This window comes from Coregonus clupeaformis, chromosome 30 (assembly GCF_020615455.1).
Source record: "Coregonus clupeaformis isolate EN_2021a chromosome 30, ASM2061545v1, whole genome shotgun sequence".
Classification (NCBI taxonomy): Eukaryota; Metazoa; Chordata; class Actinopteri; order Salmoniformes; family Salmonidae; genus Coregonus; species Coregonus clupeaformis.
In genome coordinates, this window is record NC_059221.1 from 51,783,917 (window position 1) to 51,916,255 (window position 132,339).

Genomic DNA, 132,339 nt, shown 5'->3' on the forward strand with positions numbered 1-132,339 from the left:
CAGTGCTGGAATGCATGTACAGTTAGTGGATGGAGTAGGAGATATGGGATAAGGGCTATCTGATGGACTAAGACTTGGGGGAGTCCATGTTGTGTTGAGTTTTTCCACATGAACTTCTCTCTCCATGTCAACTGACATTCCTTGGCTACTGGAGGGGAGTTTCATGACTTGGCAGCGTCTATGGTGGATTCTGTCTCGGCCTGTTTGGGGTGTAGCGGTGGTAGAGGGGGTAATGTTCTAGATGGGGGGGAAGGGAGCGGACCAGAAGACCCAAAGCTCTGATTAAACAGTGAGGGATTAAGAGCTCAGAGGAGAAGAACAGGCAGATACGGCTGTCTCTCTGGCTCTGTCTCTCTAGTGATAGCAATGTTTACCCTGCTAATAATACCTAGACCCTTACACTGAGCCACACTAGACCCCATAACAGAGAGACAAGGGGGAGGGCAGAGAAAAGGATAGAGAGAGGGAGAGATGAAGAGAAAGACAGAAAGAAAAAATAAACAATCCAAGTTGGACAAACTGGGAGTTGGAAGGAAAGAGCATACATGAAGGTACAGAGGAGAGAAAGTAGTAGAGAGGTTACAGTATGTGGATCGAGAGTGGAGCATTGTGTCCTGGGCAGAGAGCTGATGGAGATAGTAACCTTCTGGGGGAAAATATAGAAATAGAGATGACATGGACATAAAATTGTGACGGGGGGAAAGATTGTTACAGTATACTATGTACCCAACGTACAAGCAAGAATTCAGTAGAGACGTCCAGTTACTTGTTGCTCAGTCAGTCTACAAGTTGCACATTTCCGGTAAGATGTTGGGTACTAATTTGATCACCCTGTTGCAGGGCAACTTTTAGGAAATGTAAAACTGAAGTTTGTAATTTCCACTTTCACATTTCAGACTTGATTTTCCTTACAGAAAATGTATAAGCCCCTACAAAAATGTCCATAAATTATAAAACACATAATAATTCAAATGTCTTGTTAATGCAGGATTATTTTCCTGCTGTAGAAAACTTGCTCAAATTAAGTCCTACATCTGTACTATCCTTAGTCCAGAGCTTGACCATATTTCTTCTACCCCACTAATAAAGCTGTATGTTGAAGTGTCTAACCCACCTCAGCTGTTGCTGCCTGAACAGAAGCCTGTAGGTGCAAGATTATGAGTTAGCCATGTTGTTTACAGCTGATAATCAGTCAGGCATAGATTAATCTATCATCACCACACCCCATTTACTCTATCTCTCTCTGTGTGTGTGTGTGTGTGTGTGTGTGTGTGTGTGTGTGTGTGTGTGTGTGTGTGTGTGTGTGTGTGTGTGTGTGTGTGTGTGTGTGTGTGTGTGTGTGTGTGTGTGTGTGTGTGTGTGTGTGTGTGTGTGTGTGTGTGTGTGTGTGTGTGTGTGTGTGTGTGTGTGTGTGTGTGTGTGTGTGCGTGCGTGTGCGTGCGTGTGTGTGTGCGGTGTTCTTTGTGATGGTTGTACTCAACTTTTTTTATTAAGACAGGTCAACACACAGTGAAAGTGAAAAGCACTTCAGATTTTATTATACAAAAATAATTCTGAAAACAGATAGGGGAGAGTGGGATAAATTGAGGAAGGGGTTAGTTGAGCTGCCTTTCTTTCTAGGAAACCATACACAAAATGAATAATTTGACCAAATATTTAGGAAGAGGTCATCATTTCATGGAGTCTGTGAAGGAAGAAACCACATGGAACATTTTTTCTATACATCATTTGGGGTCTCTATAAGCTTCAATATGAGGTCCTAAACCTAGCATGAAAGTGCATCCTTGTAGCTGTGTGAGCTAATATAGTCAAAATGCTTGCCTTGGGGTAAGTTGAGTCAATAGTTGAGCCAATGGCAAGTTGAGCAAATTGAAGTGTTTTCTTCCCAGGCGTAATGAAAGGCATTATCACTGGGATATGAGGCAACAACATGGCCTGGCCTATGTTAAAAGTGATTAAAAAAGTAGCAAGTTAGGTGTTAAGCCTGTGTTAAAAGATGCTTAAAATTACTAAAAGACAAAAAAGTGATTGTGATGGTGTTGAATTGTGTTTGGGAAATAAAGATAGACATGGTTTTAAAAAGGTAGTGGTAATATTTCATTCAGTACAGAAATATGTAAATGGCTTAACTTACCTAGCCCCTGGCTCAATTTACCCCATACCCGGGACAAGCTATGTTTTCAAACTGTAATGTTTACATTAATTCAATTTATTTCCAGGGATCCACAACATCCTGAACTATATGTAGATGATATCTTTGTTAGAAAGAATACTATATTTCCTTTGACGGAGTGATGCTGAATGTAAAACTGTATGATCTGTTCACTAACATCAGATGTCAACATTAGCACACAGCTAGATGGGTAGATCATACACAGTCAAAGGACACTTTGTTTAAATATAGACGTCTTGATCATACAGGTAGTCAGTCTATTTCAATGACTTGAGTCATGATCCGGGACCATCCAGATATGTCAGCACACACACACCTCCCACTCGGCACACACTGGTTGAATCAACGTTGTTTCCACGTCATTTCAATAAAATGACGTGGAACCAACGTGGAGTAGACGTTGAATTGACGTCAGTGCCCAGTGGGCTCCTTTGTCTGGGTTCCCAGCATGGGATCATGTTGTACCGTTCTGTCCTCTCACCCAGGATTAGAGTGTGTCAAGGACTTCTGGAGGTCTAAAGGCTCACCAGCTCTCCATTGTTACAAAAGAGAGGGCTGGATGCCAAGGTATGTTGGTATGAAAAAAAAATATATATATGTATGCACTCACTAACTGTAAGTCGCTCTGGATAAGAGCGTCTGCTAAATGACTAAAATGTAAATGTAAAATGTAAATGAGTCCACCCCTCCCTCCGTGCCCACTTTCTTGTTCATTTCCTCTCTACAGTTCCAATTATCTTCTGCTCTCTCACTCTGTCACTTTTGAAGCATCTTTGATATCTTCGTATTTCCCTTCTCTCACCTCCCTCATCTGTGCATGGTCATTCCACATGAATACACCAATAAATTCATCTTCATACATACATTGGTTTAGCATATAAAACATCCTGCCATTGTGTGACAAGTGGGGTAAAATGTACCACTGCATATAATGCGGTCAGAATGCCATACTATGCTATGTGGCCTATCCACAACTGGCTTCCGCCAGACAGGGGGGCAGGGGCAGTTCATTCGCTGTATAGAAGTGACAAGGCCACAATGCCAGTCTGTTTTTTTCCAGTCAGCAGGGAGATTAGTTTATGGCACAGCTGAAAGAACACACCCCAGAGCATTTGTCTGCCTTTCTGTCAATCAAAAGATGCTATCAGATCTCTAAGCAAACAATACCTTGTATAACATTGGACATATCTGTAGTATACATGTAATACCTAATGAAACAGGAAAGGTATGCACTGTGTGACGGCTTTACTAAACTTACAGTCATGTGTGCATACATTTTTACGTATGGGTGGTGCCAGGGATCGAACCCACTACCCTGGTGTTACAAGCGCCATGCTCTACCAATTGAGCTACAGAGGACCACTAGGGAATAGAGATGAAATAAATAAATAATAAATAGAGATGGAATAAATGTCACTAAGAATAAATCTATATACATCCCTCCATGCTTTTCTGATGGGCTGAGCCCCACAATTAACCTTTATCCCTAACATCCATTCTTTCAGCTTCTCTCCTTCCTCTCCTCTTCCTTCACCCTCTCTGGACCTCCTGTGACACGGAGCGGCCCAGTGCTCTGGGCACCTTTGCAAACTCCATCTTGAGTGGCTTGATGGGGGGCAGGTCTTGTGTGATTTCGACCACTGCCTTCTTGCCAGGGCAGGCACCGTCGGGGATGGGGAAGGGACGGAGGTCCTCCTGGGTGTGTGGTGCTCCACGGCCCAGCCGGATGCCCAGCTGTGCAGGGGTGAAGATGGGCAGGGGCAAGGTGTTCCTCTTGGGCAGGAGCTGGTGCTCCCTCACACCCCTCTCCATGGTGCCCACTCTGTACACCCCAGAGGGACAGGCCTGGGCCAGGGAGCGAGCCTCCCACTGCCTAGTGTAGGTCTCCCGACGAGAGTCATCATTCATGTTCATTGTCTGCCTGTGGAGAGATGAGTTGGACATTGCTCAGTGATTTTCAAACTCTAATGGTCTCTCAGTATCAGCTGAGAATCCTACCAGCTAAATGAAAATCATTAAATGTAATGTCAGCTGATAGATTAGCCTGACAGTTATTATAACAAAGATCAATTATACAGTAGGCTAGTCTTGAGTATGATGACTCACATGGTAATATAGGGGGACGTATTGCTTTATTGTTATTCAAGATTTTATATAAGAATCAATTACTTAATATTGTTCAATGTGTTACATCTACCAGAAGTAATGAATACAGTTTGTCTAAAGGATGGGACTCACCTGTCCATGGCCCGGGTCTTCATGTTAACACTGTTCCAGTCGGCTTTGTAGCTCTCCCTCTGAGCCTGGTTCTCCTCCCGTACGCTGCAGGCCAGCTCAGCCCCCACCACAGCCCCAGCACGCTTCTCAAGAACGGTACACACCTGCATTATCACTGTTCTGTGTGGGTGAAGTTCTGTCCTTCTATCGGTTTAATCACCTCCGTTAGTTTCTCAGACTCCTCTGTCTGTCCGTCTGTCTTGGTATCTCTGTGTTCAGTCTTCTTCTCTCTGGACTATCTGTCTGTCTGTAGTTGCTAGCCCAGGTACTCTGTGATGGTACTCCTCTCTCTTGCCTCTGTGGTGATGGTCTGGTGGTCTCTGCTGTTTGTGTCTGGGACCATGCCCGTCTATGTCTTTTATAGAAGCCCTGCTGCTATTTCTAAGCCATGTTGTCACTCCACAGCTAGTGTGTGCTGACACCTGACACCAACAGCCCATCTGAAAGAGAGAGGGAGGTGGCTGGGGGAGAGAGAAAGAGAGTGCGGAAAAAAATAGATAGGAGTGGGTGGGTTACTGGTAATTGTACTCAGAATCCCCTGATACCCTCAATCCCCTCTATAATCACCCCGGCCCAACACGCTAAGTTGAGGGACATCCGGTTATCAAACTAAGTGGAAGGTTTCCATCTTAAGAGCACTATCTGACCCAGTGTTCAGACACATGTAAACAAACACGAACACACAGGGGGGGACTTCTGAGAGCTGGCATCTTAATAGAGCTTAATAGAGGTCTTGATGTACATATAGCAGCCAGTGGCAGAACACTAATGTCGAAAGAGATCAGCCATTGCTAATAATGCTGGGTGCTGAGGGGAAACTCTATTGCTCCAAGAGAGAATACATAGATTGAGCATACAAAACATTAACATCTCTTTCCATAATATGCCATTTAGCAGACGCTTTTATCCAAAGCGACTTACAGTCATGCGTGCATACATTTTTGTGTATGGGTGGTCCCGGGGATCGAACCCACTACCCTGGCGTTACAAGCGCCGTGCTCTACCAGCTGAGCTACAGAGGACCACCTCCATGACATAGACTGACCAGGTGAATCCAGATGAAAGCTATGATCCCTTAATGATGTCACTTGTTAAATAACTTCAATCAGTGTAGATGAAGGGGAGGAGACAGGTTAAAGAAGGATTTTTAAGCCTTGAGACAATTGAGACATGGATTGTGTATGTGCCATTCAGAGGGTGATTGGGCAAGACAAAAAATGTAAGTGCCTTTGAACGGGGTATGGTAGTAAGTGCCAGGCCGCAGGCGCACCGGTTTGTGTCAAGAACTGCAACGCTGCTGGGTTTTTCACGCTCAACAGTTTCCCGTGTGTATCAAGAATGGTCCACCACCCAAAGGACATCCAGCCAACTTGACACAACTGTGGGAAGCATTGGAGTCAACATGGGCCAGCATCCCTGTGGAACACTTTCAACACTTTGTAGAGTCCATGCCCTGACGAATTGAGGCTGTTCTGATGGCAAAAGGCAGCTCAATATTATAAAAGTGTTCCTAATGTTTGGGATACTCAGTGTAAATGTACATACACTACCAGTCAAAAGTTTGGACACACCTACTCATTCAAGGGTTTTTCTTTATTTTAAAAATGTTTTACATTGTAGAATAATAGTGAAGACATCAAAACTATCAAATAAGACATCATGTAGTAACCAAAAAAGTGTTAAACAAATCAAAATATATTTTATATTTGAGATTCTTCAAATAGCCACCCTTTGCCTTGATGACACTCTTGGCATTGTCTCAACTAGCTTCATGAGGTAACCTGGAATGTATTTCAATTAACAGGTGTGCCTTCTTAAAAGTTAATTTGTGGAATTGCGTTTGAGCCAATCAGTTGTGATGTGACAAGGTAGGGGGGGGGTATACAGAAGATAGCCCTATTTGGTAAAAGACCAAGTCCATATTATGGTAAGAACAGCTCAAATAAGCAAAGAGAAACGACAGTCCATCATTACTTTAAGACATGAAGGTCAGTCAATACGGAACATTTCAAGAACTTTGAAAGTTTCTTTAAGTACAGTCGCAAAAACCATCAAGCGCTATGATGAAACTGGCTGTCATGAGGACCGCCACAGGAATGGAAGACCAGAGTTACCTCTGCTGCAGAGAATAAGTTCATTAGAGTTACCAGCCTCAGAAATTTCAGCCCAAATAAATGTTTCACAGAGTTCAAGTCACAGACACATCTCAACATCAACTGTTCAGAGGGGACTGTGTGTATCAGGCCTTCATGGTCGAATTGCTGCAAAGAAACACCAATAAGAAGAAGAGACCTGCTTGGGCCAAGAAACATGAGCAATGGACATTAGACCGGTGGCAATGTGTCCTTTGGTCTGGTGTCCAAATTTGAGATTTTTGGTTCCAACCGCCGTGTCTTTGTGAGACGTGGTGTGGGTGAACAGATGATCTCCACATTTGTAGTTCCCACCATAAAGCATGGAGGAGGAGGTGTTATGGTGTGGGGGTGCTTTGCTGGTGACACTGTCTGTGATTTATTTAGGCACACTGGTTTCCCATCTAGTTTGGGCTTAGTGGGACTATTGTTTGATTTTCAACAGGACAATGACCCAGCACACCTCCAAGCTGTGTAAGGGCTATTTTACCTAGAAGGAGAGTGATGGAGTGCTGCATCAGATGACCTGGCCTTCACAATCCCCCTACCTCAACCCAATTGAGATGGTTTGGGATGAGTCGGACGGCAGCCAACAAGTGCTCAGCATATGTGGGAACTCCTTCAAGACTGTTGGAAAAGCATTCCAGGTGAAGCTGGTTGAGAGAATGCCAAGAGTGTGCAAAGCTGTCATCAAGGCAAAGGGTGGCTATTTGAAGAATCTCAAATATAAAATATATTTTGATTTGTTTAACACTTTTTTGGTTACTACATGATTCCAAATGTGTTATTTCATAGTTTTGATGTCTTCACTATTATTCTACAATGTAGAAAATAGTAAAAATAAAGAAAAATCCTTGAATGAGTAGGTGTGTCCAAACTTTTGACTGGTACTGTATACTGTATATTAACATAAACATACATACAGATTGTGAAACTAACAGTTATCTTGGTAGCTAGCAGGGTGAAACTGCTGAGTTTAGGGTTGTCTCTTTCAGTAACCATGGAGAGCCCTGGCATGTACGGCCTTGCTATATTTGGGGTAACAGTTCCTTTTAGAGACTCAAGATCAAAGGTGATGTTCTGTAGGCAGGTGGTCAGTCTGTTTTGGATAATGCAAGGCTATACGTGCTACGGAACAGATACCAGGCAAAGGCATTGACCAAGGGACCAACTGTTTTTTTGTATAAACTACAGCCACAAATAATTTTTATTTGACTGGAGTACCTTGTGAATCTGTTATCTAGCTGATTAGCTGTGTTGTATCAGTGTTTCGTCTGTCATGGACAGTGACTTCTATCTCTGATTTATTAGTCTGATGACAGAGACCCACTCCAGCCAAGAGTCTCTCAGGTTACAGTCTTAAAGATTTTCTCTCTCTCTCATGCACACACACATATGCACGCACACACACACACACACACACACAAAACACCCACACACATGCAATGTTGCCTTGGTGTCACTACCAGTCACTCTTTCAATGACTAACTCTTCCGCATCAGGCACTGATGTCATCCTATATATAACACCTGCATAGCAAGAATACATATAAAGTTATACATGTATCCTTTGATTTCAAATTAATATTGAAACTAGATACAGCAATAAGTACAGCAATAGATTCCTATTCTCACGTCTAAGACATGTACCTTAATGACACAATGTATGTAAGATATCACATTGCAGACGCAAGCACGCACACACACACACACACTATGTGTTATGCAGCCATGGTAACCATAAAACGTCACTTCAGTTCAGGATTCCCATTGCAGAAACCTATTAAGTCTCGAGGCATACTTCTGCAGTGAGGTCATTCTCTTTTTCAAAAAACATAGAACTAAATCAATTTAGACATTTGATAAGACAATCACTCAGTATCTGTTCAGACATTTTATAAGATAATCAGTCTTACTTTTTTTTTTACACACATACAACTAGCACATACAGTACATTAGTGACTGTCATGTGAGTCAGTGTTACAGCTTTTTTTTTTATCGATTTGGTGCTATATTCACAAATATGTGGCGAATTTTAAAAACTCTTAATACAAAACTCCAAACTGGTAACATTTGTAACGCAAGTAAAGAACAAGAAGGCCCGCACACGGTTAAAGCTCCCAATTCACCGCTTTATTGACAACGTTTGGATCCAAAACGGATCTTCGCCAGGTCAAACAAACAAACTGAGTGCTCACCCCTGGTCCTTTAAAAAAACGCCCCTTTTCTAAAAACAAAATGTCATGAAATAACTAAAAAAGTGTAAACTGTAGCCATTTATTTCCCTTTCTAGTTTATTCGCCTAAGCATGACATTCATCCACATTTCATTTCTTTTCCAAACGTTACTTTTTTGTGTCAGCAATTAGACATTGTTCTTAGTTACCCCCTAGTACGCTAATGATGCCCTTACTTTTAATTTTAATAGCCTTGCCCATAATAGGGCGATTGAACATTGTGCATTTGTTCGTAAAGTGACACTGGGTTCGTCCGCCACATCTATAATTACCGTCCCGCACATTGTCTAGAAAGGTACAACGTGGCACTGGTGGAAGATCAGACCTCACCACAATTTGACTGATGTTGGGTGCGCGTCTGAAGACTACCCGAGGAGGTTCTTTAAACCTCTGTTCCAGCTGTGGATCAGTGCTCAAGATGTGCCAGTGTTTTTTAATGATGTGGTCGAACTGTTTACCAAGTGGGGAGTACTGAAAGAAGCATTGAACGCGTTGGTCAGGAGGGCGGGGTGGTTTTGGCGTGAGGCTGTCATCCTGGGTCATATTTTTATAACGATCCCTCTGGGTAACACCGCTGTCTGAAACGCTCATCCAGACAGTCGGCTTGTTTGTCATAGTCACTCTGTGTACTACGAATCTGTGTAGTACACTCTGTGTACTACAAAATGTCAAGAAAACTTGATTCATGTGCATCAAATGTTCACTGCTTGAATTGATGAAGGAGAGGAATTCACATAGTCATCACGGTTTAACAGCACCACAGCTCTGCCCTTATCAGCATTACGCCCTATCAAAGTGGAATCCTTTTTTAAATCATCCTATGCTTGTATCTGTTCTTAAGGGAGATGATTGTAGACTCTGTATTCTCGTTTCTTATTCAGAATCTGAGACACATCTTTTTCCACCAATCTGCAGTATGTTTCTAGGGAGGGATTTCTGTATCTTGGCGGACAAAAGGTGGATTTGTCTCGAAAAGGGGTATTCGTTCTGTGGGAAATGTCATTCTCTATTGTGTCACCTATAGCCTGAACACTCCTCTCACCCATAATTGACACATCCAAATTTGGAGTCTTATCATCTATGGGACAGAAGAACTCCCTAAGTCTCAATGTACAAAATAATTTCTGAAACTATATTGTGGTGTCAAAGTCATTACATGATACAGTGGGGACAAAATATAAGCCCTTACTCAAGGCCAACTCAAATAAAGTGGTTATGGGACTTGAAGAAAGGTTGATCACACATTAAAACCTTTCATTGTGCATTCATTTTGTCTGGAGACATCTATCACCACACAACCATTGATTCAAAATATAAGTTTACTGTGAAATATAATGAGTACATTGGTTTAATCACCAGAACACAACATAATGATATCTTCTCAATGTAGTTATTTTATCAACCAGTTAATCCAATAGCAAAAAATGTAAGATACATGTTTCAAAATTGCCCTTTGAATGTAGTATGCTAAAGTACTGTAAATTCAGTACATTACATTGTTTTCACATTAGGCTGAACATCACATTTCCACAATTTCTATCCCATGTGTAATCAAAGGTGTGATCATTGAAGACATATTTCACAATGTAATCAAATGAAATAAACATAATGTTTAACAGGCAATAGTTTGCATCAAGCCTGCCTCAAGCATTTGGCCATAGGTTCTCATCAAAATCGCAGTAAATATCCTCATTGTTTATGCACTTGGGGAAAAACATTTTAGCATGGCGAATTCAAGCCTGACATAGGTCTGGCTTGAAATCAATGCATGCCTCCTCCATGGCCTGAAGAAGGGTGGTGCGCTCGTGGGGATGGCAATCATACATCTTCCACCTGTATTGTAATCGTGTATTGTATTTAACAGTATTGTATTGAACTTCTGTATTGTAGTTGTCCTGTATGTGGCTCAGTTCATAAAAGCATGGCACTAGCAACACCAGAGTTGTGGGTTCAATTCCCACTGGGGTCACATACCAAAATGTGTGGACTGTTGTCACTTTGGATAAAAGTGTCTGCTACGTAAATGGCATGTATTACGGTATTACAGTACTGTGTTAGCCAATGCAATTTTAGTAAAGCAGTGTGAACCCCCCTTAGTGTGAAGTAAAATCATAATAGTCATTATCATAGTAGTACATTCTAGAATATATCATACTTTTTATGTTTCTACTTTACAGCCATACATTTTCATGATGTAGTTCTCAAAATCTGTAGTAGACAAACCAGTTTACATGTAAAATGTAAAGAATCAAATAAAAAGTAATGTGAACATTGCATTGTGAAAGGCAATTACTTTATATGAACATGTATTGCAATGTGAAACTTATTTTATAGATGAAACACTGATTAAGTTTGGTGAAAAAGTAACTGTATGATTTTGTGTGTTGTACTTAGTCAATTGAAAATATGCTTAGAGTTTTGAAACAACTGACTTTTTGACGATCTGTTTTGAGTTTTGTACTAAGAGTTATGAAAATGTACCACATACTTGTGAAAATTCCACCAAAGCGATAAAAAAAACAGTATTACAGTAACATTGACCCCTGGCCTGTGAGTGCCAAGCATTTGTTTATAGGCCCAGTGCAGTCAAAAACGTGATTTTCCTGAGTGTTTAATATATACTTCCACACTATGAGGTTGGAACAATACTGTGAAATTGTGAAAATTATGATAATGACCTTTTAGTGTAAGAGCTGTTTGAAAAGACACCCTGAAATTTCTGCCTGTTTTGGTGGGATGGAGTTTTGGCCTGCCTGGTGACATCACCAGGCGGTAAATTAGTTGATAGACCAAAAAGAAAGAGAGTTCCAAACCTGTCTGCCAATAACAGCTAGTTTTCAGTTTTCCTCTCCTCACTCCCAGACAGCCCTAGAAAAATTCTTGCTTGAGACATTGCTCTTTGCTAAGAAGCTGTTTTTGTTAATTTTTTACCATTTTAATTGAAAACAATCACAGCAAGTTACTTATTTGTAACCCAGAAATGCTTTGATATTGAAATAATAACGGCTGCATTGGGCCTTTAAGCACACAACAACAGCACAAGTCACATGTCTGGTGGGGACGCAGCTGCCTGACAGTAGGTGTGATAGGGACCCGCATGGGTACTCAAAGTTCCTCTGTTTGTGAATTAATTGTGACGTCACTATTCTAATGAGGCCTTCGGTGTAGAAGTTCCCTAAGGGTGAGCGGTGATAAGGTGATCCTGCCAGGCTGATCATTCTGCCCCCTGGCAGCCCCCTCCATAGTGCCAGGGCGCTCTCTCTCTCTGTTACATAACTATACAGTCAGCCTCAGCTGCTGGGAAGTGACACTTAAATGAGCTGTCAGAAAGAGAGAGCGAGAGAGAGAGAGAGAGAGAGCGAGCGAGCGAGAGAGAGAGAGAGAGAGAGAGAGAGACTGCACTTTAAAACTAAGATCAGACAGAGGGAGGGATAATGATTGTGTTCAGGTTCGTCATGCACGAAGTACGCGATGGGGTGGTTGGAGAATGCTGCATTTTTCAAACACCTGAAACAGCTTTTAAATATGTATATTTTTCTTCATAGGTTATCTAAGCTTACCTCTTTACCTGTTCAATTGTCATTTAAATTAACAATGGACATTGATTCTTTAATAAGTGTTATGCCTTAGGAGTTTAGTACAACTGATACACTGGTATATAGTGCCATAAGCCAATAATTAAATCAATTTAAGTCAATTGTGTATCTATTTATTGTCATTAGATTTTTTACAAGAACAATCTAAATGTCTGGCAATCTTTGCATGTATAGCTCTGTCTATGAATTTCACAGTGGAAAATGTATATGAATTCATAAACACAGTGAATTCAAATTCACTGTGTTTATGAATTCAAAAGCTCTGTCTATGAATTTCCAACTTCATAAAATTGCTAGGTGGCTACGGATGTAGGATCTTAATTTGAACCAGTTTGCTACAGCAGGAATATATTCCTGAGCAACAGGAAATGTGAATTATTATGTGGATTATAATTAATGACCATTTTAGTAGGGGTTGATTCGTTTTTTGTCAGGGCAAATCAAGTCTGAAATTTCAAAGTGGAAATTACAAACTTTAGAAGCCTTTTTAAAACTGAAACACACTACAAATGTGCATTTCCTGCTGTGCAGGAACATTCTCAGCAACAAAGAGTCATCAAATTAAGATCCTACATCTGTAGTATTACAGAGAACCAACAAAACATTTTTGTTTTATTTATTCATCAAGAAGGAATCAATAGACTACATAGCTTGATCAAATTCATTTACAAACATACCTCCTGCCAATCACTGGCAGCTAAAATCAAATCAAACGCTGTGTGTGTCACTCTACACTCTCTCTTCCACTGACGGTTCTGCAACCATTAGCTTCGAGAGTATCTAGCATCTTGTCCAGGCATCTCTTTGCTCTGTGCACTTTGGAAGGAACCACTTACTATGGAGAATAGAGGGGGGGTACTCTGCCTGGTCCAGTCAGTGTGTCCCCTCCGCAAAATACCTCTGACAGAACATATATATTATCATTATCATATATATTATGATTAAAATGAAGTTGAGTAATTAATTTTACATCTGAAAATTGTAAAAACAGGACAAATCTGAGGGAGCGCGTGCCTTTGTTCCCCCTATGGACATGATGCCACTGTCTGTCTGTCTGTCTGTGTGTGTTCTTAGAAACAGACTGCTGCCATGTTGAGAGATGTACCCTCACCAGTGTCAGTCTCATGTAACATTACAGACAGCTGACCATCAAAACAACAACATCCTCGTCCACACACCCCCTGTGGCCCCAGAGGGACAAGCAGGCCCAGGACAGGCCAGATTGGGTCAGAGGCTATCTCTGTGGGGCGTGGCTCACAGCAGGCATTGGTAAGCCACAGTGTCGGAGCTGTAACCACACCATGCCGACATGTGACTGGGAGTTTAGAGCTCCCTGTGGACACATTAACCCTGCCGAACACACACACACACACACACACACACACACACACACACACACACACACACACACACACACACACACACACACACACACACACACACACACACACACACACACACACACACACACACAACTTGCTCTGCAGTATCAGGTTGCCACTTTATTTTCCATATCAACTACAATAGAACACTCGACACATACTGCATCCCCTTCAACTCACCAAAACATCCCAAATCCTCTCACAGTCTTGACATGTACTCAAAGTGACCATTAGATACACACATACTGCAACCTCCACTGTTCATACAGACACACACACTCATTCAAAGTTGAGTCATTTTGTTACTAAACTCATCTCTGTAAACTTCATGAACAAAAATACAGTAGTACCTCTTAATAAGCATGGTCCGTAAGGAAACTGACAACTAAAAAAGTATTTAATTAGTTTAATACATATTTATTCCAAGGTAATCTAATGGTTTTCGAAAGACTATCTTGTGACTAGATTAAACAAGTGCTGATAATCATGAGACAAAGTGCTGATGTGGAGCAGGACGGCTGTGCCCTACGGGTTTCAGTGCTGTGTTTACTGTGTCCACTGTGTTCCCTGGCGGAGACCAATAATGAACAGACCCAGGGAGTTGGGTAACTAACACTGTCTGGTGGATAAAAAATGACAGGGTGATAACATCCAAAACTCTCCCTAATATAACTGAGACCCAGCTAAGTCTGCCTAAACAGAAAAAGAAGGAAAACAGAATCATATTGGATCGTGGTTCTGATGACGAGGAAAGGAAAGCTGTATATTTTTGGTCAAACCTAGGGCTCAATTCAATCCGTATTGCGGAAGTTCAGCGTTACAGCGTGATTGAAATGTAAAGGCAATGTTCCTGTGTTAGCGGAGACTACATTCACGGTAAACGCTGCATATGTCGGTTCAATCAGAAATTACCTTTACATTTCTTTCGTGCAATCTATAACACTTCAGCAACACAGATTGAATAGAGCCCCTAGTGTTAGTGCAAATTGGGAGAGTATTTTCAACAGAGTATATTCAGAATCAGACATCCTGGTACTGTATACTCCCAACTCTGCAACATAAACAACTAACTACTGCCCCCTGTCTACCGTCGAAGGTCATTGCAGCACCTGTTCTGTCTAGTAGTTGTCCTCTTCTCTTCCGCTCCCATCTCCCTCATCCAGCCTCTCATCCTCATCATCGCTCCCTCCACCGTTCATGGTGCGGTTCACTCTGGCCAGTAGCAACGGCAGGTTGACGGCTAACGGGTTGTCCTCATCTTCATCATCAGTATCACGCTTGGGGTAGAAGCGTCTAGCCTTCGCCAAGAAGTCATCAGCAGCATCCAGGTATATGAGACGATCCTATACGAAAAGGAGAGAGAAGGGGAAGAGGGAGGAAGATGAGAGAGGAGGGAAAGAGAGAGGAAGATGGAGAGAGGAGGGAAAGTGAGAGGAAGATGGAGTGGGTGAAAAACCAAGAGTGAAGGAAGAGGAGAAAAGACCCGAAGAGGAAGAAAGAGAGTCATCATCATCATCATCATCAAACAGGAAGTGATTTGGAGAAGGAAGTGAAGGGGAAGACGTTATAACCATAATACACAGTTTCTCTCCTCTGTTAGTTTCTGTTCTCACCAGGATGAAGAGGTATCTCTCAGGTGGGGCCTCCCGGGTGTTGAAGATAGATGTCTCAGAGTGGAGCGTGTGCAGTAGTGTGCGTGACGCCGAGGCATTCCTCATACGGTCATATGACGCACTGGCAGACACCGTCAGCAGAGACTCCGCCTCCGCCATGAACCCTGAGCCAATGAAAGTTCACGGTTACAGAGACAAGATTTTATTCATTTTCCCTTTCTCTCATCCTACACTTCCATTTGTTCTCTATCACCCTCATGTTACCCTTCCATTGTTCTCTATCACCCTCATGTTACCCTTCCATTGTTCTCTATCACCCTCATGTTACACTTCCATTTGTTCTCTATCACCCTCATGTTACCCTTCCATTGTTCTCTATCACCCTCATATTGTTCTCTATCACCCTCATGTTACCCTTCCATTGTTCTCTATCACCCTCATGTTACACTTCCATTTGTTCTCTATCACCCTCATGTTACCCTTCCATTTGTTCTCTATCACCCTCATGTTACCCTTCCATTTGTTCTCTATCACCTCATGTTACCCTTCCATTGTTCTCTATCACCCTCATGTTACACTTCCATTTGTTCTCTATCACCCTCATGTTACACTTCCATTTGTTCTCTATCACCCTCATGTTACCCTTCCATTGTTCTCTATCACCCTCATGTTACCCTTCCATTGTTCTCTATCACCCTCATGTTACCCTTCCATTGTTCTCTATCACCCTCATGTTACCCTTCTATTGTTCTCTATCACCCTCATGTTACCCTTCCATTATTCTCTATCACCCTCATGTTACCCTTCCATTGTTCTCTATCACCCTCATGTTACCCTTCCATTGTTCTCTATCACCCTCATGTTACCCTTCCATTTGTTCTCTATCACCCTCATGTTACCCTTCCATTTGTTCTCTATCACCCTCATGTTACCCTTCCATTTGTTCTCTATCACCCTCATGTTACACTTCCATTTGTTCTCTATCACCCTCATGTTACCCTTCCATTTGTTCTCTATCACCCTCATGTTACACTTCCATTTGTTCTCTATCACCCTCATGTTACACTTCCATTTGTTCTCTATCACCCTCATGTTACACTTCCATTTGTTCTCTATCACCCTCATGTTACCCTTCCATTTGTTCTCTATCACCCTCATTTTAACCTTCCATTTGTTCTCTATCACCCTCATGTTACACTTCCATTTGTTCTCTATCACCCTCATGTTACACTTCCATTTGTTCTCTATCACCCTCATGTTACACTTCCATTTGTTCTCTATCACCCTCATGTTACACTTCCATTTGTTCTCTATCACCCTCATGTTACACTTCCATTTGTTCTCTATCACCCTCATGTTACACTTCCATTTGTTCTCTATCACCCTCATGTTACCCTTCCATTGTTCTCTATCACCCTCATGTTACCCTTCCATTGTTCTCTATCACCCTCATGTTACCCTTCCATTTGTTCTCTATCACCCTCATGTTACCCTTCCATTGTTCTCTATCACCCTCATGTTACCCTTCCATTGTTCTCTATCACCCTCATGTTACACTTCCATTTGTTCTCTATCACCCTCATGTTACACTTCCATTTGTTCTCTATCACCCTCATGTTACACTTCCATTTGTTCTCTATCACCCTCATGTTACACTTCCATTTGTTCACTATCATCCTCATCTTACCCTTCCATTTGTTCTCTATCACCCTCATGTTACACTTCCATTTGTTCTCTATCACCCTCATCTTACCCTTCCATTTATTCTCTATCACCCTCATGTTACACTTCCATTTGTTCAATATCATCCTCTTCTTACCCTTCCATTTGTTCTCTATCACCCTCATCTTACCCTTCCATTTGTTCTCTATCACCCTCATGTTACCCTTCCATTTGTTCACTATCACCCTCATCTTAACCTTCCATTTATTCTCTATCACCCTCATTTTTCCCTACCATTTGTTCTCTATCACCCTCATTTTAACCTTCCATTTGTTCTCTATCACCCTCATGTTACACTTCCATTTGTTCACTATAACCCTCATTTTACCCTTTCATTCCTACTCTCTCACCTAAATTCTCCAGGATCATCTTCCACTTGTCCCTGACCTCCCGACGCAGATCTCTCATCCCCTCAATGTCCACACTCAGACGCCGGTGCGCCTACAGAGGGAAAGGGTGCAGGGTTACACACAAAACATATTAACCTAGTACACAACTATCACCACAAACACAGGTCAATCAACTAGAGTAAGCCTGATGTGAGATAGCACCACATTCATCCAACAAACAGGTGACAACAATGGAGGACAGGCATGGTACCCAGTTGGATAATGTAGGCCTACATTATACTAAAGGGCATTCAATGCACCATCTACTGGCTGATGGAGGTAGAGTGCTGTATGCTGCCCTGCAAAACCTATTAGACAGAGCAGACAATCTAGCATGACTTCACGCTTTTCCCCAGATTTCTCCACCTTTTTGTCCACCTCTCACTGGGCACAGACGTCAATTGAACGTTGATTGAACCAGTGTGTGCCCAGTGGGTTGTTTCTCCCACTTAGGGACCCAAACTCTCTGTTGTCATGCAGTAAGTGTTCCCTGTCCCCCTCCCTGGGTCCCTCCTCTGGTACCAGCGAGCCCCTGCGGGTCTGGTTCCTGTTCTGGATGAGGTTGTACAGGATCCGGTCATCGTCTCTCTCTGAGTGGCTCGGGTCGCCTGGCTCACTCCATAGGTTCTGTTCCTGGTCCCTCCGCTTCTTTGCCTCGCGGTCAAAGTACTCCAAAGTGTCAGGACTGAAACCAATAGACAAAAAAACAAATAGACACACTCAGAGATATACACACACACACACACACACACACACACACACAAACACACATACGCGAGCGTGGTCTATCAGGTGAAAATCGGGATGATTGTGAAGCTGTTATCAATTCAATAGATACAGAGAGGGTCTTTGTTGGTTCCACACCTCTAGATTACACTAGTGTGACTAAATCTGAGGGTTGTGGTTGGAGAGCATGACATAACTCTCAAATCTATGAATTGGTGTGGAGAAACGTGAGGGTGAGAAGTCAGATGAATTGTGACATTGTTTGTTTTATAAGCATTATATTATGTACCTCGATAAGTATGTGCAAGTCACAGGAGGTTGGTGGCACCTTAATTGGGGAGGACGGGCTCGTGGTAATAACTGGAATGGAATAAGTGGTATGGTATCAATACATCAAACACATGGCTCTGTTCCAGCCATTATTATGAGCCATCCTCCCCTCAGCAGCCTCCTGTGGTGTATGTGTGTTGGGGTGTCATGGTGATACGTGTGTATGTCAGTGTCTCATGGGTTGTCATGGTGATAAGTGTGTATGTCAGGGTTTTGGGTGTCATGGGTTGTACGGGTGATAAGTGTGTATGTCAGTTTGTCGGGGTGTCATGGGTTGTACGGGTGATAAGTGTGCATGTCAGTGTGTCGGGGTGTCATGGGTTGTACGGGTGATTAGTGTGTATGTCAGTTTGTCGGGGTGTCATGGGTTGTACGGGTGATAAGTGTGCATGTCAGTGTGTCGGGGTGTCATGGGTTGTACGGGTGATTAGTATGTATGTCAGTGTGTCGGGGTGTCATGGGTTGTACGGGTGATTAGTGTGTATGTCAGGGTTTTGGGTGTCATGGGTTGTACGGGTGATAAGTGTGCATACCTGATTAAAGGCTCCTTCTCCTCCTCACTTTCAGCATTGCTACAGCAGCAGCAGCAACAGAACCGAGCACAGAACCTCTTGAAGGCAGCTCCCATCTCTGATAGAGAGAGAGAGAGAGCCAGAGCGAGAGAGTGAGAGGGAAGTAGAGGTAAGACAAGATAGTGTGAGAACAGAAAGAGGTCTAGTGTCCGGATATGTTCAAACTCTTCAAACAAGAGAGGATATACGGTACCCTTTCTCAAGTCCTATCCAGGTACAGGACAGGTTAGAAGGAAAAAATGGCTGCTCCACCGGTGAACTTAGTCCAACACACTATCTCCACCTCTTTCTGTCTCCCAGTTCCCTGCTGTGGCTGCTGAGGATAGGTGACACAGTGGTGTAGAATGAGGGCTCGGACCTGGAACCTTAGTCACACCCTCTGAGTTTGATTCCAAAACAATATCCACAGTTTGTCAAGCACTCACAGAGCCGTTGAACACCCACGATTTTCACTCTGTTGATACCCTGACTCCACACTGACAAAATGAGTGTTTGAAGAAAAACATCCCGTTCAGACAGAAACCATTCTAAAGAGAGTTGAGTCAACAGGTCATTTCCAACAATTAGTTTCCAAATACAAAAGTTACAGATCTATGGGTTCCAATCTCCATCCGATATCCACTCTGAATATACTGGTGTGGGATCCTCTTCTCTTTCCAGGTCCCGATGTCTGAGGTCCAGAAGAGGTAGCTAGTTAGGGTCTCCAAATCCTGGCTCAGAGACTTTCCTCCAGGATCAGAGAAGAGAAGCTGGAAGAGAGGATAACCCAGGGAATGTCTCACCACAAAGAGAGCACTGAGTCGTTTCTCCCCTCTTACTCATCACCACAGATCCACATGCACACACAAGACCCAACTCAGTCACAGCACAGTCATGTGAGCTGAACGATCCTCTGCCCCCCAGCAGCAATAGCAAGGCCCTAGCTACTGTACCCCCACCTTGCTACCCACATCCTGCTACCCCAATCCCTATCTCTGTAATCCATCCAATCATACATTTAAAACCACACACTCTCCAGATAAAAGAAGCATAGGCTACATATTGCATTGAGGACTTTCTTTAAACAAAACAAGCTTTTGATTAGGGAATGTACTTCTTCACAGTAAAATATGTGTTGTTAGATGCCATCGCCCCTAGGCCAATAAACTGGCTGTATTCTACACGTAGTTGAAATGGTAAAATTGTAAAATAGCAAATATATCAGAGAACCGTTTCATCAGTAAACAAGATAATCAGTGCTCCTATTATAAAAAATACTTTCGATTCTATTCTTGCAGAATGGACCTCCTTTTATTCTAGACTAAAGGTATGCTTGGTTCACAAAATGATCTCTACCCAATTTCTGTATCTTGTTCTCTACCACACTCATCCAAAAGGCGAAAAATGACAATATAGTAGATTAAAGTGTAAACGTTAATGGAGAGCTCCCACGAGAGGGTGACTTGCACGTGAGGCCAACTTTAGTCAGTGTTATAATCATGACATAAACACCTCAGCCTCAAGCACGAGCGCACAGAGAGCCATGCAAATGGTAGAGCCAGGGTGAGAAAGAGGGAGGGAGACTGAGAAATGGAGTGTGACCAGGGCCGTGTTCATTAGGGAATGCAATAGGAAACTTTTTAAAACAACAATAAGTGTTTCTTGTTGGACCGCCTGGTCTCATAGACTAGGTGTAACATTTAACCTAGGAAACAGAAATCCGGGACACTCAAATTAGTATGACGTGTTACGTTTGGAATGGTTACATAACACCCAAGGTTAGGCAAAAACGAAAGTAGTGTGGTTGTCCCGCCGTATAACGTGAACGTCTAGCAACCCAAAGGTTGCTGTGGACATGTCCAGGTAGTCCCTCCATGTTCCAGTCCGTTTTGTGTTTTGCCTGCATCAACTCTGTTAACAACACTCAGTGGTTTGAAATCAACTGCTTGTAACCACAGACACTTTCCCTGTGAAATCTTCCTTTTCAGCGGAGTCACTCCTAATATCACAAGTGTACATTTTGTAAATCTGGCCTATGTATGTAGGCCTACAGGATGACCTACTCAACTAGGCATCTTGGCCAACAGGGTTGAGGGATAAGTTTACTGGAAAGGCTGAGAAATGGGAGTCAGGATGTTTCATCAATAATTAATTTCAAATGTTTATTACGAGATTCAAGGCGGGCTAATCTTGTTTAAAAAAAATACAGTTGGTCAGTATCCTGGTAAAATATTTGAAGACAATCTTAAATTGACACATTTTTGTAAATGATCTGCAGTTTATGTATAATTTCAAAACATTACAACAATCATAGAAATGAAAACACACAAAACTGAAAACGAAACAACCTTTGCAACACATACCTTTAGTAAACAATTGACATTCTAGTAATAGATAAGTCCTAACAGTTAAAGAAAAGTGTGGTCACAGTGACACAATGCCCATTTCTGTCACTGTGACAAAGGCACCAAACCAACCAACAGCTTTCTCAGCCCAATTATTAGTTAAGGGATTTACAGAACTGGTTTAAGTGTGAAACTCCCACTCACAGATGGCAAATTGTTCAAATTAACTTCAGACTTTTTTTTTTTTCTTCAAGGAAATCGAATACCTTATTTTCACTTTCAGACAGCCCATACACAAACTGTAAAATTTAGTTTCCTTGTTCAACGTGTTTTGGTTCTGTCCTGATAGGATAATTATGTAGCTAAGCCTGTTAACTAGGGCCCTAAAATAGAGTGGAGCCAAAAACAGAACAATTCCCTATTATGCTTTTATTTTTTTACAGGACTGCAAGGCATGAGAGGGGAACATGAGTTCTCACAAGCATAATGTTCAATGACCTGACATACCAGACAATCAGCACCGCATCAACATGCACACAGCAGGCTGAAGGTTGTGATATGTGAGGCAGCATGCTTTGACATTGAGGAGCTGTCATTTTTTTATTACATACAGACAGCAGAGAATCAGTGAACTCCAATTATAGCCAATTTCAATTACCCTAAAATATTGCATCCACCACAATGATAAATGTTAAACATACAGAATCACATAATTCATTTACTGCCACTTTTCCAACTACAGTATGTCTGCAGTAAAGGCTTATTTCAGAAGGCTGTGATACATTTACCAATACAGTTACAATTTAGATCAACCATCATTAAGGGCAGTTGGATTACCTCTAGCTAAAAAGGCCACTACATTTACATTTTAGTCATTTAGCAGACCCTCTTATCCAGAGCGACTTAAAGTTAGTGAGTGCATACATTTTCATACTGGCCCCCCGTGGGAATCGAACCCACAAACCTTGCGTTGCAAACGCCATGCTCTACCAACTGAGCTACACGGGGCTATGGTAAGGCTTGGCACAGAGGAGTAGAGTTTCTGAATCTCTTTATGAACCCATGAGCGACCGATAACTCATCAAACCATCCATCTTGAGCTCCATTAAGTAGGTTGTCTCCTGTTGTCAGTAGATCAGTGGTGTGTCGCCCTCTAGTGGCTGGAGGACCACAGCACCCTTACAATCTGCTTCCCTGGATCACAGTGCAGTGAGGGTCAACGAGGAAAAAAGGGACACGCTATGGGTTCATTGTGTTCCAACAGTTCCATTTTTGTTTATGATGTGGTCATGTGTAGCCGTTTCCCCGGTTACCAGAGAAACACGGTGAAGACAGTGGAGAAATGACAAGAAAAAAGCAAAAACAGCCAGTCAATGGCTAACATAAATGTACAGTAGAATAAGGCTCAGAGTTAGAGATAGAGGTCTGATGCAGCAAACCCACAGTCATTGTACCAGTTCTTCCTACGCAGTCAAAAAGACGTCCACCTTCATCAAGTCTCGTCAAGCATAGTCCGAACTCCATTACACTTTCAACACTGTTAGACTTCTTGGCTGGAGGGAGTTGCAGCCAGCACTGGCATCACAGTGAGAGAAACAGCAGAAAAGTTACATAAAAATGTGTGTAACTGTGTTTAAAAACAACATGGAGTCTATGGGAGAGGAGGAAATCTCCTCCGACAGCCCCAGACCTCCTCACGTCTAAAAGACCGGTAAAAGTGCAGACACACCAGTCTCCCATCCTCTATGCTGTTGACTTTCGTCTAGTTTAAGTAAGTTTGATATCCACCATAATCTCAGGTGCACTTCCAACTGTAGGTGTTCCCAAAAATCTGCAGTGACGCCTCCAAACCTGTGGTGGAGCTGTGGATTGCAGGCATTCAGCTTCTCTACAGGAAGTAAGTGAAAGGGCATCTAGCGAGTGGACCGTAGGTCAGCAATGCGTTGGCGTAGATGGGCCATGAACTCAAACATAGTGGCAGCCAGACTCTGGTGGATAAGGTAGCGGGGCAGTCGACCCTGAGACAAAACAAGATCAGACATGAAAGTTATACTGCTTCTCCAGCTGACAGACAATCTATCAAAGCAACAAGCACACACAAACCATCCTTAACAGTGTTCTTTTTTATGCAGGTAGATCAGCTTTAATATTGCAGATAGATTGTAACTTCCATCAATGTAATTGTCTGCATCACTTTATATATATATATATATATATATATATATATATATATACACACACACACATCCTTTAAAAAAATATATTTCCCTTTATTACTTTCCAACCCCACGACCCCTTCCCTAATTGGAGTAAACTAGTGAACAACAACGCTTAGGCCTCTACTTCCAGCTTATACATACTATATACATTTTATGGACACAGTCAATTTTACAATAATTATATTTTGTTTGTTTTTACTCCTAAACTTCCTCTACCCTCAAACTCGCCGATCATTTTCATGATGTCCATCCGGTTTGCTTCTATATGCCATATCTTTCTAACTGTGCTCTTTCACAAAAGCTCTCAACCTATAACCTATATACTTTATTATGGACACAGTATGCTTTACATTAGTTATCTTGTTGTTATTAGTCCCATCATTCAGCTCCATTCAACACCTCCCATCTATCTCTTAACACCATCCATATCGGATTTCTATTTGCCATATATTTTTCAACTGTACTGTGATGTTTCACAAAAGTTCTGAACCCTTCTATTCTCATTGTTTCTACAAATTGTAAATTGAAAATAAACATTTTTGCTAAAAGTATTATTATATTATTGATCGATTGACTATGACTTTTCAGATCATCCAGTAGTGCTATCTGCAGGGTTAGCTCCAGGTAAAAATAGCAATCCTTTAGCCATTCCTGGACCTGTGACCAAAAACAAGCTACAAATGGACAGTACCAAAACAAATGATCTAATGATTCTGTCTCTTCACAGCAAAATCTGCAGAGCTGGGAAGATTGTATCCCCCATATAAATAACATTCTATTGGTAGCAAGAATTTTGTATAGTGATTTAAATTGAAAAATTAAGTTTTGAATCCGGCGTCGTTTTGCGTATCAGTTCATAAACACTATGCCATGGAATAGGTACGTCAAATCTCTTCCCAACTATTTTGCAAACTATATGGGATGGCTGTCAATCCTTTGGTCCTTAAATGAAACTGGTATACTTTTTTATTGATCATAATTTTCTTTAACCAATTATGTTCTTTAATGCAGGGCCGACAGACAAGTTCCTTACATTTTCCCCCTTCCACTTTCCTCTTCCATTTTTGTGGTAATGCTGCAATTATTTGGTTGTAATTTTGGGTAGAGCAGACATTTCCATATGTTTTTGTTAGCTGCATGTGCGACATAACTCCACCAGTCCTACCTATGATATCATTTACGAAGATAATTCCTTTTTTAAACATTTTTTCAAAAGATAATGTTTTTTTTAATCAATTAGTATATTTGAGTTTAACCACATTATTTGTTGCATTATTTGTTCTGTTGTTTCTGGAGAATTAAATTGAAATTGCAACCAACTTTATATGGCTTGTTGTAGAAATAGTGATATTTGGGAGATTATGTCCTTTTCAAATAACTGAAAGTGAGAGGTTGTAATCTGAATAAAGGGAAAAAGGCCATTATTGAGCATGGGGTGAGACAATCTTACTAACTTGCTAGAGAAACAGTTTGGATTTAAGTATAACCTTTTTATGACTGAAGCTTCTTTTAGTGATAGGTCTAATGCTTTAATATTTAATAATTTCTGTTTCCGAATTCATATTCATTATATAAATAGGCCCGTTTAATTTTGTCTGGCTTGCCGTTCCAAATAAACTGGGATAATACTAAATAGGTAATCAGGGTGATTTTTCCACAAATAGACAGGTATTTACCTTTCCATGGTAGCAAGATCTTATCTATTTTTGCTAATTTTCTATTAGAATTCATTGGAGTGAGATCATTTATTTCATTTGGGATATGTATTCCGAGTATATCCACATCACCATCAGACCATTTTATTAGTAAACTACACGGTAATGTAAAATTTTTATTATTTAGTGATCCAATACGTAATCTAGTACATGTATCATAATGTATCTTGGCCAGGTCGCAGTTGTAAATGAGAACTTGTTCTCAACTGGCTTACCTGGTTAAATAAAGGTGAAATAAAAAATAAATACAAAAAATAATTTGGTTGTAATCCAGAGAGGTTAGAAAACGTATCTAGATCCTCTATGAGGCTGTGGAGGGATTCAAGTTGTGGATTTAAAAGAAAACATGAATCATCAGCGTGTAATGACACCTTTGTTTTTAAACACTGGATTTCTAATCCCTTGATTTATTGTTGGATCTGATTTTAATAGCTAACATTTCGATGGCCATAATAAATAGATATGCCAATAGTGGACAACCTTGTTTTACTCCTCTTGACAGTTTAAAACTTTCTGAGAAATAGCCATTATTTACCATTTTACACCTACGGTTCCTATACATGATTTTAACCCATTTTATAGGAGATTCTCCTAAATTGAAATGTTCCAGGCATTTATATATAAACTCCAGTCGTCCTTTTCAAATGCCTTTTCAAAGTCTGCTATGAATAGCAGGCCTGGTTTCCCAGATTTCTCATAGTGTTCTATTGTTTCAGTACTTGCCTTATATTATCTCCAATGTATCGTCCATGTAAAAAACCTGTCTGAATAGAATGAATAATGTCCGACAATACCTTTTTAATTCTATGCGCTATACATTTTGTTAGACTTTTTGCATCACAACACTGAAGTGTAAGGGGCCTCCAATTTTTTTTAAATGGACTGGATCTTTTTATTTCCCACTTGTATCCGGTTTCAGTAATAATGAAATCAGACCTTCTTCTTGAGTGTTTGATAATCTACCATTTACATAGGAGTGGTTAAAACATGCTAATAACGGTCCTCTGAGTATATCAAAAAAGGTTTAGTATACCTCGACTGGTATGCCATCCAACCCTGGAGTTTTCCCGGACTTAAAGTCTTTAATTGCATCCAGAAGTTCCTCCTCTGTAATTTCACCTTCACATTAGTCTTTCTGTATGGCTGTTGATTTTACATTATCAATATAATTTTTTTTCCTACAATTAGCTTCAGTTAGAGGAGATTGAGGCGACTGAAACGGAAAACATATGCTTAAAGTACTTTGCTTCCTCCTTCAAAATATAATTTGGTGAATCATGGGTGACTCAGTCATTTGTAACCAGCTTCAGTAACTTATTTTTGGTAGCATTTCTATGTTGAAGATTAAAAAAGAATTTGGTGCATATTCCATCCAGTTTGCTTTATTTTTATAATAAATTACACTTGATCTTTCTTGAATAAGTTTCTCAATTTATTTATTTTTCCTCTAATTTATTCTGAGCCTCTATGTTACAGTTTTTATTGCTATCTATCTGTTCTGTTAGACCTTCTACTTCCTTTTTAGTATGGACTCTTTTGACCTAATTTGCTTTTGTTTTCAAGATGAGTACTGAATTGCATGGCCTCTAAAGGCACATTTAAAAATGTCCCATACAATAAGAGGATTTGCTGTACCTATGTTATGTCGGAAAAAAACAGTTATAAATTCCTCTGTCCTAGTTAAAAACAAGTTATCATCCAACAGGCTTTGACTAAATTTCCAATATCCTCGCCCACCTGGAAATTCAGTAAGAGTAATGTATATGCCAATTATATGATGGTCCGACCACATTCTGTCCCCTATCAACACTTTTTAAACTTTTGGTGCCAACGAGAATGACATAAGAAAGATGTCAAGATGACTAGCTTGATTGAGTCTCCACCATGTATATCTCACTAGGTCAGGATATTTAAGCCCCCATAACAGTGTGTTCTTACCTTGAGGTCTGTGTTGAGCACCCAGATAAAGGTACAAACAGAGGGGTTACTGCTGGACTTCAGGACCACAAACCCTCCTGGACCATTCTCACCTCTAGGGAAGAGAAGAGAGAGGGATGGATGGTAGGGAGGAGAGGAGAAGAGAGAGTTAGAGGAGAGGGATGGTAGTATCACATACCGGCTAATTAACTAGCATGAATGGTCTGGTTGACATGATCTGCGTTCAGTATTGTTCCCAGTGAAATGAGGCTGTCTAGAGGCAAGGCCAGACCTGACATAGCGACTGTGCGGAGGCTTGGCGTCGTGGTCGGTTGCCATGCCAGCAGAGATGTAGCAGTCTCGTTTGCGTTCCACCCGCCGCACATTCACAAAGTCCCTGAGGGAGACAAGGACATTAATTACTTTTACATTCAAAACATGGACAAAACGAGGGTTGGCACCCTATATAAATGGCACCCTATATAATGTACTACTTTTGACCAGGGCTCGCATTCAAAAGAAGTGCACTACATAGGGAACAGGGTGGCTCCATAATCGAGGTAGTCCATGTTGTGTTGAGTTACCTGGCAGACACTACCCCCCCTGCTGCCCCGGAAGAGACATCGTACGACACCAGCGTGTTGTCATCAACCCTCTGGAGGATCTAAAGGAACAAATGAAGAGCAATGTCAGCCTTTGGCATCATACAGGCCACAACAACTTATCTGAATCATAACAAAACTGTTTTCACAGTATGTTCACTGTATTAGGTTAAGCCTGTTTGTCTGATGACTGGTCATGAGAAAGAGGAGAGAGGATAGTGCAGGTTACCTGGCAGCCAGAAACAGTTTTGTTCCAATGGACCATCTTCTCTGGCTGTAAGATCACTTCCTGGTACACCAGCTCTGCTGGACACTGCATAAAGGCCTGGGAAATACACCACACACAAACACATAGGTATAAATACAAACCTATCAAACCGTCCAGGAAGACCTCGAATATACGATATATAGCCCAATGTCCCAAATACTTACACCAGACAAGCCACATGTTATGAAAGCAAAGACCATACACAAAATTAAACAGTAATGACAGTGTACCTTGAGAATGAAGGTCTTTCCATGGAAGGGGATCTCCAGTGTGTACACAGAATCCCCCGCGTCCTGACAAAAGGAGAAACAATGTAATTTTAGCAACATCCAGGAAATCGGTCATTATCAAACCATCTTGTGTCCACACCACAGACTAACAGCGTACAACACCAAGTAGCTAACCAGAAGCAACTAGAGCACAAGTGTCACTCATTCCATGGAGGGCTGAGTGTCTGCAGGGTTTCCCTCCTCCCTCATACTTGATTGACCAATGAAGGTCACTGATTAGTTAGGAACTCCCCTCACCTGGTTGTCTAGGTGTTAACTGGACACAAATTGAAAGGAAATAACAAAAACCAGCAGACATTCAGCCCTTCACGGAATGAGTTTGACACCCCTGAACTTGAGCCACTTACATTGTTCTTCTGAAACTTCCAGTTCTCCTCCTGGGCCAGGATCTGTTCCACCACGAAAATGGCCTCTTTACCCTGCCTCACCAGCTCCTTCTCCTGATGGGAGACTGCCCTGCGACCCAGCCCCTCCTCATCCTGGTCCTCCTCAGACCCTGGCCATCATAACACAACCACACACACAGGTAGCATGGAGATTACAGTTAGAGACTGTGCAAAGGTGAAACATAAAGAGAAAGAGATACAGCAGACATGGAAGATACAGAGAAAGACATTGAGAATTACAAGGAGAGAGAGAGAGACAGAGAGATGTAGTGTGGTACCTGCAAGGGATTCAGGTGGAGAGTAGAACTGTCCTTCAGACACAGCGCGAGGGTAGATCATGGGAGCTCGCTCCGACGCTGCGTTCACTGCTGCTAGGTAGGCTGAGTGAGACAGAGACCATAGAGAGAGAAGTAAAAGACCACATATCTTCCTCTCCTCTTTGTCCATTCCATTATCCAATGCATCATTCCATCCCTACTTCTGTCCCTCCACTACAACCCACTTCCTCCTTCTGAGGGGGATTTCCTTTTTCTTTTGCATATTCATGTCTTATCTGGCAAAATGACTGAACAAACATGTCCAGGAGTTTCCATTGACCCATTGAAATGTATCCATCTCTCTGTGACTCACCTCGCTCATCACCAGCCTCTACGGAGAGCACCTTGAAGTCCAGGAACCACGTCTCCAGCCACGCCACCACAAAGGATGTGATGGGCAACACGTAGCCAAAGGCATTCTGGGATAGCAGCTGTGTGAGGAATGACATGTCAGTCTGAGACAAATGGTGTATATAGACTACATCCCAAATGGCACCCTATTCCCTATTTAGTGCACTACTTTTGACCAGGGTCCATAGGGGTCTGGTCAAAAGTAGTGCACTATAAAGGAAAGGGTGGCATATGGGACTCAGCCATACACTTGTGTAGACAGCCATATTCCATTTGAATAAACACTACTACTTCTGCCATTTCTGAGACGCTGAGCAGTATCTTGACAAAAGCAACATTTTGTCTCCTTCCCCTTTGTTAAAAATAAATAGCAAAGAGATTGTAGGGGTGTGTGGGTGCAGGCGTGTAGACACAGGATAGAAGAAAGGCTTAACTCAGATACTAATAGATTTGAATGTATAATCCCCACCATGCTGAGTACACTGTAAAGGTCAACTGCAGACAAACTGACAGTACATTAATGTTCTAATTAAGAGAAGTGAAAATGTGAAGTGGCTCTGTTGAGCTCAGTCAAAACTGTTTCTGGTATGAGAGGAGAGGGGGAGGCACTCACATTGGAGAGGATGACTTTGGCTACAAGGAAGGAGCTGGTCACTAGAGTGGTGATCTATGAGAATGAAACACTGTTAAAAACATGAGCTTTTACAGCTGGTATTGGGTGGGAGCAGTCAGAACACCACATATGACCATCAGTCCATCTAGGTACCAGTCTGTCTCAAGGAGCTCTCTTACCGCAATGACCCACCAGTGCCTCAGACGCAGAGCAGCATAGCCCAACTGGAGACACAGGAAACGAAACAAGGCAAGGAGCTATGGTGGAGGAAAAGCCAAACAAGAAGAGAGTAAAACGTCCAAGTTATTTCCGTATCTGATCATGAGAGCTGGCCATGTGACTTTGCTTTCAATAAAGGCAAGCATCAGCATGTGAATAACCTTGACAGTATGTCCAGTTCATTAAAACGTATGACTTTCTGACCTATTCAAATTATAGCTTGACCGTTTACACTCACAAATATGTCAAAGAAGGAGGACTGGAAGTTGTACTTGACAACCTCTAGCTCAAGGCTCTGCCAAATGGAGTTATTGATCTGCAGTGGGACAAAGCAAGAGTTGAACCATATGTAAAACATGCAGCCAGAGGCAAGCTCTTCCTAAAACATACATACATACACACATACATACCATCATCATCAGGGAACGCTGACATGATGAGAGACAGTAACGGACACACACTGAGAGCAAATCATCTAAAGTAAACTGTTAACAGCTCTGCTGGGAATCTGACTAATAATCTTGTTGACATTTTAAGGAAGTGGTAAAGAGAGAAGAGCGATACACTGAGTATACAAAACATTAAGAACACCCATGAAAGACTGACCAGGTTTTTTTAATTTCACCTTTATTTAACCAGGTAAGCCAGTTGAGAACAAGTTCTCATTTACAACTGCGACCTGGCCAAGATAAAGCAAAGCAGTGCGATAAAAACAACACAGAGTTACATATGGGGAAAGCTATGATCCCTTACTGATGTCACATGTTAAATCCACATCAATCCATGTAGATGAAGGGGAAGAGACAGGTTAAATAAGGATTTTTAAGCATTGAAACATGGATCGTGTACGTGTGCCATTCAGAGGGTGAATGGGCAAGACAAAATATTTAAGTGCCTTTGAACGGGGTGTGGTAGTAGGTGCCAGGCGCACTGGTTTGTGTCAAGAACTGCAACACTGTTGGTTTTTCACACTCAACAGTTTCCTGTGTGTATCAAGAATGGTCCACTACCCAAAGGACATCCAGCCAGCTTGACACAACTGTGGGAAGCATTGGAGTCAACATGGGCCAGCATCCCTGTGGAACGCTTGACACCTTGTAGAGTCCACGCCCCGATGAATTGAGGCTGTTCTGAGGGCAAAAGGGAAGGGGGTGCAACTCAACATTACGAAGGTGTTCTTAATGTTTGGTATACTCAGTGTATACCTTGTGGCACACACACAATATACAAATTGGAGATAATGTAGAACAGTGAAAACAAGTACGGAGAGTGATACTGAGAAAAATAGTCTAAAACAAGGGGCAGAGACCAACAAGTGAGACATGAGAGAAAGCAACAATAGACGAGAGTAGAAATAGATTGACAATGGGTGAACTCACATTGAGCTCGATGATCCACAGCAGGGAGATGAAGAGGAGGTCAAAGGTGACGAAGAGGCAAAAGGTGCGACGGACATCCGAGATGACCTTCTTCTCCCCAGGGGGCACCACCAGGTAGTGGGGAGAGGGGAGGGATACAGTGGTGGAGTAGGACGCATTCAGAGAGGCGATGGCAGGAAGGCTCCCCCCAAACTCCCCATTGTCCATTCTGCCCGGCATTCCTACTGAGAGAGGGGTCGATCCACCTGGGACAGAAAGAGGGGGAGTAATGGTGAGGTGTGGCCAGTGAAAGAGTTGGGCTGGTCTCCCAGAAGCGGATTAAGCCTAGTCCTTGACTAAAAAGCTATTTTAATGGAGTATCTGTGTCTGGGAAACTGGCCCAGTGTTTAGGGGTATAAGAAGAGAAAAATCACAGGGTAAAAATATTAGAATTCAATCACTTTTTGACAGCATCCCTTTTAATTTCAACAAAACTTTCCATTCATGTTTGCCCATGGAAGAAGTGGTCAGAAAGTGACTTTTTGGTACTGAATGCCAAAACATTCAGAAGATATAAGGTGCTCAAAGTTGACCCATTTTGCATACCCCACCATACCATGAGACATTGATGTCTTCATCACTGGAAAAGATAAATGGTTGAGTTTGCTATAATTTAAAAGCTTACAAACTGTTGTCAAACCATTTTACTATTTCGAAAAAAAAAATAAACGCCGATTTTTTTCATATACTCATACATAGCCAAAAGTATGTGGACACATGCTCATCAAACATCTCATTCCAAAATCATGGGCATTAATATGGAGTTGGTCCCTCCCTTTGCTGCTATAACAGCCTCCACTCTTCTGGGAAGGCTTTCCACTAGATGTTGGAACATTGCTGCGGGGACTTGATTCCATTCAGATACAAGAGCATTAGTGAGGTCGGGCGATTAGGCCTGGCTTGCAGTCGGCGTTCCAATTCATCCCAAAGGTGTTCGATGGGGTTGAGGTCAGGGCTCTGTGCAGGCCAGTCAAGTTCTTCCACACCGATCTTGACAAACCATTTCTGTATGGACCTCGCTTTTTGCACAGGGGCATTGTTATGATGAAACAGGAAAGGGCCTTCCCCAAACTGTTGCCACAAAGTTGGAAGCACAGAATCATCTAGAATGTCATTGTATGCTGTAGCGTTAAGATTTCCCTTCACTGGAACTAAAGGGCCTAGCCCGAACCATGAAAAACAGCCCCAGACCATTATTCCTCCTCCGCCAAACTTTACAGTTGGCACTATGCATTGGGGCAGGTAGCGTTCTCCTGGCATCCGCCAACCCCAGATTTGTCCATCGGACTGCCAGATGGTGAAGCGTGATTCATCACTCCAGAGAACGCATTTCCACTGCTCCAGTCCAATGGCAGCAGACATTACACCACTCCAGCCGACGCTTGGCATTGCGCATGGTGATTTTAGGCTTGTGTGCGGCTGTTCGGCCATGGAAACCCATTTCATGAAGCTCCCGACAAACAGTTATTGTGCTGACTATGCTTCCAGAGGCAGTTTGGAACTCGGTAGTGAGTGTTGCAACTGAGGACAGACGATTTTTACGCACTTCAGCACTCCTGTTCTGTGAGCTTGTGTGGCCTACCACTTCGCGGCTGAGCCATTTCACAATAACAGCACTTACAGTTGACTGGGGCAGCTCTAGAAGGGCAGAAATTTGACAAACTGACTTGTTGAAAAGGTGGCATCCTATGACAGTTCCACATTGAAAGTCACTGAGCTCTTCCGTACAGGCCATTATATTGCCAATGTTTGTCTATGGAGATTGCATGGCTATGTGCTCGACTTTATACACCTGTCAGCAACGGGTGTGGCTGAAATAGCCAAATCCACTAATTTGAAGGGGTGCCCACATACTTTTGGCCATGTAGTGTTTGTTGTAGCTTAGACCGTATTTTACGTCATCTGAGATTTTTGTGTTGTGCCCGCCATTAGTTGAGACTCAACATGCTCTTGAATACAGGGTGGATGTCACTTCAATCATAGAAATAGAATTCATAGAATGGACCTATCCCTTCAGAGCACTGCAATTTAGTTGATACACCATTGAAATGTAAATGTTGATGTTAACTAATTATTACCTCAGGAGGCTGAAGAAATTTGGCTTGGAACCTAAGACCCTCACAAACTTTTACGGGTGCACCATTGAGAGCATCCTGTCGGGCTGTATCACCGCCTGGTAAGGCAACTGCACCGTCCGCAACCGCAGGGCTCTCCAGAGGGTGGTGCGGTCTGCCCAAACACATCACCGGGGGCACACTGCCAACCCTCCAGGACATCTACAGCACCCGGTGTCACAGGAAGGCCAAGAAGATCATCAAGGACCTCAGCCACCCGAGCCACGGCCTGTTCACCCACGCCATCATCCAGAAGGCGAGGTCAGTACAGGGGCATCAAAGCTGGGACCGAGAGACTGAAAAACAGCTTCCATCTCAAGGCCATCAGACTGTTAAATAGCCATCACTAGCCGGCCTCCACCCAGTACCCTGCCCTGAACTTAGTCAGTGTCACTAGCTGGCTACCACCCGGTTACTCAACCCTGCACCTTAGAGGCTGCTGCCCTATATACATAGAACACTGGTCACTTTAATTGGATGTTTACATACTGTTTTACCCATTTCATATGAATATACTGTATTCTAGTCAAGGCCATCCTATTCAACTATTGCTGTACATGTACTATTCTATCATACGTATTCTTCAGATATACTACATATTCTATCCACATACTGTCTATACATCCCATCACATACACACATATATTTACTTATACTCCGGACTCTGACATGGCTCGTCCTAATATTTCTATATTTCTTAATTCCATTCATTTACTTTTGATTTGTTTGTATTGTTGTCTATTGTTAGATATTACTGCACTGTTGGAGCTAGGAACACAAGTCTTTCACTACACCTGCAATAACATCTGCTAATTATGTGTATAGGCAACCAATAAAATTTGATCATCTTTTTTTTTTTTGTCATTTAGCAGACGCTCTTATCCAGAGTGACTTACAGTTAGTGAGTGCATACATTTCTCATACTGGCCCCCCGTGGGAATCGAACCCACAATCCTGGCGTTGCAAGCGCCATGCTCTACCAACTGAGCTACAGTTACAATGATGATGTTCTATTCTAGACAGAAGATCATACAAAATGATTGCCTGATGATCTTATCAACTTTCCAATACCCTGTTTGTAAGCTTTTAAATTATATCAATCTCAACCGTTTATCTTTTCCAGTGATGAAGATATGGATGTCTCATGGTATGGTGGGGTATGCAAAATGTGTCAACTTTGAGCACCTTTATCTCTTGGATGTTTAGGCATTCAGGTCCAAAAGGGTACTTTCTGACCACTTCTACCATGGGGAAATATGTACAGTGAGAGAAAAAAGTATTTGATCCCCTGCTGATTTTGTACGTTTGCCCACTGACAAAGACATGATCAGTCTATAATTTTAATGGTAGGTTTATTTGAACAGTGAGAGACAGAATAACAACAAAAACATCTAGAAAAATGCATGTAAAAAATGTTTGAAATTGATTTGCATTTTAATGAGGGAAATAAGTATTTGACCCCTCTGCAAAACATTACTTAGTACTTGGTGGCAAAACCCTTGTTGGCAATCACAGAGGTCAGACGTTTCTTGTAGATGGCCACCAGGTTTGCACACATCTCAGGAGGGATTTTGTCCCACTCCTCATTGAAGATCTTCTTCAAGTCATTAAAAGGTTTCGAGGCTGACGTTTGGCAACTCGAGCCTTCAGCTCCCTCCACAGATTTTCTATGGGATTAAGGTCTGGAGACTGGCTAGGCCACTCCAGGACCTTAATGTGCTTCTTCTTGAGCCACTCCTTTGTTGCCTTGGCCGTGTGTTTTGGGTCATTGTCATGCTGGAATACCCATCCACGACCCATTTTCAATGCCCTGGCTGAGGGAAGGAGGTTCTCACCCAAGATTTGACGATACATGGCCCCGTCCATCGTCCCTTTGATGCGGTGAAGTTGTCCTGTCACCTTAGCAGAAAAACACCCCCAAAGCATAATGTTTCCACCTCCATGTTTGACGGTGGGGATGGTGTTCTTGGGGTCATAGGCAGCATTCCTCCTCCTCCAAAGACAGCGAGTTGAGTTGACGCCAAAGAGCTCCATTTTGGTCTCATCTGACCACAACACTTTCACACAGTTCTCCTCTGAATCATTCAGATGTTCATTGGCAAACTGCTTTCTTGAGCAGGGGGACCTTGCGGGCGCTGCAGGATTTCAGTCCTTCACGGTGTAGTGTGTTACCAATTGTTTTCTTGGTTACTATGGTCCCAGCTGCCTTGAGATCATTGAAAAGATCCTCCCGTGTAGTTCTGGGCTGATTCCTCACCGTTCTCATGATCATTGCAACTCCATGAGGTGAGATCTTGCATGGAGCCCCAGGCCGAGGGAGATTGACAGTTATTTTGTGTTTCTTCCATTTGCGAATAATCTCACCAACTGTTGTCACCTTCTCACCAAGCTGCTTGGTGATGGTCTTGTAGCCCATTCCAGCCTTGTGTAGGTCTACAATCTTGTCCCTGACATCCTTGGAGAACTCTTTGGTCTTGGCCATGGTGGAGAGTTTGGAATCTGATTGATTGATTGCTTCTGTGGACAGGTGTCTTTTATACAGGTAACAAGCGGAGATTAGGAGCACTCCCTTTAAGAGTGTGCTCCTAATCTCAGCTCGTTACCTGTATAAAAGACACCGGGGAGCCAGAAATCTTTCTGATTGAGAGGGGGTCAAATACTTATTTCCCTCATTAAAATGCAAATCAATTTATAACATTTTTTACATGCGTTTTTCTGGATTTTGTTGTTGTTGTTCTGTCTCTCACTGTTCAAATAAACCTACCATTAAAATTATAGACTGATCATGTCTTTGTCAGTGGGCAAACGTACAAAATCAGCAGGGGATCAAATACTTTTTTCCCTCACTGTATAGGTTTCGTTAAAATCAAAAGGGGTGCTGTCAAAAAGTGGATGAATTCAAATGGAAATACCCCACAAGGAAAACTTAACACAACACAGTGTTATCAGTAAAAAGGCAGCGCAAGTGCATACATGCACAGAAAGGGTAAAGATTATAGATTTTGTCAATCAACAAGACTTGATCTTCACTGTGATGAGATAGAGATAACAATAAATGCTGTTGATTTATCTGATTCTGAGTAGGCCTATTTACAGTATTGATTAGCATAGAATGCATCAATTATCATTGTGGTTGATGACTCACTGAACACATTAGGCTAAATTACCCTCCTACAGACAAACAACTTAATCCTGAGATCTGGCCTGTGTACCTCCAGCCACATTACATAAGTGACCAAGTTGACTGAGTTATGACTCAGACAGAGTCATATCAAAACCAGTCGACACAAATCACTGCATTTGAAATGGTACTAAAACTGGACAGAAACTAGGGTATATAACGTTAGCTAACTAGCGACAGACAGTAGATTGCTAGCTAAACAGCTAGCTAGCTGACAGCTAAACTGAATCTGGCTAGCTACAACTGGCTTAGCAATACATGCAGGTTCCGTTTCTGTACACACATGTACAATTAGTATATAATACTGGAGGTAATATTTAATTGATACAGGCTTGCATAACAAGTGGAGAAAACAACAGTGCTAGCGCTGTCTTTAGCATTAGCTAGCTAATAACATAGCCACAGTATACACCCCATTCTCATGAATATATTACAATTAAACATAAATACATAGGATAAACATTTCACATCTGAACAATGACCACACGAAATTGGTTTGAATTTAATAAGGAAAAACTGTCCTGAGCCTTTAACTCACCTGATTTAGTACATCATCATCGACGAAACTTATCTTCCGGGAATACCTTTTACATGAAACGGGTCACTATCTCACTTCCGGTTTAGACTTGTGGTACACTGGTTTTAATGTCTATGGTGGTACGACGTAAACTATTTGTTTTTCATCTGACAACAGTAGCAGTAGGCTACTTAAGGTACGTTTGGCTTACAAGTCCAGACAAATGCAATATTAAAGGACCTACCATTATATTTGTCTATTGTTGCAATAATTTATCACTCCAAATAAATGAATTAGCCTACTTTCTAGGAAGCCTATTTTGTAAATTGTCAGCTGACTTTCCCGTTTTGTTTTCCAAGCGGGTGTTTTCTGATACGCTCCACTTGACCAACATACCATCTGAGAAGCTACCAGACAGAATTCCAAGTATCAGAATTCCTTCTGGAATGTGGGTCATGGTCATTCATTCAATCATGGGCTGTGAAATACGGACCACTTGTGGCAAGAATTTTGTGCAGTGGGGTAGTACCCATAATTAAGGCCATATATATTATTTTATTTAAAAAACTCATTTTCTAAGTATATTTTAAAAGTTTTAGGATTAGTTTCACACACCAGAACAAACCGAATCCCTTCATTAAAGCTGTGTCCTTGTGTATTACTATGATGATTACTTTTTATATTCATCACAGATCCACACAAACACACACACAAGGAATGCAGGCATGAGTGCACAAACATGTTGCCAACTCCTCAGTAAGGAAAGTAGCTATTGGCTGTCCTTAAAGTCGCTAGAAGTCGCTAAATGACTTCATCACATAATTTGCATAATTGGCCATGTGCATGTAATTGTGATGGAAGCTGTATGAGAGAGGAATAACGTCGTGGGAGAGACAAAAAGTGAGTAAAAAACACCCTAAATATGTTTAGAACTACAAATGAACTTTCTTCTGTCGATTCTTGTTTTTTTTTATGTTTTACATTTACATCCTGCCCCCGCCAGGGCAGGTTCAGCCAGCGGCGGCTTCCCGCATGCGCGATTCATTTGCAGTCTGGACGCGGAGGGGTGAACATCTCCTGCTCTGACTGCAGCTGGGAGGGACTGCTGCGCGAGGACTGGGCCGCCTGTGAGTGCTTTGGGACGGGGTCGGGCCCACGACAGCACCCGCTGCTCATTGAGAAGAGTAAGAACGATATGTGCTTTCACGTCAGAGTCTCCAAAAGTCTCCAATAACACCAGAAAAAGTCGCTAAATCTGTCGCTATTCGCTTTTTTGAAAATGTGTCGCTAGAGGGGTCTGAATACTCGCTAAATATAACGACAAAGTCACTAAATTGGCAACACTGCACACACCAGTGGAGGCTGCTGAGGAGAGAACGGCTCATAATAATGGCCGGAACAGCGCAGATGGAATGGCATCAAACACCTGGAAACCATGTGTTTGATTTATTTGTTACCGTTCAACTTATTACGCTCCAGTCATTACCATGAGCCTGTTCTCATTTTACATTTTAGTCATTTAGCAGACGCTCTTATCCAGAGCGACTTTATTTATTTATTTTATTTTACCTTTATTTAACTAGGCAAGTCAGTTAACAACTAATTCTTATTTACAATGACTTACAGTTAGTGAGTGCATACATTTTTTATTTTTTTCATACTCCCCTATTAAGGCGCCACCAACCTCCTGTGACACACACACACACACAAAGTCATTTCAAATAAGGAACATGTGTTTATTTAGATATTGTTATTGTTGCTCACATTGAAATGTCTACATCTTTAACAAGTACAGAAAAAAAGAATGAAAACAAAAAGTGAAATAAAGAAGAATAGTGTGGATTAGAGTTCAGTCTTTCCATGGCACTCGTCTATTGACCATGGAGGATAGAGAGACTTCGAGAAGGAGAGGATGCTCACTCCAGCCAGACAGTGAGAGAATGGAGGGAGTAGGTGCCATATGTCCCAAAACGTTAAAGGGCTGCCCAGCCCATACACCCAGGCAAGAGAAAAGAGCATACAAAAGTTCAATTGTCCAACAAAAAGAGAATCAAAACAATTACACTGTGACTATCAAAATGTATTCAGCTGACCCAAGCAATCCTGCAGTTGGAGAACAGATGTGATAGAAAAAAAGAAAGCTGTTTATTAGACTGACATTATCAATGAGTACATGATGAAAATGACATTCTGAAGGTGAATATTTAAATATTCAAATGTATTATTCCATTTCAGCAGGAAGAGAGAGAAAGAGATTCACCATGTATTTTATTGTCTGTATTGTTTTCCATGAGAATAAGAAAAACACAGTTATCCAAGCCATGACTAAAAGGTTACTAAACGTTGTGATAGTTGTTCAACAGAGAGAGACCATACACAGCTAAGTTGGTTAAAACGTCTTCACACAGGAAATTATTTAAACAAACAAACAGACAAACAAACAATAAGATTCTGATTCTGTATACAAAATGAATACATTTTGTTTCCTCACAAAAAACTACTTTTACAAAAGCATGGCATCCTCACATACACCCAGAGTACATCATTGACACAAATACCTTTGATGGGCACCAAAAATAACTTTAAATGCATCACAAATTAATGTTTAGAATACATTACAAATCTAGATCATTTCAATTATATAGATGCATATTATCTGAAGGCCTATGCAGTGCACAGTCTATTGTCTATAAATCCATATTGATAAATACTTTCTGGTTAATCTACATCCCCTATCTTGCCACAAGATGGCAGTAGCTGCTCACTTCTTCCAAGGACAAGATCTCAATATGATTATGCTGCAGAGATATTTAGTACACATAATACAGGTCTTTGTGATTTTGAAAGGAACTCATATGGGAGTCAGTCTGTATTATCATATCTGCACAGTAATGGAGAAGCTTTAGAATGTAGTCTGAACCGATAGTCAGAGACTGATGAAATCTCCTCTGTGTGTGTGTGTGTGTGCTCTATACTAAAGCTGTTCATCAGCATTTGTCCATTTACAGTTATTTTGAGTGTCATGTGTAGTTATTAAAGAGCAAAGTAAGAAAGTGAGAAGTGAATGAATGGTTCCCCTGACATGGAAGAGAAGACTAGTGTTGCAGTGAGGGACCTCAAGGTCACAGTGACCTTGTTGACCTTGCCCTGTCTAGTATACATTATATCCCCCCCTCTCTCTCTCTCTCGTTCTAGATTAATAATGTATAGATTTCTTGCTCACAGATTTGCCGACAGTACCTACCTACATTCGGTCATTCATTTAATTGTAATATTTACCATTCATACTTAGAAGCTCTCTTTCTCACTCACACGTTCACACATTAAAATCACTCATTCATTCACTCAATCATTCACACATCTGCAACCATCCATCTCTCCCTTTATTTGTTTTTGTTCAAAGTTGTCTTAAAACTTTACACTTTTGCGCACTTTCTTTGCCTTCTCCTCTGTCTTTTCTTCTGTCTTTTCCTCCTCTTTCTCCTCTTCTTTCTCTTTCTCTTCCTCCTCTTCCTCTTCATCCGGCTTCTCTGATTGGTCTATGGTGCTGGTCACTTGGGGATCTAAGGAGACAAGAGGTGATGTCAAAGAACAGCAGTACACACTGGTCTCCTTCAAATCAAACCACTAACCTTTACACAAGTAAGCTTGATGACTACTTAGATTTGTGGATTTTGATGTTGTATAAAAGACATGCAGGGAAGGTAAACCAACAACACTAGGGAAAATAGGTTCATCAATTCATGGGACATCATAATAACTCTACTCCCAAACCAGTCTATGGTAATCTGGTTCTACCTGTCATTTCCTGGTCAGGCATGTGCCTCCTGTGAGTGTGTGTGTAGAAGTGCATGTGTGTGCACATATGGTATATGGTATACAGGTCTGAATCATACCAGTGCATATGAAAGTGACTTCTGTATAAATGTGTACAGTGGGGAGAACAAGTATTTGATACATTGCCGATTTTGCAGGTTTTCCTACTTACAAAGCATGTAGAGGTCTGTAATTTTTACCATAGGTACACTTCAACTGTAAGAGACGGAATCTAAAACAAAAATCCAGAAAATCACATTGTATGATTTTTAAGTAATTAATTTGCATTTTATTGCATGACATAAGTATTTGATCACCTACCAACCAGTAAGAATTCCGTCTCTCACAGACCTGTTAGTTTTTCTTTAAGAAGTCCACCTGTTCTCCACTCATTACCTGTATTAACTGCACCTGTTTGAACTCGTTATCTGTATAAAAGACACCTGTCCACACACTCAATCAAACAGACTCCAACCTCTCCACAATGGCCAAGACCAGAGAGCTGTGTAAGGACATCAGGGATAAAATTGTAGACCTGCACAAGGCTGGGATGGGCTACAGGGCAATAGGCAAGCAGCCTGGTGAGAAGGCAACAACTGTTGCCGCAATTATTAGAAAATGGAAGAAGTTCAAGATGATGGTCAATCACCCTCAGTCTGGGGCTCCATGCAAGATCTCACCTCGTGGGGCATCAATGATCATGAGGAAGGTGAGGGATCAGCCCAGAACTACACGGCAGGACCTGGTCAATGACCTGAAGAGAGCTGGGACCACAGTCTCAAAGAAAACCATTAGTAACACACTACGCGGTCATGGATTAAAATCCTGCAGCGCACGCAAGGTCCCCCTGCTCAGCCAGCGCATGTCCAGGCCCGTCTGAAGTTTGCCAATGACCATCTGGATGATCCAGAGGAGGAATGGGAGAAGGTCATGTGGTCTGTTGAGACAAAAATAGAGCTTTTTGGTCTAAACTCCACTCGCCGTGTTTGGAGGAAGAAGAAGGATGAGTACAACTCCAAGAACACCATCCCAACCGTGAAGCATGGAGGTGGAAACATCATTCTTTGGGGATGCTTTTCTGCAAAGGGGACAGGACGACTGCACCATATTGAGGGGAGGATGGATGGGGCCATGTATCGCGAGATCTTGGCCAACAACCTCCTTCCCTCAGTAAGAGAATTGAAGATGGGTCGTGGCTGGGTCTTCCAGCATGACAACGACCCGAAACACACAGCCAGGGCAACTAAGGAGTGGCTCCGTAAGAAGCATCTCAAGGTCCTGGAGTGGCCTAGCCAGTCTCCAGACCTGAACCCAATCGAAAATCTTTGGAGGGAGCTGAAAGTCCGTATTGCCCAGCGACCGCTCCGAAACCTGAAGGATCTGGAGAAGGTCTGTATGGAGGAGTGGGCCAAAATCCCTGCTGCAGTGTGTGCAAACCTGGTCAAGACCTACAGGAAACGTATGATCTCTGTAATTGCAAACAAAGGTTTCTGTACCAAATATTAAGTTCTGCTTTTCTGATGTATCAAATACTTATGTCATGCAATAAAATGCAAATTAATTACTTAAAAATCATACAATGTGATTTTCTGGATTTTTGTTTTAGATTCCGTCTCTCGCAGTTGAAGTGTACCTATGATAAAAATTACAGACCTCTACATGCTTTGTAAGTAGGAAAACCTGCAAAATCGTCAGTGTATCAAATACTTGTTCTCCCCACTGTACGTGTATGCAGGCCTAATTAGGCAATTGCTCCAGTGATGATAATCACTGTCTACTTCAATGTATCTTTAAGAGTCCCTGTCTCTCGATGTGTGACACTACAGCTACTCTGTAGCCGTGTTGCGTTCAAACGACAGATTTATTGGAAAATTATGACAGTAATAGCCAATGAAACAGCGTTTAACGATGCTACAGGAGGGATTTCATTAGGAAGCTATGCCCTCTAGGCTGGCAGCCCAGCATCAGTACTGATGCCACAGAGAGAGCAGATAGACTGTTAGCCTGCTAGCCATGGCTAAGCATCTCTGGCCCCTGATTGGCACAGGGCAGGATTGGAGCACAGGGAGGTCTGCTTGGTGGAGTGATGCTAATATGTGCTAATATAACATCACTGCTACTTGTTTGTAGAGAAGTGATTATCTGAGGCCCTGCTGTTTTAAAACCATGAAGGTTGCATAGTGTGTTCAGCCCATTTGACTTAAAAGTGGGCACTGAATAACATCGGCTGTACACACAGCTAAACATGTAAGCAGGTTCTACCATTGGTCAAAGCATCAATGCAACTATTTATATGAGTGAGTGTATAATGTGTGTTACTGGTTGACAGTGTATGGAATCCCTATCTCACCAGCAGCTTTGGTGGGGAATCTTTCCTCCCTTTCCTCATGACAGGGGTAGTCGTTGTACTCCTCCCCCTCAAAGGGTTCTTCCAAGGGGGGGTAGACACCCAGGTTCTGCATGTGTGCCTCAGCCATCTTCTGGACGGCTGGACGCACACATACACATACACAGGATACACAGGAACACACACAGGGACAAACACAGGGACAAGGGGAGAGAGGGATAGGTTGTTTTGGGTTTACCAGGATTCAACACTGTCAACGTTACCATGCTTTATACGGGTTTTCAGATGCATGCCAGACAGACAGATAAGCAGGCAGCAAGCCAACCACCAAGCCAGACAGACAGACAGACAAATTGAGAGGCAGAATAGCTAGCACTTTCATGTTTTGTAGATTGTAATGGACTGGTATTATACATATTTGTCCTGTATATACATCCATTCTCTTTCCCGCATTTGTTTTTATCCTTTAATTTCACCTGTCTGGTCCTCTGTTCTCAAAACAATGCTGACTCACCCCGTTCTCTCTCTCAATCCCTCTCTGTCTAGGTCACCTTGGCCTCTCTCAATTTAAATTCAATTCAATTTAAGGGCTTTATTAGCATGGGAAACGTATGTTAACATTGCCAAAGCAAGTGAAGTAGGTAGTAAACAAAAGTGAAATAAACAATAAATATTAACAGTAAACATTACACTCAGAAGTTCCAAAAGAATAAAGACATTTCCAATGTCATATTATACACTGCTCAAAAAAATAAAGGGAACACTAAAATAACACATCCTAGATCTGAATGAATGAAATAATCTTATTAAATACTTTTTTCTTTACATAGTTGAATGTGCTGACAACAACATCACACAAAAATTATCAATGGAAATCAAATGTATCAACCCATGGAGGTCTGGATTTGGAGTCACCCTCAAAATTAAAGTGGAAAACCACACTACAGGCTGATCCAACTTTGATGTAATGTCCTTAAAACAAGTCAAAATGAGGCTCAGTAGTGTGTGTGGCCTCCACGTGCCTGTATGACCTCCCTACAACGCCTGGGCATGCTCCTGATGAGGTGGCGGATGGTCTCCTGAGGGATCTCCTCCCAGACCTGGACTAAAGCATCCGCCAACTCCTGGACAGTCTGTGGTGCAACGTGGCGTTGGTGAATGGAGCGAGACATTGTCCCAGATGTGCTCAATTGGATTCAGGTCTGGGGAACGGGCGGGCCAGTCCATAGCATCAATGCCTTCCTCTTGCAGGAACTGCTGACACACTCCAGCCACATGAGGTCTAGCATTGTCTTGCATTAGGAGGAACCCAGGGCCAACCGCACCAGCATATGGTCTCACAAGGGGGTCTGAGGATCTCATCTCGGTACCTAATGGCAGTCAGGCTACCTCTGGCGAGCACATGGAGGCCCCCCAAAGGCCCCCCAAAGAAATGCCACCCCACACCATGACTGACCCACCGCCAAACCGGTCATGCTGGAGAATGTTGCAGGCAGCAGAACGTTCTCCACGGCGTCTCCAGACTCTGTCACGTCTGTCACGTGCTCAGTGTGAACCTGCTTTCATCTGTGAAGAGCACAGGGCGCCAGTGGCGAATTTGCCAATCTTGGTGTTCTCTGGCAAATGCCAAACGTCCTGCATGGTGTTGGGCTGTAAGCACAACCCCCCACCTGTGGACGTCGGGCCCTCATACCACCCTCATGGAGTCTGTTTCTGACCGTTTGAGCAGACACATGCACATTTGTGGCCTGCTGGAGGTCATTTTGCAGGGCTCTGGCAGTGCTCCTCCTGCTCCTACTTGCACAAAGGCGGAGGTAGCAGTCCTGCTGCTGGGTTGTTGCCCTCCTACGGCCTCCTCCACGTCTCCTGATGTACTGGCCTGTCTCCTGGTAGCGCCTCCATGCTCTGGACACTACGCTGACAGACACAGCAAACCTTCTTGCCAAAGCTCGCATTGATGTGCCATACTGGATGACCTCCATGGGTTGATAAATTTGATTTCCATTGATAAATTTTTTTTGATTTTGTTGTCAGCATATTCAACTATGTAAAGAGAAAAGTATTTAATAAGATTATGTCATTCATTCAGATCTAGGATGTGTTATTTTAGTGTTCCCTTTATTTTTTTGAGCAGTGTATATACAGTGTTGTAACAATGTGCAAATAGTTAAAGTACAAATGGGAAAACAAAAAAAACATAAATATGGGTTGTATTTACAATGGTGTTTGTTCTTCACTGGTTGACCTTTTCTTGTGGCAACAGGTCACAAATCTTGCTGCTGTGATGGCACACTGTGGTTTTTCACCCAGTAGATAAGGGAGTTTATCAAAATTGGGTTTGTTTTCGAATTCTTTGTGGATCTCTGTAATCTGAGGGAAATATGTGTCTCTAATATGGTCATACATTTGGCAGGAGGTTGGGAAGTGCAGCTCAGTTTCCATAGCCTGTCTTCTCTTGAGAGCCAGGTCTGCCTACGGCAGACTTTCTCAATAGCAAGGCTATGCTCACTGAGTCTGTACATAGTCAAAGCTTTCCTTAAGTTTGGGTCAGTCACAGTGGTCAGGTATTCTGCCACTGTGTACTCTCTGATTAGAGCCAAATAGCATTCTAGTTTGCGCTGTTTTTTTATTAATTCTTTCCAATGTGTCAAGTAATTCTCTTTTTGTTTTCTCATAATTTGGTTGGGTCTAATTGTGTTGTTATTGTTGTCCTGGGGCTCTGTGGGGTCTGTTTGTGTTCATGAACAGAGCCCCAGGACCAGCTTACTTAGGGGACTCTTTTCCAAGCAAACAGTAGACATTTGACTTCAGATTCTAGTAGGGTGAGGCCGGGTGCTGCAGACTATTCTAGTGCCCTCGCCAATTCGTTGATATATATGTTGAAGAGGGTGGGGCTTAAACTGCAATTGATGGAAAGAAATGTGTGTGTTTTTTGCCAATTTTAACCGCACACTTGTTGTTTGTGTACATGGATTTTATAATGTCGTATGTTCTTCCCCCAACCCCACTTTCCATCAATTTGTATAGCAGACCCTCATGCCAAATTGAGTCAAAAGCTTTTTTGAAATCAACAAAGCATGAGAAGACTTTGCCTTTGTTTTGTTTTGTTTGTTTGTCAATTGGTGTGTGCAGGGTGAATACGTGGTCTGTCAAATCAAATCAAATCAAATCAAATTTTATTGGTCACATGCGCCGAATACAACAGGTGCAGACATTACAGTGAAATGCTTACTTACAGCCCTTAACCAACAGTGCATTTATTTTAAACAAAAAAAGTAAGAATAAAACAACAACAAAAAAGTGTTGAGAAAAAAAGAGCAGAAGTAAAATAAAGTGACAGTAGGGAGGCTATATATACAGTAAAATAAAGTGACAGTAGGGAGGCTATATATACAGGGGGGTACCGTTGCATATTCAATGTGCGGGGGCACCGGCTAGTTGAGGTAGTTGAGGTAATTTGGTAAAACGCCAATTTGACATTTGCTCAGTACATTGTTTTCACTGAGGAAATGAACTAGTCTGCTGTTAATGATAATGCAGAGGATTTTCCCAAGGTTGCTGTTGACGCATATCCCACGGTAGTTATTGGGGTCAAATTTGTCTCCACTTTTGTGGATTGGGGTGATGAGTCCTTGGTTCCAAATATTGGGGAAGATGCCAAAGCTAAGGATGATGTTAAAGAGTTTAAGTATAGCCAATTGGAATTTGTGTTCTGTATATTTTTCATTTCATTGAGGATACCATCAACACCACAGGCCTTTTTGGGTTGGTGGTCCTCTGTAGCTCAGCTGGTAGAGCACGTCGCTTGTAACGCCAAGGTAGTGGGTTCGATCCCCGGGACCACCCATACACCAAAAATGTATGCACGCATGACTGTAAGTCGCTTTGGATAAAAGCGTCTGCTAAATGGCATATTATATTATTATTGGAGGGTTTGTATTTTGTCCTGTAGTTCATTCAATGTAATTGGAGAATCCAGTGGGTTCTGGTAGTCTTTAATAGTTTATTCTAAGATTTGCATTTGATCATGTATATTTTTTTGCTGTTTGTTCTTTGTTATAGGGCCAAAAAGATTGGAGAAGTGGTTTACCCATACATCTCCATTTTGGATAGATAGCTCTTCGTGTTGTTGTTTGTTAAGTGTTTTCCAATTTTCCCAGAAGTGGTTAAAGTCTATGGATTCTTCAATTACATTGAGCTGATTTCTGACATGCTGTTCCTTCTTTTTCCGTAGTGTATTTCTGTATTGTTTTAGTGATTCACCATAGTGAAGGCGTAGGCTCAGGTTTTCTGGGTCTCTATGTTTTTGGTTGGATAGGTTTCTCAATTTCTTTCATAGGTTTTTGCATTCTTCATCAAACCATTTGTCACTGATGTTACTTTTCTTCGGTTTTCTGTTAGAGATTTTTAGATTTGATAGGGAAGCTGAGAGGTCAAATATACTGTTTAGGTTTTCTACTGCCAAGTTTACACCTTCACTATTACAGTGGAACGTTTTGTCCAGGAAGTTGTCTAAAGGGATTGAATTTCTTGTTGCCTAATAGTTTTCTGGTAGGTTTCGACACTACTTTCCTTCCATCTATAGCATTTCTTAATATTATTCAGTTCCTTTGGCTTTGATGCCTCATGATTGAGTATTGCTCTGTTCAAGTAGACTGTGATTTTGCTGTGGTCTGATAGGGGTGTCAGTGGCTGACTGTGAACGCTCTGAGAGACTCTGGGTTGAGGTCAGTGATAAAGTAGTCTACAGTACTACTGCCAAGAGATGAGCTATAGGTGTTCCTACCATAGGAGTCCCCTCGAAGCCTACCATTGACTATGTACATACCCAGTGTGCGACAGAGCAGCAGGAGTTGTGACCTGTTTTTGTTGGTTATGTTGTCGTAGTTGTGCCTAGGGGGGCACATGGGGGAGGGAATGCTGTCACCTCCAGGTAGGTGTTTGTCCCCCTGTGTGCTGAGGGTGTCAGGTTCTTGTCCAGTTCTGGCATTTAGGTCGCCACAGACTAGTACATGTCCCTGGTTCTGGAAATGATTGATTTCCCCCTCCAGGATGGAGAAGCTGTCTTCATTAAAGTATGGGGATTCTAGTGGGGGGATATAGGTAGCACACAGGAGGACATTTTTCTCTGTTGAGATAATTTCCTTTTGAATTTCTAGCCAAATGAAAAATGTTCCTGTTTTGATTAATTTAATAGAGTGAGTTAGGTCTGCTCTATACCAAATTAGCATACACCCTGAGTCCCTTCCCTGTTTCACACCTGGTAGTTTGGTGGATGGGACTACCAGCTCTCTGTAACCTAGAGGGCAACCAGTGGGTCCATCTCATCTATACCATGTTTCTTGTAGGATGACAATGTCTGTATTTCCGATTTCTTTGGTGAAGTCTAGGTTCCTGCTCTTTAGGCCAAAGGCAGATAACCTCAGGCCTTGGATATTCCAGGATGAAATAGTGAAGGCTTTGTGTTCCATAAAGTGTCTAATGTTGTTGGTCGTGTGGTTTGGCCTCAGGCCAGTAATTGTGAGCAGAGCCTGCTGAGCATCTGGTACGTGCCATTGGCTTGGGCTAGTGTAAGAGTGGGGGTTGGGCCTGTTTGCCTGCTCACAGCCTGGGCTTATGTGTGACTTTCATGTTGAGGCCCTCTTTGCAGGAGTGGGGGGCATGGGGTGGGTAGGAGGGGCATAGGTCTGATCTGAGGGGGCCTAAATGGGGTGTGGGCATGGTTGACTTGGGGGGTGTTAATTGGTGGGTTGGGGGGTGTAGATGTGGCTGATGGTGCTGTGGTTTGGATGTAGGTCCTCTCGGGGGGTCCCGCAGGTCTGGGAGAGTGTTTTCTCTCTCTCTCTCTCTCTCTCTCTCTCTCTCTCTCTCTCTCTCTCTGAGCCTGGCTGAGCTAATGAAGGATGGAATACTGATACAGGAACACAGACTGGGTTATTATAATAACGCTCTACACTCTACACGCACACAGTAATCCCCTCCAAATAAATTATTTCTGGTCTTACTAGCTTACTTACTCTACGTTTATGGCTCTGCATACAACAACAAGTATGAAGCAACATTTAGAACTGTGTGTGTGTTTGTGTGTTTGTGTATGTATGTGTGTGTGTGTGTGTGTGTGTGTGTGTGTGTGTGTGTGTGTGTGTGTGTGTGTTTGTCTATCTGCAGCTGTATACTCTCCTTTGGTAATCCTGGATGATCCAGAGCTGCACAGACTCACACTCAGTGTCTCACAGCTGTCACACTCTCTAATCTCTCTCTCTCTCTCTCTCTCTCTCTCTCTCTCTCTCTCTCTCTCTCTCTCTCTCTCTCGTTATGTGTATAAAAGCAAAACATTTGTATATATTTCTATAGAAGAAATCCCTCTTGCACGTATATATTATAAAGAGACAAACTGATTGACATGAGTTGCATTAATTTGTCACATGCATCTTACTCCACTTCCCCCATTTCACAAATAATGTAAGCAGGATCATTCACCATACAGAGGACAGATACACTACTCACTCACTCAGTTATACTCATACCTTTCAGGGATGGTGGCTGATACACATTTGGGTTGACTCGCTTGGGCTTCAGTACCCCATTCTCTCCTACAACCCACTGTGGAAGGAAGAAGAAGTTGAATGAAGCCTACCATTTTGAAATAACGCGACCATTCATATGACTATAGGGTGACATGCAGTTATCCTCCGAGGCACTAGGGGCGGTCTGTTACCTGATGGGTAGACTGATCATCCTCAGGAGAACCCTGGTCTGCCACTCTGAACAGTGTTGCAGGTGTAGGTCTCCGACGCCGGATCTAGACGAGAGAGAAGAAGAGAATCATCAACATCAGGTGCCCTTATTTATTTCTGTGTGAGGCTGTGCTGAAGCGTAAACAACAACAAAGTCCCAGCCAACATTGTCACCATTACCCTGAGTGACTTACTACGCTCTCGATGAAGTGTTAAAACCTCATCAATTAAGTCTCGGTGTAGAACGTTTCTAACATGCAAATAGCAATTTGCCAGCCATCTCATCAGGGCTTGTAATGTGTCTTGTTCTCCTAATTTGACTCCAGGCAAGGAGCTTTAAAGCTGCAACAGCTAAAAAAGATCTCTGTCCCATGACAAAATGTGTAGAATTACAGGAAATTAGATTGAAAACTGCTAAATGTTCTCTCTGATGCCAAGAGGCAGGCCTTTTAAATGTTCTTTCCCTGGGCCCGAGACTTGGTTCATCCAGCCATGTACTGCAGACGTCATAGTAAAACTCCTTGTAGGCTATTGTTATTGAACACCAATTGTGTTCTGATTATGAAGGGGTCTTTGATGAATTTACTAACACAAAAGGGGCCCCTGGCCCCAAAAGGGTTGAGAACCCCTGATCTAAAATCACAACCAAATTCCAATAAAAATATCAATGTCTGATATTTGGTTTAGTTGTCACTTAAATGTGTTATCACTGCGCTTTCAACCATTTAAAAGTACACTCAAGTTCAAATGGGAATACAATGTCAGATGTTTTGTTTACTTATACAACAACTTCATGTGTGATCACTGTGTTTGATCTAACAGCACGACCAAATGACCTGGATTGCAGTTAGTTGAGATTACATTAAAGTACATGGTGCAAGGGATCAATGCTGTTTTAGATTCGATGCAGATTATTATAGCAATTGTGAAGATTTCCACAGACCTGCAAACCTGAACATGCACGCTTTCTATGATTACATAAGAAAACATTTATTGTTACATTAACCTCAAAATGTGGCCATGGATGTGTTACTCATTTTAAGGTTGAATAAATATTGTTACATTCGCTTGTAAGATAGTCTTCACATTAGGCTATTTGCTGTCTTACAAAATTGATATTGAATTGTGTTTGGTGGACAACGCAACCAAATATCAACTTTTGAAGGAGATGTATCTTCTACTTGGATTGCCCCATCTGAGCCCCTGAGCCTGGCTTTAGTTCCAGTTTGTCTACAAATTAATTAACAATTGATTAAATATGTTGGATTCCCCTCTTCATTTCAACCAAAAATCTAAATACAGTTTGATTAGATTTAATCTCTATTCTTTAACTTTTATTTTTGGTTGTAGATTCCATTTGAAATCAACCAAAGCTTGAAACCCTAGGCCTATATGTATTGTCTATTTTTAGTTTCATCCTGGGCTGAATTGAAACTGTAGCTGTTAATGACTTCCCAAATGCTATACAGGCCTAAATAGCATCATTGATGATATATGATTGATATTGCTCTGTTGAACCTACCCTTAGAATAACTTCGATAGCAACATTGAATCTATATGGAGATTTCTCAAAAATGGTTCTCATCATAGCACATTGGTAATAGTCAGTAATAAATATTAAAGCTAAGCAGTGTTGGGTTTGGTTAAAACAGTGGATGGGAGACCAAAGGGTAGCTGTAGATCAACTCTACAGTAGGAGGTACTGCCCAGCCTATAGTTTCTTTTCTTATAGTGGATATTGCGTCGAAGATGACGTTTTTTCAAAGGTGAAAATTCAACATATTTTATACAAGGTTTGTCTATGTTGAACATTGGTTACCATGATCACATAATCCTGTGGTTGAAATTTTACCTTCAAAACAACAGTTTACGCTGATGATTTTTTTTTCAAATCCAATGTATTTTCCACGTAGACAATACATCACAATATGTTGACAAATTAAGTTGAAGCAATGTTGATTTAACCTGTTTGTAACCAGTGGGTCCTCTCTAGATCTAGATCAGCCAACACTGGCCATAACCTGAACCTTTGCTCCTCTCTGTTTATGGTGTCACACAACATTAGTAGCACTTCTCTATTTTCCGTGAAGTTGCTCTCTGGATGTGTTTGTGTTTTACACTGTGGATCTCATTCCTCTAGTTAACCAGGGAAGACAGGGTCTGCGTCCCAATTGCCACCCTATTCCCTACATACAGTAGAGCAGTACTTTTGACCAGAGACCCATGTGCCCTGGTCAAAACTCTGGTCCAAAGTAGTACACTATAGAGGGAATAGGGTGCCATTTGGGAAATATCCTGGGTCTGGCAGCTGTGCATCAGAGCAGGCAGGTCACTGTTGCCAAAGCAGAGGCTTGGTGGGCCACACAACACATCATAATCTCATCATGAAGGTTCTGTATATCTCTCCTCACTTCGCCTCTATCCCTCACTCTCACTCTCTCTCATCCCCCACTTCCAATTCCACTTCATCCTCTCCTCCCTTTATCCTGTTCACTCCACATATCATTCTTCATTCCTTGACAGTGACATGACATTATCCTCAATCCCCCTCCTCTATTTCTTTACAACCTTCTCTCTCAACCTCCCTCTCTCTCTTATCGCTTTCCTCTTTTTCTCTCTCCTCTCTCTCTCCCATTTCCCCACATCACCGGGCTGTGCTCACCGGGTTTTGTAATCTTATTATGGTGCTCAGCCTGAATGACGTCTCTCCACTCCCTCAGTGGAAGACATCCTAACAGGGCTCCCTCACTGTGTGACCCCCTACGTCTCAATCTCTCTCCCCTGACATGGTGAGGGGCCCTGGGGGCTGCTGTGGCTGCTGCTGCTGGTTAGCCTGGCTGACACCTGATACCTCTGCTTGGTAAAACCAACCCCCTTGCCGGCCCGCCTGCCTGAGGTGGTGGTGGAAGAGTGGGTAAGACAGAGCACAGCAGACAAGATGTTAACCAGGCCCATGTCCCAGCTACTATACCGGGATGTTTATTGCTCTTATACGTAGTACCAATCTAGGTATGTAGAGGACTGGCCTTCCTAGGGCTCTGGTGTGAGCTCTGAGATGACGTTGTTCTTTAGAGGAAGAGAGAGGAGAGAGAAAAGAACAGAGAGGTAGACAGAGTAAGATCAATTAAAATAACAAATGTCAAGGGAGCTCAAAAAGGTAGAGAAAGCAAATGGCATACACACATCGAGAGAGAGAGAGAGAGAGAGAGAGAGAGAATATGAGAGAATTTGAGAGAGAGAGAGAGAGAGAGAGAGTGAGAGAATGTGAGAGACAGGGGGCTAGAGCAAGCGTATGTGTTTTTGCCCTAGAGCTGATTGTAGGGTGTTGCTCGATAATTTAGGTCATTGTGGTGTAATAAAATGATTTATCTGATACGCGTTCACCTACAGTACAAAACAAACCGGTGGTGTGTAAGTGTGTGTGTGTGTGTGTGGACCCTCAGAGTGTGTGTGTGAATGACTCAGCTCGTACTAATATCACAACTGGCCTCATCATGTTAATGAAGAGACGATGACCTTTAACCCTAAACCTCTTTACTGCCACTACTACCTGTAGAGTACTAGGATGAATGACTTCCTGTAATGGACCAATGAATGGCGTCAAGCTGCTTCCAGGAAAAGGTCGCCATGTATTATAGAGAAGGTGAATATATACAGTTATAAACGCATAGAGGGGTCAGACATCAATGCACAGTGATTATGCACACATGCAATTACCAAGAATAATATGCACCGTAAACACAAAGACACACACCTGGCATTTCTCATACACACACACATCCAGCTGGGTGACGGTGGCAGCAGGGTGGATGACGGTGGGAAAGGCCAGATGACATAACATACAGCGACTTGTAATTTTCCAGTCTTTCAATTGCCCCACTTCAGTAGTTATATAAGATAATCTGTGACTTTCACATTTACGCTTTTATACTGGGGCACATGTATGTGAGATTACTTCTGTTATACTTTAAACCCCCCCCCCCCTTCCTCAGTGGCAGCCATTGTTCAGTATCATTAAGTATCAGTCCCACTGTTTCTGGCCTCTCAGCAGCTCTGTAGAGCAGGAATGCATCCAAAATGGCACCCTATTTTTTATAGTGCACTTCCTTTGAACAGGGTGGGCCCTGGTCAAAGGTAGTCCACTATATATTGGAAATATGGTGCCATTTGGGACACATACCAGGGCTGTTGATGAGCTGTCACAGGGCCACTCATGGGCTCCACAGGTGGGGCTGCAGCCGGTATGTGTCCCCACGGGACTCCCTGTCTCCCACTGAGCCTACACGCACAGGAGAAATATCACAGCTCTTAAGCTTCAAGAGAGCCAGGCTGTCATTGTCAATAAGAGGGTGCTTGACTGACTCACCTGGTTAAACTAAGGTTAAATCAAAATGATACCTTATTTAAACTGATGGTGGGTTAGATGCATGCTGATGTAGGGTAAGTATGTGAGTGTGCATCAGTGGAGGCTGGAATGGAGTCAATGGAACGGTATCAAACATATGGTTACCATGTGGTTGATACCACTCCATTGACTCCACTCCAGCCATTATTATAAGCCATCCTCCCCTCAGCAGCCTCCATTGGTGTGCATGTGTGTGTATTTGTGCATGTGTGTGTGTACGCGTGTGTGTGTAGAACTGTAGTGACGGTGTGCGGAAAAGAGAACGCTTTGAACCTACTTTGATTTATGACACTTTCACTCCTCCCCCTCAGATGTTTCAATATTTCCTGCTTTTGTTCTGCTATAATATTGTTGACACTAATGGACTGTGAGTCCACTCAGTGATGGTATTTTAATCAGTAGCATAGGGGGTATGGAAGACTAAACTGAGCTGGTAGGACCAAGTCAAACCTGCACTGGGCACAACAACCCTTCTCTCCTCTTCACTCCTGCGTTCAATAATGTGTGACGATGACTCAGGTGGGATTCATATGCCGTAGTTCAACGGTTGACATTGCACAACGGGGTGTGTGTGTTTCTGTGTGTGTGCGTGCATGATTGTGTGCTCATGCATGTGTGCATGTGTGCATGTCCATGTGTGGATGTGTATGTGTGTGTGCGTATGTGTTTGTGCGTGCATGCATGTGTGTGTATAGAAAAAGAGAGAGTGTGAGGGTTAGCACCCTTGCGTTGCTGAGTGGGGTGCAGGTCTGGCTGATGTGGGTCTGCTCCCAAGAGGCGGTCCTCATAGATAGGGCAGCTAACGGGCCAGCCTATTAAAAGACAGCAGTAGAACAGCGTAAACTAGATCTGAGGACCCCCAGGGGACCCTGCGTAGCCAAGAGAGAGGCTCTCTCTAGCTAGTACTGCTAAAACTAAGCAGAGCTCTACTACGTCATACCAGCCTACCATCTCTATAGGGAGACACTATATCCACCTGGCACCTGCAATGCCAACACAACACAATTAGAGACACATCCCCATGTTATACTCCCCTGTCAGCCCTAGGGGGCGTCCTGTCCTGTCCCCCAGGAATAGGGTAGGTACTACTTCATTTCATTAGCCCATCTCATTAGCCCAGTGTGTAGCAGATCCCAGAGATAGAGGTGGATGCAGCACTTAGGTCCCATAAAGGGGCGTTCCATCCTTGTCTCTCGCACTGTAATGATTGGGCCATAATTCAACTCAGACACATATAGATTTCCAAGTGATTGATATACAGTACAATTAGGAAGCCCGGCCTCACACAGACACTCATGGAATACACTAACCGGGAATAGTGTTTGTGTATGTGCATGGCAACTTTTATGCAATTAAAAGTACACTTACGTGTGCAACCAGACACGCACTCACGAGTGAGGAGTGACTAACCACTCATCCAACCGAACACTGTCACACACAACTCATTAAAATCATTCTCTCTCTCTCTCTCTCTCTCTCTCTCTCTCTCTCTCTCTCTCTCTCTCACAAGCAGGTCAATGCTCTGTGCAATATTCCATGCTCCCATCTGCTACTATTCTCTCCCTCTCCCTCTCCCTCTCCCTGCCTCTCTCTCTCTCTCTCTCTCTCTCTCTCTCCATCCATCTCCCTCTCCCCCTCCCTCTCTCTCTCTGTCACAAGCAGGTCAATGCTCTGTGCAATATCCCCTCCTCTCATCTGCTCCTAGTCTCTCTCTCTCTCTCTCTCTCTCTCTCTCTCTCTCTCTCTCTCTCTCTCTCTCTCTCTCTCTCTCTCTCTCTCTCTCTCTCTCTCTCTCTCTCTCCCTCTCACACACACACACACACACTAATCCACACTTCTATCTCTGCCCCCCCCTCTCTTTAACCCCTTCATCTGTGCTCCGTCCATCTCTGATTAAGAGCACATAGCTGCAAAGCCTCATTCACCCTCTGCTATCACAGCTCTGTGTTTGCCTGATATCTAAGGCAGCAGGACTCACTCTATTCAATTCTCCAGTGGTATCACCCTTCCTCTCCGTGTCAGGCCTTGGGAGAGCCCATACAAATTAAATGGTTGGACCTTTAGGTCGCGCTAAGTGCTAGCTCGCGGTAAAGGGCCAAGGCAATGACACAATAAAGTGAAAAGTAATCCTTCCCTTTGTGCACTGAGATTATTTTTCTATTAAGAGGCATTAGCAACACGGCAACACAAAAAACCAGCAAAGGTTTAAATCAAAAGCCGGTGGTGCTGACGTGGTTTGGGAACTCAGCACAGACCGAAAAGTAATTAACTTCTTCTGGTGACAGATAATTTCCCAGATAGTAGGGAAATAATGAACATCTCTCTCTCTACTTTAACAGAGTGCTGCTGGTATTATGCGCTTATGAACTAAAAAGAACTGAAACACAAGAGACATTGATGATCATCGTGTTTGAAGGAAGAGATGTACAGTTCATGCGGGCTCCATGTGGATAGAAGATAGCAGGTTGGAACTTTATGTAAACAAACTGAAATTGGGAGGTCAGAGCATCCCTATAGCCAGAGCGGCATGTCTTACCCTTCATTGTAGTCAGAGGGCTAATTTTAATACCATGCATGCCAGTCTCTCTTGGCTAAGAGTTTAGGAAAGACTGACTGCGTCACTTCTTGTTTTTATAACAAACATTCATGTGTTGGACATTCCAAATTGTTTGCATAGTCAACTTACACACAGCACTGACACACACACTTACCCCACCAGACATGCCACCAGGGGTCTTTTCACAGTCCACAGATCCAAAACAAATTCAAGGAAATGTACAGTATTATACAGAGCCATGAGTGCATGGAACTCCCTTCCATCTTATATAGCGCAAGTGAACAGCAAACCTGATTTCAAAAAACAAATAAAGCAACACCTCACGGCACAATGCCTCTCCCCCATGTGACCTACTTGTTGTGTGTATGTACTGACATGTATGTCACTGGAGGCTGCTGAGAGGAGGACGGCTAATAATAATGGCTGGAATGGAGTCAATGGAATTGTATCAACAACATGAAAACCACATCTTTGATGTGTTTGATGCCATTCCATTGACTCCATTCCAGCCATTATTATTAGCCGTCCTCCCCTCAGCAGTCTCCACTGATGTATGTGTAACTGATACATGCACACACACACACTACATGTTAATGTTTTTAAATGTATATCAGTTGTAAAGTATTTTGTCTGTAATGTATTTTTCGTTATGAGTCGGACCCCAGTAAGACTAGCTGTCGCCATTGGCATTGGCTAATGGGGATCCTAATAAATCAAATTAAATAAAACACCAGCATCCCCATAGCATGCCCATACTGTCTCCATGTACCTCTTCTTACATCCTAATACACCCACTTATAGGAACCGCAGCCCCTTTCTCTCTAATCTAACATCTGAGAGAGTCACACACAGTACAATAGCTACACAGCTCTATCATGTCACACCTTCGTCAGATCCACTCACACTCATCACAGTGTCACAGTAGAAGAGATGATGATATCAGACACCATTCACTGGGATTCGATGAGTAACCAGAATAGACTTTTGACCCCACCAATGGCTAACTGAGCCAACAGATGGGTAATATGAGGAAGCAGCTGGAGGGGTTCTCCACTGACCACACATACAGGAAGTAATTATAGCTACTGGCAGTATGATGTCACACCTACCCCAGTATTCATCATCACCCAACTGCCGACCCCACTACCCATCCTCATCCACCTGCCCACTGCACTACCCCTCTGCCACACACCCCACCGCTCAGTTAATTAGCCATCGGTCAAGAGTCAGTTGAGTACAACCACGGACTGTTCCACTGTTGCACATAAATCCTTTCTTATACAAACACTAAGGGGTCGATTCAATCCATATTGCGGAAGAGCCGCAGTATAGTGCGATTGAAATGTAAGGGTAATTTCCGATTGAGCCGACATGTGCAGCAGGAACATTGTCTTTAAATTCCAATCGCGCTATACCACGGATCTTCCACGATACGGATTGAATCGAGCCCTAAACCCTCAAATAATAAAGCATGATGAAAACAGCCAAATGCAAATTCATTCATGTTCATTCAAGTTCATCTCTCATTCTGCCAAACCCGTGAAAACACATTTGCTCAATGCTAAAAGCCTGACATTACAGAAGGAATCGGAACAAAAACATAATGCTACATCTCCTGTGTGTTGATGAAACAGAGATCCAGATGAATTTCTGTTTTTCATTTGTTTTGAGTCATACTGCACTCTTTATCCTACATCCAGACCTAAACCTAGACCCATGTAGGCAGTTATTGGTCCTGGTACTGATCCAACCCTCTGATCCACTCCTGGTAGGATCAGCTAGCATGACAGATACAGCCTACACCTCCACACACCCACCACTGTTGTTTGTAACAGAGCTTTAAGATCATAATCCTTCCTCTCTCTCCCCTCATCGGAAATAGTACTGCTGTTATTGTCACAGCAGCAGGGTGCACTGCTGAGAGCCTGTAGCTCGAAGGCTGACTGGCTGACTGGCTGACTGGCTGACTGGCTGACTGGCTGACTGGCTGACTGGCTGACTGGCTGACTGGCTGGAGTGGATGGGTAGTGCAAGAGTGCACATGTGCAAGACTACCTACTATGTGGATGTGCATGTTTAGAAAAGGGTCTGAGATTATGTAAATGAATGCATTCTACTGAAATTATATTCAAACCAAGGGATGATAATTTCACAAAATATAATGTTAAAGACATTTAAGTAGGCAGTGCTGGGTGTGATTTATGGAGAGCGCTGTTGCAGTGCTGTATATGTGTATACCCAAAGCCAACAGGCAACAGGGAACTTGTTTATCATAACACCGGATTGGGTGGAAGCATTTTAGCAGCACACTCACACACACAGACACAGACTCAGACACACACACACGTGTTACATCATAATAAGCCCCCATGCTCTTGAAGTGCTCTCTGGTTGATCTTATGATGACTGCGTACAGTGTCATCACACCACAAAACACTCTGCCTAATTTCAATATTTGTGCTTTACCTGTTTATACAACACATGCAGACTCACAGAGGACAGGCACACACAAGTCTGAGCACATACAGTCACACAAAAGGAATAGGTCTTCTACACTACACAAGCGAGAAACATTCATATTGACTACAGTTAAATAGTGAGAGAGAGAAGCCACATGGAAAACATTGATCATAGGAAGCATGTAAAGGACAACAGAATGTCAATCAGCCTGAGTTCATTAATAGTCTATCAATATGATTCAATTAAAAAGAGGAGCAGTATTAGTATGGTATTCACTTTCCTAATAGAATAAGATCTAGATATGCAAATGTTAACCCTCACCCTCACAGCCAGGGTTGGGGAGGAACTGATAGCATGCAGTCAGTTACATGTAATCGGATTACAAAAAATGAACTGTAATCTGTTATGTTACCAGCAAAACATATTGTAATCGGATTACAGATACGTTTGAAAAAATAGATGATTACTTTTTGGATTACTTTTAAATTCTGACAGGATGTTGGCGGGAAAAAAATACATTATGACACCTTTCTGTTTTCTCAGTGTCATTCGTTTCAGCATTGGAAAAAGGCACAAGTTTAAGTTTGTTCCACCTGAGCGAGTCTGACCACAAGTCAGAGACCACTATGATGACACCAAATGCATTTGAATGATACTTTTTGTCTTCTTCTAAAGCCTCTTAAAGGGAAAGTAATCTAAAAGTAATCAGATTACGTTACTGAGTCTGGTTAATCCAAAAGTTATGTTACTGATTACAATTTTGGACAGGTAATTAGTAATTGTAATGGATTACATTTTAAAAGTAACCTACCCAGCCCTGCTCACAGCAGTGTGCACGCAACACCCCATACACGCTTGCACAAAAACCTGCACACAATTGCTGGACAGTAAACACACACATGCTGAGGAACACTTGACAGTTGTAACAACAGACACACAACCACAATACAACCAAATGACGTGGTCACTGTGGAGGAGAGTGTCACGGCTTCCTCCGAAGCTGCCTTCTCTCCTTGTTCGGGCAGGCTTCGGCATTCGTCGTCACCGGCCTTCTAGCCACTGCCGCTCCTCATCTCATCATTCCATTTGTTTTGTCTAGTTTATTACACACACCTGGTTTCAATTCCCCTCATCAGTACCTGTATACAGTGGGGGAAAAAAGTATTTAGTCAGCCACCAATTGTGCAAGTTCTCCCACTTAAAAAGATGAGAGAGGCCTGTAATTTTCATCATAGGTACACGTCAACTATGACAGACAAATTGAGAAGAAAAAAATCTTTTTTAATGAATTTATTTGCAAATTATGGTGGAAAATAAGTATTTGGTCACCTACAAACAAGCAAGATTTCTGGCTCTCACAGACCTGTAACTTCTTCTTTAAGAGGCTCCTCTGTCCTCCACTCGTTACCTGTATTAATGGCACCTGTTTGAACTTGTTATCAGTATAAAAGACACCTGTCCACAACCTCAAACAGTCACACTCCAAACTCCACTATGGCCAAGACCAAAGAGCTGTCAAAGGACACCAGAAACAAAATTGTAGACCTGCACCAGGCTGGGAAGACTGAATCTGCAATAGGTAAGCAGCTTGGTTTGAAGAAATCAACTGTGGGAGCAATTTTTAGGAAATGGAAGACATACAAGACCACTGATAATCTCCCTCGATCTGGGGCTCCACGCAAGATCTCACCCCGTGGGGTCAAAATGATCACAAGAACGCTGAGCAAAAATCCCAGAACCACACAGGGGGACCTAGTGAATGACCTGCAGAGAGCTGGGACCAAAGTAACAAAGCCTACCATCAGTAACACACTACGCCGCCAGGGACTCAAATCCTGCAGTGCCAGACGTGTCCCCCTGCTTAAGCCAGTACATGTCCAGGCCCGTCTGAAGTTTGCTAGAGTGCATTTGGATGATCCAGAAGAGGATTGGGAGAATGTCATATGGTCAGATGAAACCAAAATATAACTTTTTGGTAAAAACTCAACTCGTCGTGTTTGGAGGACAAAGAACGCTGAGTTGCATCCAAAGAACACCATACCTACTGTGAAGCATGGGGGTGGAAACATCATGCTTTGGGGCTGTTTTTCTGCAAAGGGACCAGGACGACTGATCCGTGTAAAGGAAAGAATGAATGGGGCCATGTATCGTGAGATTTTTAGTGAAAACCTCCTTCCATCAGCAAGGGCATTGAAGATGAAACGTGGCTGGGTCTTTCAGCATGACAATGATCCCAAACACACCGCCCGGGCAACGAAGGAGTGGCTTCGTAAGAAGCATTTCAAGGTCCTGGAGTGGCCTAGCCAGTCTCCAGATCTCAACCCCATAGAAAATCTTTGGAGGGAGTTGAAAGTCCATGTTGCCCAGCGACAGCCCCAAAACATCACTGCTCTAGAGGAGATCTGCATGGAGGAATGGGCCCAAATACCAGCAACAGTGTGTGAAAATCTTGTGAAGACTTACAGAAAACGTTTGGCCTGTGTCATTGCCAACAAAGGGTATATAACAAAGTATTGAGAAACTTTTGTTATTGACCAAATACTTATTTTCCACCATAATTTGCAAATAAATTCATTAAAAATCCTACAATGTGATTTTCTGGATTTTCTTTTCTCATTTTGTCTGTCATAGTTGACGTGTACCTATGATGAAAATTACAGGCCTCTCTCATCTTTTTAAGTGGGAGAGCTTGCACAATTGGTGGCTGACTAAATACTTTTTTTCCCCACTGTAAGTGTTTCCTCTGCCCCCTTGTCTTTGTGTGTGATTGTTTATTGTGGAGGTTATATGAGCTCGGTGGAGCTCCTTGTACTTTGTATCGACATATACAGAATAAACCTTTATTCTGTGATTTACCCTCCTGCGCCTGACTCCGTCCAAATCACCCGCCACAGGGAGTCGCAAAGGCACTTCCTCCTGATCTATTTAAAGGGCAACTGCACTTCCTGATTTGGCCTCGCTATAGATTTGGTTAATTAAGAAATGCTAGGTGCCATGACTGAATTGTCTTGTGTGTGTGTGTTCGCAGGTTGGAAGAGTTAGCCAAATAATTTAGCCAATTAGCTTCAGCCGGCTGGTGTGCAACCATGGCAAAGTTGGTTTGACTTTGGATAGCCTATCTCCAGGGCTAGTTAGGGACCGTCGATAAATTACACAATGTAAATGAGACAATATTTTCATGCTGCAAACCTTCTAGTTTTCTCATGAAATGCTTTCACTATTTGTATATGAATTTCTACAATTTATAGTTGGTTTGAGGTTTTTAAGTCGTTGAAATTTGGAGCTATTGGAATTTAATACATTGTCACACGTACATGGTGTAATTTACAGATGGTCCCTATCCAGCCCCATAGTGATATCCAAAGTCAACACAAATTTACCACGATCAGGGCACCTGCAGCTACACTCCAAATTGATGATTACTTGTGTGCTGCCAGCTGTGGGCAGGATTGAAACAAACCCAACAATCATTTACATTGGGATGCAGTCAAGACCACAAGTCTCACAAAACTCAATTTGGGACAAGACTGACTTTATGACCAAAATTATCCTATTTACACTTTGTAGCGTAGTCAGTTTTGACAGTAGAATAACTGTTTCTGACTCATATCGATGCCACATGGGCTGATATCTAAATGAGTAGTTGGTTTTTAGGGGCAGTTGCTCTTTAAGGTAGACACACAGACACACACTTCTCTCAAATTAACACAACAAAACAAAACAGTGTAAGTAAAACGAAAAGGCCTTATTGGTATGGGCATGATTAAGCCATTGTTTTTTAAATATTTTTTGTTGTTACTGTGGGACAATAGTTTGCTGTCTTTTTAATTAATAACAGCTGTTACTTTGTAATGTATCACACAATTGGCAATCCATAGTGCTTTGATTACACCAGCCCAATCAATTCCACTAATGCTGTTATTGATAACAAGACACTCATCAACAAGAGCTCTTGTGATGACCTTAGAGAGGGGAAAAAAGCACTGCCTTTTGTTGTAAATAAGCTATAACTAATGTAACACCTTAATAAGCATAACATTTACTGGAATAATCATCATTAGAAACATCCCATTGGCAGATAAATTGCATTACTGAATCTCCTCTGGATTAGAGCTCACTCCAGTGACATGACACACACATGCAGCCTCCACATGCTGGATCACTGGGGCACACCTTTAGCCAAATGATCATGTCTTACCAACCCAGCATGCTTTGTGCTCTGGGCCTTCCACTGAGAAGCTTTGGTTAGGAGTGCATATTGACAGTCCATCAGATCCACAGTGTTTACCCACAAACACTTGCTGAACCAAAGGTTTCTGTAAAACGCCCGGCCAGAGGAAGGGCACGTAACTCAGGAGAGTGCGGTGGGGTGAGGGTGTTCACCCCTCCACCCCAACAGAGGCCCTCTATCCCATCTGCTGGATTCATTTAGATTGGACCTAAAATAGGTGACTGGGCGGTTGTTGCCCTTTGGTTTACTTTGATACCCTCGGTCCCATGAGCTTCTCTATCAATCCATTGGATCAGAGGTGGATTGGCATGGGGATTAGTGTGGAGAGGGCTTATGTTGTGTGTTTAGTCCATAGACGGATGGGGCGGGCCGTCTCACTGTGAGTGAATCAACTGGAGCCTCTCAGTCTGAATGATGACCCTAATCTGTGTCCATTATGAACATTCCCCCACATCAGTCCCTCCCAGAGCATTACATAGGGGAATACAGAGGTTAAACACACACTGCCATGTACTGTTGATCCAGTACTGTAGGCCACCATAATGACTTTTGTGACACAAGAGTTGCATTACATTTTTCCCTATTAAAATCGTACATTTCCTTTGGGAAAATCTCAGAGCATGGATGAACACATCTAATGTTGAAACGACTGTCAAGAAACACAAATCTTATCTGCATGAAGTTTTCCTAAAACAGATGTTGAGTGGTCATAGCCAACACGTGTATCAACCCAGTGGACCTGCTGGGTTCTTGTCTAGTTGGTCTGAGTGTTAAGTGTGAATGAGGCCGTGGGGTAGGGTGACCAGATGTCCCTGATTTCTGGGTACAGTCCCCGATTTTGGTGAACTGTCCCCGGCTAGAGCTGTCCCCAGAAATATCCCCAGAAATGTAACCGATTAGCCCTCAGAAAGAAAAAATCAACTCTGGAGTTAAATTGACTCTGATATTTCAAAAATCTGTATCCAATCAGATTTGCATGTAAACCTTTTGTCTGTCCCTGTACCAAACTCGTTTGCTCCCGTGGCTTCACCGCAGGCCTTTTATGAGAATGTTCAGGCAAACGTTTGATCAGTGATACATTTTAACCACTCCATGAACCATAAAGTGTTGCATCCAACAGCATAGGCTACCAAACTTGAAAATGATTAGATAGGCTAGGATGGGTAATCCATTTCTGTGTTATAATTGATAAACGTATTTGAAAGGACTATAGTGAAAATGTATTAAATATAGTTCCATGCCATTGTTTTTGCAATTTTTTGCGCTGCTAGCTACAACAAAAATGTCCCAGATTTACATATCCAAAACCTTGCCGTGGGGCATGTTTCCATGCTCTCTCTCTCTCTCTCTCTCTCTCTCTCTCTCTCTCTCTCTCTCTCTCTCTCTCTCTCTCTCTCTCTCTCTCTCTCTCTCTCTCTCTCTCTCTCTCTCTCTCTCTCTCTCTCTCTCTCTCTCTCTCTCTCTCTCTCGTCAGGTCCAGGGCACACTCTGCAGCGTAGGTGTCAGATATGGGAGCCGCTCTCACATTAAAACCCCCAGGGCAGAAATCAGGATCCTGGACCCACTCATACATTTACACATGTGCGGGCTAGTGCCTATGCAAACGATCCAACCACACAGAGACATTCCTCCATTAAAACAGTGACCTTTCAGAGGTGATCTGTGAGGGAGGCTGTGGAACGTTACTGTGCGGCCGGTCGTCATGGAAACAACCCTGCGGTAGTATACAACCGGTCATTGTGACGGTGCTGTTTGTTAAGTCGTGTTAGTTGCGCTTTCGGGGTAAATGACTCCTATGGGCCTCTGCTAGTTTAGTATACTAACTGTACTGTAGTCTACGTAGCAAGAGTTGATAGCTGTCATTAAAACTGTTGTGCTAACATAATTGAAGTGAGTTGTGTGTCAAACCCCCTTAGCAAACGTTGGCCTTGCGTGTGTTTGTGTGTTTGTATACATGCGTGGGTGTGTTTAATTGCTGTGGGATAATGAGGGTCTCCTAAAATGAGTCTTAGTCATTAACTATGTCCACCCCAGTGTCCCTGGGGCCCCACACTAACCACTGCTAGATTGTATCTCCTGTAACACACACACAACCACACACACACAGCTGTGACACATCCTCCACTCTCCCCACACTCCCTTTTGTCGTTCCTCTGACAGTATGTTTGTGTGGTATAGTAACTACACGCACCTCAACACTCGCCCACAAACACACACGCTAACTCGTACTTACATTACATCACACACACAAACAAACAACACAACTCATAGACAGCAGTCCCTTCATGGAGCCTCTCCCAGAGTAGAGTACAGTCAGCACCATTTAACCTGTGCCTCTATTTAGATGTGAATGTTAATGTGGACTTTACTGTAAACTACCTGAACTGCCTCCAAATAAACCAGATGACCCCAGCCTCTGCTCTCCGGACGGGGGCGCCAGCCAGACACGATGCCCCATGGAGGGGGAGGCCAGGCCAGCCAGCTGCCCCCACAGGAGGCTCTGGCCAAAGGGCAAAGGCCAGAGTCAGCCTGTCTGCTGCTGCAGGCTGATAGAAATAATCTATCACAACCTCTGATGTAAGGGGAGATTGAGCAACAGTTCCTCTTAGAAAAAGGAAGAAAGAGAGCCAGAAAATAACATAGAAACGTTGACTAAGAGACCAGAGGGTTTTAACATGTCTCTAAAAGAGAGAGAGGGTTTCAGGGCTGAAGCAGAGAAGGCCGTTGGACAGGGAGAGGAGAGGGTCATGGGTTCACATCCCAAGATGTATGAGTGCTGCAGTCATGCTGTTGAGTCAGAGACTGCACACTGTAAGTGATTCAATCAGGCTAAAGCATGGAGACGGTGCCATGCCAAACTATTAGCTGATGTGAGATAGAGCTCTGTATCAGGGACAGCAGCTCAGGGAGCTGACACCAGACAGGTGAAAGAGAGGGAGAACAGGTTGTGCTTTTTCTCTGCACTCCGCCATCGTAAAGTCTCTCTCTCTCGCTCGTGCACTGGCCTGGATCTCACACAGCACCAACCAACTCCTACTTTGACCCACTTTGTCCTGGACTAAAATAAAACACACTGTCAACAGGCTGCAGGGCCAAGGAGAAGAACCAGAATTGTCCCGTTCCATCTTTATATGACTACAGGCAAACACTAGAAAATAACTAGGCAAGACAGGGAAACAGACTCCACAAACTGAGAAAATAACTAGGCAAGACAGGGAAACAGACTCCACAAACTGAGAAAATAACTAGGCAAGACAGGGAAACAGACTCCACAAACTGAGAAAATAACTAGGCAAGACAGGGAAACAGACTCCACAAACTGAGAAAATAACTAGGCAAGACAGGGAAACAGACTCCACAAACTGAGAAAATAACTAGGCAAGACAGGGAAACAGACTCCACAAACTGAGAAAATAACTAGGCAAGACAGGGAAACAGACTCCACAAACTGAGAAAATAACTAGGCAAGACAGGGAAACAGACTCCACAAACTGAGAAAATAACTAGGCAAGACAGGGAAACAGACTCCACAAACTGAGAAAATAACTAGGCAAGACAGGGAAACAGACTCCACAAACTGAGAAAATAACTAGGCAAGACAGGGAAACAGACTCCACAAACTGAGAAAATAACTAGGCAAGACAGGGAAACAGACTCCACAACCTGAGAAAATAACTAGGCAAGACAGAGAAACAGACTCCACAAACTGAGAAAATAACTAGGCAAGACAGGGAAACAGACTCCACAAACTGAGAAAATAACTAGGCAAGACAGGGAAACAGACTCCACAAACTGAGTAGTGAAGGAAATAAGTGAAGTGAGAAGAGCTAGCAGTCCAAAAGAAAATCTGTCAGACCAAGACAAAAATTAGTCACTTGTATAATCATTAACTATAGCTCTGTGACTACAATGATATAACAAACCATGGTTGACTTTTACAAGGTTGAACTGGCCAGAGTAATAACATCCAGTGACAATGGGACATATAGTTAAATAGGCCAAATAATAAAGTATAAGAAACAGCCGAGAAGGAGATATGACAACACTGTTTTCTCAACTATGTGGCAGAAGAAGACAGAGAGGATCAGGCCACAGATTTTTAAAAAATAAAGTTGACACTAATGGTCCAATATGGCATGGTTTGTCCCAGTATGGTAAAACACAAGTTCCAATCCTGACAGTGACCATGATCAACAATAAGTTATCCCTAAGGTTGGCTGTAAGGTCGGTCTGTAGCAGACGTGCACCACACGAGAAAATGAGATGCATACAAAAAAACACACTAGACACACAGATCAGACGCAACACACACAGAACACACACATATATAGGTAACTGAGGACAAGCTAAACACACACTGACAGTACACACACAGACACTGTTCTACCCAGGTCAAATCAGTTCTCTCACTTACCATCTCTACTTGCCGGGGGTCCAGTTGGGTGGGTGCCGAGGACTGCACAGCAAAGTGGATCTTCCTGCTCTCCTTGCACTCGTCCCCAACTTCAGCCGACGCAGAGGGATCCATGGCTGTGTCTGTGTCCCAGGTGGGTCACTCTCTCACCAGGCACCAGGCTCTGCTCCGCTAGGCTCCCTGGAGGAAGGTCCCAACACAACACACTGTACAGGAGTCCTGCTTCTGCTGGGTCTATCTCTCTCTCTCTCTCTCTCTTGCTCTACCTCTCTGCCACTCTGCCAAAAAGAAAACAGATGGACTTCTCTTTGTTTATCTTTGTCCCTCTCCTCTTTCACTCACTGTCAGCTATTTCTCCTCTCCTTTATCTCACCTGTTCCCTTCCTTCTTCCTCTTTCCCTGTTTCTGTCTGGCTCTTACTCTTGTTTGACCGTGTGTTTATCTCTCTGTCTCTCCTCCCTCTCTTTCCCTTGCTCACAACCTACGCAGCAAGAGTGAATGAGACACGTCCTTAGAGCTGGCAGAGAGAGAGAGAGAGAGAGAGAGAGAGAGAGAGAGAGAGAGAGAGAGAGAGAGAGAGAGAGAGAGAGAGAGAGAGAGAGAGAGAGAGAGAGAGAGAGAGAGAGAGAGAGAGAGAGAGAGAGAGAGAGAGAGAGAGAGAGAGAGAGAGAGAGAGAGAGAGAGAGAGAGAGAGAGAGAGAGAGAGAGAGAGAAGGGGGTGGGACAGAGACAGGGAGGGGGTGGAGGAAGCTAGAGTGAGAAGGGGAGGGATGGACCGGAGAGAGGGGAGTTGTGTTTTTGTATATATTTAAGCTGAGGTTGATTTGTAATCAGAAAAAAATGATAATCTCATCCCATCAGCTGAGCCTCTTTTGGCCTCTATTTGTGAATGAGAGATTTGTGCTCTCAGAGGGAGAGAGGGAGAGAGGGGGAGGAGAGAGAGAGAGCGAGCGAGAGAGAGAGAGAGAGACAGAGAGAGAAAGAGAGGGAGACAGAGAGAGAGAGACAGTGAGACAGAGAGAGAGAGACAGAGAGAGAGAGAGAGAGAGAGAGAGAGAGAGAGAGAGAGAGAGAGAGAGAGAGAGAGAGAGAGAGAGAGAGAGAGAGAGAGAGAGAGAGAGAGAGAGAGAGAGAGAGAGAGAGAGAGAGAGAGAGAGAGAGAGAGAGAGAACAGGATATAGAGAGTGGAAAGGAAGAAAGATGGTTCAATGGCGAAGGTGCATAAAGATGGAGGAATTCAGATATTACGTCATTGTTTTTAGCACTGGTCCACAGAGTTCTTAAACTACTGCGCGCAACATGGTTCAATGTGCCAGTAAATCAGCACAATCAACTTGTTCTTTTTTTCAAATTGCCGCTGTCTTGGAGCTAGATTTGGGATCATGTATACTGCATGAAAGCCGGTACACAAAAATTGTATCGGAGAGCAATGTACAATACGGCAAACTTAGCAAACAAGGCATTTGTGGTAAGTACATGGGGGCCACCATCTTTATGCACCTTCGCCATTAAACTCGAAGACATCAGCATACAGCATGGGGAAAACACACTAATTAGAAACAGAACAAATAGTGTAAATATAAACCACAGAACAACATGCCTTTACTGTGGTATTGTAGATATTCCATTCATTACACAAGGCAGACCATACATTTCCGAGCAGTTACAGGCAAGTCTAGAGTTAGAGTGGTGAGTGGGGTGGAACAAGTTAATTAGAGGACTTAGTATCAGGTGAAGAAGACGCTTGGTAAAAGGTCGCAATCACAGCATGTAAACAAAAACAGCTGTTCCAATGCCCAATAGGAGAAAGGGAAATAGACAGAGTGGGAGAGAGGAGAGAAACTTGGAGCCAAATAGAAACATAGGACAGAGAGAGAGAGAGAGAGAGAGAGAGAGAGAGAGAGAGAGAGAGAGAGAGAGAGAGAGAGAGAGAGAGAGAGAGAGAGAGAGAGAGAGAGAGAGAGAGAGAGAGAGAGAGAGAGAGAGAGAGAGAGAGAGAGAGAGAGAGAGAGAGAGAGAGAGAGAGAGAGAGAGAGAGAGAGAGAGAGAGAGAGAGAGAGAGAGAGAGAGAGAGAGAGAGAGAGTGAAGGGGGTGGGACAGAGACAGGGAGGGGGTGGAGGAAGCTAGAGTGAGAGGGGGAGGGATGGACCGGAGAGAGGGGAGTTGTGTTTTTGTATATATTTAAGCTGAGGTTGATTTGTAATCAGAAAAAAATTATAATCTCATCCCATCAGCTGAGCCTCTTTTGGCCTCTATTTGTGAATGAGAGATTTGTGCTCTCAGAGGGAGAGAGGGAGAGAGGGGGAGGAGAGAGAGAGAGCGAGAGAGAGAGAGAGAGAGAGAGAGAGACAGAGAGAGAGAGACAGTGAGACAGAGAGAGAGAGACAGAGAGAGAGAGACAGAGAGAGAGACACAGAGAGAGAGAGAGAGAGAGAGAGAGAGAGAGAGAGAGAGAGAGAGAGAGAGAGAGAGAGAGAGAGAGAGAGAGAGAGAGAGAGAGAGAGAGAACAGGATATAGAGAGTGGAAAGGAAGAAAGATGGTTCAATGGCGAAGGTGCATAAAGATGGAGGAATTCAGATATTACGTCATTGTTTTTAGCACTGGTCCACAGAGTTCTTAAACTACTGCGCGCAACATGGTTCAATGTGCCAGTAAATCAGCACAATCAACTTGTTCTTTTTTTCAAATTGCCGCTGTCTTGGAGCTAGATTTGGGATCATGTATACTGCATGAAAGCCGGTACACAAAAATTGTATCGGAGAGCAATGTACAATACGGCAAACTTAGCAAACAAGGCATTTGTGGTAAGTACATGGGGGCCACCATCTTTATGCACCTTCGCCATTAAACTCGAAGACATCAGCATACAGCATGGGGAAAACACACTAATTAGAAACAGAACAAATAGTGTAAATATGAACCACAGAACAACATGCCTTTACTGTGGTATTGTAGATATTCCATTCATTACACAAGGCAGACCATACATTTCTGACAGTTACAGGCAAGTCTAGAGTTAGAGTGGTGAGTGGGGTGGAACAAGTTAATTAGAGGACTTAGTATCAGGTGAAGAAGACGCTTGGTAAAAGGTCGCAATCACAGCATGTAAACAAAAACAGCTGTTCCAATGCCCAATAGGAGAAAGGGAAATAGACAGAGTGGGAGAAAGGAGAGAAACTTGGAGCCAAATAGAAACATAGGACAGGAACACAGAGAGAGAGAGAGAGAGAGAGAGAGAGAGAGAGAGAGAGAGAGAGAGAGAGAGAGAGAGAGAGAGAGAGAGAGAGAGAGAGAGAGAGAGAGAGAGAGAGAGAGAGAGAGAGAGAGAGAGAGAGAGAGAGAGAGAGAAAAAGAAAGGGGGGATAGAGAAGTAGAGGAAAACAAGATAAAGGAGGGAGAGAGGGGCAGTCCCAGCCAGTGCTATTTGTAGGGCCATGCTGCAATATCACTCGTAAGGCATGAGGGGTTTTGGAAAGTGGAGAGTGGAGCTGGGTGGATTTGGCCCCTGGTCAGGGAAGGGCTTTGGCTGTATGGGGCTGGGAGTGGGAGTGGGAGTGGGAGTGGGGCTGGGATGAGGGAGGCAGCACAGCGGTGAAAGGGGTGTTGGTGGAGGAGGAATGCAACTAGGTGACGGGGGGGACAAACTTTAAACAGCAGGGAGAATGTTTATCCTGCCGGCAGGCTGGACAGAGGAGGAGGAACGCTGTCAGCTATTTTATTCCCTCTGCCTTGCTTACATGTCGGCGGACAGATCGGGAGTTCATCAGTGGGCTTTAGAGCAGCGATTCTCAACTGGTGGGTTTTGAATGGGTCGCAGGTGTCTGAGTAAAATATATATATATACTGTATATATACTGAATAAAAATATAAACGCAACATGCAATAATTTCTAAGATTTTACTGCGTTACAGTTCATATAAGGATATCAGTCAATTGAAATAAATTAATTAGGCCCTAATCTATGGATTTCACATGACTGGGAATACAGATATGCATCTGTTGGTCACAGATACCTTAAAAGAAAACCAGTCAGTATGTGGTGTGACCACCATTTGCCTCATGCAGCACGTTACATCTCCTTCGCATAGAGTTGATCAGGCTGTTGATTGTGGGCTGTGGAATGTTGTCCCACTTCTCTTCAATGGCTGAAGTTTAGTTGTTGCTGCCTCTTGGACCCCCCACGGGCCTGGGCCCAGGGGCTTCAGCCCCGGTAAACCCCTGCATTGCTCCAGCCCTGAGTTTATTAACATTCTTCATCAAGAATATGGGCAAAATTTTATTATTGGCAATTTAAGAGGTGGGAATGTTATTCCCATGTCACATAATTGCTACATTTACTATCAATATAGCATTACAAATAGTTTTCCAGATTTTATTTTGGAGATTATTTTTTGTGATATGAATATTGGGACAACCTGGTTCAATTTGGGTCCTGAGGCAAAACAAGTTGAGAAGCATGTCTTTAGAGGGTTTGGCTTCATCGCCTTCACATGCCTCCCCTGTTAGAGCGTAGGAGTGAAAGAGCCTGGGGCCATTCAGCTTGGATCTTGACAGAATTAGAGCCAGACATCCTGAAAAGAGAATACAAAAACAGAAATCCCCCATAAAACTCCTGGAATGTACTCTGGCAGCTGCAGGGCACACACACACATAAACACACAGAGAGAGAAGACTGCATCTCCTATGACAGACTGGACAAGTATGTAACTCTAACCTCCCCTAAATGGGGCATCTATGTCCATGTGACAGCCAATAGGGCAGGGGTTGACAGCGCTTCTCCCCAGAGTTATTACAGCCCTCCAGAGGCAAGTTCTGCCATGCACGGCTCAGCTTTGCTCTGGCTCAATGAGCTCAGACTAAGCAGAGTGGAGGTTTGAGAGCTGGTCCCATAGAATGACATAATAGTACACTATAGAATCTCTGTGGCTGCTCCTATTAACAGAGAATATCATACTATGTAAAGAAACATAGGTACCTACGTACATGGAGATGGCAAGGCTATGGAAAGGTAATGGACCATTCAAACTAAAATCCAAACCCACACTCTGTCGGGTCCCATCCCGCCTCACCCTAATTCCTCATGAGCGCCAGCCAAGTGTTCTGTTGGTAATAAGCTGAAGCATCTGGGGTTTGGATGTCAAAAGCAACGTAAAATGTGAAATCATTCATTTATAAGGATCACAGAGAGGCTTTGTCCCAGGACAGCAGGTGTTCTCATAATTCATAACAGGTCACACAGAAAGAGAGCGTTTATTAGTCCTCACCTCCCTCATCCCTCTGCTCTCCACCTGCGTTACATCGCTGACGCATCACAGCTGGCACATACTAACTATGTGTTCACATCATACAATGGTTCTGGTCATGTGGTGGTTATAGGGTATGGGAAGATAGCACTGGACAGGTGAGGCAGCTAGATCAAATCCACCTGTGTATCTCCTGCCTTGCTCCTGGTCTGAGGATGAAACAGACCATTGTCTAGGCACCATCTACTGGCCTGTCTGTCAGTACAGGGATGGCACTGTGGGAACCACCATCTACTGGCCTGTCTGTCAGTACAGGGATGGCACTGTGGGAACCACCATCTACTGGCCTGTCTGTCAGTACAGGGATGGCACTGTGGGAACCACCATCTACTGGCCTGTCTGTCAGTACAGGGATGGCACTGTGGGAACCACCATCTACTGGCCTGTCTGTCAGTACAGGGATGGCACTGTGGGAACCACCATCTACTGGCCTGTCTGTCAGTACAGGGATGGCACTGTGGGAACCACCATCTACTGGCCTGTCTGTCAGTACAGGGATGGCACTGTGGGAACCACCATCTACTGGCCTGTCTGTCAGTACAGGGATGGCACTGTGGGAACCACCATCTACTGGCCTGTCTGTCAGTACAGGGATGGCACTGTGGGAACCACCATCTACTGGCCTGTCTGTCAGTACAGGGATGGCACTGTGGGAACCACCATCTACTGGCCTGTCTGTCAGTACAGGGATGGCACTGTGGGAACCACCATCTACTGGCCTGTCTGTCAGTACAGGGATGGCACTGTGGGAACCACCATCTACTGGCCTGTCTGTCAGTACAGGGATGGCACTGTGGGAACCACCATCTACTGGCCTGTCTGTCAGTACAGGGATGGCACTGTGGGAACCACCATCTACTGGCCTGTCTGTCAGTACAGGGATGGCACTGTGGGAACCAGATCAATATGCATACGGTCATGCGTGCAAGCAGAAACACACACACACACCATAATGGTGTGTGATATGGTGACAATTGGGTACTAGCGCCACTATGAGATCAAAATAAACATAGTCAGAGCGAGAGCGAGAGCGAGAGAGAGATTATTGTACCATCAGGACTATTATGATGACAATGTCAGATACTGAGCATACTGAGCACTCTAGCTCTGGCCTGGACCAACATCCATCTGGAATGTGCTAGGACAACATCGGCACGCTCACCGAATGATGGGATAGTCCCTGGGAGACAGAGAAAGAGGGCGAGAGAGAGGGAGGAGAAGAAGAGATTGGGAAAGAGAGAGAAGAAGAAGAGGGAGAATGAGGGCAATCTAAAGAATGACGCCAGAGGGATGAGATTCATAGTCCCGTGTAGCTCAGTTGGTAGAGCATGGTGCTTGCAACGCCAGGGTTGTGGGTTCAATTCCCATGGGGGACCAGTATGAAAAAAATTATGTATGCACTCACTAACTGTAAGTTGCTCTGGATAAGAGCGTCTGCTAAATGACTAAAATGTAAATTCATGGCAGGATTGGATAGAGGGAAGAACCGAATAGGGTAGAAGAGAGAATCACAAAGGACATGTTGACATGGACCAGGTCCACTGTGAGAGATGGATTACAGACAAGGCAGGGGGAAGAAGTGATGAAAAGATCCATGGTAGGAACACTTTGTATCCAAAGTCCACCATCTACTGGTAGTAAAGGAGATGCAGCACTGAAGCAAACAGAAAGAATGCTAGGATGCAGTGTCACTTAATATCCTATAGATGTCACTATTGCCTCATATTTGATCATTTGAATAAACGCAGACACCGACATCTAGTCATGGTACTGTAGCAGGTGGAGGACATTATAACAGAGGAGAGAAGGTGACTGTGACTAGGGCAGTGATTGAATTAGTGCTCTATCCCCCTCTCTCTTTCTCCCCTTCTCTCTCTCAATTCAATTCAATTCAAAGGGCTTTATTGGCATGGGAAACATATGTTTACATTGCCAAAGCAAGTGAAATAGATCATAAACAAAAGTGAAATAAACAATAAAATAAATTAACAGTAAACATTACACTCAAAGTTCCAAAATAATAAAAACACTTGTCTATATACAGTTGAAGTCGGAATTTTACATACACCTTAGCCAAATACATTTAAACTCAGTTTTTCACAATTCCTGACATTTAATCCTAGTAAAAATTCCCTGTCATAGGTTAGTTAGGAATTTTAAGAATGTGAAATGTCAGAATAATAATACAGAGAATGATTTAATTCAGCTTTTATTTCTTTCATCACATTCCCAGTGGGTCAGAAGTTCACATACACTCAATTCGTATTTGGTAGCATTGCCTTTAAATTGTTTAACTTGGGCCAAACATTTCAGGAAGCCTTCCACAAGCTTCCCACAATAAGTTGGGTGAATTTTAGCCCATTCCTCCTGACAGTTCTATTTTTGTTTCATCAGACTAGAGGAAATTTCTCCAAAAAGTACGATCTTTGTCCCCATTTGCAGTTGCAAACCGTAGTCTGGCTTTTTGATGGCGGTTTTGGAGCAGTGGCTTCTTCCTTGCTGAGCGGCCTTTCAGGTTATGTCGATATAGGACTCGTTTTACTGTGGATATACAGTGGGGGAAAAAAGTATTTAGTCAGCCACCAATTGTGCAAGTTCTCCTACTTAAAAAGATGAGAGAGGCCTGTAATTTTCATCATAGGTACACGTCAACTATGACAGACAAAATGAGGGAAAAAAATCCAGAAAATCACATTGTAGGATATTTTATGAATTTATTTGCAAATTATGGTGGAAAATAAGTATTTGGTCAATAACAAAAGTTTCTCAATACTTTGTTATATACCCTTTGTTGGCAATGACACAGGTCAAACGTTTTCTGTAAGTCTTCACAAGGTTTTCACACACTGTTGCTGGTATTTTGGCCCATTCCTCCATGCAGATCTCCTCTAGAGCAGTGATGTTTTGGGGCTGTCGCTGGGCAACACGGATTTTCAACTCCCTCCAAAGATTTTCTATGGGGTTGAGATCTGGAGACTGGCTAGGCCACTCCAGGACCTTGAAATGCTTCTTACGAAGCCACTCCTTCGTTGCCCGGGCAGTGTGTTTGGGATCATTGTCATGCTGAAAGACCCAGCCACGTTTCATCTTCAATGCCCTTGCTGATGGAAGGTTTTCACTCAAAATCTCACGATACATGGCCCCATTCATTCTTTCCTTTACACGGATCAGTCGTCCTGGTCCCTTTGCAGAAAAACAGCCCAAAAGCATGATGTTTCCACCCCCATGCTTCACAGTAGGTATGGTGTTCTTTGGATGCAACTCAGCATTCTTTTTCCTCCAAACACGACGAGTTGAGTTTTTACCAAAAAGTTATATTTTGGTTTCATCTGACCATATGACATTCTCTCAATCCTCTTCTGGATTGTCCAAATGCACTCTAGCAAACTTCAGACGGGCCTGGACATGTACTGGCTTAAGCAGGGGGACACGTCTGGCACTGCAGGATTTGAGTCCCTGGCGGCGTAGTGTGTAACTGATGGTAGGCTTTGTTACTTTGGTCCCAGCTCTCTGCAACCCCCCGTGTGGTTCTGGGATTTTTGCTCACCGTTCTTGTGATCATTTTGACCCCACGGGGTGAGATCTTGCGTGGAGCCCCAGATCGAGGGAGATTATCAGTGGTCTTGTATGTCTTCCATTTCCTAATAATTGCTCCCACAGTTGATTTCTTCAAACCAAGCTGCTTACCTATTGCAGATTCAGTCTTCCCAGCCTGGTGCAGGTCTACAATTTTGTTTCTGGTGTCCTTTGACAGCTCTTTAGTCTTGGCCAAAGTGGAGTTTGGAGTGTGACTGTTTGAGGTTGTGGACAGGTGTCTTTATACTGATAACAAGTTCAAACAGGTGCCATTAATACAGGTAACGAGTGGAGGACAGAGGAGCCTCTTAAAGAAGAAGTTACAGGTCTGTGAGAGCCAGAAATCTTGCTTGTTTGTAGGTGACCAAATACTTATTTTCCACCATAATTTGCAAATAAATTCATTAAAAATCCTACAATGTGATTTTCTGGATTTCTTTTTCTCAATTTGTCTGTCATAGTTGACGTGTACCTATGATGAAAATTACAGGCCTCTCATCTTTTTAAGTGGGAGAACTTGCACAATTGGTGGCTGACTAAATACTTTTTTCCCCCACTGTAGATACTTTTGTACCTGTTTCCTCTAGCATCTTCACACGGTCCTTTGCTGTTATTCTGGAATTGATTCGCACTTTTCGCACCAAAGTATGTTCATCTCTAGGAGACAGAACGCATCTCCTTCCTGAGCGGTATGACGGTTGCGTGGTCCCATGGTGTTTATACTTGCGTACTATTGTTTGTACAGATGAACGTGGTACCTTCAGGCGTTTGGAAATTGCTCCCAAGGATGAACCAGACTTGTGGAGGTCTACAAATTTGTTTCTGAGGTCTTGGCTGATTTCTTTTGATTTTCCCATGATGTCAAGCAAAGAGGCACTGAGTTTGAAGGTAGGCCTTGAAATACATCCACAGGTACACCTCCAATTGACTCAAATGATGTCAATTAGCCTATCAGAAGCTTCTAAAGCCATGACATCATTTTCTGGAATTTTCCAAGCTGTTTAAAGGCACAGTCAACTTAGTGTATGTAAACTTCTGACCCACTGTAATTGTGAAACAGTGAATTATAAGTGAAATAATCTGTCTGTAAACAATTGTTGGAAAAATTACTTGTGTCATGCACAAAGTAACCGACTTGCCAAAACTATAGTTTTTTAACAAGACATTTGTGGAGTGGTTGAAAAATTAGTTTTAATGACTCCAACCTAAGTGTATGTAAACTTCCGACTTCAACTGTACAGTGTTCTCCCTTTCTCTCTCTCCTTCTCTTTTTCTCTCTCCCCCCGCTCTCTCGTTCTCTCTCTCTCTCTCTCTCTCTCTCTCTCTCTCTCTCTCTCTCTCTCTCTCTCTCTCTCTCTCTCTCTCTCTCTCTCTCTCTCTCTCTCTCTCTCTCTCCCTCTCTCTCTCTACACCCCCAAGCCCCTCACTCATATCATCAATAATATATGGGCCCTTGTTTCCACTGCCACAATTAATCCTCTATCGTTACTATAATTAAAAGGCAGAAATCCCACAAGATGGTTCAGCTTGGCCGGGCATGGGCTGGCACAGGAACTGATGAAGAATCCCTGAGCCACGCACACCCTGTAGACACACACACACACACACACAAAGAGAGATGCACACACAGACAGACACCCAGTCAGGCAGGCAGTCTAACTAGACAGACATACACACAGATGGGGAGACACATAAGCAAAGCACAAAGTAGTGTGAGTACCTTTCTCCACCTCCATACAGACACACAGATGCACATGGACACACACACAGACACATGTGGCTGGTATCCATGCCAGCCAGAGCCAGGCAGCACAGAGACAGAGAGGTGGAGCTGTCTGATGCTGCAATTAGGACCGCACTGTCTTGGTGAGCGGTGAGCGCACAGGGATGAATATTTCAGACCGGAGATCTCCATGGGCACCTATGATGTGTCCTGGCAGACCTACAAACACACAAACACAGACAGAGCTACCAGGGCTGCAGGCCTACTGTATGCCTCTCAACTAGGCTACATTATTATTAGCGTCAAACCTAATGCATGAGCTGAACCACAAACTCACTGTATTCATAAACACGCTCTTTTCTCTTCACTTCTTCAGTCTTTTAATGATTTTTAGGAAGCTCCTTATGGGCACACAGAAACACACACACACTAACCCACCCACCCACACGCACACACACACACACACACACACACACAGATGAGCAGTAGAAGCACTCCCCCTGGTGTGTGTTCATTGTGGATGCTGGCTGCACACAGACCTCCTCCTGCCCCTTCATCCTCGGCCCCATCTCCACTTGATTTATCGCTCTCAAATACCACTGCACTAATTAGTCAAGTAATTAATTAATAGCCATTTGCATTTGTGCATATGCAATTAGGAGGCTAGAGAAAGGAGAGTGCAGATGGGGTCTGGGAGTCTGGTGGGGGAGGGTGTGTGTGTGAGTGTGTGTGTGTGTGTGTGTGTGTGTGTGTGTGTGTGTGTGTGTGTGTGTGTGTGTGTTTGTGGGGGGGGGGGAAAAAGAGTGTGTGTCAAGGTTGTAGTGTAGGACTTGCATCAAAGATGGAAATATACGTGTAATCTGGTCAGAATCGTGGTAGCGTGGGACGCTGGGAGGTGACAGGTACAGGGGTGTGGCAAAATGACTTTGACATCCCTGTGGTAGATAATCTGACCAACCAATCTACTGCAACCAATGAGAGTCACAGTGTTGAAGTATACACTACCGTTCAAAAGTTTGGGGTCACTTAGAAATGTCCTTGTTTTCGAAAGAAAAGCATTTTTTTTGTTCATTAAAATAACATCAAATTGATCAGAAATACAGTGTAGACATTGTAATGTTGTAAATGGCTATTGTAGCTGGAAACTGCTGATTTTTAATGTAATATCTACATAGGCGTACAGAGGCCCATTATCAGCAACCATCAGTCCTGTGTTCCAATGGCACGTTGTGTTTGCTAATCCAAGTTTATCATTTTAAAAGGCTAATTGATAATTAGAAAACCCTTTTGCAATTATGTTAGCACAGCTGAAAACGGATTAAAGAAGCAATAAAACTGGCCTTCTTGAGACTAGTTGAGTATCTGGAGCATCAGCAAATGTGGGTTCGATTACAGGATCAAAATGGCCAGAAACAAAGAACTTTCTTCTGAAACTCGTCAGTCTATTCTTGTTCTGAGAAATGAAGGCTATTCCATGCGAGAAATTGCCAAGAAACTGAAGATCTTGTACAACGTTGTGTACTACTCCCTTCACAGAACAGCACAAACTGTCTCTAACCAGAATGGAAAGAGGAGTGGGAGGCCCCGGTGCACAACTGAGCAAGAGGACAAATACATTAGAGTGTCTAGTTTGAGAAACAGACGCCTCACAGGTCCTCAACTGGCAGCTTCATTAAAAAGTACCCGCAAAACACCAGTCTCAATGTCTAGAGTGAAGAGGCGACTCCGGGATGCTGACCTTCTAGGCAGAGTTGCAAAGAAAAAGTCCAGTGTCTGTGTTCTTTGCCCATCTTAATCTTTTCTTTTTATTGGCCAGTCTGAGATATGGCTTTTTCTTTGCAACTCTGAAGGTCAGCATCCTGGAGTCACCTCTTCACTGTTGACATTGAGACTGGTGTTTTGTGGGTACTATTTAATGAAGCTGCCAGTTGAGGACCTGTGAGGCGTCTGTTTCACAAACTAGACACTCTAATGTATTTGTCCTCTTGCTCTGTTGTGCACAGAGGCCTCCCACTCCTCTTTCTATTCTGGTTAGAGACAGTTTGCGCTGTTCTGTGAAGGGAGTAGTACACAGCGTTGTACGAGATCTTCAGTTTCTTGGCAACGTGCTATTGGAACACAGGACTGATGGTTGCTGATAATGGGCCTCTGTATGCCTATGTAGATATTCCATTAAAAATCAGCTGTTTCTAGCTACAATAGCCATTTACAACATGAACAATGTCTACACAGTATTTCTGATCAATTTCATGTTATTTTAATGGACAAAAAAAATGCTTTTCTTTCAAAAACAAGGACATTTCTAAGTGACCCAAACTTTTAAACGGTAGTGTATGTGAGTGTTGGCACCTAAAGGACTACACCTTTATAGAGCAAACACCCACTGAAGGGTCTCTAAGTTATAGAGCAAACACCCACTGAAGGGTCTCTAAGTTACAGTATATATTGGGTGGTTGTTTGTATTCAACAGACAAGGATAACACCCAGGTGGTTAATAATCTGGTAAAATCCATACACACACACATACACACACACAGCCTATTTATTTCGCATAAACTCTTCTCAGTATTCTAATACCAGTTTACAGCCACCATGTGTGTTGTCTCCTTTAGCCTGTCATTGGCTAAAACGATGCTGTTGACATTTGCCATTAATTTTGGCAAGGTGATTTGAAGGATGATTGGGACTTGTTGAAAAGCATGGGTAAGGCATCCCGTGCCCACCGCCCCACATTCCCGCCTCCCCAGTGCCCAGTGCTGCTGAGGTAGGGCACCGATTTGGCTGGTAGCAGGGCCTAACGTGATGCCTTCCATCCCCCACCTTTGGAGTGGTGCCAGGATGCCATCCTCTCTCTCAGCCCATCAGGGACTGGATGGGACACATTATGTGCAGAATCATGACCCCCATAGCCACAGCTGTTGCCACACTACTGCTGACCCCGCAGGTGACCCTCCCCTGGTGGGTGTCTGACTGGGATCTCTGGGGAGTTGGAGGAGAACTTGGCCCAAGGACATGAACCCATGGTGCTATTTTCCTGCTTCAAAATGTCCCTTTGCCTGCCTCTCAATTGTCTGTCATTGCTGTGCCAAAGGACAGACACATGCATGCCAACTTGGACCTGGTGGTCACAGAGCTCGTTTTCCAGATTAACTTCACTAATGCCTGCCTAATGGTGAGATATTGGAGTTGGAACTTGGAATAGAGATAATTCAGAGATGCCGATGACACAAGAAGGGGCGAAGAGAAAAGCTGGAATTCGCAGGCTTGCAGGACTCTTATTTATAACGCCATTGAGTTGGTTAGTGTGCCAACGCTCCTCCCACTCTGGGCACCGGCACAGATGCCAGCTCCAACCACCCCCCGGCCATCTCCTTCACCGACCCCCGCCCTTATCCCGTCCCTGGTGGGGTCGCACACCTGGGCCCCATCGTTGTTGCTGTGTAGGAGGACTGGCGCTCGCTTGCCCCTCAGACGCCCCTCAGCGTCGCAATCTGAAAACACCAGCGCTCCAGCAACCTCGTGGTCCCTCCTACGGGTGCTCACGTCTAATCTCCGATCTCATCTCACGAGCACCTGTAAATAACAAACAATCAATAGGGTCTCAATAGCCGACATTTATCTGTCGGTCCGTCTCTATTTTGGGTGAGAGTCATTAATAGTTCTGCCCGTAGAGTCTGTGCGCAATGCTATTTGTTTTGATTGATTTTCCCCCTGAATACATCACTATAATGCTATTCGATTAGGTAAATAAATAGATCAACAATATCACCTTCTGTTCCCAGGTCTGTAAATGCACCCCAACCCCCTCTCCTTGAGCACCGTTGTTTTATGCATGCTATCGTTTAACGTAACCCTTGGGTTAAATGTAAAAAAGAAAAAAGAAAGGCAAATACACCAATAATATCCGTTGTCTACAAAAAACATTTTTGTTCCCCATTTTTCTGTTTCCTCTCTTTCACTCGTATTGTCTCCGTCTCAGTTTCTCTCTTTTTCTGGCTGTGTGAGCGCGAGCGCAGTGACAGATGGCGGGGCCCTCTTCCCTCGGGAAGGCAATCTCTCCGAATGCGGGCGCATGTCAATCAAGCTCTCATGTGATGGCTCTTGCCAGTGACGTGCCAACCATATGGCCTGGCATCATAGCTGGTATGTAACCCTGCCTGGTAGCGATGCCACACTGTCTCAGAGCGCGCGCGCGGATAGCACACTGAAAGCACCCTGCCGCACCTATAGGAGCGTTTGCTCGCGGTCCCAGAAGATGGTCTGAACTCACGCGCTTTCCACCCTTTCAAGAGCTCCCGCGGAGGTAAGTTGGAGTGTAAACAAATCGACGAGTGACCTTCCCAAAATGGAAAGTAATTAATTTAATAAATAGAGATTAATAATGCAAGGCTAATTCGTGACCGTTTTTTGGTGGATGTGTGTGCGTCCTGTAAACGTCTGTTTTGAATTCACTCAGCTATATGCCATTTTTGAACATTTGGATTATGGTATAGCTATGATTCTTCGTTTGGCACGATGTTATGTTCCATTCGTCCTTCAACTTTTAACAGCACGGACCTCCATTCTGACCTCCATTCTTAATTATATTCTAGGCGTGCAATATAATATTCCATGCTTATTTTGTTCAGAAAACAGCTATCCACAAAGACAAGCTCTAGTCTACAGCCTATCTCTGTGGACAATCGGAAAAAATAGCAACAATCTTCCTCCTGAATTTAATTAATTTCAATAGTCAGACAGTATACGGCATTAATTTGATTAGTGAAAAATACAAAATAAAGCCTGTTTCTATGGATCTATGGAAACAGAGAGATGAAGAGAGAGAGATACAGTGGGAGAGAGAGGGGAGGCAGAATTATTCTTCACTGTCAGCTCATTATTTCTGCGTCTCATGGCTTAGATGGAAGATTTATCGATGATTTTATCTGGGTGTTCATCTTGGAGAAAATGAAAGGGTGGGTGGGGCGTTATTGAAAGCTAATGCGGATGTAATTTATTTGTGTTTGTGTAGTTTTATCATCCACAATTATCCTCCAACAGCACAACCTTTTACATTCCAAAATACATCGATAGCTCCCGTAAATCACGCAAGCACAGGCCATGCAAGAGGAGCTTATTGTTGCAATAAATAAATAAAAAATCTGGTTTCTAAAATGCATTTTTGATATATATTTAACAACTGCTAAAAGGATACAAGCAATTTCCATCTGTAAATGCAAACCTCTCCAACTAAAAGTGGTTTAGAATCGTTCAGTCGTGCATACTGAATTATGTGTGAAATATTTTTCTTGTAAGGTAGTCTACATGGTCTGTTAATTAAACGTTTTTTTTTTTTTTTAATTGAGCAAATCTCCTGAGCCTGAAATTTCAAAACGAGATTTTGCCTCTGGCACACCCTCGAGATAATTAGCACCGTATTCCTCCTGGTTGACTTTGGGTCCACACACATCACGTAGCCCAACCACAGTTCTCCATAGCCTAGCAGAGATACAAGAGATTTACAGTGATTTAGGGTGACAATATGTTATTGGTTTGAGATGGTTTAAACTGTCCATCTATAATCTCTTTGCACTGGCTATTTACATTCAAATACCATCTCGTTTCTCCTTTTCGGATAATTGACGCTATTTTCAGAAAGGCCTGGCTCAATCAACTTTGTATTTTTGTATTATAATCTTTGGATGATATTCTAATTGGCGTTTGGGTAAGATATTTACAAATTAAATAATTATTGAGTGTCATAATAACAATGTACATTATTATTATTATTACTATTATTATTGTTATTATTATTATTATTATTATTATTATTATTATTATTATTTATTGCCAATCAAAATGGATCTTTGCGGATATGATAATCTTGTATTAACCCATGGGTATCAGTAGTGCCCTCTGGTAGGCTATTAGGCTGAGCATTACAAGAAAACAGTGGCTCTGCAGGTGTGGTAGAAGTCATCTCAATGTCAAATTTTACAAAAATATGATAGCCTATTCATTCAAATAACTTCAGATATCCACACACAATATTTTGTAATCTCGTCTGACACGATGATCAACACCAAGGTAGACACGCTAAAATTAGACTATAAATGTACATATCCTCATGCCATGCTTTTTGTGGAGGTGGGTAGTGTGGTGGAATAGTGCTGGAATGTAGCCAAGAGTATGTGGGCGTCGGGGGGAGTGAAAGTAGGGGCAAGTCGCTTCACAGCGCGCCCCACTGGATCTGTAATGTGGCCTGTACCGCTGAGACCCGCTGTGCCAGGGCAGGAGGGAGCACATGGACGACAGCAGGGAATTAAATAGGGGACCCGTCAGGCGATAGACCCGGGTGTTCACTGAAATGTTTCCAATGGCATGCTGTTTTAGTTTCTCCCAACAGTTATAACTTAAGTCTTATTTGGCTATTCATTTCCTCTGGCTTTATCATGAAGAGCTATTAATTAAAACTTGAGTATTATCCCATTGTTGTTGAATGCATTTCATTACATTCTTGTTTTTCCATTTAGCCCTTTTCTGATTTGAAATGTCCTCACTCCTCATACAACTTCCTTTATCTCTTTCAGTGCCGCAATGTTGACTAGGCTGTTCAGTGACCCGTCGCTGCTTCCCGATATGCATAAGTATTCGGCCTGGGCAGAGGACAGCGAGAGCGAGGACTCGAAGACCAAGGATGATGAGGATCACTGCCGCGTGGGCGATGACGACATGGATGTCCCGGACCTGAGAAGCAGCCGGGCACATTCTGAGATCGGTGGTGAAGACGAGGAGGACGACGAGGCGGATGAGGACGAAGGAGAGGACGGTGCAGAGGGGGACGGGCCCAAAAAACGGGGCCCTAAGAAGCGTAAAATGACACCTGCGCGTATCGAGCGCTCCAAGATGCGTCGTCAGAAGGCGAACTCACGGGAGAGGACGCGCATGCACGACCTGAACTCTGCGCTCGACAATCTGCGTAAAGTGGTGCCCTGTTACTCCAAAACGCAAAAGCTCTCCAAAATCGAGACTCTCCGTTTGGCCAAGAACTACATCTGGGCCCTCTCTGAGATCCTGCGCTCCGGTAAGAAGCCTGATCTTGTGTCCTACGTGCAGACGCTGTGTAAAGGACTGTCCCAACCCACGACCAACCTGGTTGCGGGTTGTCTGCAGCTCAACTCCCGAAACTTCCTAACGGAGCAGTGTCCGGAGGGGGGACGCTATCCCGGCTCCAACTCCTTCTCCATGCATCCTTACCCCTACCAGTGCTCCCGCCTCTCCAGCCCTCAATACCAGTCTGGTTCCAACTCGCATCCCTTACGGACACACGGGTACTGCTCAGCCTACGATTCACTGTACGGTGGCAGTGGATCTCCAGAATACAACAGCCCAGAGTACGAGGGGCCCATCTCCCCTCCCGTGTGCATCAATGGCAACTTTTCTCTGAAGCACCAGGGCACTACGTCCCCCGAGGTAGCCGAGAAAGGCTACCATTACTCTATGCATTACTCTGGCCTGGCCGGCTCTCGCCCCACTGCTGGCCACATATATGGTTCTTCAGGGGTGCGGAGCAGCATCCAGTCTGAAAACGTATCGCCTTACCACGACATGCACCTGCACCACGAAAGGGCCCCCGTCCCTGTATACGATGAACTCAATGCGTTTTTCCACAACTGAAACGGCAGTAATATTGCCATGTGTGTGAGTCTTCTTGCAATCAACAATCAGTTAGTTGCCCACCTTTGGCAAGGCGCGTGCACGGTCACCCCCCACCCCCTCCCCTAAACCTTAGTCCCAAAGGACTATGACACCAGACACTGACTATTGTGGAAAAAGCGTTTTATTTATTGTTTTTCTATGTCCTTTTATATAATTGTATTTATTTTGTATCTATTCTGTGACGATGGTATGCTGTGAAAATGTTGCATTTGAAATGGAATGTGTACAGATTTGACGGTGATTGAAATATGGATTGTTATTGAAATAGCTAGATGAACAGAGTTCAAATGCAACCAGATAGTCACGTTTATAACATTGTAACAACCGATGATGCTGTAACTAATTTGGAAAGAATAGCCTAATCTGAAAATAGAGGATTAAATTAAGAAGCAAGCAGTGCACTTAAAATAAAGCACGTCGCAGAGATAGGAAGATATATATTTTTTCATGTCGACAATTGGCAACAGCTATGTCAGAAAATAAAACATATTTCACATCTATGCAAGAAATAGCCTACGCCAAACGAGTATACAAGGACCAATTATAGGCTATATCTAAAATAGTGTACATGAAATCATCAATTTAATACTTCTCAACAATATCGTTTCATTGCTGCTCGGCCCCTATTCTGACTTGCCATAACACACACGGGGGGAAATGCTTGACGTCTCATTTTTTGTTGAGGGACATGGATTCAAGTTAAAATTGTATGTCCTCACCATGATGACACAGAGAATACACTTTTCGATCCCTAGAATACCACCAATGGATAAGGAAAAGCAAATGAAAAGCAAACAATATTTGGCAGAGTAGGCCTACTAGGCTAAAGCCAACATTTAAAATTAGTGATTCTAAAGAACCAGATATGGGCTCATGCTACCAGCTCCTGCTGGTCAAGTCTTTCTAATGTAGACGATTCATTAGAGTAGGCTACCTTTAATGGGTTTGCAAGATTGCACTATATTTTAGATGTCATTCAAATGCAATCGAAAGTAGTTTAATGTAGGCCAATAGCCTTGTCCTTTATACATCTACAATCCTGTCAGTGATTGAACGGAGAATCGGATAGGCCTACAATAAAATATGTTAAACACAATATTTCATGTCATGTCACAGGAACAAATATGGCAAGTCAAGTAACTTTCCAATCAATCGAACACATTGACTTGTTGAATAGGCGTATTTCTAAAAGTGTAAGGGCAAGGATTTAGCACTCAATTTCTAAATAGTCGAAGTTAACATTATTATTATTATTATTATTATTATTATTATTATTATTATTTACAAACGTTATTATTTAATGCATTATTTTGTCTATAATAACTAATCAATGCAATTATTTCCACTAAGGGTCCCCAGAGTCGTCAACATGTGTTGCATTTTTCATTGAAAGTGAAAGTTAAAACTTTGTATTTAAACAATGTGTGTGTGGTAAAATAAAATGATAATACATTAAATTGTGCTACATCATTTCATTTTAAACATATATCCAAGTTGTTTATCTGTAAACGTTGTGTTTTCTCGTTGAATTTGAGAACCATTACATAGGGTAAAACAGGTATCTTCTGGCTATCTGGCCTAGTTATTAACCTAATCATTAACTACGTAAGGACTATATTATATTATTCCTATGAAATGATGATGCAGTGTGGCCTGGAAAGGGATGGGTTTACTATTAAACATCCCTATATCGCTCTGGTTTCGGTAAGTGCGTTAGGCTATTACAAGGAGTAGCATCACTTGACATGTGACTCCAACAGTTTCTGCGGGCTATATCCAAAGGTTTAATATGGCAGATTTATAAACTATCTCAAGATGTTGCAGTAAGTCCCATTCTACAATTAAACCCACAAAAAGTGTTGCAGAATGAGTTGCAGAATGAGTTCGAAACCATGTTCCAAAGACTTTCACTCTGGGAGAAGCTATATTCCTAATGATTTGGCATGGAGGCAAAACTGGCATTATAGGATCTAATCAACAGGCCAACACCATCTTTCCGGAACACAACGAACATATTAGAAAGGCGAATGTGTCAACAAAGAAGCCCTGCAATGGACTCTAATGAGTTGAACAGCAGGATCTGGACAGATTGGGAGAAGGCCTCCGGTTCTGCAGGCGAGCCAAACTTCCTAACAGTTACCAAAGGGCCTGTCTGAAGCTTTCGGGGATTTCTAGGATGTTCAAATGATCTGGGAGCCGTTATAAACTCATTGTTTGAAGGGAGGGACTGCTATGACAACCAACTTCTAGATCAGGGGTGTGCAACTTTGATGTGGGTGGGGGCCACAAAAAATCGGAAAAAACCATGAGGGGCCGCAGTGGCTCGCGGGTCTGCGTACCGACATCTATACCCACATGCAGTCAGAGCCGGCCCTAGTCTTTTGGGGGCCCTCCCACCTTGCGAGCAAAACATTTTAGCGCGCCCCCTCTTGACAGCAAAGAGAAAAACTTGACATTTTAGAGTTAATTTCTTGCAATTTTACACATTTTGCCATGGGCCTAGAGAAAATGTTGCAGTTTTAAAGCAAGTTTGCTGCAATTCGACATATTTTTCCATGGGGTGAAGACAAATGTTTGCAGTTTTTGATATGATAGGCTATCTGATCAATGGTTGCCCATCCCTGTTCTAGATCATGAGTGTGTGTAGTTTTTCAGGCTTCTTTTTCGTCTGTGCATACAAGCAGCCGTGCTCCTGCTCCCTTTGAGCGCATGCCAGAATATTCTTGGCATCAAAGGTAAACTTGATTCAAACGGACACAAGGGTCACAATGCACGGGATAGAGACAAATGGGCGGTGTAAATGAGATTATTTTTTAAACACGGAAGAAATACAGAGACTATAGCCCTATTCATTGACATTAAATTATCGACAATTGTGGACCAAATGAACACGAAACATAAGGGATCCCAAACAAGCAAAGATATAATTTGTAATCATAACACGGCATTGGAAAGAGGCTAAAATAATGCGGGCAGCAGAGGACCTTAATATAGCCCATGTAGCCCATATTGGAATTACGACCTTGACTTCAGGCTCATTGGCTCAATGGACATTGACAGTGACGGTGAGAAAGATTTGGGAACCAACAAAAGAAAGTAATGTGTTATTAATTATATTACTTCGATTATAGTTTTTGCAGTATAGGCTATTTGCCACAGCACATTTTATAAACGCATTCCTTCAACCCCACCTTTATTTCTCCACAGGTAGCCTACCCTGATGGACTAAGCAGGACATCATAACTCATTATAACTCATTATAACTCATCATAACTCATCATAACGTCGATAACTGGGGCGGGCGCAGGTCTCACGACAAACTGGTCTATAACACCGAAACCCACTGAGCGAGAGAGAGAGAGAGCCAGCAGAGAAGAGAGAGAACACACACCGAGAGAGAGAGAGAGAGAGAGAGATTAAGTAAGCTTTGGCAATATGTACATTGTTACGTCATGCCAATAAAGCTAATTTAATTTAATTGAGAGAGAGAGAGAGAGAGAGAGAGAGAGAGAGAGAGAGAGAGAGAGAGAAACTTCTGTGAGTGTAATGTTTACTGTTAATTTTATATTGTTTATTTCACTTTTGTTTGTTATCTATTTCACTCACTTTGGCAATGTAAACATATGTTTCCCATGCCAATAAAGCCCGTTGAATTGAGAGAGAGAGAGAGAGAGAGAGAGATATTTCCATTGTGCTTGACTTTTATCATTTATTTTGCCAGGCGTAGATTCTAGTTCTCTAGGTTACAGTTACAGGTTTTTACTTTAATCAAAAGTGTATTGTGTGATTGTATTCCCTTGATGCAAAACTTTTTTCGTCGGATTTTTGTTTGTCAGAAAATACAGTAGGCCTATTGTTTCAACTAAAATTATTTATTTTTAATGACTCTCTACACTAACCTCATCTGATTTTACACTTAAAAAATGTATCTGGTGCATTTTTATGAACTACATTTGCGGATTTGGAGTAAAATGCACTGAATTAATGTGCCTATGAATGTGCAAACATGCTTTTCAAAATTGACCATCAACTAGTTGAATGGCCTCCCGCACTGACTAATGCTTTTGATATTGATGATTGCACTAAAATATATATACATTTTAGTTTATAGCATAAGCACATTAACAACAGTAAAACATTCATATTCCAAAATATATATATATATTTTTAAATTCACATGTCTCTGATGGAGAAACTAGATAATAGCCTACTATCTCTCAAGATTTCATGGAGCACATAGGCATAAGACATCGAATAAATTCACGGAGGGTATTAATTCCTGACTATCAGCTATAATTAAAAATACATGGACATGTGCTGTAAAGTAAATATCTGAATGATAAAATAAAATGCAATTTAAGAGACAACAGGCCTAATCCCAAAAGTATTATATCCAGCAGCTCGTGCGATCTAATATTGTCGTCGCAACTCTTGAACTCTTCATGAAGCTTATTAAATTCCATGATAAACGTGAGGGGGAAAAAATTAGGTGTGATTTTGAGGCAAGTCTTCTAGGCTCACAATGCAAGGGGCAGCAGTTGCCCTCGCGCGTCCCTTGTGCCCGGGTGAGATGATGCCACCGGGCTAGGTTTGGAGCGCTGCCCCGGGACCCATATGTTCCTCAAAATATCCAGGGTGCGATTAGCTGAGGACACTCCGGCTCACAGAAGAAAGGGAGCCAGGCTTGGCCCGTGGAGTGATGATGACCGACAGCAATGTAGGCCACCACCGCAAACAGTAACATAAATTGAGAATAGCCTTGTTAAAAATATAATAAATAAAACATAATACATATGGACAGAAGTCATTTTGTAGCCCTAGTTTTGTTGTTGGCGATTTGCATTAGAGGTTAGGCTAGACGAAGGTCGGTGTGACATTTGGACAGCAATCTAAATTGAAAGTTTTACAAATAAATCGAGCATTTAGCCAAATGTTACATCAATAGACAAAATACAAATATAAAACGAACATAATTACTTATCGGATATTAGCCTATAAAAATAGAGAAAACTTTACTTCATCCCAAAAGCAGGAGTTTTTCGGGTGCATGAAATGGGAATATGTCTGAAGTAGCCTATGCTCAATCGTGCATTTATCTCCGTAATACTTGAGTTTGCTTATACAGTATATGTGACTAAAATCATCTAGGCTGTTTTTAGGGTAGTCCATTCCTTTTTGTCGTTTCAAACGGAACACTGAACACCATTCACTTGCGTGTTTCATTCTGCGATGACAGTGCGCGAGAGGATGTGAAATAAGCCAAGGCTACCGGGTCATTTGCTGCGTCCCATTACACGTGACTGTGATGTGACTAAATTGTGTATTCACTCAGTTTGGGATAATACAATTACCGGAAAGATTTAGGCTATCTTGACAGACTGATTAAAAAGTTGTGTGCAGAAAGTTGAGTTCTGCATGATGTATTGCATAAAAGAAGCCTGGGTTAAATAGCATATGATACTGCTATAGGCGTAGAATATTCTTTCAAGTGCGTTTTTAGGGAAATCAGCAAAAACCGAAGTTTGCTGGTGTGTTTCGACAGTCAGTGCAGGTGGTGGAGCAGGCTCGAGCCAGTGGGAGAGGGCATCTATCAAAATATTCCCCTGTCAGGCGTGAGGTGCACGCTTTCCAGAGGCGGAAGTTGGCAGCGGTGCAGCGGTGCGAGTGCCAAGTTCCTTAATGTTCCCCTGCACCAGCACGAGCTCTGGAGAGGACACCCGCGTGCCTCGCCGCTGCCTCGTGCCAGTTTGCCCGGCCAAAGTGTCGCTGCTGGGAGGAGTCTGTATTTCTTTCCTAATTTCACGACATCTGTTCATTATCCAGCACGTTTAAAAATAACGTTCTTATTCTGACTTCAAAACAAACACACACACACACACACTGAGTACGTGCTGAACAAATCCTCTGGTGAAAACTTCTTCATGCTGTTTTATCAATTGACATAGCAGGCATTTACATTTTGGGATTGTTAACGAATGTGGTATCTGGCTAAAACTTTGCATTACAATCATTCCCTTATTTCTGCCCGAACCACGACTGATGTAGATACCCTGTACAGAGCAGCGGTAGGCTCCTTTTCAGCACCATGGAGAGAGCTCCCAACCTGGGCGTACCTAGGCTATCCCAACCTGCGCGTACCTAGGCTATCCACGAGCTCGCACAGGTGATAGAATGGTTCCCACACGTCATTCATATTCTTTCTAAACATTGATTTATTTTTAAATGATTAATGAAAATATTTAGGCCAACGTAAACTGTGGACTTAAGTCAAAACATTTAGTTAAAGAAAATAATGTTACAGTAACTCCTCTCTGCCCAGGATGGTGTTTAATGTTGACAACCAGCAGCACAATCCTCAGCTCTGAGAAATGGAGGGAGTCACTGCAACAGAAATGGAATAGAGATCGCAGGGATGTAGCTCAGTTGGTAGAGCATGGCGTTTGCAACGCCAGGGTTGTGGGTTCGATTCCCACGGGGGGTATGAAAAAATAAAAAAATAATGTATGCACTAACTGTAAGTCGCTCTGGATAAGAGCGTCTGCTAAAATGTAAATGTATTGAAGGCTACGGACTTCACCAAACACACAATATTCCCGCGCCCTCAGCAAAGTGAGTGAATAAATCTCGCTGTTTAAATTAGCGTGTGTGCCCACTCTTTTCTCACTAAACTTGGTGGAATATATCAAAGAAAAGTGTTTGTCCGAAATAACAGTCAACGATTATCAAAATGTCACAAGTAACTGGTGTGAATTCCAATTAACAAGTCTAAATACTAGAAATGCAAATTGAACAGGAAACATTTAAGAACCTATGGGCCTACTTATAATACCGTGTGTCTCAATAAAATATAAATATACATATAAATAATTGTTTTATGACATTATGCTCATTCATAAAAGCTACAGGAGAGGGATTTTTTAGAAGAGACCATGATGCTAAAGGTAAGTAAAGTAAATAAACATCAGGTCATATCTAGTGCCATTGAACACACACACACACACACACACACACACACACACACACACACACACACACATACATACACACACACACACACAAAGAGAGGGAGCGTGAGAAAGCATACTTTAAATATCTTGCCTCTCACATAGCAAATACAAGCATGCACACAATCCGACACAGCCAGCCCCATGCATGCATTGCTCAGCCCCAGTGCCAGACTGTATGCCAGACAAGGAGGCAAGGCTGTCACTGGCAGGCGATTCAGTGGAAATTCCACAACATCTGTTTGTTATCGCACAATGGGGCACGGCGGTGGGGCATGGGCGACGGGGGCAGACGAGGCAGAAGCTAAACGGAGAATCTGCTACTGTTGGACTGAATGCCAGGGGAGGAACGAAGGGGACACAGGAAGGGTACGGCCAGGGTGGGTGACAGGGAGAGATGGAGGTCTGGAGGGTGGGTGCCAGGGAGAGATGGAGGTCTGGAGGGTGGGTGACAGGGAGAGATGGAGGTCTGGAGGGTGGGTGCCAGACAGGGGTGGAGATTAGGAGGGGTGCCAGGTAGGTTTGGAGCCTTAGTGGGGTTGCCACTTTCTACGTATGTTTAGAGGTTTCAGGGTTGCCATGTATTGGGGTTTTGCGGTTTTGGGAACAATACAGGCAGGGGTGGAGATTACGAAGACCCCAGGGAGGGTGAGGGCTATAGGGGACAATGGCTTGGTAACTATAGTTTATTGTTTACCCTCTGCAGATGGATCCTTCCGTCTGACAACTGTCAGTCATCTCTGCGGAGGCCAGTGAAGCTATGTTCTGGCTGGTCACCAGTGAGGCCCTCCCTGGGATGGGCGTGGTTGAACCATGTTTAGGAGGTTAAGTAGGAGTGTGCATGGGGACGCTGCTGGATCAGAGGGGGTGGCTGTGGGTTGTTGCTGGTCTGCACAGATGGCATGTGTTATATGAGTGTGTGTGAGTGTGCTCTTGCGAGCTTGTGAGTTTGTGTGTGTTTGTGTGTGTGTGTGTGTGTGTGATAGGGTTGGATGATGCCCTGGTCACATGGGCAGCAGTAATTGGCCTCCATATTGACCAGTTTGCAGTGCTGGGGGGAAGGCAGTCTCCCAGCTGGACCTGTCAGATGGTATCCCATCCACCTCACTGATCACCCCCCTGACGACCTCTCCTCCACTCTCTTCCTCTTCTCTCTTCTCCATCCCTCCTGTCCTCCAGCACCTCTCCTTTCATCTCCTGTCTTCTCCTCTTCTCTCTTCTATCCTCTCCTACCCTTCACCACCTGTCCTTTCCACTCCACTCCTCGGCTCTACCATCTCAACTCTCCTCCTAGTCCTCTTCCACCTATACTCTAACACCTCTCCGTCAGTGTTCAGTTACATTTAGGTCACTAACAATAATTTTAAAAAAAACATGTAATAAATGTTCCATGTATTACTGGACTAATACCTACATCTCAGCTCTCTGAATACAGACAGGTTGTGAGGTTTGCTATGAGCAGTCTGAAGCCATGCCCAGCCTTGGCAGCTGGGAGTCTCCAGGTACGTAGCAAGTCTCTCCATCGTCTCTCATTCACTCTTGTCAGCCAGGAAACATGGAGAGCTGGCACACACTCCCTGGGAAAAGGGTGGGAACAACAAGGGGGGCTGGACACACACACACAACCCTTCCCCTCAGCACAGACATGGGAGCCGATGCTGTCGCTAGGGATTCTGGGACGGCTGGCTGGCTCTGGGAGAGAGATGGGAGGACTACAGGAAAACAGTGCAGACGCAATAACTTAACAACAGGCCTACATGCTGTGTTACCTTCTGAGAGAGAGACAGAGAGAGAGAGAGAGAGAGAGAGAGAGAGAGAGAGAGAGAGAGAGAGAGAGAGAGAGAGAGAGAGAGAGAGAGAGAGAGAGAGAGAGAGAGAGAGAGAGAGAGAGAGAGAGAGAGAGAGAGAGAGAGAGACAGAGCTGGCAGAATCATACCAAGGCATGTGCCAAGCAAAGTGCACATGGGAATACGTGTGTGTTCTCTACATATGCATGTCATTGTGTGTGTGTGTGCGTACGTGTGTGTGTGTGTTTCAGAGTGTTCATGTGAATATGGCTACGTATGTATCGCCATGTATTAGGAGTCAGTGTGTGTGTGTGTTTGATTGCACCATTGTATCTGTATGTATGCTGTGTGTGTATGTGCATGTGTAGGAAGGGGGGTGGAAGAGGGAGATGAGGGGGTGAGTGCACGTTTAAATTCTGTGACATCTGTTCATTACAAGTAGAGTATGTTTATTTTTATACAGCGAGCCACAAGCAGAGAGCTCAATTTGCACCTCTGGCTAATGTAGCAGCCTGCCTCCGCTGCACAGCAAATTAAATATTTAGCGGCAGACAGAAAGAATGAAGAAAGAGGCGAGGACGAAGGGAAAGAAGGAGAGAAATGTTAAGAGAATATGTGACAAAAATCCACACACACAAACATGGATAAGCATTGTCACACGCATGCAAAGTCCCTGTTCTAATTGAACTAAGCAAGGAACAGAGTCGGACAAATCCAGCACTCACCCTAACAGACTCCGATAAGAGCAGTATGATGTGTTGTGTCAGGACATACATTACGGTTTGTGGTGAAAACAGGCCAGGGTGAACTGAAACAGAACAAAGGACGGAAAATACTAAACTATAGTCTGTGTTCTTGATTTGCTTTCACATGATCATTCACATTCACACTCATTTACATGTGACTGATGCTCAACAGAGACAATTCTACTCTCAGACACTACAATGAACTGGGCCACTCCTACCTGCTTCTTCCAGCTACAGACCTTACCTATAGGTGGATAGGAGCTGTTTGAATTGATGTCACGCTGCAGACTGGGGGAATGGAGAGAGGCCTGCTTGGCATGACTGAGGCTGATGCAAGCACCAACCACACCAGACAAACAATGTGGGAGTTGGGACATCTCTCCCTAGCTCGGTCCAGAACACACTCACTGACGGTGTGTGTGTGCATGCCTGTGTGCGTGTACATGCATGTACTCATGTGTGTGTGTGATGATGGGGTACATCTATGGGGTTCTCTCCCTCCACTCAGGCCCCCTCTACTCTAAGGAGCCCCTGGCCCCCCTGCCCAGTCCCACTCTCCTCCTCCCCTGGGATAGCCTGCTCTGGAATGTCGCTCATGGGGAAGAATCTCGCTGCAGGCACTCAATATGTCGCATGTGTCTGAGAGAAGGAGAGAAAGAGAAAGAGTGAGAAAGACAGGGTGAGAGAGAAGAAGAAGACGAAGACGAAGACGAAGACGAAGAAGAAGAAGAAGAAGAAGATGAAGAAGAAGAAGAAGAAGAAGACGAAGAAGAAGAAGAAGAAGAAGATGAAGAAGAAGAAGAAGAAGAAGAAGATGAAGAAGAAGAAGAAGAAGAAGAAGAAGAAGAAGAAGAAGAAGAAGAAGAAGAAGAAGAAGAAGAAGAGGGGTTATGACACAGGTAATACCCTTAAAAGACAACATAATTCGTGCCGAGACGATACCAGTATCGCGATACTCATTAGTATCGTGGCAAGGAAACAAAACACGAAGCAGATTTAAATTCTTTAGGAAAACAGCCCTAATGTTGGAAACAAACATCATTATGTTGTCATCCAGAGTTACATTTATTCATTTTCCAAGCTATAGCACACAATATTTTACATACAAATCAAATTGTATTTGTCACTTGCTTCATAAACAACAGGTGTAGACTAACAATGAAATGCTTACATACGGGCCTTTCCCAACAATGCAGAGAGAAAAACATGAGGAATAAATACACAATGAGTAACTATAACTTGGCTATATACATGGAGTTAGTACAGAGTTGATGTGCAGGGGTACGAGGTAATTGAGTTAGACATATACATATAGGTAGGGATAAAGTGACTAGGCAACAGGATAGATAATAAACAGTAGCAGTAGCGTATGTGATGAGTCAAAAGAGTTAGTGCAAAAAGGGTCAATGGAAATAGTTAAATAGTTAACCAAATAACTACCTGGACTAACTATTTAGCAGTCTTATAGCTTGGAGATAGAAGCTGTTCAGGGTGCTGTTCGTTCCAGACTTGGTGCATCGGTACCGCTTGCCGTGCGATAACAGAGACAACAGTCTATGACTTTGGTGGCTGGAGTCTTTGATAATTTTTAGGGCCTTCCTCTGACACCGCCTGGTATAGAGGTCCTGTATGGCAGGGAGCTCGGCCCCAGTGATGTACTGGGCCATACGCACTACCCTCTGTAGCGCCTTGTGGTCGGATGCCAAGCAGTTGCCATACCAAGCGGTGATGCAGCCATTCAAGATGCTCTCAATGGTGCAGCTGTAGACATTTTTGAGGATCTAAGGGCACATGCCAAATCTTTTCAGCCTCGTGAGCGGGAAGAGGTGTTGTCGTGCCTTCTTCACGACTGTGTTGGTGTGTGTGTGGACCATGAGAATTCCTTAGTGATGTGGACACGATGAACTTGATGCTCTCGACCCACTCCACTACAGCCCGGTCAATGTGGATGGGTGCGTGCTTGGCCCTCCATTTCCTGTAGTCCACGATCACCTCCTTTGTCTTGCTGACATTGAGGGAGAGGTTATTGTCCTGGCACCACACTGCCAGGTCACTGACCTCCTCCCTATAGGCTGTCTCAACGTCGTCAGTGATCAGGCCAACAACCGTTGTGTAGTCAGCAAACTTAATAATTGTGTGCGGCCACACAGTCGTGGGTGAACAGGGAGTGGGTAAGTCTTGGGTGAACAGAGAGTAGGTAAGCACTCACCCCTGAGGGTCCCCCGTGTTGAGGATCAGCGTGGCGGATGTGTTGTTGCCTACCCTCACCACCTGGGGGCGACCCGTCAGGAACTCCAGGATCCAGTTGCAGGCGGAGGTGTTCAGGCCCAGGGTCCTGAGCTTAGTGATGAGCTTGGAGGGCACTATGGTGTTGAATGCTGAGCTGTAGTCTATGAACAGCATTCTCACATAAGTGTTCCTCTTTTCCAGTTGGGAGAGGGCAGTGTGGAGTGCAATAGAGATTGCATCATCTGTGGATCTGTTGGGGCAGCATGCGAATTGGAGTGGGTCCAGGGTGTCTGGGATTATGGTATTGATGTGAGCCATGACCAGCTTTTCAAAGCATTTCATGGCTACAGATGTGAGTGCTACGGGATGATAGTCATTTAGAAAGGTTACCTTGGCGTTCTTGGGCACAGGGACTATGGTGGTCTGCTTGAAACATGTAGGTATTACAGACTGGGTCAGGGACAGGTTAAAAATGTCAGTGAAGTCATGCATTGTTCAGTGTTCCTTGCCTCGAAGTGAGCATAGATGGCATTTAGCTCGTCTGGTATTCTCGCGTCACTGAGCAGCTCGCGGCTGGGTTTCCCTTTGTAATCTGTGAAAGTTTGCCAGCGCTGCCACAGTGTCGGAAGTCGGAGGTCGTAGCGGGATTTCTTATAAGCATCTGGATTAGTGTCCTGCTCCTTGAAAGCGGCAGCTCTAGCCTCCAGCAGGTTTTTAAAGGACCAAAGAGTTTGGTCTGCTTCGTGTTGTTTTTTTTTGCCATGGAATAAATATTGCGATACTAGTATCGTCACAGCCCTAAATATAATAGGCGTATATAGTCCTTACCTGATCACATTACTAGATTAAAGGATTAAATGGATTAGATTAAAAGGGTTAAGACTTCACAGTGTCAAGCTCCAATAATCCAAGGACCATCGTACCATGTTAATACACCTAATGTGTATTGGGGTAATATTATAGGAGACATTAGCATCCATCACTCACACAAGCAAGGCACCACTGAATTCATGCTCCCTCTTGCTCTCTTCTCACCCCACCCACACACTCACACACCTCCCACTTTCTCTCTGTAAACCAAAACAGGGCACAACTCACAACCTAGAACTTCCCTCCCCACTCTCTCTGTTAACTTTTCTCCCTCCATTGTGTCTCTACTGCCAGCCAGGACAGGAAAGAGAAATGGGTTGAGAGAATGATGTGGAGACGAGGATTGACACCCCATCTCCCTGCAGCCCTTCTCCTCTTCAGAAGGCCAGATGAAGAGATTACAGAGCGAGGCGAAGCGGTAAAGCTGGCTAATTCTCACCCAGACACAGAGAGCTAAACTAGCCCGAGCCCCATGGGCCCTCTCTGCACAGTGACATCTGTGATGGGATAGAGCATGTCCCCTTTACTCTCCAGGGTAGCAGGGAACCAACAGCCTTCATCCTCAATGCATTAATATCATGGGAACTTTGGTATATTATTGTCAGTTTCTCGCCATTGCATTCTCTTGCTCTTTCAGACTGTTCCTGGGTTCTTTGACCCAACCCAGCACCATGGGCTGAATAATTGTATTGTCCTACAGTACAATCATGTCATATTTGCACATAAATTCAGGTTATGGGAGTGAGTGCATTTCAAGTTATGATTCGACGTGATTTTGGCCCTATGTCAGTTGAGTTGGCAGACACTGATGATGACCTAACATCCGAAACGTTTCAAATTTTGCTCTTGTTACCTCAATGAATAAACCAGCATAAAATAACGCTGAAAGTGTCGTTTTTTTTATGCAGACCCTAATGAATCAGTTGAGTAGGCAAAGAGTGAACGTCAGCTCACGATAAAGTAAAGATATATAAGGTATAATGTTGGTATAGTATTGAATTGTCCTGGTGGAGACATACAAATCAATTATGTGAGGAAGTACAGAGATTCATTTTGGCCGTTTGGGACAGTAGAAAACAATGAGCTACTGGCATCGTCATGGGAACATGATTCCCCAATAGCACACAGTAACGCACACACATTTATCTGAACTTTTTGCACTTCAGACCAAAAGCAAGCCACTGCCATCCATCTCAGTAAGGGAAAGGGAAACAAGAGAGAGAAAGAGAGAAGGTGAAAGAGAGAGAGAGGCAGGAAAATAACAGTGGAATATGGGTGTCTGCTCTCCAGTCGGCAGAGGACAATGCAAAGCTGGCAGAGTGGGAGCATGGTGCCAGGAGGGAATGGAGTGCCACATGGTGCCCCCACAAGCAGGGTCACCCTGGAGGGGGGTGAGGGGCATGAACATGTGTGTGTGTGTGTGTGTGTGTGTGTTGCGTGCGTGCTTGTGTTTATGAGAGACAGACAGTGTGTATCTGTGTGCTCTCTGTGTTATGTATGTATGATAATGTTGTGCATGCATATATGTGTGAGCCATGGGGTGGGGGAGAGATGGTGGAGAGGGAGGGAGAGTCCCAGTTGCCGTTTGCATCTTAAATTCCTCAACATCTGTTCAGCCGAGCTCGGTAGTAGGAGCTGGTTATTTTAGTGTGTGTGTGTGCGTTTGTGAGTTTGTGTGTGTGTGTGCGTGTGTGTGTTCTGCGTTCTGCTATCGGACCTTTAATGAGAGGTAGACAAAGACCAATTTTCAACAATCACACCAGGTAAACTGTAGTGCTCCCAGACACACCAAGAGAATGCAGACAGTCCCATTCAACACCATTACATTGAGATCACCTCTGTAACAGGGGCCACAACCCCATTGATAGACGTTAGACCAGAAACTGGAGTTATTTTCTATGTATTGACTGGTCATCACATTTCTGAGCCTAGATCAACTGTTAAACACATAAGTGCGGTAGTGTCGTGTGTAAGTCTATTTGTGTGTGAGAGCTAGAGCGGGTGAGAGACGCAATGATAGATGTGTGTGTGTACGTGTGTTCACATCTGTATGTGAAATTACAGGCAAAGATTTAACCATGAAATGTTCAGCTGCTGTGTGTTCTGTCTCCTGAGTGACAGTGACAGGGAGAGTTCCTGCCATGTTCACACACACACACACACACACACACACACACACACACACACACACACACACACACACACACACACACACACACACACACACACACACACACATACACATACACATACACATACACATACACATACACATACACACAGACACACACACACACACACACACACACACACACACACACACACACACACACACACACACACACACACACACACACACACACACTAACCCAGTGCCAACCCTGGGCAAATCTTATGCCAAACAGACCCAGTGTCAAATCCACATGCCAACCCTATGCCACCCACACGCAAACCTCATGCCCTCTTAATGGCAGTCCTATATCAATCCTATGCCAGAGCACCCACCACCACCCCTCCTCCCTCCCAATCTGGTATGTGTGTATGCAAATCACTTGTTCTGTGGGGGTTTAAGACACCTGACTATTTGTATGGAGCTGAGAAGGTCAAAAGTCACTAGCGAGTTTGGATTCCAGGCAGATCAGATCTGTCGTTCTGTTCTCCTTCAGTGGAGGCAATTAGCCCTGAAATCCTCCACTGAAGCTCTAGTAAATCCCTCATTTCAGGGTTCAGCTTCCTGCTGCTGTCACCCGCTTCCCGCTCAATCTCTGTCTGTCGGTCTGTCTCTTTGTCACTCTATCCCCCACCAAGCCTCTCGCCTCTCTCTCGCTCTCTCTCTCTCTCTCTCTCTCTCCTGAAGCCTGCTGGCACTTTGGAAGCAGTGCCCCTCCAATCCCTGTGCCCCCCTCCCCCTCCTCTGGATGCCAGCCGACGGCCCTCACAGTGTGGCATGCCATCTGCTGCAGCCCCCCCGCAGACAGCTACCCACAATCCCCCTCTGCCTTAGCCCCGCGCCACAGCATAACAGGAGGCTTTCGCACAGATCACTTCACCCCTGATGCCCCCACCAGAAATGAGGGGTGCTAGGGGTGCACACATGCACAAAATGCTCAAGCTTTCACTCTCTCTTTCTTACACACACTCTCTCACACACACACACGCATGCACACAAAACACACTTTCATATTGTACCCCATACATATTAAAACAGTGAAACAGGCAGCATGACTCCATTTTGCAAAGCTGCATGACACATGCACAACCATGCTGTACTTGGGTTGTCCACAAGAAGGATTTGAGTGTGATTTGTGACGGGGCTTTCGGTTGTGATTGGATCTTTCTGTTGTTTAGACTGGTCTTCCATCCATCTTGTGTTGGTAAGGAGCCTCGCGGCTGGTACTCTATCCATCAGTGAGCGCAACATTAACTCTCTGGATCAGAACCAACAACACCACATTCTCTACATCTTTCCACCCCTCTCTCTCTTCTGTTCTCGTTTTTTCTTTTTATCACCCCCTCCCCGACATCTTTCATGAATTGATCCTCTTTACAGTTTTTTTTCTCACTCATCTTCTGCCTATATGTCCATTCTTCTCCTCCTCTCTTCTTCTCCCTTCCTGCCTCTCCTCCTCTGCTCTGCTCTCATCTCCTCCCTGCTTCTCTCCTCTCTTTGTCTCTCTCCCAGTTGGTGTTAATAATTTAACTCCTGAGCTGCTGCAGACCTGGCTCCTCTCCAGGCCTCTGATTGTAGATGTGTGTATGTATGAGTGTGTGGCAGGGCATGTGTGTGGGATGTGCAAAAGAGAGAGAGAGATGGGGTGGGGAAGGAGAGAGGCAGAGAGAGAGACAGCGAGGGGTAGGAAGAGAGGGAGGGAGGCAGAGAGAGAGAGAGAGAGAGAGAGAGAGAGAGAGAGAGAGAGAGAGAGAGAGAGAGAGAGAGAGAGAGAGAGAGAGAGAGAGAGAGAGAGAGAGAGAGAGAGAGAGAGAGAGAGAGAGAGAGAGAGAGAGAAAGAAAGAAAGAAAGAAAGAAAGAAAGAAAGAAAGAAAGAAAGAAAGAAAGAAAGAAAGAAAGAAAGAAAGAAAGAAAGAAAGAAAGAAAGAAAGAAAGAAAGAAAGAAAGAAAGAAAGAAAGAAAGAAAGAAGAGAGATTAGGGTATGTTAGGTTGTGTGTGTTCATGCATGCATGGGGCCAGGAGTTTACCTCCTTACAGTTCCACCCGGTCACTACATCTCTATGTCATTGGAGGGAATCAGAGCAGGCATTCCTGCATACTTCCTCTGATTGGACACGGACAGTAAGGGCTTCCATTAGAGTGAGTGGGCAGCAAGGCACGAGGAGGGATGATGCCAGTATCAAATGAGCGTCTAAAGCCCTGAGACTGCCCAATAGAGCGGTACAAAACCATAGCTAATTTCACATTGCATTATGGCCTGATATGCATAGTAAACCGACATGTGCAAGGTCACCCAATACACTACCATGTTTAAATTTAACCAGGGCCTTTCACACATACTGTACATAAAACAAAAACTAACCAATGGGTCCACACACACCAAACCTGCACTGTCATTAATGTAAGAGCTGGAGGGAGGTCAGTGTACCAACATATGGTGTATGTGTGTGTTTTCGCACATTTGTGCATACGTGCATGGTGTGTGTACGTCCATGCACATGCGCTAGCTTCTAAATGCTAATATGTGTGTGCACCCATACGTGTATGAGTTGAGTGTATGCATGCAAATGGGAGTGGAACACAGACACACACACACACACACTCGATGGTGTTGACAGGTGGCTCCAGTAAAGAGGTGGTCCCTGAGCTGGGCTCTGCCTGTCTCTGGCTGAGAGAGAGACAGAGAGAGAGACAGAGACACAGAGAGAGAGAGAGAGAGAGAGAGAGAGAGAGAGAGAGAGAGAGAGAGAGAGAGAGAGAGAGAGAGAGAGAGAGAGAGAGAGAGAGAGAGAGAGAGAGAGAGAGAGAGAGAGAGAGGAATAAAAAGCTCCCAGCAGCTGTCGCCCTAATTCCTCTAACACGCTGCTTGTGCTCTGATTATAAAACAGATCTGGTCCCTCATTTACTCCTGACACCAGCTAATGCTCTATATCTCAATCACTCCGGCCCCGCTAGCCACTGCCCTGCCAGGACACACATGTACACACACTTACATTTTTATAGTATCAGCTCATCGCACGAACCCAAATGACAGAAACATACATATCATGTGAAGGAAAGGCATCATCCTCAGATATCGACAGACTGGTACAGATTTTGATAGACACAAAGAACACACACATGCCTGCACACACACGTGCCCACACACACCTCCATAGAGATCAGCCATATTAGAGTGATGACTCGGAGTGTTGGCTGAGCCACACCTCCTGGAGTTGAGCCCATTCATCTACCCACAAGGCAACAGGGCAGGCTAGCATATGCACTGGTGATCCACTGTAAAGACTGCAGTTGGTGAGACTGCGATTGGCTTAAAGGGAAATTTCACCACTGCTCTATTTCATAATATATGTCCATTAATATGTTATTAACATATCATATGTGTCAAAAATTGAGAATTTCCTAATAACACGCAAATACGAGCGTTTCTGCTTCCCTCCAGTAGAAACAGGCCAACTACATTTCCTAGTTATAAGTAGACCACAATATCCAGAATTCATAGCGATTTTAGGTCATAGCACAGCCACATGGAGGTGTATCCAGTTGATATGAGACATATCAAAATGTCTGTTTGTAGCCAGCTCTATCAGCCAGATAATTTCTAAACGGAACTGAAGTCTTAACTGATGGGGTTGCCATGTTGTCGAATGTTGAAAAGTGATGCTATTCCATAGATTTTCCCCTTCACTTTAAAGAGGAAGGCATCCGATCTGCCAACATCAAAGCAGCAGAAAATAAGTCAAGCTGAGGTAACATAGCTAACTTTACATAGCTAACTAGCAAGCTAGCAAACAAAATTTGTTTAGCTAAACCAAGATCTAGCTAGCTAGCTTTCATAATACGCTGGCTAGACATTCCAAAGCATATCAATGTAATTAGCCATCTGCTATCTGGCGATTTGATTTGTAACTTTGCAAGCTAACGTTAGTTTCGTTAGGTTACATTAGCTAACCGTTAGCAAGCTTGCTAACTATCTACCGCAGAGGCTAACGTGACTTTTATTTAGTGTCCAATCCCATCAACATCTGCAGAGGCATCAACATCAAGATCAGCACCATTAACTAGTGTAAGTCACTTTCTAAAATCTTACTAAAATCTACTAAATCTGTCCATGTCTCCATGATGAGCAAATAAATATACTGGAGCTAGGAATAAACATGGTCCGTGTCTTGTTGTCATGGTTGGTGTGTTTACAAGTAGGCTACAACTTCTACTGTAGTTTTCTCTGTTCATGCAAGACTTGAAGTCTAAATTGGAGAAAAGGAGGTATTAGTAAGGAGGGGATAGTGTGGGTGACTGACTGGTGTCTGTTAGGGGTGGGTATTGTGTGTGAAGGTTAGTATGCATGATCTATTGACATGAGGGCTGTGGGTGGATATAGTACCTTGTTTGAGTGTGTATTGATGGGGACAAAGTAGTAAAATGTTGGCTAATCACTGACTACCGTGTATCCTACTGACTAAGCCTGCTGCTGCTGCTGATGATGACCTTGACACCAGCTTTAGTAGTGCAGAGCCTGTAGACCCATTGGATGAAAGCTTTCAGCCTGGAATAAGCTCAAGCTCAATATCATCTGACTTTAAAACAAGCCAGGACTGCCAACGGTATTTATGAAAGCACAATACCCTCTTGAGAAAAGAAAATCACCAACAAACTAAACTGTCTACAAGACAAGAACTCCTCAAACGTTTCCCACCCTTGCAGTCAGTTGTTTGGCATAGGGGAGAGGGGCTGTTAGAATACTATTCTAGCCTATTCATTGTATTGTTGGCAGTGCTTGTCTACTCAACAGCACAACTGTAGGTGCTCATACACAACAATACACGACTAGACTGTCTACAAGTCAAGCCCCCCTCAAACTTTTCACATCTTTGCTAACAGCCCATCTCAATGTTCCATTGTGTAACAAAACAAATACCAGTCTACTGTACCCTTTTTTGTTTAAAGATGAACATGGTTGATTGTATGGTTACACATCCTCATGATCAGTCTTCATGTTTTACACATCTTCATTTTCAGTCTTCATGTCTTTCCAAGAGACTTGCAGTACAAACAAATCTTCTGCAAGAGGTCCAAGCAGTGGGTGGTGAAGAAAGTGTACGAGAGGCTTGTCAACCTTGCCGTGGAGTGCAGAAAGGACCAGACGGTTGTCTACAAGGAGCCTGTATCATAGCTCCCCAAACTCAACATCCCTGCCAACATCGCCACAGTGCCAAAACCTGCTAAACCAGCTGCCATTACCCAACAGAGGTTCACCAGCTGAAGAACATTCTGGAACCTGCCTGGAACATTCAACCAACACAACATTCATATTCAGTTAGACTGATGTTGTAGTATAATTATGAATGCCTAGTATGCTCAGCACTGCATTGTGGTATAGATATTGCTAGCTGTACATATGTATATAATTGTCTTTTATATAATATTTTTTACAAGTGTACTGACAAGTGACTAAATGATTCCAGCTGCATCAGAAACCAATAAAGTGTTGACTTCAACTTCTGGATCAATTTATTGTGATATTCATGGAATCTACACTCTTAGAAAAAAGGGTTCCAAAAGGGTTCTTCAGCTGTCCCCATATGAGAACCATTTTTGGTTACAGGTAGAACCATTTTTGGTTACAGGTAGAACCCTTTTGGGTTCCATGTAGAACCCTCTGTGGAAAGGGTTCTACATGGAACCAAAAAGGGTTCTACATGGAATCAAAAAAAGTTATTCAAAGGATTCTCCTATGAGGACAGCCGAATAACCCTTTTAGGTTCTAGATAGCACCTTTTTTCTAAGAGTGTATTTGGATCAACTAGCTTCAGTCTTACTGCTAAAACAAAGGATGCAATAAGTAGACATGGCTTGTATTCAAGACAAAGTTGATTTGCTCTGGACATCGAGGTGAGTTTACACAGCAGTATGCAGGAACAGTTATGGTAATGTAACGTATGACAAACAGTGCCCTCCGTAAGTATTGGGATAGTTAAGCATTTTTTATTATTTGGGATCTACACTCCAAGAGTTTGGATTTGAAATCAAACAATGACTATGAGGTTAAAGTGCAGTTTTAATTTGAGGGTATTTTCATCCATATCGGGTGAAGCATTTAGATCTTACAACACTGTTTGTACATTGTACCCCCATTTTAGGGGACCAAAAGTATTGGGACAAATTAACTTACAGTACCAGTCAAAAGTTTGGACACACCTACTCATTCAAGGGGTTTTCTTTATTTTTACTATTTTCTACATTGTAGAATAATAGTGAAGGCATCAAAACTATGAAATAACATATATGGAATCATGTAGTAACCAAAAAAGTGTTTAACAAATCAAAATATATTTTATATTTGAGATTCTTCAAATAGCCACCCTTTGCCTTGATGACAGCTTTGCACACTCTTGGCATTCTCTCAACCAGCTTCATGAGGTTGTCACCTGGAATGCTTTTCCAACAGTCTTGAAGGAGTTCCCACATATGCTGAGCACTTGTTGGCTGCTTTGCCTTCACTCTGCCGTCCGACTCATCCCAAACCATCTCAATTGGGTTGAAGTCGGGGGATTGTGGAGGCCAGGTCATCTGATGCAGCACTCCATCACTCTCCTTCTGGGTAAAATAGCCCTTACACAGCCTGGAGGTGTGTTGGGTCATTGTCCTGTTGAAAAACAAATGATAGTCCCACTAAGCCCAAACCAGATGGGATGGCGTATCGCTGCAGAAAGCTGTGGTAGCCATGCTGGTTAAGTCTAAATAAATCACAGACAGTGTCACCAGCAAAGCACCCCCACACCATAACACCTCCTCCTCCATGCTTTACGTGGGAACTACACATGCAGAGATCATCTGTTCACCCACACTGCGTCTCACAAAGACATGGTGGTTGGAACCAAAAATCTCAAATTTGGACTCCAGACCAAAGGACACATTTCTACCGGTCTAATGTCCATTGCTTGTGTTTCTTGGCCCAAGCAGGTCTCTTCTTCTTATTGGTGTCCTTTAGTAGTGGTTTCTTATTTTTTATTTGTATTTTTTTGTTTATCTTTTTTTTATTTCGTTTTTTTAGGGGGTAGATCAGCTTTAATATTGCAGATAGATTGTAACTTCCATCAATGTAATTGTCTGAATCACTTCCAATCCCCCATATGTTTTTTTTCTTCTTGCATATATATATATATATATATATATATATATATATATATATATATATATATATATATACAGTGGGGAGAACAAGTATTTGATACACTGCCGATTTTGCAAGTTTTCCTACTTACAAAGCATGTAGAGGTCTATAATTTTTATCATAGGTACACTTCAACTGTGAGAGACGGAATCTAAAACAAAAATCCAGAAAATCACATTGTATGATTTTTAAGTAATTAATTTGCATTTTATTGCATGATATAAGTATTTGATCACCTACCAACCAGTAAGAAATCCGGCTCTCACAGACCTGTTCGTTTTTCTTTAAGAAGCCCTCCTGTTCTCCACTCATTGCCTGTATTAACTGCACCTGTTTGAACTCGTTACCTGTATAAAAGACACCTGTCCACACACTCAATCAAACAGACTCCAACCTCTCCACAATGGCCAAGACCAGAGAGCTGTGTAAGGACATCAAGGATAAAATTGTAGACCTGCACAAGGCTGGGATGGGCTACAGGACAATAGGCAAGCAGCTTGGTGAACGAGGCAAGAACTGTTGGCGCATTTATTAGAAAATGGAAGAAGTTCAAGATGACGGTCAATCACCCTCGGTCTGGGGCTCCATGCAAGATCTCACCTCGTGGGGCATCAATGATCATGAGGAAGGTGAGGGATCAGCCCAGAACTACACGGCAGGACCTGGTCAATGACCTGAAGAGAACTGGGACCACAGTCTCAAAGAAAACCATTAGTAACACACTACGCCGTCATGGATTAAAATCCTGCAGCGCACGCAAGGTCCCCCTGCTCAAGCCAGCGCATGTCCAGGCCCGTCTGAAGTTTGCCAATGACCATCTGGATGATCGAGAGGAGGAATGGGAGAAGGTCATGTGGTCTGATGAGACAAAAATATAGCTTTTTGGTCTAAACTCCACTCGCCGTGTTTGGAGGAAGAAGAAGGATGAGTACAACCCCAAGAACACCATCCCAACCGTGAAGCATGGAGGTGGAAACATCATTCTTTGGGGATGCTTTTCTGCAAAGGGGACAGGATGACTGCACCGTATTGAGGGGAGGATCGATGGGGCCATGTATCGCGAGATCTTGGCCAACAACCTCCTTCCCTCAGTAAGAGCATTGAAAATGGGTCGTGGCTGGGTCTTCCAGCATGACAATGACCCGAAACACACAGCCAGGGCAACTAAGGAGGGGCTCCGTAAGAAGCATCTCAAGGTCCTGGAGTGGCCTAGCCAGGGGAGCTGAAAGTCCGTATTGCCCAGCGACAGCCCCGAAACCTGAAGGATCTGGAGAAGGTCTGTATGGAGGAGTGGGCCAAAATCCCTGCTGCAGTGTGTGCAAACCTGGTCAAGACCTACAGGAAACGTATGATCTCTGTAATTGCAAACAAAGGTTTCTGTACCAAATATTAAGTTCTGCTTTTCTGATGTATCAAATACTTAAGTCATGCAATAAAATGCAAATTCATTACTAAAAATCATACAATGTGATTTTCTGGATTTTTGTTTTAGATTCCGTCTCTCACAGTTGAAGTGTACCTATGATAAAACATTACAGACCTCTACATACTTTGTAAGTAGGAAAACCTGCAAAATCGTCAGTGTATCAAATACTTGTTCTCCCCACTGTACAAGCCCGTCTGAAGTTTGCCAATGAACATCTGAATGATTCAGAGGAGAACTGGGTGAAAGTGTTGTGGTCAGATGAGACCAAAATTGAGCTCTTTGGCATCAACTCAACTCGCCGTGTTTGGAGGAGGAGGAATGCTGCCTATGACCCCAAGAACACCATCCCCACCGTCAAACATGGAGGTGGAAACATTATGCTTTGGGGGTGTTTTTCTGCTAAGGGGACAGGACAACTTCACTGCATCAAAGGGACGATGGACGGGGCCATGTACCGTCAAATCTTGGGTGAGAACCTCCTTCCCTCAGCCAAGGCATTGAAAATGGGTCGTGGATGGGTATTCCAGCATGACAATGACCCAAAACACACGGCCAAGGCAACAAAGGAGTGGCTCAAGATGAAGCACATTAAGGTCCTTGAGTGGCCTAGCCAGTCTCCAGACCTTAATCCCATAGAAAATCTGTGGAGGGAGCTGAAGGTTTGAGTTGCCAAACGTCAGCCTCGAAATCTTAATGACTTGGAGAAGATCTGCAAAGAGGAGTGGAACAAAATCCCTCCTGACCTGGTGGCCAACAACAAGAAACGTCTAACCTCTGTGATTGCGAACAAGGGTTTTGCCACCAAGTACTAAGTCATGTTTTGCAGAGGGGTCAAATACTTATTTCCCTCATTAAAATGCAAATCAATTCATAGCATTTTTGACATGCGTTTTTCTGGATTTTTTTGTTGTTATTCTGTCTCTCACTGTTCAAATAAACCTACCATTAAAATGATAGACTGATCATTTCTTTGTCAGTGGGCAAACGTACAAAATCAGCAGGGGATCAAATACTTTTTTCCCTCACTGTATATACACATACATATATACACATACATATTAATTTCCTTTTTTAAAATATATTTCCCTTTTATTACTTTCCAACCCCACCACCCCTTCCCTAATTGGAGTAAACTAGTGAACAACAATGCTTAGGCCTCTACTTCCAGCTTATACATACAATATACATTTTACAATAATTCTTTTTTGTTTGTTTTTACTCCTGAACTTCCTCTACCCACAACCTCTCCGATCATTTTCATGATGTCCATCCGGTTTGATTCTATATGCCCATAAATCAACAGGAAAACGCTCATCCAGATGCAGCGCTCCTAGTGGCCGGGGACTTTAATGCAGGGAAACTTACATGTTAAATGTGCAACCAGAGGAAAAAAAACTCTAGACCACCTTTACTCCACACACAGAGACGCATACAAAGCTCTCCCTCGCCCTCCATTTGGCAAATCTGACCATAACTCTATCCTCCTGATTCCTGCTTATAAGCAAAAAATAAAGCAGGAAGCACCAGTGACTCGGTTAATAAAAAAGTGGTCAGATGACGCAGATACTAAGCTACAGGACTGTTTTGCTAGCACAGACTGGAACATGTTCCGGGATTCTTCAGACAGCATTGAGGAGTACACCACATCAGTCACTGGCTTCATCAATAAGTGCATCGATGATGTCGTCCCCACAGTGACCGTACGTACATACCCCAACCAGAAGCCATGGATTACAGGAAACATCCGCACTGAGCTAAAGGGTAGAGCTGCCGCTTTCAAGGAACGGGACTCTAACCCAGACGCTTATAAGAAATCCCGCTATGCCCTCCGACGAACCATCAAACAGGCAAAGAGTCAATACAGGACTAAGGTTGAATCGTACTACACTGGCTCTGACGCTCGTCGGATGTGGCAGGGCTTGAAAACTATTACAGACTACAAAGGGAAGCACAGCCGCGAGCTGCCCAGTGACACAAGCCTACCAGACGAGCTAAACCACTTCTATGCTCGCTTCGAGGCAAGCAACACTGAAGCATGCATGAGAGCACCAGCTGTTCCGGATGACTATGTGATCACGCTCTCCGTAGCCGATGTGAGTAAGACTTTGAAGCAGGTCAACATTCACAAGGCCGCAGGGCCAGACGGATTACCAGGACGTGTACTCCGAGCATGTGCTGACCAACTGGCAAGTATCTTCACTGACATTTTCAACATGTCCCTGACTGTGTCTGTAATACCAACATGTTTCAAGCAGACCACCATAGTCCCTGTGCCCAAGGACTCTAAGATAACCTGCCTAAATGACTACCGACCCGTAGCACTGACGTCTGTAGCCATGAAGTGCTTTGAAAGGCTGGTCATGGCTCACATCAACAGCATTATCCCAGAAACCCTAGACCCCTCCAATTTGCATACCGCCCCAACAGATCCACAGATGATGCAATCTCTATTGCACTCCACACTGCCCTTTCCCACCTGGACAAGAGGAACACCTACGTGAGAATGCTATTCATTGACTACAGCTCAGCATTCAACACCATAGTGCCCTCTAAGCTCATCACTAAGCTAAGGATCCTGGGACTAAACACCTCCCTCTGCAACTGGATCCTGGACTTCCTGACGGGCCGCCCCAGGTGGTAAGGGTAGGTAACAACACATCTGCCACACTGATCCTCAACACGGGGGGCCCCTCAGGGGTGCGTGCTCAGTCCCCTCCTGTACTCTCTGTTCACCCATGACTGCATGGCCAGGCACGACTCCAACACCATCATTAAGTTTGCCGACGACACAACAGTGGTAGGCCTGATCACCGACAACGATGAGACAGCCTATAGGGAGGAGGTCAGAGACCTGGCCGTGTGGTGCCAGGACAACAACCTCTCCCTCAACGTGACCAAGAAAAAGGAGATGATTGTGGACTACAGGAAAAAAATGAGGACTGAGCATGCCCCCATTCTCATCGACGGGGCTGTAGTGGAACAGGTTGAGAGCTTCAAGTTCCTTGGTGTCCACATCACCAACGAACTATCATGGTCCAAACACACCAAGACAGTCGTGAAGAGGGCACGACAAAGCCCCTATTCCCCCTCAGAAGACTGAAAAGATTTGGCATGGGTCCTCAGATCCTCAAAACATTCTACAGCTGCACCATCGAGAGCATCCTGACTGGTTGCATCACCGCCTGGTATGGCAACTGCTTGGCCTCCGACCGCAAGGCACTACAGAGGGTAGTGCTTACGGCCCAGTACATCACTGGGGCCAAGCTTCCTGCCATCCAGGACCTCTATACCAGGCGGTGTCAGAGGAAGGCCCTCAAAATTGTCAAAGACTCCAGCCACCCTAGTCATAGACTGTTCTCTCTGCTACCGCACGGCAAGCGGTACCGGAGTGCCAAGTCTAGGTCCAAAATACTTCTCAAAAGCTTCTACCCCCAAGCCATAAGACTCCTGAACAGCTAATCATGGCTACCCGGACTATTAGCACTGCCCCCCCACCCCAACCTTTTACGCTGCTGCTACTCTGTTAATTATTTATGCATAGTCACTTTAACTCTACCCACATGTACATATTACTTCAACTACCTCAACTAGCCGGTGCCCCCGCACATTGACTCTGCACCGGTACCCCCCTGTATATATAGCCTCCCTACTGTTATTATATTTTACTTCTGCTCTTTTTTTTCTCAACACTTTTTTTGTTGTTGTTTTATTTGTACTTTTTTTGTTAAAAATAAATGCACTGTTGGTTAAGGGCTGTAAGTAAGCATTTCACTGTAATGTCTGCACCTGTTGTATTCGGCGCATGTGGCCAATAAAATTTGATTTGATTTGATTTGATTTGATATGCCATATCTTTCTAACTGTGCTCTTTCACAAAAGCTCTCAACCTATAACCTATATACTTATTATGGACACAGTATGCTTACATTATTTGTTATCTTGTTGTTATTAGTTGTTGTTAGTTGTTATTAGTCCCATCCTTCAACTCCATTCAACACCACCCATCTGTCTCTTAACACCATCCATATTGGATTTCTATTTGCCATATATTTTTCAACTGTACTGTGATGTTTTACAAAAGTTCTGAACCTTTCTATTCTCATTGTTTCTACAGATTGTAAATTGAAAATAAACATTATTGCTAAAAGTATTATTATATTATTGATCGATTGACTATGACTTTTCAGATCACACAGTAATGCTATCTGCAGGGTTAGCTCCAGGTAAATATTGCAAAACTTTAGCCATTCCTGGACCTGTGTCCAAAAACAAGCTACAAATGGACAGTACCAAAACAAATTATCGAATGATTCTGTCTCTTCGCAGCAAAATCTGCAGAGCTGGGAAGATTTTATCCCCCATATAAATAACATTCTATTGGTAGCAAGAATTGTATATAATAATTCAATTGAAAAATTCTAAGTTTTGAATCCGGTGTCGTTTTGCGTATCAGTTCATATACACTATGCCATGGGATCGGTACGTCAAAAATCTCTTCCCAACTATTTTGCAATCTATATGAGATGGCTGTCAATCCTTTGGTCCTTCAATTAAACTGGTATACTTTGTTATTTATCACAGCTTTCTTTAACCAATTATGTTATTTAATGCAAGGCTGACAGACAAGTTCCTTACATTTTCCCCCTTCCACTTTCCTCTTCCATTTTTGTGGTAATGCTGCAATTATTTGGTTGTAATTTTGGGCAGAGCAGACATTTCCATATGTTTTTGTTAGCTGCATGTGCGACGTAACTCCACCAGTCCTACCGATGATATCATTTACGAAGATTATACCTTTTTTAAACATTTTGTATTTTTAAGAAATGGTTTTTTATCAATTAGTATATTTGAGTTTAACCACAATATTTGTTGCATTATTTGTTCTGTCATTTCTGGAGGATTAAATTGAAATTGCAACCAACTTTCTATGGCTTGTTTTAGAAATAGTGATATTTGGGAGATTATTTCCTTTTCAAATAACTGAAAGTGTGAGGTTGTAATCTGAATAAAGGGAAAAAGGCCATTCTTGAACATTGGGTGAGACAATCTTATTAATTTGCTAGAGAACCAGTTCGGATTTAAGTATTACTTTTGTATGACTGAAGCTTTTAGTGATAGGTCTAATGCTTTAATATTTAATAATTTCTGTCCTCTGAATTCATATTCATTATATAAATAGGCCCGTTTAATTTTGTCTGGCTTGCCATTCCAAATAAAATGGAATATTTTTTTCTCATATAATTTAAACAACTGTTCGCTAGGTGTAGGCAAGACCATAAGCAAATAGGTAAACTGGGATAATACTAAAGAGTTAATCAAGGTGTTTTTTCCACAAATTGACAGGTATTTACCTTTCCATGGTAGCAAGATCTTATCTATTTTTGCTAACTTTCTATTAAAATGTATTGGAGTGAGAACATTTACAGTGGGGAAAAAAAGTATTTAGTCAGCCACCAATTGTGCAAGTTCTCCCACTTAAAAAGATGAGAGAGGCCTGTAATTTTCATCATAGGTACACGTCAACTATGAAAGACAAATTGAGAAAAAAAATCCAGAAAATCACATTGTAGGATTTTTTATGAATTTATTTGCAAATTATGGTGGAAAATAAGTATATGGTCACCAACAAACAGGCAAGATTTCTGGCTCTCACAGACCTGTAACTTCTTCTTTAAGAGGCTCCTCTGTCCTCCACTCGTTACCTGTATTAATGGCACCTGTTTGAACTCGTTATCAGTATAAAAGACACCTGTCCACAACCTCAAACAGTCACACTCCAAACTCCACTATGGCCAAGACCAAAGAGCTGTCAAAGGACACCAGAAACAAAATTGTAGACCTGCACCAGGCTGGGAAGACTGAATCTGCAATAGGTAAGCAGCTTGGTTTGAAGAAATCAACTGTGGGAGCAATTATTCGGAAATGGAAGACATACAAGACCACTGATAATCTCCCTCGATCTGGGTCTCCACGCAAGATCTCACCCCGTGGGGGTCAAAATGATCACAAGAACGGTGAGCAAAAATCCCAGAACCACACAGGGGGACCTAGTGAATGACCTGCAGAGAGCTGGGACCAAAGTAACAAAGCCTACCATCAGTAACACACTACGCCGCCAGGGACTCAAATCCTGCAGTGCAAGACGTGTCCCCCTGCTTAAGCCAGTACATGTCCAGGCCCGTCTGAAGTTTGCTAGAGTGCATTTGGATGATCCAGAAGAGGATTGGGAGAATGTCATATGGTCAGATGAAACCAAAATAGAACTTTTTGGTAAAAACTCAACTCGTCGTGTTTGGAGGACAAAGAATGCTGAGTTGCATCCAAAGAATACCATACCTACTGTGAAGCATGGGGGTGGAAACATCATGCTTTGGGGCTGTTTTTCTGCAAAGGGACCAGGACGACTGATCAGTGTAAAGGAAAGAATGAATGGGGCCATGTATCGTGAGATTTTGAGTGAAAACCTCCTTCCATCAGCAAGGGCATTGAAGATGAAACGTGGCTGGGTCTTTCAGCATGACAATGATCCCAAACACACCGCCCGGGCAACGAAGGAGTGGCTTCGTAAGAAGCATTTCAAGGTCCTGGAGTGGCCTAGCCAGTCTCCAGATCTCAACCCCATAGAAAATCTTTGGAGGGAGTTGAAAGTCCGTGTTGCCCAGCGACAGCCCCAAAACATCACTGCTCTAGAGGAGATCTGCATGGAGGAATGGGCCAAAATACCAGCAACAGTGTGTGAAAACCTTGTGAAGACTTACAGAAAACGTTTGACCTTTGTAATTGCCAACAAAGGGTATATAACAAAGTATTGAGAAACTTTTGTTATTGACCAAATACTTATTTTCCACCATAATTTGCAAATAGATTCATTAAAAATCCTACAATGTGATTTTCTGGATTTTTTTCCTCATTTTGTCTGTCATAGTTGACGTGTACCTATGATGAAAATTACAGGCCTCTCTCATCTTTTTAAGTGGGAGAACTTGCACAATTGGTGGCTGACTAAATACTTTTTTCCCCCACAGTATTTCATTTGGGATATGTATTCCGAGTATATCCACATCACCATCAGACCCTTTTATTGGTAAACTACATGGTAATGTACATTTTGTATTTTTTAGTGATCCAATACGTAATATAGTAAATTTATCATATTAGTGGTTTCTTTGCAGCAGTTCGACCATGAAGGCCTGATTCACACAGTCCCCTCTGAACAGTTGATGTTGAGATGTGTCTGTGACTTGAACTCTGTGAACTATTTATTTGGGCTGCAATTTCTGAGGCTGGTAACTCTAATGAACTTATCCTCTGCAGCAGAGGTAACTCTGGGTCTAACATTCCTGTGGCGGTCCTCATGAGAGCAAGTGTCATCATAGCGCTTGATGGTTTTTGCGACTGCACTTGAAGAAACTTTCAAAGTTCTTGAAGTTTTCCGTATTGACTGACCTTCAAGTCTTAAAGTAATGATGGACTGTCGTTTCTCTTTACTTATTTGAGCTGTTCTTGACATAATATGGACTTGGTCTTTTACCAAATAGGGCTATATTCTGTATACCCCCCCTACCTTGTCTCAACACAACTGATTGGCTCAAACGCATTAAGAAGGAAAGAAATCCCACAAATTAACTTTTAACAAGGCACACCTGTTAATTGAAATGATGCCAAAGAGCTAAATTTTGGTCTCATCTGACCACAACACTTCAGACGGGCTTGTACAGTGGGGAGAACAAGTATTTGATACACTGACGATTTTGCAGGTTTTCCTACTTACAAAGCATGTAGAGGTCTGTAATTTTTTATCATAGGTACACTTCAACTGTGAGAGACGGAATCTAAAACAAAAATCCAGAAAATCACATTGTATGATTTTTAGTAATGAATTTGCATTTTATTGCATGACTTAAGTATTTGATACATCAGAAAAGCAGAACTTAATATTTGGTACAGAAACCTTTGTTTGCAATTACAGAGATCATACGTTTCCTGTAGGTCTTGACCAGGTTTGCACACACTGCAGGAGGGATTTTGGCCCACTCCTCCATACAGACCTTCTCCAGATCCTCCAGGATTCGGCGTTGTCGCTGGGCAATACGGACTTTCAGCTCCCCTGGCTAGGCCACTCCAGGACCTTGAGATGCTTCTTACGGAGCCACTCCTTAGTTGCCCTGGTTGTGTGTTTCGGGTCGTTGTCATGCTGGAAGACCCAGCCACGACCCATTTTCAATGCTCTTACTGAGGGAAGGAGGTTGTTGGCCAAGATCTCGCGATACATGGCCCCATCCATCCTCCCCTCAATACGGTGCAGTCGTCCTGTCCCCTTTGCAGAAAAGAATCCCCAAAGAATGATGTTTCCACCTCCATGCTTCACGGTTGGGATGGTGTTCTTGGGGTTGTACTCATCCTTCTTCTTCCTCCAAACACGGCGAGTGGAGTTTAGACCAAAAATCTATATTTTTGTCTCATCAGACCACATGACCTTCTCCCATTCCTCCTCTCTATCATCCAGATGGTCATTGGCAAACTTCAGACGGGCCTGGACATGCGCTGGCTTGAGCAGGGGGACCTTGCGTGCGCTGCAGGATTTTAATCCATGACGGCGTAGTGTGTTACTAATGGTTTTCTTTGAGACTGTGGTCCCAGTTCTCTTCAGGTCATTGACCAGGTCCTGCCGTGTAGTTCTGGGCTGATCCCTCACCTTCCTCATGATCATTGATGCCCCACGAGGTGAGATCTTGCATGGAGCCCCAGACCGAGGGTGATTGACCGTCATCTTGAACTTCTTCCATTTTCTAATAAATGCGCCAACAGTTCTTGCCTTGTTCACCAAGCTGCTTGCCTATTGTCCTGTAGCCCATCCCAGCCTTGTGCAGGTCTACAATTTTATCCTTGATGTCCTTACACAGCTCTCTGGTCTTGGCCATTGTGGAGAGGTTGGAGTCTGTTTGATTGAGTGTGTGGACAGGTGTCTTTTATACAGGTAACGAGTTCAAACAGGTGCAGTTAATACAGGCAATGAGTGGAGAACAGGAGGGCTTCTTAAAGAAAAACTAACAGGTCTGTGAGAGCCGGAATTCTTACTGGTTGGTAGGTGATCAAATACTTATATCATGCGATAAAATGCAAATTAATAAACGTATGATCTCTGTAATTGCAAACAAAGGTTTCTGTACCAAATATTAAGTTCTGCTTTTCTGATGTATCAAATACTTAAGTCATGCAATGAAATGCAAATTCATTACTAAAAATCATACAATGTGATTTTCTGGATTTTTGTTTTAGATTCCGTCTCTCACAGTTGAAGTGTACCTATGATAAAAATTATAGACCTCTACATGCTTTGTAAGTAGGAAAACTTGCAAAATCGGCAGTGTATCAAATACTTGTTCTCCCCACTGTATATATATATATATATATATATATATATATATATATATATATATTGTGACGTCACGAGAGGCTACACAGCTTTCAGCGGGATTGCTCAAGTAGTGCAAGGAGACAAGGTTCAAACAAAACAAGGATTTTATTATAGGTCTTGGGAAATTAACGAAAATATAACAAAATTCTGTTCTCTTGTGGCTCTTTAAGGGTTAACAGTTCAGGGATGTCTCTTCCACATCCAAAATCATAATTCTCACTCGCTCAGATAACTTTTCCCCAGCCTTACTGTAGTCCACGTTGCAGCTAGTGGCCAACCCAGCAAAAAGTCCTTCCAAATGTCTCTCACGTATTTCCACCGGTGCATATATCCAAAGGTGAGTATTTCCCAAAGGTAAGTATCTCCAAATCCTTATATTCCTCATGGAAGTGGACGTGCAGCACTCTTGTCCTCCAGAGAGCCCAGGTTGGAGACTGTGTCTCTTCACCCCCACACACTCCCTCAGTGTGTCTCTTCCCTTCCCAAACCTTCAGCTCATCAGCTCCTCATTTGTTTCAGCTGCGTGGGAAGATTGGCCATAGAGGGGTGGAGTTCCCGACCATACCAGCAGATGGAGCCATAGCTGTCTGGGTTTGCAGCCACCTCAGGGGATGTAACGTCCCTCCAGGACACAGCCTCTCGTGACATCACACATCCCCCTCCTTGGGACCGACGTCCTCGTCGGGTAAAGGCAGCGAAGAAGGCATCACGCCGGGAGAGGGCGTCCACATTGCCGTGGTGCTTGCCAGCCTGTTCTCTCTTCAACTCCTCCACCTCTAGGACCAGGGACTCAGCCTCCTGTTGTCTCTCCTTGAGTTTCTTACTGAACGCATCAGCCTTGGTTTTAGCAGAGTTTAGCTTCTGTTGAGCAGCTTTCAGTTCCTTCTCTCTCTCTGCCTCCGCATTCTTCATCTTGTTCTCCAACACCTTGTACTTCTCCTCTGCCTTCTTCTGGACCTCCTTACTACTGCGCAGGGTCTCCTCACACTCCTCGATGGTCCTGCGCAGCCTCTCCAGCTCCTCCTGTTGCTTATGGAAGGAGCTCTGTTGGAGTTTAGCCTGGAGGATATCTAACTCTTCTGTCTTCATGTCTAACTGTTGCTTTAACAAACGATACCTCTCAGCGGTCCCCTTCAGACCAGACAGTTCTTTGTCCAGATTCTGTAGCTCCGTCTCTGTGTCGGTCTGGGCACCTGCCATCCCTATCAGAGCCCGGGCGGGAGTGAGTAACTCGGAGGATTGCACCGGAGCCTTCCCAGGATGAGTCTTGCCTCTCCGTTTCCGAGGTACTCGGGTTATCCTCTCCTGAGACTCTCTCCAGAGTGGGTAAAAGGCTGGGCAGTCTCGTCCAATTAGGACAGGGACGGGGAGGGAATCAACCACCCCCGCCGTCGTGTGTATTGTTCCCCGTGTGCTGGTCATTGTAAGTTCAGTAATGGGGTATTCTCTGGTGTCCCCATGGACACAGGAAACTGGGAGGACTTTCCCGGGGTCAGACACGTTGGGCCCACCAAATCCTTACGCACCAGGGTGGCCCGGCTACCAGAATCCAGTAAGGCCTCCACATCATGGTGATTCACAGTTACCGGGCAGGTGGGGGGTCGATCTGGGCCGCCATCTACGACTCCCAAGAGCGAGGCAAAACGGTGTGTGGGTGCTGAGCTGGAGGACTCCGCAGTGGGCATAGGTTCATCGGCTGGTTTCCCACACTGCCAGGAGATATGTCCCATCTCCCCACACCGGTAACACTGTCGAGTTTCCCCCTCCTGGTGTACTCTTCTTGGACCCGCCTGGTTTCTGGCTCCCCCTGGAGCCGGGATAAGTCCTGACGTGGCTGGGTTCGAGACCTTGGGGTCCTTTGGACGGGTTCTTCCCATTTGTGGTGGGGCCGCCTCCTGGGGTCTTTTCGGGAAGCATTCAGCATCTCCGCTGTGGCCTGGTACTTTTCCACAGCTTCCACGGTCAGATCAGCCGTGGTCAAGGCCTGTTGACTGATGAACCGTTTTGCCTCATAAGGCAGGGCGCGTAGGTAACGATCCACCACAACGGCCTCCACCACCGCCGCTGCTGTATTCCTCTGCGGATCCAGCCATTTCCTTGCGATTCGGACAAGTTCATGCATCTGCGCCCGAGGAGGTTGGTCTGGTTGGAAGGTCCAGCTGTGAGCGCTGGGCCATACCAAACTTTGTGAGTCCATATCTGCTGAGGATCTCAGACTTCAGGGCATCATAGTCAGTAACCTGGTCAGGGCCCAGGTCCCGGACAGCATTCAGCGATTCCCCGGTTAGAAAGGGGGCTAACAGACCAACCCACTGTTGCTTGGGCCAGGCTTCCCTAGTGGCCGTGGCCTCAAATGCATGCAGGTATGCCTCAATGTCATCGGTAGCTCCCATCTTAGATATAAAGTCACTTGCCTTTATTGGGCGGGTATTTTGGACCACCCTCTGTCTCTGCAACTGCAATTCCTCTGCCTTCAGAAGGTTGGCTTTCTTTTGCTCCTCCAAGAGAGCCACGTTTGCTTGCATCTGGGCTTGCTGGCCAGCAACAAGGGCTTTCAATATGTCCTCCATTTCAGTCGGCGGGGAGCCTACGGCCAACTTGGAAAACTGGGTGATCAAACCTTCGGTATCCTCCTCTGACATGCACTATTAACGCTTGAGCGTGCCTGTATTCTCCACCATCTGTGACGTCACGAGAGGCTACACAGCTTTCAGCGGGATTGCTCAAGTAGTGCAAGGAGACAAGGTTCAAACAAAACAAGGATTTTATTATAGGTCTTGGGAAATTAACGAAAATATAACAAAATTCTGTTCTCTTGTGGCTCTTTAAGGGTTAACAGTTCAGGGATGTCTCTTCCACATCCAAAATCATAATTCTCACTCGCTCAGATAACTTTTCCCCAGCCTTACTGTAGTCCACGTTGCAGCTAGTGGCCAACCCAGCAAAAAGTCCTTCCAAATGTCTCTCACGTATTTCCACCGGTGCATATATCCAAAGGTGAGTATTTCCCAAAGGTAAGTATCTCCAAATCCTTATATTCCTCATGGAAGTGGACGTGCAGCACTCTTGTCCTCCAGAGAGCCCAGGTTGGAGACTGTGTCTCTTCACCCCCCACACACTCCCTCAGTGTGTCTCTTCCCTTCCCAAACCTTCAGCTCATCAGCTCCTCATTTGTTTCAGCTGCGTGGGAAGATTGGCCATAGAGGGGTGGAGTTCCCGACCATACCAGCAGATGGAGCCATAGCTGTCTGGGTTTGCAGCCACCTCAGGGGGATGTAACGTCCCTCCAGGACACAGCCTCTCGTGACATCACAAATATATATATATATATATATATATATATATATATATATGCAAGAAAAAAAAACATATGGGGGATTGGAAGTGATGCAGACAATTACATTGATGGAAGTTACAATCTATCTGCAATATTAAAGCTGATCTACCCCCTAAAAAAACGAAATAAAAAAAAAGATAAACATTTTTTTTTTTTTTTAAATAAGAAACCACTACTAAAGGACACCAATAAGAAGAAGAGACCTGCTTGGGCCAAGAAACACAAGCAATGGACATTAGACCGGTAGAAATGTGTCCTTTGGTCTGGAGTCCAAATTTGAGATTTTTGGTTCCAACCACCATGTCTTTGTGAGACGCAGTGTGGGTGAACAGATGATCTCTGCATGTGTAGTTCCCACGTAAAGCATGGAGGAGGAGGTGTTATGGTGTGGGGGTGCTTTGCTGGTGACACTGTCTGTGATTTATTTAGACTTAACCAGCACGGCTACCACAGCTTTCTGCAGCGATACGCCATCCCATCTGGTTTGGGCTTAGTGGGACTATCATTTGTTTTTCAACAGGACAATGACCCAACACACCTCCAGGCTGTGTAAGGGCTATTTTACCCAGAAGGAGAGTGATGGAGTGCTGCATCAGATGACCTGGCCTCCACAATCCCCCGACTTCAACCCAATTGAGATGGTTTGGGATGAGTCGGACGGCAGAGTGAAGGCAAAGCAGCCAACAAGTGCTCAGCATATGTGGGAACTCCTTCAAGACTGTTGGAAAAGCATTCCAGGTGACAACCTCATGAAGCTGGTTGAGAGAATGGCAAGAGTGTGCAAAGCTGTCATCAAGGCAAAGGGTGGCTGTTTGAAGGAATCTCAAATATACAATATATTTTGATTTGGTTTCTACATGATTCCATATGTGTTATTTTATAGTTTTGATGTCTTCACTATTATTCTACAATGTAAAAAATTGTAAAAATAAAGAAAAACCCTTGAATTAGTAGGTGTGTCCAAACCTTTGACTGTTAGTGTATGTGTATTAAAGTAGTGAAAAAAGTATTTAGTCCCATATTCCTAGCATGCAATGCCTACATTAAACTTGTGACTCTACAAATGTGTTGGATGCATTTGCTGTTTGTTTTGGTTGTGTTTCAGATTATTTTGTGCCCAATAGAAATGAATGGAAAATAATGTATTGTGTCATTTTGGAGTCACTTTTATTGTAAATAAGAATAGAATATGTTTCTAAATGCTTCTACATGAATGTAGATCTACCATGATTACGGATAATCCTGAATGAATTGGGGGGGGGTTTGATATTTGTGCATCTATAACTTTCTCACTCACCATTATTCACGTTTTATTCAGGATTATCAGTAATCATGGTAGCATCCACATTAATGTAGAAGATTTAAGAAACATATTATATTCTTATTTACAATAAAAGAGACTCCAAAATGAAACAATACATTATTTACCATTCATTTCTATTGGGCACTGTTGGCAGGCTGTGTTGGGAGAGAGGCAGGTCAGGTGCTGTGACTCGGCTAACCCAGTAGGGGGCAGAGGTGTCAAGGTTGGGAGTAGTTGGAAGTCAAATCAAACCCCACGGTGTGTCACCACCCTATGCCAAAGAGTGGGAGAGAGGGATGGTAAAAGAAAAGATGGACTGCAAGTGTGTTTGTGTGTATCTGAACCTGTGTTGGTGTATGAATTGATGAAAGTATTCAAGCATGTACGTTTGTAAATTAGTACAATTATATATGTTGGTGTAACTGTGTGCATTGTATGTGTGTGTTAGTGTGTTTATATGTTTGACACAGCACATCTCTGGGTCTCTTTGTGTGTGTGTGCGTGTGTGTGCGTGTGTGCGCGTGTGTGCGTGTGTGCGTGTGTGTGTGTGTGTGTGTGTGTGTGTGTGTGTGTGTGTGTGTGTGTGTGTGTGTGTGTGTGTGTGTGAAATCCTATTTTATTTCCTCTTTCTTCACTCTCTATCTCCTGAATTTGTCTCCTGGGACTCACTTGGCATCACTCCTCACTCTTTATTCTCGCTCCGCAAACTGCTGCTGTCTGAGCACAAGCTGGCACACCACACACACACACAGACACACACAGCCACACACAGCCACACACACACACGTACACACACACAAACACGCACACACACACACACGCAGTCACACACACACACACTCCCTGGCACACACTAAAACACAGACAATTACTTAAGATCCCACCCATTCATGTACAGATCTATACACACACACACACTTTCAATTTTAAACCACACACACTCATTCTTTCAAGCTCACATCATAGATAAAGAACAAGCTGTATTTTGACATGCCATATCCCAATACAAACACCATCAAATACAAGTTCCATCAAAGACATTAACAGAAATACACAGACATCCATGAAAGCCCATGATGCGTGTGCAGACTCTGAGGTAATACACACAAACAGTTCATCAGTGACAACAGCACATACAGAATCAGTGCCACTCAGAATACCAATGGAGAGAGATAGAGCGTAAACACACACATGCCCTGTAAAAGGAGAAGGTTCCACACGTTCACAAGCACAAAGAAATAACTGTCACAAGTGCTCTCACAGTCAGCCACACAAACCCTCTCCCACAAACACAGACAGACGAGAGAAACTTCAAAAAGCGACAAATAAATAAATAAAAGACGAGTATGTTAGAGATGAATTAATAACAAGGAGAGAGAGAGAGATGCAAACAGGAAACAAGAGCAAGAGAGAGAGAGGGATTGGGGGAGAGAGAGAGGAAGTGAGAGTGAAGACAGAGACAGCTGGGGAGGGTAAACACCCATCTCACTTTTCTATTGAGCCTAATACCAATACTCACAGCTGTTGAAACTTAATAGACAGCAGGAACTACATTATTCACTGCATACACAACTAGCAGAAGCTCTAGTTAAACTGTATGTTTGAATGTGGGGTTGTGAGTACTGTAGGTACTGACTACATGTACCTGTGTGTATAGTATATGAAAGTGTACGCAAGTTTGGCGACAGACAGTATGAGTGTTCATGAGTGCATCCTATTTCGCCCATCTTTTGTATTTCCTCCCCGCTCTCTTTTTTTGGGAAGAGAGTAGTGTGATCACAGTATGCAAATGAAATGGTTATTACTGCATTGCTCATCAAGCAGCGCGGAGCAGACATTAATAGGCTGATGAATATGCATGTCAATTTGTTAATTAAGTTAATTATTCTGCTGAAAATGCATTCGTCTTCCAAGGACATCTTCCCCAGGATTCCAACCACCTCCTCTCATTAGTCATGTGATATTTTACACTGGGCTTGGCTGGCGCCGGGACAAGTGGGGTCGGGGGTCGGGGTACAGCACACACTACACATAGCATAAGGTTTAAGTCTACTTAACAACAGTAATGACAGTCTCAGAGAGGAGAACAATGATCTCAGATCATTTGTTATGTATTCAAAACTATGTTTTTCACATTCAGTCATGAGAGAGTTGAACTTGACCAATATATTGCATGAAAACATACACCTGCCTTTTGTGATCAGGTTTTCCCCTCCATCTCTATTTCTCCTCTTCCCTCCATCTCTCATGTACATCTCTCCTCTTTTCCAGTCTGGTAATTCCATTTCTCTCCTGGTTTTCCTCTAATTGCTTATTAAAACCCTCTTAAATGAACTTTTCGTGCCAACTTTCCAACACATTAATTAATTGTTGTAGCCAATTAAGTGTCACTGTGCAAATGAGCTTCAGCACAAATGGTCCTGCAGGGCCACCCCTCCTTCCTAACCCCCCTCCAACAGTCTGCCATCCTAGCAGCCCCTGTTCCCTTAAAGAGGCAGACCTGAGTGAAAAATAGAAAGAAGCGGAGCGAAGGGTCACAATGGTCACTTTTATCCACCAGAAATGTGGGATTATGCAGTGACTTTATTTGGTCAATGGAGCTTTCTATTGACTAACCCTAGTCTTACCCTAGACATTGATCTGTTTCTCTCATCTCTGTCTAGTGATTCTGGTAAAGTAGAAACATTTGTTGTGATTATAGCTTGTTTACAAGTGCCACATAATGATTATCAACTAGTGAGTCTGTCTCTGTCTTTCTGTGGCTGTTACTCATTAGTGATAAAACAGTGAACAAGAAAATGTGGCACCATTTTGTCTCTAAACTATAAACTGAGGAGGAATTGTATTTGGTGTTTAAACAGCAATAAAGCACTCTGCTACAGCAGTAAAACCTATATCACTAGAAGAATAAAGTCAAAGTGTTTTTCCAATAGCCCATAAATAAAGATGTAACCATAACTGGAATGACTGACACAACATCTTGTTGCAAAGATGGTGGAGAAGAGAAAGAGAGGAGCTAATTAAAAATTGTGCTTAACTTTCACCACATGGCCTGAGTTGCATTCATAATTGTCAATGTTTTTCAACGTTTATAATTGTGTCTTAGCCATGAGCACCCTTAGCGGCGCTGGCAGAAAGCAGATGTTTCTGGTTTTCAGGGATACAGTATTTTCAACCTAATTTCCGTTTCCCCCGAAAAAAAGGAAGAAGGGACTCCGCTACGTTAGGTTAAGCCATGAGAGGAGAGGTTCATTGTATTCCTCTGTAGCTCAATTGGTAGAGCACGGCGCTTGTAATGCCAGGGTAGTGGGTTCGATCCCCGGGACCACCCATACGTAAAAATGTATGCACACATTACATTTACATTTTAGTCATTTAGCAGACTCTCTTATCCAGAGCGACTTACAGTTAGCACATGACTGTAAGTCGCTTTGGATAAAAGCATCTGCTAAATGGCATATTATTATTATAGTGTTCTGCCATTAAACAACATTTTGCTATTCAGGCAACTTTATATGGGCTTCAAATGTGACATGCTCAGCACCGATGCCTGTTCCCTTCTCTGTTCTCCAGTGGTGTGTGTTGTGTGTTGTGTGTTGTGTGTGTGTGTGTGTGTGTGTGTGTGTGTGTGTGTGTGTGTGTGTGTGTGTGTGTGTGTGTGTGTGTGTGTGTGTGTGTGTGTGTGTGTGTGTGTGTGTGTGTGTGTGTGTGTGTATACATATATATGACTATGTCTTAGCTCTGGGGCCGCGGGAGTCTCTGTCTCCACTCCCTGAGTTTACACAGCCTTGGATCAAAGAGCCTCAGTCATCAAACTGAACATCAAACTCTAGCAGGGCACAGGGAGGCAACAGTGGCCCAGACACACAAAACACTACAGGCAAATACACAGGAGGTACAACAAGCATACGCAAAAAATACACACACACATACATGCACAGTTGCGCATACGCACACCTGCAAGCAAGCACACACACACGCACACACACACACAAACACCACATTGTTGCTCCAGACAAACATATCAAAGAATCTTGGTCTACTGCTCTATGGGTACAAAAAATTACTAGCGGTAGACTTAAGCAACAAGGCCGAGGGGGTGTGGTGCATGGCCAATATACCATGGCTAAGGGCTGTTCTTATGCAGGACGCAATGCGGATTGCCTGGATACAGCCCTTAGCCGTGGTATATTGGCCATATAGCACAAACCCCAGAGATGCCTTATTGCTATTATAAACTGGTTACCAATGTAATTAGAGCAGTAAAAATAAATGTTTTACCATACCCGTGCTATATGGTCTCATATACCACGGCTGTCAGCCAATCAGCATTCAGGGCTCAAACCACCCAGTTTATAATATTTCTTATTCCTCCAGGCCCACCACTTTACTTTTATGCCCCTTTGTCAGTTTAGTTTGTCACGTTACAAAACCATATCAAAAAGAAGCGTGTAGAAAAAGCTGTGGGATGAAACCAATGACGACAATCAAAATGGAGGGTCTTAGCACAGACAGTATAGTCCAAGGGTTGTCTGGATGGGCCATAGTGAGTATGAGAATCAAAGAGGCAGGGTGGCACTTTTATGGGCATTCACTGATTGATGGTAAAACCTTGTCACCGTCCGTCCGTCCCCCCACTCCTCAATTTATTCCTCTTGTCTCTATGACTTGGCACTGGCATGGCTACTCCTTCTCCTGTGGCAGCTCCCCGCGGGCACATTCACTATCTTATAAAGCCCCTATAGGACAGACACACACATCACACACACAAGCATGTGAATGCACAAACATACATATACAGTGGGGAGAACAAGTATTTGATACACTGCCGATTTTGCAGGTTTTCCTACTTACAAAGCATGTAGAGGTCTGTAATTTTTACCATAGGTACACTTCAACTGTAAGAGACGGAATCTAAAACAAAAATCCAGAAAATCACATTGTATGATTTTTAAGTAATTAATTTGCATTTTATTGCATGACATAAGTATTTGATCACCTACCAACCAGTAATATTCCGGCTCTCACAGACTTGTTAGTTTTTCTTTAAGAAGCCCTCCTGTTTTCCACCATTACCTGTATTAACTGCACCTGTTTGAACTCGTTACCTGTATAAAAGACACCTGTCCACACACTCAATCAAACAGAATCCAACCTCTCCACAATGGCCAAGACCAGAGAGCTGTGTAAGGACATCAGGGATAAAATTGTAGACCTGCACAAGGCTGGGATGGGCTACAGGACAATAGGCAAGCAGCTTGGTGAGAAGGCAACAACTGTTGGCGCAATTATTAGAAAATGGAAGAAGTTCAAGATGACGGTCAATCACCCTCAGTCTGGGGCTCCATGCAAGATCTCACCTCGTGGGGCATCAATGATCATGAGGAAGGTGAGGGATCAGCCCAGAACTACACGGCAGGACCTGGTCATTGACCTGAAGAGAGTTGGGACCACAGTCTCAAAGAAAACCATTAGTAACACACTACGCCGTCATGGATTAAAATCCTGCAGCACACGCAAGGTCCCCCTGCTCAAGCCAGCGCATGTCCAGGCCCGTCTGAAGTTTACCAATGACCATCTGGATGATCCAGAGGAGGAATGGGAGAAGGTAATGTGGTCTGATGAGACAAAAATATAGCTTTTTGGTCTAAACTCCACTCGCGTGTTTGGAGGAAGAAGAAGGATGAGTACAACCCCAAGAACACCATCCCAACTGTTAAGCATGGAGGTGGAAACATCATTCTTTGGGGATGCTTTTCTGCAAAGGGGACAGGACGACTGCACCGTATTGAGGGGAGGATGGATGGGGCCATGTATCGCAAGATCTTGGCCAACAACCTCCTTCCCTCAGTAAGAGCATTGAAGATGGGTCGTGGCTGGGTCTTCCAGCATGACAACGACCCGAAACACACAGCCAGGGCAACTAAGGAGTGGCTCCGTAATAAGCATCTCAAGGTCCTGGAGTGGCCTAGCCAGTCTCCAGACCTGAACCCAATAGAAAATCTTTGGAGGGAGTTGAAAGTCCGTATTGCCCAGCGACAGCCCCGAAACCTGAAGGATCTGGAGAAGGTCTGTATGGAGGAGTGGGCCAAAATCCCTGCTGCAGTGTGTGCAAACCTGGTCAAGACCTACAGGAAACATATGATCTCTGTAATTGCAAACAAAGGTTTCTGTACCAAATATTAAGTTATGCTTTTCTGATGTATCAAATACTTATGTCATGCAATAAAATGCAAATGAATTACTTAAAAATCATACAATGTGATTTTCTGGATTTTTGTTTTAGATTCCGTCTCTCACAGTTGAAGTGTACCTATGATAAAAATTACAGACCTCTACATGCTTTGTAAGTAGGAAAACTTGCAAAATCGGCAGTGTATCAAATACTTGTTCTCCCCACTGTATATGCACACACACACAACCCTCTCAGTCACACACTCTGCATTTGGGGCAGGTGAGCCCCCCACCATCACCACTCATAAAGGATCCCTCACCCAGAGGGCTCAGCTGGGCCTGTGTCTGGCTGGTGGTGCAGGGGGTAAGTGTGTCTGTACGTGTGCCAAGTGTAGAACTAGTCTGTGGGCAAAATAGGGTGAGAGGAGAACTCAACACCAACACACACAGTCTGCCATTAGACTGTTCAGCTCCACCTCAACATTTGTCCCAATCTTTACTTTTTACTGTTCATTAGGCTACATGGGCTAGAATGATGTCCAGCAAAAAATAAATGTTGGTATTTAAGTTATTAGTTTAGTCCTTTTTTTATCAAACAAACACATTGTACAGCATAAAAACATTGAGCATGACATCCAGACATACCCTCCAGGATAACACACATACACAATCTAATACTACTTCAGCATCGCATAAGCTACAATATAAAATGGGTTCACAAGCACAGTATTACCATACAACATGGGCTATCACCTCCCAGTCCCAGAAACGACATGACAAACAAAGTGTGTCCGGATTCTCTTAACGTTTTCATTTCTACCAGTGATTCTAGCAAGCATTTGTTCAGAAAATGCCACTTCCAGCATTGATTCTATCCACTGTTTCAGAGTAGGTGTGGCATGGCCTTTCCAAAGTAGAAGGATCAATCTAGAAGCTGTAATGATACCAACAGTGATTAGAGAAAATTCCTAAATTAATACAATAGGTAATTATGTTGTCACCCAAGAGACATATTCTTGGTGAAACTGGGATTGTTGATTCTAACCATTCTCTCAAATGTTTTAGAATATCCTTCCAGAAAGGTAGCTGTGCATGCCTATATAGCTTGTTAGAATGTCCCTGTGTCAAATTGACATTTCCAGAACAGATTATTGTCGATAAAACCAATTTTATGAAGCCTTGTCGGAGTCCAATATAACCTATGTAGTATCGTGTCTTGAGTGACCTTCCCCCTGGCTTCCCTTATGTTCCTCCTTGAGTTAGACAAAATCTTTAACCAGGTATCATCCTCAATTTCACATGATGTCCAGCTACTTTTGAATTGCAAACTAAATGTTTAAGCCATGGAGTTAAGAAAATTACAGACAATCCATTACAGTTTTGGCCTTAGGTCCTCTCATGACTGAATATCCATAGCATGCTGTAGGTGTTAATTGCGCACATGATGTCTCATCTGCATTTACTTTGGGAGTCTATAGGATACAGTTTTGGCCTACCCAAATGACGCACCAGTCAATTGCTTATGTAATGTGCTCTTGACGATTCAGGTGTGGTCTTTGTCACGGTAAATAACGAGGTTTCTCACGCTTCCCGCCTCATCAAAAGGTGCTAATGGCCGTGCTGCCCATGTAATGCTGGACAGGACAACAATGTTTTTAGAAGACAAATAGTTGATCCTGTGGTTACAACCAAATAAACCGTGTTACCATCTGGATAAAATACAGGTAGGTCTAGGCTAGACAACTTTAAGGTTTTTGCGCACCGTTTTTTTGCTACTGAAATGGGTTTGGCGTCTCATAATTGTCCGAGGACTCTTTTCATGTGGATGCCCCC

The 132,339-nt window shown here is 43.4% G+C and overlaps 5 protein-coding genes and 1 long non-coding RNA gene across 8 annotated transcripts; 2 read left to right on the top strand and 4 right to left on the bottom strand.

Moving 5' to 3' along the window:
• Positions 1–3,403: 3,403 nt before the first annotated feature.
• Positions 3,404–4,858, bottom strand: LOC121569603 (telethonin). The gene is made up of 2 exons (XM_041880693.2): positions 4,412–4,858; positions 3,404–4,094 (listed from the first exon to the last, which is right to left on the bottom strand). The coding sequence occupies exons 1-2, from the start codon at positions 4,558–4,560 to the stop codon at positions 3,704–3,706; spliced, it is 540 nt and encodes a 179-aa protein (XP_041736627.2). The 5' UTR covers positions 4,561–4,858; the 3' UTR covers positions 3,404–3,703.
• A 9,007-nt stretch (positions 4,859–13,865) lies between these two features.
• LOC123482269 (melanoregulin-like) lies at positions 13,866–19,951 on the bottom strand. The gene is made up of 6 exons (XM_045209353.1): positions 19,341–19,951; positions 19,109–19,205; positions 18,042–18,204; positions 17,481–17,571; positions 15,409–15,572; positions 13,866–15,138 (listed from the first exon to the last, which is right to left on the bottom strand). Exons 2-6 carry the CDS (start codon positions 19,201–19,203, stop codon positions 14,914–14,916), a joined length of 738 nt encoding a protein of 245 aa, XP_045065288.1. The 5' UTR covers positions 19,204–19,205; positions 19,341–19,951; the 3' UTR covers positions 13,866–14,913.
• A 2,455-nt stretch (positions 19,952–22,406) lies between these two features.
• LOC123482270 (stAR-related lipid transfer protein 3-like) lies at positions 22,407–37,713 on the bottom strand. Its single transcript, XM_045209354.1, has 14 exons — positions 37,620–37,713; positions 31,748–31,992; positions 30,607–30,684; positions 30,329–30,406; positions 30,150–30,203; positions 29,499–29,616; positions 29,147–29,248; positions 28,830–28,978; positions 28,423–28,485; positions 28,154–28,249; positions 27,907–27,986; positions 27,615–27,719; positions 27,344–27,437; positions 22,407–23,489 (listed from the first exon to the last, which is right to left on the bottom strand). Exons 2-14 carry the CDS (start codon positions 31,964–31,966, stop codon positions 23,385–23,387), a joined length of 1,341 nt encoding a protein of 446 aa, XP_045065289.1. The 5' UTR covers positions 31,967–31,992; positions 37,620–37,713; the 3' UTR covers positions 22,407–23,384.
• A 1,597-nt stretch (positions 37,714–39,310) lies between these two features.
• LOC123482320 (protein phosphatase 1 regulatory subunit 1B-like) lies at positions 39,311–69,112 on the bottom strand. The gene is made up of 5 exons (XM_045209659.1): positions 68,566–69,112; positions 50,480–50,563; positions 50,289–50,364; positions 43,765–43,902; positions 39,311–41,161 (listed from the first exon to the last, which is right to left on the bottom strand). Exons 1-5 carry the CDS (start codon positions 68,677–68,679, stop codon positions 41,007–41,009), a joined length of 567 nt encoding a protein of 188 aa, XP_045065594.1. The 5' UTR covers positions 68,680–69,112; the 3' UTR covers positions 39,311–41,006.
• A 14,132-nt stretch (positions 69,113–83,244) lies between these two features.
• LOC121569601 (neurogenic differentiation factor 2-like) lies at positions 83,245–88,324 on the top strand. Of its 2 annotated transcripts, none has more exons than XM_045209355.1 (2): positions 83,245–83,472; positions 85,739–88,324. In XM_045209355.1, exon 2 carries the CDS (start codon positions 85,746–85,748, stop codon positions 86,823–86,825), a length of 1,080 nt encoding a protein of 359 aa, XP_045065290.1. In that variant the 5' UTR covers positions 83,245–83,472; positions 85,739–85,745; the 3' UTR covers positions 86,826–88,324. The 2 variants fall into 2 exon arrangements, with proteins under 2 accessions (XP_045065290.1, XP_045065291.1); XM_045209356.1 differs by lacking the exon at positions 83,245–83,472 and adding an exon at positions 84,545–84,873.
• A 16,874-nt stretch (positions 88,325–105,198) lies between these two features.
• On the top strand, positions 105,199–107,146 carry LOC123482271. 2 transcript variants are annotated; one of them, XR_006657646.1, is made up of 4 exons: positions 105,199–105,423; positions 105,681–105,740; positions 106,139–106,278; positions 106,694–107,146. It is a non-coding gene; the product is annotated as an uncharacterized LOC123482271 (long non-coding RNA). The 2 variants fall into 2 exon arrangements; XR_006657645.1 differs by having other exon boundaries at positions 105,199–105,740.
• The last annotated feature ends 25,193 nt before the right edge of the window (positions 107,147–132,339 follow it).

Excerpts from the sequence above, each read along its gene's own strand:
- LOC121569603 (XM_041880693.2), bottom strand. The coding sequence starts at position 4,560 with ATGCAGGTGTGTACCGTTCTTGAGAAGCGTGCTGGGGCTGTGGTGGGG. Across the intron at positions 4,095-4,411 it reads AAGACCCGGGCCATGGACAG|GCAGACAATGAACATGAATG; the intron begins GTGAGTCCCATC and ends ATCTCTCCACAG.
- LOC123482270 (XM_045209354.1), bottom strand. The coding sequence starts at position 31,966 with ATGCCGGGCAGAATGGACAATGGGGAGTTTGGGGGGAGCCTTCCTGCC. Across the intron at positions 30,204-30,328 it reads GGCACTGGTGGGTCATTGCG|ATCACCACTCTAGTGACCAG; the intron begins GTAAGAGAGCTC and ends TCATTCTCATAG. Across the intron at positions 28,979-29,146 it reads TCCACCTGAATCCCTTGCAG|GGTCTGAGGAGGACCAGGAT; the intron begins GTACCACACTAC and ends TATGATGGCCAG.
- LOC123482269 (XM_045209353.1), bottom strand. The coding sequence starts at position 19,203 with ATGGGAGCTGCCTTCAAGAGGTTCTGTGCTCGGTTCTGTTGCTGCTGC. Across the intron at positions 18,205-19,108 it reads GAGAAGGAGCCTTTAATCAG|TCCTGACACTTTGGAGTACT; the intron begins GTATGCACACTT and ends TATTGGTTTCAG. Across the intron at positions 15,139-15,408 it reads AGAGATACCTCTTCATCCTG|GATCGTCTCATATACCTGGA; the intron begins GTGAGAACAGAA and ends CTTTTCGTATAG.
- LOC123482320 (XM_045209659.1), bottom strand. The coding sequence starts at position 68,679 with ATGGATCCCTCTGCGTCGGCTGAAGTTGGGGACGAGTGCAAGGAGAGC. Across the intron at positions 50,564-68,565 it reads ACCCCCGGCAAGTAGAGATG|ATCCGGCGTCGGAGACCTAC; the intron begins GTAAGTGAGAGA and ends TCTCTCGTCTAG. Across the intron at positions 41,162-43,764 it reads ATTCCCCACCAAAGCTGCTG|ATCCCCAAGTGACCAGCACC; the intron begins GTGAGATAGGGA and ends TTGTCTCCTTAG.
- LOC121569601 (XM_045209355.1), top strand. The coding sequence starts at position 85,746 with ATGTTGACTAGGCTGTTCAGTGACCCGTCGCTGCTTCCCGATATGCAT.